At 37.9% G+C, this 144,179-nt stretch overlaps 1 protein-coding gene across 2 annotated transcripts; it reads right to left on the bottom strand.

Annotated features, from left to right (window-relative positions):
- Positions 1 to 49,098: 49,098 nt before the first annotated feature.
- Positions 49,099 to 139,810, bottom strand: LOC100751276 (Scm polycomb group protein like 2). Of its 2 annotated transcripts, XM_035450266.1 has the most exons (29): positions 139,544 to 139,810; positions 130,616 to 130,661; positions 128,485 to 128,553; positions 122,988 to 123,058; positions 122,007 to 122,241; positions 119,540 to 119,628; positions 117,363 to 117,606; positions 103,872 to 103,955; positions 96,099 to 96,185; positions 90,476 to 90,559; positions 88,228 to 88,290; positions 87,243 to 87,326; positions 82,577 to 82,660; positions 81,139 to 81,222; positions 79,702 to 79,785; positions 78,247 to 78,330; positions 76,781 to 76,864; positions 75,309 to 75,392; positions 73,775 to 73,858; positions 72,357 to 72,440; positions 71,797 to 71,880; positions 69,011 to 69,282; positions 65,875 to 65,989; positions 63,482 to 63,685; positions 62,410 to 62,592; positions 60,259 to 60,360; positions 53,414 to 53,635; positions 52,091 to 52,242; positions 49,099 to 50,738 (listed from the first exon to the last, which is right to left on the bottom strand). In XM_035450266.1, exons 2-29 carry the CDS (start codon positions 130,635 to 130,637, stop codon positions 50,610 to 50,612), a joined length of 3,267 nt encoding a protein of 1,088 aa, XP_035306157.1. In that variant the 5' UTR covers positions 130,638 to 130,661; positions 139,544 to 139,810; the 3' UTR covers positions 49,099 to 50,609. The 2 variants fall into 2 exon arrangements, with proteins under 2 accessions (XP_035306157.1, XP_027288606.1); XM_027432805.2 differs by lacking the exon at positions 75,309 to 75,392 and having other exon boundaries at positions 139,544 to 139,807.
- Between the last annotated feature and the right edge of the window lie 4,369 nt (positions 139,811 to 144,179).

Raw genomic sequence — 144,179 nt, 5'->3', positions numbered from 1 at the left:
TATTGGTGGGCCTTGAGGAACACTAGCATTGTCATGCCTGGTATCTCTTTCAGAGAAAGCCACTGCTGGTTTAGCAGACATTGAAGGATTCATTTGCTCAATCAAAGGCAAAGTATTTCAGGGGTGTGAGTCGCATACATGTTCTGCTGAGGGTGGAGATTACTTCCTTGGGTGAGATAAATACTTGGGAATCGGAGGCATCAAATTTTCAGCTTCAGTCGAGTCCTCCCATTCACCTCCGTCCCAAATTATAGGATCTTTTGGGGGGAGCCCATCCCATATAGAGGGATACTCCCTGAGCCTAGACACACGGGATGGGCCTAGGCCCTATCCCAAAGGATATGACAGAATCAGTAGACCCCCCCTATGGAAGGCTTCACCCTCCCTGGGGAGTAGAAAGGGTATGGGATAGGCAGGGTGTTAGTTGGGGGGGGGCAGGGGAGGAGGGAAAGGAGAGGGAACTGGAATTGACACGTAAAGCAATCTTGTTTCTAATTCAAATAAAAAATTCCAAAAAAAGAAATTCAAAAAAAAAGAATGAAGCTTGAATTTTTACAGTAATTCAGCCAATCTTATAATGAGAGATTCTGTTTGATAGTCTGCAACTGCAGCCCTGTAGCTACTGGAGAGAAGATTCTCTTCCTGGGCACACTTAGATACTTTTACACTGTTTATGCACATCAGGAGCTGGTCATTTTTATCACTATGTTCATTGTTGTCCTTCACCTTATTCTGAGATGCTAGAAGTTGGTTAAATTAATCACAGAGCTTTCCTTTGTCAATTTATCCAGAAAAGCTCGGAGCAAATGACCAGCAACATCATTTTCCTTATCTGTACACAAACTGTCAACGGTTTTCTATACAGAGACACCAAATCTGTTGCCTCTCTCAATTGGTGAACTAGGGTAATCAAATACTTTTGTCTCGTTAAGTTTGTAAAAGATTTCACACCAGGGGCTTTCAGCACTCTCCAAGCTTACAGGAGAGTCTTCAATGACTTGAGAGGCTTAAGTACCTGTTGCTGTTGGCAAACTGTAAAACTTATTTCAGATACTTAAAAAATTCATCCTTATACTTCTGTTGCTCTAATAAACATTTCTGATACCTAGGTCTGTATTAAAATGACTTACAGGGTGTGGTTCAACTACTTCAACAATGGCTATCTACCAATGGAAGGTCCAAGAATCCAGTAGTGGTTCAGTCTATGAGGGTGATTGCTTTAGCAGGTTTTCAGTATATTACAGAATCCTAAAGTAGTAGGCTGTAATGCTAGTGAAGGAATGGACCTGACAGTGAAAGCAAGAGCAAGCAGGCAAAGAGAGCAAGCTTCCTTCTTCTCTGTCCTCTATATAGGCTGCCAGCAGGTGTGGCCCAGATTAAAGGTGTATCTTCCCACATCAAAGGATCTGGACTAAAGGTGGATCTTCCCAACTAAAAATATCCATATTAAAAATGGGTCTTCCCACTTAAAATGATTTAAGAAAAAAATCTCCACAGATGTACCCAGCTGCTTGGGTTATTGTTAATTCCAGATGTAGTCAGTTTGACAACCAAGAGTAGCCACTCTTATCCTAGTATAGTGCTTCATATTTTCCAAAGTGATTTCAGGCAATTTTGTCTAAAGCAACGATACCTGGTAAATGACTAACATTATCCTTAAAGATAAAATTATTGAGGTGGATAGAAACTGAGAGTCACCTATAATTTTAAGAAAAATTATATACAGTTTAGCCTTCTTCACTCACCTTCAGAGGTCATCAAAAACAGAATATGATGGAAACCTCAAAGAGAACAACTAACTACTTCAGAAAATATTACAACTACCTCAGAATCCAATGTTTCCATGCCTTAGTGTTTATACAAATGAATACAACGATATTTAAAATGAGACTTTCATAAACCAGTTTGTAATCACTTTACTCCTAATGGCTCAAAACTTGTAGTAATCCAAATGACCACTAAGAAGAGAATGAATAAGCAAACTAGATATAACAATATCACTGAGCAATAATGATAAAACAGTGAATCTCTAAAACAGTAGTCTAAGGAAAACTACTGAAATACAAAACCCATAATTCTATTTATATGAAATATTTTCATCTATACAATTCTACATGAAGCTGTGTAGCAGGCAAAATAACCAAGTATGTAAAAAATATCAAAATGTTTAGGGAAAATAAAGATTTGTTGGAAAAAGGCACATGGGAAGTTTCTAGAATAACAGATATTTTCATTACCTTGATAGAGGAATGTGGTATAAATAATTATAGAAACTCACCAAACTGTACTTTTTTTTGGTTTTTTGAGACAGGGTTTCTCTGTGTAGCTTTGGAGCCTATCCTGGCACTCGCTCTGGAGACCAGGCTGGCCTTGAACTCACAGAGATCTCCCTGCTTCTGCCTCCCAAGGGCTGGGCAAACTGTACTTTTAAGATCTGTGCATTTCATTTTATGAAATCCAATTCAATATTGTTTTTTAAAGAAGAAATACAGTATAATGAGAACAAAGACTATCACTTTAATATACGAACCACAAAATCTTCTGGACCAGATGGTCGTCCTCTTTTGTTTAACTGAGAAAAATCAATCGAGCTAGGGTTGGGTCTTTTAAAATTTTCTGGAGGACGATTTTCTTCACCATCTTCATTGTCATCTTCAGCTTCTCCTTCATTATCTCCATTAACTCCATTGTCTTCACCATGTTCATCTTCAATATCTGAAAAGCAGCACATAAAATCATTTCATACACTTACTACCTGAAAACCTTATTGTGTGTATGTATATATGTATGTATGCTCTGAGCATACTACTTTAAATTAGAGCCTGTTTCAATTTTAGAGAGTGACAAAACAAAAATCCTTCCATGAGTAATTTTGAATAAATATCTTAGAATGGAAGGGCTATACACCCCCAATAGTAATAAAGAAAAGACAACTGCTAAGACTTTTATAAGGGTCTCCAGGAGTTTGTTTGATTGTTGTTTGTTTTTTAACTTCGGCAGGTTAGAATACCTCCAAAATATGTTCCAGAAGTCTGTTCTATCAAAACTCACCAAACTGTACTTTTAAGAGCTGTGCATTTTATTTTATGAAATTCAACTCAATTTTTAAAAACACAGTATAACGAGAACAAACATTTTCAGTTTAATATACAAACCATAAAATCACAAAACCACCACCAACCTGCCATGTTCTCCAGCCTCCACCCCTGCCTCTGCAGTAGCAGGGTCCACTGCTGCCACATGGGTAGTGCCACCACAAAGACTCTGCCTCTTCATTTGGACTGAAAACCCTTCAAAGCATCTTCACCTCTGGCTGCAGCTCTAAAACCACGGCTGCCTTACCAATTACACTTCACATGCAACTTAAATGAACAGATGAAATAAAGTCGAAAAATCTAGAAATATCAAGGTTAGGTTATGGCTTTAAGTCATTCAATACAGAACTAGAACCAGTAGTATCTACAATGATATGATTCTCTAGCTTGGAATAGGTCTGACTTGCCCCATTTCTTCATAGTTACTGGAGATGCACGATGCTACAAAAGCTAATTCACTTTATCCATCCTAAGGTAGAGTAGTCAAAGAGATATTAATGAACTAAAAGACCCAAATAACAGGAAGTAAAAGGAGTAAGAAAATGGTAATTAACTGGATGTAGTGGCCAGAACCTTGAGGCCAAGGCAGGAGGCTACCAAATTTGTGACAGCCTGACATGGCTTGTGTGGATTACATAGACACCCTATGGTCTCCTTTCAAAATGAGGGAAGGTGTGCTAGATCTGGTTCTGACCTTACATTCAAAGCCTATGTGGGCAACTTAGCTAGACTGTCTCAAATAGGAAAAAAAGTAAAAGGTGGGCCAAGGTTATAGCTCAAAGGTAGCATGCAAGAGGTCCCAAGTAGTATACCAGGGTGATTAAAAAAATGGGAGAATTAACTCTCAGGTGAAGTAAATATAGAGTAATGCATCAAAAACCAGCAACAAACACAAAAAGTACACATCCAACTTGAACTGTAATTGCCACTAAATTTTATTTTTAACTGGAATTTTTCCGACCATAAAATTAATTAACTGGGAATAATTAACCCATAGAGTGACCCTTAAAACAAACTCAGAATAAGCCACCTACTGGGGCTTCCAGTCAGGATGAACCTCATAAACTTGAACTTGAATAAAAGAAGCCAGACATAACAGAAAATACAGTGCATGATTCAACTCACAAAAAGTTCAAAATGAGGCCAAAGTAACCCATGATGGAGAAGTCACCATAGTAATTACCTTGCCACGGGGATTAGGGACTACAAAGAGACACAACTAGGCTATGCACAGTTCTTATCCTATTATTTGTTATCATAAATGATGATTGTTATAATGCATTGATTGAAAATATTTAAGCTGTATACTTATGATATATTATGTGTATATTTTTAATATAGTATAGTGCTATGTAAAACTTATCTTAAAAATAAGCTCTTTATGGCCTGGAGAGATAACTTGGCAATTGAGAGTACAGAGGACCTGGTTTCAATTCCCCACACTCACATGGCAGCTGACAAACACATATAGCTCCATTTACAGAGGATCTAATGTCCTTTTCTTGTCTCCATGAGCACCAGGCACACATGTGGTACACAGGAATGTGTGCAGGCAAAAATCCATAATACAAAAATATTTTTTAAAAGTTAGTTCCTTATGAGCCGGGCATTGGTAGCACATGCCTTTAATCCCAGCACTCGGGAGGCAGAGGCAGGTGGATCTCTGAATTTGAGGCCAGCCTGATCTACAGGGCGAGTTCCAAGACAACCTCCAAAGCAATACAGAGAAACTCTGTCTCAAAAAAAACAAAAAAAAGTTAGCTCCTATGGAAAAATCAGAATCTAATTAAAGTAAATCACTAGTAAATATGAGTTTTAGATGTATTTCCTTTTCTTTTTCTTTTATACTTCATATATTTGAGTATTACTTAAAATTTCAAAATACTTTTGAATTTCTTCACAGTATTTTGTTTTATTAATGCACCTAGGTTTTACCATCTGTTACTGAACATTTTATGGCCTCTAAGTTTTCACTATTTTGAAATAATCATGTATATGCATTCAAACAAATATTCCTTCCTACAAAAGAATGACAACAAAGGCTATAATATCTGAAAGACTTCTGCTCTTAGCTATTAGGGAAATGCAAATAAAAACAGCTCTGAGATACCATCTTACACCTGTCAGAATGGCTAAAATAAAAAAAAACCCACCAATGACAGTTTATGCTGGAGAGGATGTGGAAAAAAGGGGAACACTCCTCCACTGCTGGTAGGAGTGACAACTTGTACAGCCACTTTGGAAATCAGTATGGCAGTTCGTCAGGAAAATGGAAATCAGTCTATCTCAAGACCCAGCGATTCCACTCTTAGGCATATACCCAAAGGATGAACACTCATACCACAAGGACATCTGTTCAACTATGTTCATAGCAGCATTATTTTTAATAGCCGGAACCTGGAAGCAACCTAGATGCCCCTCAACCAAAGAATGGATAAAGAAAATGTGGTACATACACAATGGAGTACTACTCAGCAGGAAAAAAAAACAATGGAATCTTGAAATTAGCAGGCAAATGGATGGAACTAGAAGAAACCATCCTGAGTGAGGTAATGCAGACACAGAAAGACAAACATGGTATGTACTCACTCAAATACGGATATTAGAAATTAAAGGATTACCAGCCCACAATTCACACTGCCAGAGAAGCTAGGAGTAAATTGGGAGCATGGGAGGAGAAGGGAGAGAGGGAGTAGAAAGAGGAAGGGTGAAGGGGAGGGGGAGGAGAACATGAGGGATCCAGAAGGTTGAGTTGGGGGAAGAACAGAGAAGGAGAGCAAGGAAAGAGATACCTTGATAAAGGGAGCCATTATGGGCTTAACCAGAAACCTGGCACCAGGGAAATTCCCAGGAACCCATAAGGATGACCCCAACTAAGAATCTAAGCAATAGTGGAGTGGGTACCTTAAATGCCCTTCTCCTATAAGGAGATTGATGACTACCTTATATGCCATCCTAGAGCCTTCATCCAGTAGCTGGTGGAAGCAGAAGCAGAGACCCCCAGCTAAGCACTGGGCTGAACTCCTGGAATCCAGTTGTAGAGAGGGAGGAGTGATGGGCAAAGGGGTCAAGACCATGTTGGGGAAACCCACAGAAACAGCTGACTTAAGCAAGTGGGAGCTAAGAGACCCCAGACTGACATCTGGGGAACCTGCATAGGACCAAACCAGGCCCCCTGAATGTGGGTGTCAGTGGGGGCTTGGACAGTTTATGGGGCTGCTGACAGTGGAACCAATATTTAACCCTAGTGCATGACTTCACTTTTTAGAACCCATTCCCTGTGGAGCGATACTCTCCCAATCTAGATACAAGAGGAGGTTCTAGGCCCTGCCCTAAATGATGTGTCAGACTTTGATGATTCCCTAGGGGAGGCCTCACCCTCTCTGAGGAGTGGATGGGGGGGTGGAATGGGAGATGGTGGGGTGAGTGAGAGGACAGGGGGGAGAGGGAACTGGGATTCCTATGTAAAATAAGACTGTTTTAATTTAAACAAAAAATAATTTTAAAAAGACATTAAAAAAAAAGAAAAGAAAGACTTCTGCTAGGTGCTTCCTAGAGGTTCTGAAAGGCTGTACAAATTTGTACTTCAAAGAATTAAGTTGTAATTTTCCCCTATTATTACCAAAGTGAATTAACTTTTGAACACTGCTAATTTGATAAAGGTTTAAAGCTATATCCAATCTCATTTGCCTCTTTCTCAGGATGAATGCATTTGAATATTTTCAGATGTTTCTCTGTCTGTTAAAACCTCTTGCTCTGGGCCCTTCACCTCCTCTGGGCAGCACAATAGAGCCAAACCTGTTGGCAGAGGTGTGGGTGAGGCAGCCCCAAAGTTGTGAGCATGGGAGAGAGCTGTCACCACTACTATTGTGTCATGGGACAGTGTGGGTAGGAAAGAGATGGATACCCTTACCCCTGGGCCCTTACTGCCTGTAACAGACAAGCAAACTGGCCCCTCCCCTTGCCAGCTGCAGCACTCAGGAAAGTGGACCCTGTATCTCACCTGGGCAGCCCAATAGAGCTGACCCTGATGGTGGAAGTGTGATCCAGTCCTGAATTAGTGAGCATGGGAGAGCTGTCTGCATTACTCATCTGTTGTGGTGGCATAGGAGGGAGAGATTCCCCCCCCCCAGCACACCTCCCCACATCAATGCCTTAGGCAGGTGGAAAATCTGGCCCTGAAATCATAAGAGTGGGAGAACTAGCCCTGGCCCTCATCTGCTACAGCACTTGGGAGAGTGGTCCCTACATCTCACCTGAACAACACAGCAGAACTGGCCCTGAAGGTATAGGTGTGAGAGAACAGACCCTGAGGATGTGAAAGCAGACCCTGAGGATGTGAACTCTGTAGAACTGGACCCACCCCTTGGTCACCCTGGTGGTTAAGGCAGGGAAGAACTAGTTGGATGACCAACCCTGCAACTACCCAGGCCCAGAACCAGGGTTATGTGTTGGCCTACCCCAACATGCAGCCCATTTGTGATCTGCTGGAGCATGGGTTAGGGGGTCAGGGTGGGGTCAGTCCTATGGACCCAGAGCTGCAGGATCCCCACAACACAAGGCAGCAACAGGATGTCCAGGGAGAGTCCCTGGGAGGGCCCAGCATTGATGGTGTAGCAGGGACTAGGGGCCTTGAACCAGACTGGTTATTCTTTGCGATGAATATGTAAAAATGTACAGATAAATGGCTTTACTGAATGACTCAATGCGTCATACTGCAGCTTCCATGATGAGAGTTTTCCTATATCCCCACCCCCTTTTTTTCCTTTTATCTCTCAAATTTTACTTTGTTTTATTGAGGGGGGTGAGATTTGGAGACATGATGTGAAAGACACAAAGAATAAATAAAAAGTAAGTTAAAGAAAAAAAAAACCACCTTGCTCTGAGAATCACTAGCTTTTCTGCCTCTTTGCTCATTGCCCAGCTGGGTTTCCTGTATGAACCCTTGCTATCAGAATGGTAATAATGGATAAATTTGAAAGTGTACTGTTGGAGCAAGTGCTTTTCGGAGGCAGTGGTGTGATCCCAGTAGTTTTGCTAGGGAGGAATTAGCTTTCACATGCAGTCTTTAACAATGATTAGAAAAATATTCAGTCAAAATTTCTCACAGTTTCTCTACACTAGTACTTATTAGTCAACTCTTTATTCTTTCTCAAAATTACATATGCTGTGTGAGATAAAATTTGCTGCACCATGTTTTACCCTTCCACCTTTCCCCATGAATGCACTACAGTATATTAAGCCTAAAATTTTTATGTGTGTATCTTTATGTGTGTATGTGTTTGTGTGTGCATATATATGTGACTATGCAAATTCATGTATTATGTGTATATACATTTGTGTGCATGCAAGTTCATGTTTTACCCAGTGAATCACTTCCCCAAACCCAATTCTAAATTTTTTATTCCTTAGCATCAAATCTGACCCAGAATTATTACCACAGTATTTGAATAATTGTATCTTTATTATGTTTAATATTTGATATGCCAAATAGACACCTGCCCATAAACACATTATTCCAAGATTTAAAAAAAAGTTATACTAGCTGGGCGGTGGTGGCACACGCCTTTAATCCCAGCACTAGGGAGGCAGAAGCAGGATGATATCTGTGAGTTCGAGACCAGCCTGGTCTACAAGAGCTAGTTCCAGGACAGCCACAGAGAAACCCTGTCTCGAAAAAACAACAACAAAAAGTCATAGTAAAATTTTTAACAGGTGTTGTGGCACATGCCTTTAATCCCAGCACGCAAGAGGCAGAGGCAGGAAGATCCCTATAAGTTCAAGGCCAGCCTAGTCTACATAGTGAGTTCTAGAATATCTAAGGCTAGAAGATCTACATGTCTGTTTTTGTGCCAGTACAAAAGTATTTTTATTACTACATGTCTTTAATATATCTTAAAATATGGAATGACAATTCCTCTAGCATTCTTTTGCTTTGCTCAGGGTTGCTGTGGATAGCCAGTCTTTTGTGCTTCCATATGAATTCTAGGAATTAGTTTTCATTTATGTTAATAATGTTGTGGGGGTTTAGATTGGGGTTACACTGATGTGTAAATTGCTCTTGGTGGGATGGTAATTTTCAAAATATTAATTCTATCAGCCCTTGTGCATGGGAGGGCTTTCTATATCCTAGTGTCTTCCTCAGTATCTTTCTTCAGAATTTAAATTTAAATTTAAATTTTTCATTGTAGAGTTCTTTTAATTCTTAATTAGGCTTATTCCAAGGTGTTTTTTTTTTCTCGAGGCTAATGTGGATGGAAATGTTTCCATGATATTTTCTGAGCATGTTTGTTATTAGCATATGGAAAGACTACTTTTGTAAGTTGATGTTATATACTGACACTTGGCTTAAAGTATCACTAAATCTACAAGTTTTCTGGTGGAAATTCTAGGATGTTTTATGTTTAATATATCGTATGCAAATAGGGATAACTACCTCTTTTTCTTTATTTTCCTTTTCTTAAAGTGTATTGAAGCAAAGGGAAAAAAATCATTTGAGTAACGAGGGAGCTCACAGAATAGCAGGGAACCTGCCAGCTATACATATAATTGAGGATAAATATCCAGAATAGATAAAAAACTCAAAAAATAAAGTTAAAAATAAAACAGAAAAAAAATCCAAATGACCCAATTAAAAAATTGGCTATGGTTCTAAACAGAGAGTTCTTAAAAGAAGAAATAAAAATGGTTAGCAACCTTAGTGATTACGAAAGTGCAAATTAAAAACTGAGAAATTTCATCTTGCCCCAGTTAGAATGGCTAAGATCAAGAAAACAGCTGGCATCAAATGCTAATGAGGATGTGGGAAAAGGGAACCCCTCATTCACATTAGTGGGGTTGCAAACAGGTAACAGTCATTATAGAAATCAGTGTGGAGAATTCTCAAAAAGTTGTATGACCCACTTATACCACTACTTGACATATGCCTGAAAAGTTGACATCCTACTCCATAGATACTTGCTCACCCATATTCATTATTGCTCTCTTCACAATAGCTAGAAAATGGGAACAACTTACATGTCTTATAACTGACAACTGGATAATAAAAATGTGGTACATATATAGTATAGACTGCTATTCAACTGTAAAGAAAAAGTGAAATCTGTAGGTACATAGGCTAAACTATAAAATATCAAACTAAATGGAGAAGCCCAGACTCAGAAAGACAAATACTGCATGTTCTTTCTTATTTGTGGCCCTAGCTCCAAATCTTTAGATATGTGTGTATTACCTATGGAAACCAGGGAAGTAAAAAGGGAACATATGGGAGAAAGGAACCCTAGAAAGGGTGATGGAACACAGGTGTTATGAAGTTAGGAATTGAAAAAATGGGAGGGATTTACTTGAGGAGGGGAGGGATTCCAATGCAGAGGGAGAGATGGCAGAAGGATAAGGAACACTAAGGATGATTGAGAAAAACCACAGGGGAACACATTTTTTATGTTTATTTAAAATGCATGTAAATAATTGAAATGAAGCCATGTCACTTGGGATGATAATGCTCCCCATGCTCCACAGACTAACAAGTAGACCCCAGTGCCAGGCATAGGAAAGTGCCCATGGAGTTGTTAGTTAGGTGAGTCCAAGAGACTTCCAAAACAGTACAGGTTATTGTTGTTGCCTTTGGTTGCCTACAATAAATCGAAGGTAAGACCCTATTGCTGAAGACATCACACACTTTCAACACAAAGCTTGGAGGAATTGATAAACTAATCTGGAAGCCTCCTCTCTGGGGACTGTCTCTCATTACATCTAAAGTTGTCATGCAAGACCCCAATGGAGAAAAGTAATTCGTAGTTATACACAAAATAAAGCTTATAAATCACAACAATGGCAAGTATATGAAGATATACCCAATGGTGTAATACTGGTACTTGTACCTTGTGAGTAATCATTAGCTATTCAATTGGACTTAAGTCCCATTCAGTAGGAGGGAATTCTTGCCTGGTACTATAAACCTAGCTGGGGCTGGCAAGGTCACAGGCCCTAGAGGAGAACCTACTACTGTTACTTCCCTAAACCTACTAAGCATAATTCCTTAAGTGTATTCTGAATACCTATCCTTATATTCACACATAGTATAGCTCTCACCCCCTCATCAAAAAAGCGTCTTTTTGTATCATATCTGTCTTCTTAGTGACTTTAACCTGTAGGTTAGATTTCTGTTTATATCTGGAGAAATATGTCTTGATCATTTAAGAAATGTTTTCCCCTCCCTGGAAAAATAACACCCTTGAAGACACCAAGATGGGTACCTATCACTCTGAAAAAATTTTAAACCACATTACAGTCTAATTTCTATGTATCTGCTAACCCCCATGGCAGAAAATGCTGGACCAGAATAGAAGCAAAAGGAGATGGCACCCAAGTTCCAGGAAATTTCTGCCTGTTACAAGAAAAGACAGGAATATTCCTCCTCTTTTTTTACCCCTTCCCTATTCCTCCTCTTAATCAGCTGGTGTCTCCTCTAATTATGTTCACTCTATAAAAGCAGAGAAGATAGCTATGAGCTAGACCCCTTCTTCTTTGGTTGTTGTTGTCCACTGAATAAATTTATACTATCAATGCTTAATGCTTTGTTTCATTTTTTGGTTTTTTGTGACACTAAAAGAGAAAATATTCCCTACTAGAGGTCTCTGCAAGTTAGCATCAGATTATAGGGAACCAAATTATTATTCACTATAACCAGGAGAACTTATTACCCAAAAGCACAAGGGTTTTCAAACATAAGAAAATCAGTGTCATACATGAATAAAGAGGGGAACACTCACATTATCATCTTGAAACACAAAAGGCAGTTGGCAAAATTCAATAGCAGTTCACAATAAAGTATTAAGGACATTAGAAATAGAAGAAAATTTTTACAGCCTAATAAAGGATATCAATGGAAAATCTACAACTACCTTCATACTCAGTAAAACAACTGAAATTCTTTTTGTGGCTGTCTGTGGTGGTGCAGGCTTTCAGTTCCAGCACATACGAGGCAGAAGCAAGCAGATCTCTGTGAGCTGGAGGCCTGCATGGCTACACAATGAGTCCTTATCTCACAAAGGGAAGAGGGTATCTTTCTATTGACTTTTGTGTATTAAGCTTGTATTTTACAAATAATAACCATTTTTAGTTCAATAATTTTTATTCCTTAAAATTTTCTACATAAAGTTATATTATGTCATCTGATTCATGAACTCCACCAAAGCCTTTTTTATAATTCAGTTGTTAAGCTGGGTTTTACTACTGAATAGTTTAATTATAGCTGCCACATACAAATAATTTTCAGAGACAGAGAATATAGTCTCTTTAATGTTTTCTGAGACTGTTCCCCTTAGAGTGAAAAAAGAAAAAGGGAAACACAGCACATATAAAAGCTAAAGGAAAAACACACTGAGAAATTCTGCATTACTGTGACTCTTGGGCTTCTTTGAAAAAAAATTATGGTATGTGTATGAGTGTTTTGACCAAATGTATGTATATGGAGCATGGCATGCCTGCTGCCTACAGAAGTCAGAAAAGAGTGTTGGATCCTCTGGGACCAGAGTTACAGATAGTTGTGAGTGCCCATGTGGGTTTTGGGAATTGAACCCAGGTCTTCTGCAAGAGCATCAAGTGATCTTAACTGCTAAGCCATTTCTCTAATCCCAAATTCAGGCTTTGTGTACAAACTAATTAATACAAAGATTATGGAAATAAGTGGTTTACTAGAAATGAGAAGCAGACTACAAAATTTAACCCAGGAGAAAATTTAACAAATTACCATGTAGGGGTTGTTCCTCAAGGTTGTCATCAGAATCTTCAAGTTCGGAGTCCAGGGTCAAAGCACCATCACTGGATGTATCCGGAATGACATCTGAACCAAAATATTCACTTAATACTTCATCTCCATCATCGCTGACATTATCACTGTCGCTATCCATATTTACAACAACAAACTCTAAGAATAAGAAAAAACTTAGATTAAGTACCACGTTAAATGAAGTTTGGGGGACTATAATATAAAGTTATGGGTTTAAAATCTCTATTGTTTGAGACAGGTTCTCACTGTGTAGCCTTAGCTGGCCTACAATTTTCTATGTAAACTAGACTGGACTTGAATTCAGGAATATCTGCTTCTCTCACATGCTGGAACTAAAGGCATATACCACCACACACAGCTTTTTAAAAACCATATTTCAGCTCACAAAAGTGTTATGTATTTTTATACTTGTAATCAATAAAGATAACTAAAGACTCACTTATTTACTATGAAGTATTAAAATATATGAATATATACACAGACTATTATTTCTAATAATTCTAATTTATTAGAGCAATAAAATTTTCACTGTAACAATAAATGTCTTCTAATTTAAGAAATATCAGTTAACTATGTTCATAGCAGCATTATTATTAATAGCCAGAACCTGGAATCAACCTAGATCCCTCAACTGAAGGATGGATAAGGAAAACGTGGTACATTTACACAACAGAGTACTACTCAGTAGGAAAAAAAAAAAAACAATGACATCTTGAAATTTGCAGGCAAATGGATGGATCTAGAAAAAGACATCCTGAGTGAGGTAACCCAGACCCAGAAAGACAAATATAATATGTACTCACTCATAAGTGGATATTAGACATAAAGCAAAGGATTATCAGCCTAGCTAGGTAACAAAGAGCACCCTAAGAGTTACGCATATGGATCTGCCTAGAAAGTGGAAATACACATGATATCCTGAGTGAATTGGGAGTGTTGGGGGGTAGGGAGTAAGGTGGAAGAGGAGAGGGCAGGAGGGAAGGGAGTGGGGGAAATGTACGGTTCAATAAAAAATGTAGACAAAAAAAGAAAGCAGCAGCTTGAGGTATAGTTTGCCAATACAGAGCTTGTCTAGCATACACAAGGACCTGGGTTCAATCCCCAGGACAAGAAAAGACATAAATGTCACTACATGTTCCATACTATGATGTGCTCAATGTTGGGCTTTTAAATTTTAAATTATAAAACTTTTGTCTCAAGTTCACATTTATAATGACCAATAATTTACAAGCCTGTTCTTCAAAAATTAATCCATGATAATTGATGATGGATAAAGTATAAAAATGTTACTCCAAAATAAATTAAATTCAAACTAGATCTCACAAAACATGAAACAAGTAACTACACATGAACTACATATGAAATATCAAATCTAACCATTTAAATATTGTGTATAGTGTCAAATATCTAAATGGGTTTTCTAATTTCTTAGTTATACTGAAAAAGAATATTTTGCATAGCATGGTGGTAGACACCTTCAGTTCCAGCATATGAAATGCAAGGGCAGGCAGATACCTGTGGGTTTCAGGCCAGTCAAGGCTATGTAATGAGACCTTGTTTTAAAAAAAATATTTAGGAATGGAGAATTAGCTTGCCACTTAAGCATGACTGACTTGATTTTGATCTTCAAACTAGAAATGTATGTTTTCAAAGAAAATCCACTGACCCCCCCACAACATTTGTGTGCGTGCGTGCGTTCGTGTGTGTGTGTGTGTGTGTGTGTGTGTGTGTGTGTGTGTGTGTGTGTGTGAGTGTGTGTGTGTGTGTGTGAGTGTGTAGCACAAACCCTTGCCTGATCCTACCACCTTGGGCTCATTTGTAGCTGGAAATACAGGTACATAATCCACTGTTCCTGCCTTATTTTTTTCCCTGTGTGATGCTAGGGACCTAACTTCAGGAATGCCAGGCAAGCCCTCTGTCAACTAAGCTAAATATACACACTCCCTGATCCAATTTGCTGAAGATAATTAATTTAAAAAATACCTAAAATACAGTATTAATCACTCTCTTAATCTTTGTGGAGGTACTCTTAAACAGCTCCTCCTGTCCAGGGGGTGGTACATGCCTGCATGTGGGAGGCTCTGGCAAGGGTTTTGCTGTTACCAGATGGCCTGGTCTCCTCAGTGAGAAAAACAAACAAAAGTAGCCTTCCATTGTCTGGACCCAACTTAGGTACTACAAAATCAGCCAGGTGGGAGATAAAACAAGCAAATTATATTCCACTCCAACCAGCATTAGCACCTACTTCCTGCCACACAAATGAGGTTTAAAAACTGGCTGGCATTTAATCTCCATGCTAGGGAAGTAAAGACTAGCCTGGTCTACATAGACAATTCCAAGCCAGCCAGCCAAGTCTACATAGTGAGACTGTTTCACTGTGCGCGCGCGCACGCGCGCGCGCGCGCGCACACACACACACACACACACACACACACACACAGAGAGAGAGAGAGAGAGAGAGAGAGAGAGAGAGAGAGAGAGAGAGAGAGAGAGAGAGAGATCTAGTCCAAGTCCTGTTTTATAGAAAGGTTGCTTGGAAAATCATATTTTGTAATCATTCAAAACAGTTTGTCAGTTCATAAAAAAAAAATCCAATAATCACAGCACTCCGGAGGCAGAGTCAGGTGGATCTCTGTGAGTTTGAGGCTAGCCTGGTCTCCAGAGCGAGTGCCAGGATAGGCTCCAAAGCTACAGAGAAACCCTGTCTCGAAAAAAAAATCCAAATCAGAATGAATTCTAAGAGAGCAGGTAGCCTTTTCTATCAAAGGACCACTCCCAGCCCTGTAACATGCTGAAAGGTGCCCTGCTTTTCAAGGGTCCCCACATTTTACAATTGTTCCCAGACAACACATCTGTCCCCTTTAAAAAGCAAACAGGAAACTCAATACACGACAAGGTTTCTCCACAACACCTCTACATGTTTATTTTCTTTCTCCTCCTTAAAAAGTCTACAGAAGAGCCCTGTCTTCAAACAAACATGGTTATTTAACCACTGAAACCCCAAATTGGCTCTAACAAAGTGTACTCACAATCAACTCCCTAAGTTCAGAACCCAGTAAAAAAGAATACATCTCTAGGGGAGGAAGGGAGGGAGAAGGGAACTGGGATTGTCATGTAATTCAATCTTGTTTGTAATTAAAAAAAAAAATCTCCCTTATCTTAGCCTGTCTCCGCCAAGGAGGTGAGGGGATAATAATAATAATAATAATAATAATAATAATAATAATAATAATAATAATAATAAATAAAAATATAAAAAAGTCAAATCATCCCAGAAAGTCCATACCAAGTGGCCAAACTGCAAAAGCTTACAGGAGCTGGTGGCCTAAGAGTTCTGCAGTAAACATTAGAATTACTTCGATGTGAGACTGCAAAGTGCAGAATCCCAAAGAAAATTCTCCCCAGTTCCAAGTGTCTGCCAATAGCCTTAGCTGCACACCACGCAAATGGAGATAAATACGTTTAAGAGCTTGCGTCCAAATGGACACCGAGTGGTGTTCGAGCCCTCCATACCTCCTTCCCCAGGGCACGGGAATCGGCTCAAGGTGCAGCAATGCCCTGGCTCAGCAATTTATAGATAGTATCTTGGAAGTCTGGAAAGAACTAACCCAAGTTCCATTCCCCGGGAGCCACAGAATCGTCTCTTGTCTCCTATCGCCTCGAGCCCCGGAAAAAGCGAAAACCTAAAATACCGCTTGGACCACCCTTTTGGGCGCCATGTCACGGCAAATGCATAGGAGCTCCAGAAACAGACCGAATGCCAAGGATACGGGGAACCTGGGGATCCCTTCGAGTCCCGAGACTTGGGAGCCTCTCTAGCCCCAGGAAGCCTCGAACTGTACCATCTCTTAGAAGACCCGGAAGATGCAAACGCGCCATCTCCGGGCAAGCCCGTGAGGTATCGCACCACAGCCTGAGGAAACCAGAAGCTTGCCTCCTCCGCCATGCGCCCCACAATCCCGTGGAAGCCCGGAACTATGCAAGCAAGGCCGAAGCCCAAGAGTGAGGGACGCCGCCACTCAGGGCGAGTTTCTGGGATGCCATAACACCCAGAAATACCCAACCCCCAACTACAGGGGCCCCCACCTCCAGACGTCACAAAGCCTCGCTTTCCATCTTCCCTCAAGAAAGAAATATGTTCCTCAGGTGCACCCCTCGGAGGGGCATCCGAGTAGGGGCATCACCAGTTCTCAAACAGGTTGACTAAATCCCGATAGTGGACGATTAAACAAATCAACCACCAGAGCCGCGACGCGGTGGCCCCGACGGCCAGCTCAATTTTGCAGACGCCACGGCTGCGGTCTAAGGCACCCTATCCTGCCTAACCAGCTGCAAGTGAGGCAAAAGTGAGGGGTTCTTACCTCCCGCATCAGACATTGTGAGGTGGCCGTGCCTTGCAGAGAGCGGAGTGCGGAGTGTCCCTACAGCTCCAGGATCGCTACTGTGCACGTGAGGCTGCGAACTCACACAGGCGCCAACTGCATGGGGCGTGAAACGAAACAGGCTTCTGCGCCTGCGCAGTGGCGCAGTGGCGCAGTGGCGCCTCGTGCTGTTGAGTAACTCTGTTGGGGGCAGGAACCGCGCCGATCTGGGCGGGGGGGGGGGGGTGTTGGGGGGCAGGGGGCGGGGGGCGCTGTCCATCCTTCCGCCTCCATTTTAAAAAATCGTGCATCTCTTTTACATAGCACAGCCAATGGCTAGGTGCTCGATTCCACGCTCCGCGAAAGACGCTTTTTTGATTTTTTTTGTTTTTGTTTTTGTTTTGTTTTTCGAGACAGGGTTTCTCTGTGCAGCTGTGGAGCCTATCATGGCACTCGCTCTGGAGACCAGGCTGGCCTCAAACTCACAGAGATCCACCTGCCTCTGCCTCCCGAGTGCTGGGATTAAAGGCGCGCGCCACCAACGCCCAGCGCGAAAGATGCTTTTAAAAAGAGCATCCAATTCAAACTTTTAAAATATGCCGACAGATTCCTACGAGTCGTTGCACTGCATAAACAACATTGTTATTTGCTATTTCTGAATAGCTCTGTACTCCAATCCTCCACGAAATAACTACTATGATTTATGCAGTACTCTCCACAGTCCTAAAAAGCCAATAGATACTAGTATCCCATTTTAAAGATGAGAAAACTGAAGCTGGCTGGTCTTGGTGGTGTATATCTTTAATTCCAGCACTTGGGAGACAGAGGCAGGCAGATATCTGAGTTCGAGACCAGCCTGGTCTACAGAGTGAGTTCCAGGACAACTAGGGCTATAAAGAGAATCCCTGTCTTGAAAAACCTAAAAAAAAAAAAATGACAAGGATGAAAACGAAGATTTAATTTATTTTTTCACAGACTAAGTCTCATTGTGCAATTCAGGCTGACCAGGAACTCCTAGGTTGGAATGAGAATTTTGCTTCAGCTCACAAGTACTTGTGTCTGTACCTGAACCACAGTGTTAAATTTGGAGTTATTTGGCCACACACACCATAACAATGCTCCATTATCTTAGTTACTTTACTGCCATCTCAGTTATGTCCAGAAATTCCTCATATAATTCAAAGCCATTATCATTCCTATACTTATTTGTGTGTTTATGGGGTTTGATGGGTTTTGGTTTTTTTTGTTGTTGTTGTTGTTTTCTTTTTTAAAATCTCTCATATGTTCTGGACCTTGAACTCATGATCTGAATTCTTCTGTCTCCTGAGTGGTGGGATTTCAGGTGTGTGCCTCTACACAGAGCTCTGTTGTGATTCTACTGCATCAAAACACGTATGCAACCTCATGGTAAGAAGGGGTCACTCCTTCAGGGTCCCACAGAACATTACCTTCACTTTCCCCAAAACTCTTGAATTTCTTTGCCTGGTATTAAAATATTCTTGCTGAAAGACGCTTTCTAAGTTCTTGGTGGGAAGCATTATCTCTTATTTATATTTTATTACATGTAAAACAGAAATTTGCTTCTGTCCCCTGACAGTTGCAACCATGTCTCCTCATCTGGGAGAACAGTAAGAATTTGTTTCCTGGTAAGAAAGAAATGTGTATCATATTGGGTAGAAATACAGAACTGTGGCCTGGCATGAAGACATATCTGTAATCCCAACATGTGGAAGGCAAACACTGGAGCATTGGGAATTCCAAATCAGCCTGGGCCACATAGTAGGACTCTGTCTCAAAGACTATAGATTCTGGGAAGTGGGAACCCAGTATGCACAAGGCCCAGGATGCATCCCATTGCTGCAGAAGTACCACAAAGTAATATATAAATAAAATGGATCATAGTTTGTCATTGTATGGGAGAATAAATGTTTGTAAGAGGGTTATAGAGAAACTAATGCTGGAAATGGTCTCTGGTTCAACTTTGCCTGTTAAACAATTTTCCTTTTGCTAACAGCACAACTCCAGCTTTTGTTAGTAGAAGGCCTTGGAGAGAAATTTTAGGATGAAAGAGGCTTGCCCCTGGTGCCATGTGTTCTCTGGGGAGGCTGTTGCAGAGTTCAGCTTTCTACACATGGTAAAAGGCAAGCATATGGCAAGTCCTAGAAAGCATGTTTCCAGTACCTTGCAGAGAGTATATTTCTGGCAAATACTGGAAGGTAGATTTCTAGAAAATTCCAGAGAATGGATATGCAGTTGCTTCCACCAGTATAATTCCAAAGTGCCACTTCTGCCATTCTGTAAAACATAGTTGTACCCCCTTGAGAAATCTGTCTTAGCCTCAAATGTAGTGCCTGTCTTGTTTGTTATTTATTTGACTTGGGAGAGAGCCGTTTAACTTGCAACCCCCTGTCTTATCTCTTTTATAAAAATGTTTTGTGCATATGTGTATGCACCTGATTCTATGTATGCAAGGATCCCACTTCCATGCAGGAGCCTTCAGTAGTCAGAAGGGTGGTCAGATCTCCTGGAACTGGAGTTACAGACAGTAGTTATCAGCCATATCGTGCTCGGAACCAAACTTGGGTTCTCTGCAAGAGCTGTATGTGCTCTTAACTGCTAAGCTATTTCTTTCTTTCTCTGCATCTTGAATGTTGGTATTGCATATGTACGCCACCATACCCAGCTTTACTACATGTTTCTTGCAGCCGTAATTCATATATTGTTTAGAGTTTTAATTTTTACTAGCCAACTACTCGTTACTTCAGCCTTCCATTTTGTTGTTGTTGTTTATGATACTGATCTCTATATATAGTCCAGGCTGGCTTTGAATTTGTAATCTTGTTACAGCCTCCGGAGTGGTGGAAGTATAGGCATGCTTCTTTACACTGAGCTTTAGTAATTGTTCCTTACAGCTGTGCTTCATATATCTTTAGCATTTCTTTCTCTTCTTTTTTTTTGACACAGTCTTGATATATAACTCAGGCTGGCCTTGAGCTCACCTTAAGTTCCCAAGTGCTGAGATTACAAACATGGACCACCAAATCTGGCTTTTTAAAAATTAATGTATTTGCATATGTGTTTGTACTTATTCCTTGTGAGTCTGTGTGTGTGTGTGTGTGTGTGTGTGTGTGTGTGCTCATGGACTTGTGGGTGAAGGCCAAGGGTTAACATTTAATGCCTTCTCCAATTGCTCTCCACCATCTCTTTTGGGACAGGGTCTCTCAGACTAACTGAAGCACACTGATTCAGCCTGACTGTCTGGCAAGCAAGCCCCAGAGTTCCTGTAGTCTTCACATCCCCAGCCTTGGGGATATCAGGTACTGCACCTGAGTTTTCCTATGGGTATATTGGGAAACAAGTACATTTCCCATAGGTATCTGAATTCGGACCCTTAGGTTTACACAGCCAGCATGTTACCAACTGAGCCATTTTCTTAGATTAAAAAATTTTTAATTATTGCTTTCACTACATAAAATATTCGAATCTTTATGCTGAGAACATCAAACAAAAATTTTATAGCTGTGAATTGCTTATGTTTATTATGAAAAATTTAGAAGTGGACTATAGGTACAGAAAGTAGTATAATAAACCAACTGACAGCAATTACAATGCATACTCCACTGTTCTATTTAATACTTCTTCATATTAAACTTTCTTTTCCAAATCACTGTGATTTTTTTCTTCATGCTTGCATAGACTGATTCACACACACTTTCGGAAATCTGCCTGGCATTTAGTACTCATTAGGAACATATGGTTTGTACATGGAATGTGATTGAAAATCCAACAGTTATTCAACAATCCCCTTCACTTTTATTCCTGATCAGTCTTCTGTATGCATTTGCTTGGCTCTTCTCCAATGAAGGAGGTAGAATGAAGGAAAGAAGCCAGTTTTCTTACTGTCATTCTTAAGGCTAACTTTCCATTTGCAGGCCTGCCTAAAATGCATTAACCTGAGTAGGGCAGGACAAAAGTGACCATTAAAGATGGCAAATGTTTCAACAGTGAGAGAAGTGGGAAGAAGTACATGCATGCAACGCTTATAAGCTAGTCTCAGGTACAAGCTGGACCACTTAGATAACAGACAGGTGTTTGGTCAATAGCCAGGGTAATTATGGAACTCTGCTGTGTATTATGCCAGACTGGCTCGTGAAGAATGGCCATCCCCAGAAATCTAATTAACCCATATTCTTTTTTTATTCTTTAATTACTACTCACATTTACATATCCATCCCCCCATTCCTTCGCCCTCCCATCATCCCATGTACCCCACCAAACCCCCCAACCCATCACCAAACTCCTCCCCACGGATAATAAGGCCCTGCACCAGAGACCTTCAAAGACTGTCATATTGTTTGTGGGAGGGCCTAGGCCCTCCTTGCTGTATCTGGGCTGCAATAGCATCCCTCCATAGGGAATGGGCCCCCAAAGTCCATTTGTGCTCTAGGAATAAAGACTGGCTCCACTGTTCGAGGTCACATAGACTGTCTTGGCCTCCTAGCTGGCAACCATATTCAGAGGGCTTGGTTCAGTCTAATGCTGGTTCAGCTTTATGACTACAGTCTCCATGCTCTCATTAGGTCAGGTCAACTGTTTCTGCAGGTTTCTGCACCACTGTCTTGGCTTCTTTGCTCATCCCTCCTCCCTCTCCACAACTGGATTCCAGGAGTATGGTTCAGTGCTTAGCTTGGGTGCCTGTTTCTGCTTTTAACAGCTACTGGATGAAGGCTCTAGGAATGGTAACCAAGGTAGACACCAATCTCATTATAGGGGAAGGGCATCAATGGCATCCTCTCCACCACAGCTTGGATTCTTAGTTGGGGTCATCACTGTGGATCCCCTAACATTTCCCCTGTGCCAGACTTCTCTCCAAACCTGTACTGTCTCCCTCTATCAAGGCATCTCCTTTCTTGCCCTCCTCTATTCTTCCCCTGTCTCAGGCCTCTTGTTCTCCTCCCCCTCCCCTTCTCCCCTTCCCACCTCCTTCCTCTCCACCCACGCCCCATGCTCCCACTTTGCTGAGGGGTTCTCCTCCCCCTCTCTTTCTTCGAGGTACTATGCAATCTTCTCTTGGGGTCCTCCTTGTTTCCTAGCTCCTCTGGCAGTGTGGATTGTAGACTGGTAATCCTTTGCTCTATGTTAAAAATCATATATGAGTGAGTACATACCATGTTTATATTTTTGTGACTGGTTTACCTCACTCAGGAAGGTTTCTTCTAGTTCCATCCATTTGCCTGTGGATTTCAAGATTACATTGTTTTTTCTGCAGAGTAGTACTCCATTGTTTGGGTATGTTGTGTCTTCATTCTCATTAAATTCTAGGAAGTCTTTAATTTCTATTTTTATTTCTCCCTTGACCGATGAATGGTGCAATTATGCATTATTCAATTTCCATGAGTTTGTAGTGTTTCTTCAATTTGTGTTGTTGTTGACTTATAACTTTAAAGCATGGTGGTCTGTGGTTTGATAAGATATGGGGGTTTATTCCAATGTTTTTGTACTGTGGAGTTTTGCTATGTTGCTGAGTATGTGGTCAATTTTAGAGAAGGTTCCATGTGGTGTTGAGAAAAAAGGTATATTCTTTTGTGTTCGGATTGAATGTTCTATAGGTATCTGTTAAACACAATTGGGTCATAACATCTGTTAGTTCTTTTGTTTCTTTGTTAAGTTTCTGTCTGGTGGTCCTATTTAATGGTAAGAGCGGGGTGTTGAAATCTCCTACTATGTGTGTGAGGTTTTATGTGTGATTTGAGTTTTAGTGATATTTCTTTTACGAATGTGGGTGCCTTTGTATTTGGAGCATAGATGTCCAGGATTGAGACTTCATCTTGATGGACTTTTCCTGTGATGAGTATGAAATGCCCTTCTTCATCTCTTTTGATTGATTTTAGTTTGAAGTCTAATTTGTTAGATATTAGGATTGCTACACCAGCTTGTTTCTTGGGTCCATTTGATTAGAAAATCTTTTCCCAACCCTTTACTCTGAGGTACCGTCTGTCTTTGAAATTGAGATGTGTTTCTTGTATGCAGCAGAAGGATGGATTCTGTCTTCGTATCCATTCTGTCAGCCTGTATCTTTTTATAGGCAAGTTAAGACCATTGACATTGAGGGATATTAATGACCATTGATTGTTGATTCTTGTTTGTTTTGGATTTGTTGGTAGTGGTGTCATTGTGTGTGGATTTACCCACTTTTTTGGTGTTTGGTAAGGTGGGATTATCTACTGCCTATGGTTTTTTGAACACAGTTATCTTTGTTGCGTAGGAGTTTTCCTTCCAGTAATTTCTGTAAGGCTGGATTTGTGGATATGTATTGTGTAATCTGGTTTTGTCATGGAATATCTTGTTTTTTCCATCTATAGTGATGGAAAGCTTTGCTGTATACAGTAGTCTGGGCTGGCATCCATGTTCCCTTAGTGTTTGTAGAACATCTATCCAGGATCTTCTGGCTTTCAAAGTTTCCATTGAGAAGTCGGGTGTAATTCTGATAGGTCTGCCTTTATATGTTACTTGTCCTTTTCCTTTGGCTGCTCTTTATATTTTTTTCTTTACTCTGTAAGTTTTGTGTTTTGATTATTATGTGGCAAGGGGACTTCTTTTTGTGGTCCAATCTATTTGGTGTTCTGTAAGCTTCTTGTACTTTCATAGGCATATCCTTCTTTAGGTTGGGGAAGTTTTCTTCTATGATTTTGTTGAATATGTTTCCTGTACCTTTAAGCTAAATTTCTTCACCTTCTTCTATACCTATTATTCTTAGGTTTGGTCTTTTCATGGTTTCCCATATTTCCTGGATATTTTGTGTTGTGATTTGATGGACTTGAGATTTTCTTTGGTGGATGACTGTATATCCCCTAATGAGTCTTCAACACCTGAGATTCTCTCTTCCATCTCTTGTATTCTATTGGTTATGCTTACATCAGAGGTTCCTGATCATTTACCCAGCTTTTCTATTTCCAGCATCCCCTCATTCTGTGCTTTCTTTATTGTTTCTAATTCTGCTTTCAAATTGTGAACTGTTTGAATTGTTTCCTTCACTTGTTTGGTTGTTTTTTCTTTAGATTCTTTAAGAGGTTTATTTCTTGAATTTTTGGGGTTGTCTTTTCCTCCATTTCATGTAGATTTTTGCTTGTTTTTTCTTCTATTTCTTTAAGGGATTTTCTTGTTTCCTCTTTAATGGTCTCTATCATCTTCATAAGATAATTTTTAAGGTCCATCTCCTTTTCATCCTCTGTGTTGGGCTTTTCAGATCTTGCTGGTGTGGAGTCCCTAGATTCTGGTGGTATCATATTGGTCTTTCTGTTGTTGAGTGTGTTCTTATTCTGTCATCTTCCCATCCTTTCTTCCAGTGGGTGCAAGTGGGGTCTCTCCCTCTCTCAGCAGGCCAAGGGCAGAGAGCAGTGGGGGAGCCAAGTGTGAGGTGCGTCTGGATTCAGGGTGGGCCTTCTGGTCTGGGCAGGTTCACTATTGTCCAGGGGGAGGCTCAGGAAGAAGCGAGCAAGGGGTGATGAGGGAATTGGGGGCAGAGCAGTTCCCAGACTCACTTCAAGTGGCAGGCAGAGGGCAGAGGGTGGTGCCGGTACAAGGGTGAGGTGTTTCTGGACTCAGGGTGGGCCTTCCATTCTGGGCAGTAACCCATATTCTTAAGTATTATAACATTAAAGAACATAAAGTTTACAAAACCACAAAACTGTCGGTGATTTACTAAGCTAAGAACTGGGGAATACCAGAAAGCTGAAGAGATGAAAAAAGCTAAGAAGGCCCCTTTTGCTCTTGGGTAAAGATTGAAAGGAAGGAGTATAGGTCAAATTTTCAGTCAGACTTTGAGGTCAAAATCAAAATCTGGAAGTCACCAATGGAAAGAAGCTGGAAAACCATCTGAAGGGCTCTCTAACAGGCCCAGGCATTGCAAACATGGCACCAGCAGGTATTGCCCACCCTCCTTCCCTCTCCCTTGCAAAACCATTAGACTACAATCCTAAAGCTATTCCCAAACATCTATTCCCTTATTTAGCCACTTCCTTATGGCAGACTAAATTTCCAAGGTCCAGCTACAAAACCACCAAGGTCCAGCTATCAAAATTCATTATTTGGCTACACTGACTAACATGTCCAATCAGGACTTACTAACTCACCCTAGCACAGGCTTCCCCTTTTCTCCTTAAAAACTACTCCTGCAGAGACACTTGCTGCTGTCTTTGCCCAATCCAGAGGCAGTCCCCCATCCCCCACTTGTCCCTCCAGAATAACAAAACTCAATTGTGCTGAGAATTTGATGTCTGGGTGTGTTCTGTGTCAACTCCAAGGCCCCATTTTATTGGTCCTGTAACTCAGATCATGACTCTGATGGGTCTACAGGACCATTGACCCAGTTCTCCAACTTTCTGGACCATCCAATACCTAGTCCCTTCATCCAAAGGTGGCTAATTGGTGAGTTTTCCCTTGTTAGCCATCCTAAGCATTCCCTAGGACATTGAATGATGGACTTTGAGTGTCTGGCTTCCCTATTCTGTCTTGTGAGGGTGGGGAGAACGAATCCTGCCATGGCCTTTAGCAGTCATGATAGACTTCCTAGGGTATCAGGCAGACACATTTCATTCAGTTTGGCTTAGCTGACAGTTTTCCTTTTACTTTTTGTGGCTGTTCTACAGACACCCAGTGTTAGCTCACCATCTGAAATCATGTCCCCAGATTTCTCCTTGGACTGAGCTTGGGTGATAATCCTTCCCTCCCAGAGACCTCTCTATCAGCCACTGAAGACCGTTAGAGATTTGATGCCCTTGGCTCTCAACCTTGGCTCCCAGATGCCATCAGCAAAGAGTATCTGCTCCTTTCTGACTGATACACCTTTAGGATGTCTCTTAAAGACTCCAACTAACACTCAACATTACTGGAATTATTATTCAGGCATATGTACCGGCCTGCCCTTGGGTTCTGACAGGATAAGCCCTCAGCTGCAACCACCTGTGCACATTCATTATGTTCCCTTTTAAAAGTGCTCTGCCTGCCTCCCATCTCTTTCTCTGTCTGACCCCCTCTCTCCCCTCTTCTCTTCTGCTGCTTCTGTCCCCAGAGGCTAGTCTCCTCCCTCCTCTCCCTCATTTTCCCATTCTCTTTCCCCTAATAAAAACCCTCCATGTGAGCTCTCTTGAGCAGCTTTTTTATTTTTTGAGGCAGGGTTTCTCTGTGTAGCTTTGTAGACCAGGCTGGCCTCAAACTCACAGAAATCCACCTGCCTCTGCCTCCCATGTGCTGGGATTAAAGGCGAGTGCCACCACTGCCCAGATCTCTAGCAGCTTTTAAAATTACAACAACTGGTGTATCTGAGAACTCAAGAATGGTCCTTATACTCCCTAGAAAATAAAACAAAGTGACAACCTTAACAATTTTGTGGGCATGTGGAAAGATGGAATGAAATAACCCTTCCCCTCCTGCCTCCCCTTTCTGGAGATTCTTAGTCTCCACCTGATTCTTGGCCTGCATCTAACCCCTGCTCCAAGCCTTCCCACCTTGCCACAAGAGCACCATGACTAAACAAAAAGTTTTTTGGTTCTGCCCCTTTGCCCTATTGCTGCTCCTCCAATGGCCTCTATCTGATACCTCCTTCACTTTTCCAACCTCACAGTTCTAGGAGCCTATCCTGACTGCTCTGTTTCAAAATTCCTCCCATGCAGCCACAGCTGCTGTCCAATCTGAGCTGGGGCTATCTGGAAACTTGCCACTGTCCTGTTGTTCAGCATCAAAGAATGCCATTGGAGTCCACCTCTGCTCTGCAAGCTCACCAAAGCCTACCTCCACCTGCAACTACCTCCACTTACTACCGCTGATAAATGCCCTCACTATAAATACATACATGCTCTTCCTCCTCATCAGCCACCTTCCCTTCATCCTTCTTTCCTCCCCTCTGCCCCTGCCCCTCAGTCAGTGGCTCTTCCTTCCCTCTCCTTGCATGGCTCAGATTCAAGTTACTCTATACTCTCCTAAATGTCCCTGCTTCTGACTATGCCTCTCCCTTGTCTCTCTGTCTCTGTCTCTCTGTCTCTCTCTCCCTCGCTCTCTCTCTATCTCTCTCTCTGCTTCTTCTGGCCAAGCCAGCCTGGGCCCACCCACTCTGCATGGCCCAGCCCAGCAGGGATGGTTGTTGCATACTTGTGGCTTGAAGCAACCCCAAACCATGTCTCTCCAAATTTATTTCTTCCCAACTCCTCCTCTTTCCAGGTTTGGACACATCTCCCTCTCACACACCTAAGCAAATTATACTACACAAACAATTTTTAGCCTCCCATACATGTTTTCAAAGTTAAGCATAAAATCCGGTATATATAATGGATGGTCCTCAAACTCTTCAGAGCTCTGTTGAATATGACATTCAAAAATTTTAAGCTTCCCATTACAGAGACATGCACACTCCTAACAGGAACCCTATGGTTTCCAAAAAAGATAGATAAAACACAGTAACTCTACCTGAATTGTGATAACACTAACCACTGGAATGAACTACCCTATGCCTTTCACCATCCCCTGCCTCAGACTGGAAACAGAAAAAGACTTGCATTTCAAGTAAAAATTATTAATACATGGTCACCTGAAATGACTGGCAGAAAGTGTAAAAGGGCAATGGCTCCTCCATCTTGTCTAGCTGAAACCATCTTTGATTTAACCTTGAACCCAGGCTATTGCTGGGGATGCCTCACCCTAGTCTTTAATCTCTGGGATGGGCTTGGAAATGGGAAACCCTGGTCTAAATCCAATCCTCAGTCACCCTTGGGTTGTCTACTTCAAAATGTATCCAAATTGGGGATGTCTCACACCATGTACCCAAAACACCTGGTTTTCTTTTCCTATTTCTTCCAGCATATGGACAAATGGTTTGAGCTCCCTTATCCAGGGTTTTTGAGCTCTGCACTCCTGCCCCTCCCTCTTCCCTGTTTTCTCTGTCTGTTTATCTGCCTCTCTCGTGTCTCCACTCTGAGATGGCCATTTGCTCTTTTACTCTCACCATTCCCCAATAAACTTCTTGTACTAACTCTATTGTCCATCGTGGGTTCTCTTAGTGGCATACCTTGGCAGGGCCTGCCGGAAGATACCCACTTTGACTTTTTTAATCACTAGGCTCTCCTGGAATTTGGTCTGGACATGCTGGGATTCTATCCATCCACAACAGATCTGTTCCCTCTGTTTCTGTTTGCTCTCCCACCCTAATCTGCATAAATGTCCCGACCTTATGTTTGTTACAATGTGGGAATCAGAGCCAAAGAGGTCAGCTGCTTTGTGGCCAGCACATTCCTGTTGTCCCTTATAGCATCTCCTGATATAACCCTCAATAAGGTATGAATGGATCATTTGTCTGTAAATTTGATTCCAAATTCTAGAGTCCGATTCTTCAGCTCCTGCTTCCCTCTGTCCTGCATTACCATTCATGTGGGCACATGTATGCTTGTCTGGCTCCTGAAGCTTCCTGCACCCACATGGACATTGCCTCTCCTGCTCTCTCTCTCCTTTCCTAGCAGCCTAGGAGATCCACAGCTTAAGCTCTAGGCAGCTGTATTCCACGTGACTCTGGCTCTTGCAGCCTGCAGACCAACATGGACACCTCTCTGTTTTTGCTCCTTCCTGGCTTTCTCTTACCTGGTAGGCAGACTGAAGACCCACTATGCTATCTCTGAGTTCCCTCCTGCAGTTAACTTTCACTTTCAACTTCCCCTTGAAACTTAGAGAAAATACACTGAACAGGTTACACTTTGTAACCCTCTGTCTCTCTTCCTCTATGGATTCAGACTTTCTTGCAACATCTTGGCCTCAGTACAAATCAATGGCCAAAATTAGTGAACTTGATATCCAAATTTCCACAAATTGTTAACTGCTACTGCTGTAAACAAATGATCCCCAAATACCTTATACCTAAACTTGGTCTACATTTCCACAGTTCCTTACCTCTAAGGCTCTATGACCTCACTCCTAAAAACCTTTTATTCCTATTATTTCATTGCATGCTGCTCTGTATCTTTTGATTATACTGTAAACTCTTATTTCAGGATTTGTAAGTTGCTCACCTGTCATGCTTTAAAATCTATATAATTTGTAACAAAATCTGTTTTCTGCAAATGTTTTGTTTGTCTTACTGTTAGAAAATTTTTTTCACATTTAATCCCAGCAATTGGGAGGCAGAGGCAGGTGGATCTCTGTGAGTTTGAGGCCAGCCTGGTCTACAGAGCGAGTTTCGGGACATCCAGGGCTGTTACACAGAGAAACCCTGCCCAAAAACCAAAAAGAAAAAAAAAAGTTTTGTTTATTTTGTATGTATGTTTAGATTTGTGCCTGTGGAAAGAAATTTCCACAATTTCTTGTGGAAATGGGAGAGACAAAATTACTTCAGGTTCAGTTGGGTGTGTAAATGTGTGTGGCCAATGCTTGTTTATTTCTGATTGGTCTTGGATGAGTGAGTTTACTACTTTTCATGTGTCTTGGTAATAGCTTAGCTGCTATTGTTGCAACTAGCTGCTTAGGCTCCGCCGAATTTGCCTCCAGGCTTTCTGTCCACTGAGTCCGATGTAATGACGGATTCATATGTCATTTGGGTACAAATAACATAGAAGTTATTTTATGCCTTTTACCTTATTAAAACAACAGCTAAGGGAATTGGGTATGGATAAAAATCTGTAACAAAAAGTTAACTTAAAACAGGTAACTCCAAATTGGAACTGGATTGGCAAACAACACAGCGTTTGCCACCATCTTAGTTAATTAAGTATAGCCACGTGGACAGTCAGCATCTTGACGGAGTTGGAGAAGGTCATATGAGTTCACTGCCATCTTGATTAAAAAGGTGACCACATGAAGTGGGTCTACCATGGAGACAACAGGTCTCCAAGACATTTTGGTTTAGGGTGGATTTTTACATGATAAGTCGTGTCCTGTCCTGAAAACAAGGTTTATGAAACATAGGATTAAAAAATAATGATGGTTTAATGAGATATTGCTGCACCTCCATGCATTCATGTAAGGCGATGTATCTTGCTGGCAGCTAGATTTTGTAATGTTAAGAGTAATCTGCTTGGAATTGACTTTAGAGACACTGAATTGTTTACACTGTTGAAACTTGGTTTTGCCTTCTATAAATTATGGATGTGCTCTATCCTTCATTCGTGAAATGAGAATTTAAGAATACAGCTAAACATCAGAGACTGAGTTATTACTAACTTATGATACAGCAAGATGGTAATCTAAGCAATCTGGCAAAGGGTCTCTCCACTTAAGGTCTATTCAGGCTAACAAAGACCAGTTTAAGAATGTATGTCTAACCTCTCTGCTTTTACTAGAACTGTTAAGCTGTAGCTAATTTTGTAACCCAAGTGGTACAGTAAACTGTTGTGCTCTATAATGGTATACTATAAAAGGGTTAGAAAAGATCCCAGTCTCTTTCATAGACTATGTTTATGAGTTAAAAGTCTTGTGTTGACATTAAAAGAACTTACATTCAGAAATTGTTATTTCTTAACGCTAAAACTTAAGAGATAAAGCTATAAAATCCTAATCTTATAAGACATACAAGCTAGCCATCACTAACCACTAATAGATCAACTTCTTTGTTATGTTCAGATTCAGATCATGTAAGTTTTCAAAGTTAAGCCTAAGACAAATAACTAGAAACAAACATTTCTCTAGTTTAGATGTACCTAACAGATAATGGTCCTCAAACACTTCAGAGATCTTAGAAGATGGCATTTAAAATGTTAATAAAAAGTGTTTCATAAGACAAACATGATATGTACTCACTCACATGTGGTTTTTAGACATAGAGTAAAGGATTACCAGCCTACAATCCACACTGCAAGAGAAAATAGTAAACAAGGAGGAGCCTAAAAGAGACAAGCATTGTCCCCTGGAGAAGGGGAAAGGGTCATGATCCCCTGAGCAAATTGAGAGCATGGGAAGAGGGGGGAGGGAGCTAGGAGAATGAGAAGGGAAGAAGAGGAAGGATGCAGAGGTCACAAGGGAGCAGAAAGGTTGAGTCAGGTGAAGAATAGAAGAAAGGGTATGTGATAGGTATGGTTTTAGTTGGGGGGTGTTAGGGGAGGACCGGAGGGAGAAGGGAACTGGGATTGTCATGTAAATCAATCTTGTTTCTAATTCAAATAAAAAAAATGACAAAAACGTGTTTCATGATAGAGACACACCAGCTCCTAGAAGCACCCCTGTCTCCTCAAAAGAGTGTGGATGGGCACAGAAGAACTTCCACCAATAACTTGCTATAAATGAAGCAAATCCAGTCATGGAGTGAAAAAACAAAAACTGCCTTTCACCTCAACTGTTGGCAAGATCTTGTCCAGACTGTGGGCACGAAGGACTCCGGGGAATTGATTGTTCAGCTTTGCCAAGACAAGGTATGCCATTCTCCACAAATTCCTACTCCACAAGAAAGTCTGTGAGATCTTCTGGGACTGGCAGCTGAATATTGATACTGTCCTAGGACCTCTGTCCCAAGTGACCATGGAAGAACCTCGGGTAGCTGTTAAGGGAGCCAGTAAAGTCCCTGTCACTTTAAATAGATTTGGAAGGTGATTCACTTCTGCTCACTCAGGTGAAATTTATCCTTCTCAGATCTGATGGAATTGGATGACTAGGATGCTTATGGCTTCACCAGTTTAACAACTCACCCTCACTCCCAAGCTACCAAAGCTACAACCACCTTGAAGCTCATTAGTTAGTTCATTAGTTAAGTTACTTGTTAAAAATACAGACAGGTTTGCCTGGTTCACAGGCTTCATAGTAAAGGACAAACAGGTTTCACTAAAGGAACACAGAAAATGATTTAAGATATATAAATACAAATTGCAAAGATAAAAATACATGATTAAGGTATGTAAAGATGTTTCAGACTTCTGTCCCCTTTCTATGCTATTATTACACTGGAATTTCAAAGGGTTATAGTTTTAGCAATGACAAATAGAGTTCTAATAAACTGATAGAGCACTGACTATTTGTGACTATCCAGTCACAAGCTCAGGATTTTAAATTTCTTCTGGTTGTCTTCTAAGTATAGACTTAAAGGTGTGTTTCATCAGGCTAAAACCAAGGTCTCTAGACATAGGAAGAATGTTCATGCCTTTTAACACAAGGCCATAGCTTTTTGCTATGACACCAAGGTGTAAATCTGTTCCAGCTGTTTTACAGACACCTGCACATTCCTGGGAACAGAAAGCTGCTACTGTATCAAGGAATCTGGCCTGATAGAAACTAATATCAAGTCACTCTACAAATTGAAGAACTTCATCAATACAACCAGGGCACATCTCTGTTCTATTTTTTTTCTGGCAGTCTTTGCTCTTCCCATGGCTAGCCCCATTCATAAGGCTGGTAGTAATAATGTATTTTTTTCTCCTAGCAACTTGCCTCCTCTGCTTCCTCCTGGAACAGATTCCTGAGGTCTCCAGGGTGGCAGTTCACTGGATGCTTCTTCACCCATATTTCCTGCTGAGTAGGAGTCCACAGACTCCCTACTCCCCCTCCCCATGTTGCCCCATGCCAACAGGAAGTAGCCAGATTTGAACTGGCACCCATATGCCTCAAAAGGCCAGGATGAACATCTGGAAATCTCCAGCTCACTCTTGCTTGATCTGGAGAGCCCCATTCCTCTCTTTCCAAATCTTGCCCTTTCAGAGAATGTCCAACAACCAAAAGGCAAGTTCTGCATTCTTAGCAGTTGCTATAGCTCCTCCCCTGAAGTTGCCAGAGGCCCAATCCCCACCTAAAGTGTTATAATTGGGCACAAACCCAGCTTGTGGCAGACACATCATCACCCCTCACCTACAGGATACATAAGCGCCCTACTTTAGTTTGGCCATATGATTTCTCCTGCCCCTTCTCCTGCCTCCATCTCTGTGGACTGGAGGATTCACCCAGAAGTTGCTTTGCTCAAAATAAACCTGGTCTTTTATTGCTTCAGTTCAGTTTGACCTGACTTACTGTATCAGTGGAGAAACCTGTTATTGGGGTACAGAATACCTAGTTGTCACAGTATGCACTTACATTGTAGTTCACCCCGGTGCTGCCCCTGTTGTGGAGTATCCACCAGAGAAGACTACTTGGACACAGGGTTTAAGGCAATAGAAAGTCTTTATTAACCAGCCAGTGACCACACTGGGTGTTTGGGATTCCATTATAAACCTGAGCCTTTCTCGGGGTGATCTTTTAAGCATAGAAACCATATCTTGGGTTGGCATACTTCATTTAGTAGAACAGTTAGTCAGAAGTGGAACGTCAGAAGCCAAAAAGCAAGGTTAGTACATTTAGAGACTTCCCAGAACTATGGACTTTGAAGAATTAGGTTTTTGTTTTCGTTTTGGCAGCTGGTACAATCTACACACTGGGTTTAATGGTTTAAATGTTACTTCCATCATGGCATCAGTTGTATTAAGGTTTGAAGGCCTACTAAAATCTGGGGGGAGTCAATAATATCCCCTAGTGGTCTTAGTGAATGTGTCAAATCTTGGGCTTATCCTGGTCTAAACAGGCATCATATAGTTTAAGATGCTGGCTCTGCCATTAATCCAATCAGAATGAGAATTAAAGACCTAGACAGTGCTGATAGAGGAGCTAGCTGAGGGGACCAAGAAAACAGAGACGGGTATCAAATAACTGATTTGTGCATTTGTCTTTTTCCTTTTTGAGGTTTTTCCCCCAACCATGGCAAGATTTTTTTTTCTAATTACTACTGATCAATTCGCCTAGAAACAGCAGGTTTCTCCCAAAGCTAGACACAGTCCCCCTTACTTAGTAAGTCTAAGTCTCCCAAATTGTGTTGGACCATTATGCAAGGGAATCTAACTGTTTTAATTTAGAAATGGAAACTTTTAATACTTCTAGGTCCTGATCAACATGTTTGCTTAGTTTTTTTTAAGTTTTTATATTCAATGATAAAGGCTAATGTGTCTATGGCTATGGCCAGCAGCTCCAGCCAGGAGTGGGATGAGGACAGGCGCAGCTTTTTTTTTTTTCTTCATTGCTGTCAAGGGTCCATATTAAAGGTTCCCCATTATATAGCTATACCTGAGGCAGAATGTGAACTAATATGCATAAAAGAGGTTTCCCAATTTGGAAAGCATCAGAAGAAGCATATTTAGTCATTTAGTACCTGCCCACCAAGTAGTCACAGGGGCCCAGTAATAATGCTATTATCCAGATGAGTTAACCCATAAGGCAGAACAGCAGGCATTGGAATAAGAGGAAGTGTTTAGGTTAAAGGTTTTGGATACTAAACAAGTTCCAGTCCCCTGTAAGTCCTCTAATGTTAATTTTGACTGCACCTAGTCATAATGATTTTTATCAATCATTGAGCAGACAGTCTCATTAGTCCCTATCTCTACACAGTATAGGGGCTGAGGATCTAATCATAACAAGCAATCCTTGCTGATTTCTGGCTGGGAATGATTAAATAAGTGGTTGACCTTTTCAAGATAGGAAAATAGGAATGGGGATCCCTCAGCTTCCTGGACATCAGGAGGAGGGACTGAGGCCCCAGGTATGTCAAGAGGTTTGGAGGGACCCAAAGTTCTGGAGACCATGAGGGGCAGTTTAAGTCTATCCCTAGCATCCCTTCTTGCAGCATAGTCTGATTCCCCATGTTCTCCCTGATTTCCCAATGGCCAGAATCTTTTTAAAGGAAAATTTCAGGAAGCCTCAGTTTCATAACCCCAATTTTTGTAACGGAAATCTCTTGTTCCTGGCAACTGGTGGTGGTGGTGGGGCCACAGGGTATGCATAGAATTGTAAACTCTGTATTCCTATCTAAAACGATAAATTCCCATATCTTTCCTTTCTCCAATACAACTAGACACTGAAAGAGTGGGTATCAGTAAGCAAAGGTCAAGATGGAATGTGGGTTGAGGGTTTGCACCCGTATTAGCTATCATCTCCCTATAACTGTCTTGGTTCCTGAGTCCAAGCCTGAGTGCAGAGGGAACTGGACCATGACCCTGTATTCCTACCAAATATAAGAATCATGAGGAGGTAGAGGGGCAGGGAGCAGAACAGTCTGTGGTCCAATGAAACCTTAAGTTTAATGGGTCCATTGCCCAGGAGACAGTCCATTTAGCAGCGGCATCTGTGGTTTCTGCTTTCTTAACTTGGGTGTGGTGGATCCATGGTGTAATACCACCTACCTTTACAGCCATAGGAGTGGAGACAATCACTGTGTACAGTCCTTTCCAAGTTGGTTTCACTGTTACTTTGGCTACTTGTTGACTCAGATGGTATCACCAGACTTGAACAAAGGGAAACTGATGGTGGACTTGGAAGTCAACTGGGTCTCTTGGACAGACTATTGATTAGCATTTATGGAGGACTGGAGGGTCTGTATTGACTTGAGAAAGGAATGGTTAGAGAATTCTGCCAATTATTGGTCTCTGTGCCAGGGAAACTGTGGGGGAGACCTTCCAAACATAATCCCATAGTGAGTGAATCTCTCCCTCTATGGGGTATAGGGGCCCCAAAGCAGAGCAGAGCAGGAGCAGAGCAGGAGCAGAGAGAGCAGAGAGCAGAGAGCAGAGAGCAGAGAGCAGAGAGCAGAGAGCAGAGAGAGCAGAGCGCAGAGTGCAGAGAGAGCAGAGCGCAGAGAGCACAGAGAGCGCAGAGAGAGCAGAGAGAGCAAAGAGAGAGCAGAGAGAGAGCAAAGAGAGAGCAGGGAGAGAGCAGGGAGGGAGCAGGGAGGGAGCAGAGGGGGAGAGCAGAGGGGGAGCAGATGGGCAGCAGATGGGGGGAGCAGATGGGGGGAGCAGATAGGGGGGAGCAGCAGATAGGGGGAGCAGCAGAGAGGGGAGCAGAGCAGAGTGGGGGAGCAGAGCAGAGAGAGGGGAGAGCAGAGCAGAGGGGAGCAGAGCAGAGAGGGGGAGCAGAGAGAGGGGGGAGCAGCAGAGGGGGGGGCAGAGCAGCAGAGGGGGGCAGCAGAGCAGAGAGGGGGAGCAGAGCAGAGAGGGGGGAGCAGAGCAGAGAGGGGGAGCAGAGCAGAGAGGGGGAGCAGAGCAGAGGGGGGCAGAGCAGAGAGGGGGGAGCAGAGCAGAGAGGGTAGCAGAGCAGAGAGGGGGAGCAGAGCAGAGAGGAGGGGGAGCAGAGAGGGGGAGGAGCAGAGAGGGGGAGGAGCAGAGAGGGGGAGGAGCAGAGAGGGGGAGGAGCAGAGAGGGGGAGGAGCAGAGAGGGGGAGCAGAGGGGGAGCAGAGGAGCAGAGCAGAAAGCAAAGCAAAGCAAAGCAAAGCAAAGCAAAGCAAATGTACTTCCACCCCTTCACTGGACTATAATGAGAGTTTTGTTAGTTTATTGTTGTGTTTAATTTTTCGTTTTCCTTTTTTGAGACAGGGTTTCATTGTGAAGCCCTGGCTGTCCTAGAACTCACTCTGTAGACTAGGCTGGCCTTGAACTCACTGAGATCTGTTTGCTAGGATACCACCTTGAATGCTCCTGAAGTTGTCTGATCTCAGAAGCTAAATCAGGGTAGATCCTGGGGTACTGTTTGTTTTGTTTTTTTCTTTTTAACATCATTTTTTTCACCTGCCAAGAATCTGAGGTCTGTATGTATAACAAAGTTTTCAATCTAGGTCTAAAGCTTTAGCTATTAATTGAGAGGTGTGACTATGAAAGCCAGGCCATTGTCAGACCCCATTGCTTGGGAGAGGACAAGTCAGAGGACTAGTACCTGGAAGAGCTTTATAGCCACTATTTGAGCAGTTTCAGTCTGGTGGAGAAAGATTTTACCCACGGGGAAAAGGTGTTTATAAACTCGTGGGAATCCTAACAATGGGAGCAGGGGATGTCCCTAATGCTTTGGTTGCCTCTTGGAAACTTATTGCTCATACTGGATTGCCTTGCCCAACCTTAATACAGGGGAGGGGTGCTTAGTCTTACTATATCATGACATGCCACGCTTTGTTGAGACCCATGGGAGGCCTGCCCCTTTCTGAACAGGAACAGAGGAGTGGATTGAGCCGGGAGTAAGGAGGGGTGAGGACGGGAGGAGAGGAGGGAGAGGAAACTGGAGTGGGGATGCAAAATAAACTAATTAATTAAAATAAAAATAAACAACAACAAAAACTAGCATGTATCTGTATCCTTACTGGCAGGCTGGATCTCAGGGAAGTCAGTTTTTTGAAAGTTCCTTGGAATACTGGCCTCTCATTTGGACTCCTTGGGAAAAGACAGCCTGGTGCAAGATATCTCAGCCAGATTCCAAATTTGTGCTCAAGTAAATCCAAAATAGCCCTTTCCAAGGAGTCCAAAAGAGAGGTCAGTACTCCAAGGAACCCTCAGAAAACTGACTTCACTGAGATCCAGCCCAACCCCAGTGTCCCCTCCCCCTCAATCCACTCTTCTGTTCCTGTTCAGAAAGGGGCAGGCCTCCCATGGGTCCCAACAAACACATGAAAGGTATAGAGACATCTGGAAGTGCTAGGGCTGGAGCCAAAGTCAGAGTTGTTTTTATTTTGATTTATTCTGTGTCTTTTACATCATGTATGTATCTTGATCCCATTCATTTCCCTGCCCCGTGTGCATTCACTCTCTCTGCTCCTGCACCTCCCACCAAATAAAACAAAATTTAATAGAAAAAAGGAAAAAAATAAAAGGGGAAAAATTTAAAATCTTATCATGGAAGCTGCAGTGTGACACAGTGAGTCACATTGTACACCCCTTTGTCCATGTAGTTTTACTTGTAAGTGTTCATTGCAAATTCATCTGTCTGGTTCAAGGCCTCTGGTTTCTACTACACTATTGATGCTTGGCTCTCACTAGGACTCCTTCTGGATATCCGGTTGTTGTCCTGTGTTGTGAAGATCCTGCAGCTTTGGGTCTGCAGGTCAGGACTCTGCATGTGCTCCAGCAGATCACAGATGGGGTGGACCAAGTCATAACCTTGGATCTGAGACTGGGCAGCTGTAGGGAGCCAGCCAGCTCTCCTGTCCTCACTACCAGGGTGAGCTTCTCCAGCACTGGCCAGGCTAACACATCTCTTGCAGAACTGGGTTGGGCTCAGTTCTACTTTCATGCCCCGAGGGTTGGCTCTCTCACACCTACACCATTAGAACCAGCTCTATTGTGTTGCTCAGGCAGGTATAGGACCCACTCTCCTGAGTACTGCAGCTGATGAGGGGTAGGGACAGCTCTCCTGCTCTTAAGATCCCAGGACCTCCACCTGTTTCAGGAGTTGATGTGTGGGAGGTTGGGGCAGGGGGGGGATCTCTCCTCTGCCCATGATAGCACATCAGATGAGTAATGGGGACAGTTCTCCTTCACTCATAACATCAGGGTTGGGTCACCCTCACCTCTGACCACTAGCTCCTCTCCCTTTTCTCACAACTTCAGGACTGGCTCATTCACACCTGTGTCAACAGGGTTGGCTCCCTTGTGATACACAGACAAGGGGTGTTATAGCTGGTGGGGGTCAGGGACAGCTTTCCCATTCTTATTGAAAGACCTCAGAAGAGGTACTTTCGTAGAAGGAGACCCGCACCCAGGAATCAGCGAGACCACGGACTTGGATGCAAAACCGCAAGAGGTTTTATTAGATACGCGGGTACCCGGGGCGACTTAGCTTCTGTGTGGCTAAGCGCCCCGAGCCAAGGGAGAGAGGTCCTTATATACCAAAAGCGCAGTACAGAAGCGAAAAGCATAGTTACAGGGATTCTATTGGACAATTTAATGAGGTACAGAGCATTTTCTCAAGGTCTGATAATCAGGCGAAGCGGCCTTGGCTCTACTTAACTCCCTCCGCGTCCAGATGGCTGACCTTGGGACGGAGCGTTCCCTATTGGGCGGGGGCGCGGGGGCGGGGGCCCTGGGCCGGCCTGCCTCTGGCAGCCTCTCGGGCTCCTCGCTCGGCCCCAGCCCCGGGGCGCGGTGCCAGGCGGGGCGGTCCAGGGGCGCAAGCCCCGCCGGGGTGAAGGCTTGGAGGGAGCGGTGGCCGGCGTGCGGCGGCTGGGGGAAGTGGAGGCGGCGGGTGGGGATCGGGGAAGCGCAGGAGCCGAGGCATCTGCCGCGCGCGCGCCCCACCAGCCGCCTACTGGAGGAGGAGGCAAACTTGAGAAAGAGAGAGCTAAGGGGCGGGGTCTTTCATTCCCCCATTTCTCTTGTAACTGAATGGAATCTTTCATTCAGAGGTCTCTAGATATTCTGGATCTATTTGCTTTAGCTGGTGGTATTGTTAAGACTAAGGTCTGTATGGCAGATAGTCGTTCTCTGATGAATTGAGTCATCTTGTTCAGAATGCAGGGACCAAGCATAAGGATTAAAAATAGAATAATCAGAGGTCCCATGAGAGTGGATATAAGAGTAGTGAACCAGGGGGACTTAGCGAACCATCCTTCGAACCATCCCTGTTGAGACTCAAATAGCTGTTGCCTCTGGTTAAGTCTTTCTCTAAGTTTGGCCATGCTGTCTCTAACTATTTCTGTGTGGTTTGCATAAAAGCAGCATTCTTCCTTGAGGGCAGCACATAGCCCCCCTTCCTGTAAAAATAATAAATCTAGCCCTCGTCTGTTCTGTAGGACTACCTCAGAGAGTGATGTTAAGGATTTCTCGAGTGCACTGACTGACTCTTCTAGGACCTGGATATCTGTGTGCATGGCTTGTTGTAGAAGCTTAAAATGATTAATTCCCTGTAAGGCAACTGTACCGGTCCCTATGCCAGCTGCTATGCCCCCCACTGTTATCTCTCCTAATAATAGGGCCATGGTAAAGGATATTGGCTCCCTCTTATATCGGGTTGATTTTCCTAGTACGCTGTAAACATACTCAGGTTGGTGATAGTTTTTACTTTGAGTCTAATTTTAAAGATGCCCCGCCCCCCCCCCATCTGGTCCCGACAGGTACCAGCGAAGGCCCCAAGCATATCCCTTCTGCCATTCTGTTGCTTTCTTATCCTCATCCGTAAAGGAAATAAGGAGAGGCATAGAGGTGGTACCAGTGGAGCCCTTTTGCCATCCTCTGGTTACCTGAATCTTGTCCCATGAGGATGAAGGCTTCCAGTAAGCATCCCCTGTCGTTTCACATCCCCATGCAAGGGAGTTCCTTTTGACTTAGCATTTTAACCAAGGAAAATGGACGGCGAAATTTCTTTTCCAAACTGCTTCCTGCTGACTTTGGGACGAAGTTAGGGACCCCAGAAGGTTGAAATGCTAGTCAAAAGCAAAAAAAGGAATTTAGGCAATGGGGAATCCATCAGGGGCTTTTGGTTAGCAGACACTGTTGCAGAGACAGGGGGTGTCCACATCAGCTGGACTGGTTCACATCCATAGCAAGTCCAGGGCTCGCAGTCTACTTAGAACAGCCTGTAGTCAGCAACTGATACTCAGATGTCTGTCAGAAGCAGAAACCTGTTTAAGACATATTTAAACTGGGAACAGAGGTTAAAACTTATTTACTGAAGCCCACAGTGCAGAAAAAGCAGATATCTGGATATCTGTTCAAACAGCAAGAACATATTTCAAACAGCAAGAACATATTTATAACTTTGAGTCCTAGCAAAAACTACAGATTTGGGCTATAAACATGTACATTTCTCCTCTGTCCAGAGAGCCAGGTATGGATTGGACAGAGGTGCCTTTGGCCTGATGAAAAGCCCTTTAAGTTTGTACTTAGATGACAACCAAAATAAACTTAAAAATTTTGAGTTCATGCCTGAACAGTATATAGTCACTATTTTATCAGTTAACATACTGACTAGTCTATAGTGGATCTGACTGACTGATGCTGTCAAGCTGACAACCGGTAATATTTTAGAGATCTGAGAAGGGTATGTTTTGTCCGAATCTACTAAAAAGTGACAGAAGCCAGTCTGTATACAGTTAGCCAAACCCAAGTTTCTCCATTACCGCTGGAGGCAGCTGTCTCAAAGAACAGCAATCTTCGCCAGGCCTATACTGTGAGAGTTTTTTTCCTCTCTGTGGAAGAGGGACATGGAAAAGACTGACCTTGTTTTGTCTAGGCAAAGGGGTACAATCAATTTTCCAGTGTCCAGCAGCTTTGTCCACAGTCTCGGCCAGGTTCTGGCAGTCGGCAGGTTTCACATCTGAGCATCTCGCTCACTGGTCCAGGTGCGGGAACTGAGGTGCCTCGTAATCTTCCTTGGAGACTTTGGGTCACTGTCAGGATCTGGCAGTCTGTCTGACATTATAAACTTTAAAGATAACAATTTAAATGTCATATTCTGAAGATCTCTGAAGCATTAGAGGTCTGTTTGTCTGTTTTAATTACTTGCCTTAAGCACACATTAAGTATACAGGTGGCTAGGTAAGGTCTTATTTCTGTAAATAATTTTTAGTCTGACTGTAACTGGTTTTAACTTAGTAAGATGTTTGAAACAGCACAGCTGAACTTAAAACTGCATAGAGCTACCTTATATTCCTTAAACAGTAGCTTAACTTCTTTCTGAGGCAGGGTTTTTCTGTGACTTTGGAACCTGTCCTGGAATTCGATCTGCCGGACCAGGTAGGCCTTGAACTCATAAAGATCCATCTGCCTCTTACTCCCGAGTGGTGGGATTAAAGGCGTGTGTCACCAATGTTCTAAACTTAAGGCGTGTGCTACCTACATCCTGAGCTTAAAGGTGTGTGTTATCAACATCCTAAACTTATTTCTAAAACATAAACTGTAATATCTTACAATAGATCAGCATCTTTCATAAAACAAAAACTTTACATTGTCAGGCTTTGCTCAAAAATAATTCTAAATTGAAGCTCTTTAAGTACAAACATTAATAAAAACAAACATTAAAAAAAACTGGTTTTAAAAAGAAATTTAAATTCCCTTAAGGTCTTTCTGTAATATATAGAAGCATTAACATTTTAAATCTTAATTGAAAAACTTGTTTCTAAGATGGTACCTCTAATTTCCATGCGGTCACCTTTAGTCAAGATGGTGGTTTTAAGTATTTTTTAATTTTAGCAAAATGGCGACCAGTCAAGTCATGTGACCATTTTGCCATGTGCTGGCTACCGGGAAACAGAACATTTTAAAACAAGTATATATAATTTACTTGAGAAATAAACAGGACCTTTTAAAACAGAATTAGCTTAATATGATTAAAATTTTAGCTTATATTATTATTTTTTAAAAAATTTATTATTTGTAGACATGAGAAACCATAGCACAGTTTACATTTTTCTCTGACTTATAACAACGTTTTTTTCTGACTTTTAACAACTTTCCTCTGACCTTTTACGACTTGCTTTAACCCTCTATAACTTTCTGTAACAATCTTCTCTGCTATGACTTGCTTTAACTCTCTATAACCTTTTAGTTAATTTCTCTGACTCTCTTAGACATTTTTAGACAAGTTTTCTTTTTTTCCTTTCCCTCTTTATTATTTAAGTTTCTTATATTTTTTTTCTTATTTCTCAGTCAACATAAAAATTTTATTAAAGTCTTTATACAGTTCTTAATAACTTTAAGGCCGCTTAGATGTCCGGATCAGGCCAGATAAGTTTATACGCTCGAGCTCCATGTGCTCAAGGCAGAGAGACCTGGGGTAGGGGTGCTGCTGGTAACCCCAGACCCATGGCCAATCCAGGGGTGGGGAAAAGACTCCTGCGGCCCCCCTGCATACCATGTGTGTGGAGCACAGAAAGATGGGTAGCAGATGGTGGCCTTGTAGCCATGTTCCCTACGACCTCTTAGTCGGTGAGCCATTGGTGAAGGGTCAGGTGGGGGAGCGATGGTGGGGCCTTGGCTCTACTTAACTCCCTCCGCATCCAGATGGCTGACCTTGGGACGGAGTGTTCCCCATCGGGCGGGGGGGGGGGGGGCGGGGCCCGGGCCGGCCTGCCTCTGGCCGCCTCTCGGGCTCCTCGCTCGGCCCCAGCCCTGGGGCTCGGTGCCAGGCGGGGCAGTCCGGGGGCGCGAGCCCCGCTGGGGTGAAGGCTTGGGAGGGAGCCGGTGGCCGGGCGTGCAGCGGTGGGGGAAGTGGAGGCCGGCAGGGGTGGGGATCGGGGAAAGCACAGGAGCCGAGGCATCCGCTGCGCGCCCCACCAGCCGCCGACCGGAGGAGGCAAACTTGAGAAAGAGAGAGCTAAGGGGCGGGCTCTTTCATTATGACCACAGGGCCAGCTCTCCCACCTGCCTCAGGTGTTGATGGGCACCTGGGGAGAGGAGGCGTCAACTCTCTCCTGCCCATGTTACCACAAGACAGATGAGCAATGGGGACAACTGGAAGTGCTAGGGCTGGAGCCAAAGTCAGAGTTGTTTTTATTTTGATTTATTCTGTGTCTTTTACATCATGTATGTATCTTGATCCCATTCATTTCCCCACCCCGTGTGCATTCACTCTCTCTGCCCCTGCACCTCCCACCAAATAAAACAAAATTTAATAGAAATTTGTTGTGAGTTGCTATGCTCACAACTTTGGGGCTGACTCACCCACAGCTGCAATATCAGGGTTGGCAGAGTGGTTTGTAAAGCCTCAGATGCTTTACGTTAAGTCTCAGTCCAGATTACAGGCTTAGCCCCTTTTGTTCCTTGCTATTCCTGAAAACTCTGATATCCAGAGGCAGCAAGATCTTGCCTTGCTATACCTAGGAACTCTCAAATCTGTCTCTTAGTCTTTGGAGTAGGGATATGAAGGATGGCAGGAATCTTACTCTGGGGCAGGCTCCTTTCACCTCCCTTCAGCTGTAGTCAAGAAGGTAGACCCTCAAATATTCTAACACAATCCAATCTGATGATACATTTGATACATGCTGAAGAATGATGGTAGATGTTTTAGTTTGCTTCTCTGTTGTTGTAATAAAACACTAGCCAAAAAAACTAGATATGGAAATGGTTTATTTTATCTTATAACTCTAAGGCCATAATCTATCACCGAAGGAAGTCAGGACAAGGACTCAAAGCAGGAACCTCGTGGCAGAAACTGAAGCAGAGGCCATGAAGATTCTAGCCAAGCCACTTAGCGGTTTAAAGACTCAAGCACTCAAAAAAAAAAAAAAAGGCTAAACGATATGCAGTAAAAGAGGTCCAGATGGAAAAACCTCTAAGCAGGTTACAGTGTACTTAACAATGGCCATAGGCTTAAGAAGAGAGAGAAAGGTATAGACAGTTATAAAAAATTGTTTAAAATAAAGTCTTCAAAGAGAGAGTAAAAGTATTGTAAAAGAAAACAAAAGCCACTTAAGATGGGGAATAGACAATGAATCTGGATCCTGTATGTAACAATAAGTCTTTACTCCATCCGCCGGACCCCCGCTACCATGTATGTGCCCAGAATAACACACAGAGTCTTATATTAGTTTACAATGCTGCTGGCCAATTGACTAGGATTTCTAATATGCTAGCTCAGTCTTAATTATCATAAATCTATAATTTTATAACACTTATCTCTCAAGGACGCCTTCTGCTGGCGTCCTCTTCCAGGGATCACATGGTGGCTCCATAGAGAAGAGAGCAGGAGGAAGAGCAAGAGCAAGAGGACAATTTCCTTCTTGTCCCTGTTTATATTCTGAGTCTGCCTGCTATGTCACTTCCTGCCTGGATCACAAGACTTCTTTTTACTACATTTCCCAGAATCCTCCTCGACTCCTAGTACCGCCTAACTTGCTGTCTCATTGGCCAAACAGTGCTTTATTCAATAACCAATAAGACAAACATATACACAGAAGGACGTCCCCTATCACCTGTATGTTATTGTGTCGATTTTGAGTTTTTTGGTTGCTGATAAGAAAAAGACAGCTGCATAGAGACATGGGATTGAAAGAGGGACTGATGAAATAAATCAGCCTAGATATTTTAAGAATGCCTTAACTTTAAAAAGAAACTCTTCTACATTACTCCTGAGAGTATTGGCTGAGAAAAAAATGCTTTAAGTTTTATATAATTTCAAATGTTACTTCAACCCTGTTTTCTTTTATTCTAATTTACCTTGATGAACATACACAAATTTACTACTTTAACTCCTGCAAATATACAATGAATACTAAGTATATATACAATGCTACACAACCATTACTACTGAGTCAAGAACTTTTATTTCAATCCATACTGAAACTCTGGGGCAATTAAACACTAAATGCCCATTCCCTTTTCAACGACTCCCTGGTAATTTCTACTTCCTCCAAGTTTCATGTAAGTGGATTCTTATACTATTTGTCCTTGTGCTGGCTTGATGTAATTCATCTGGCAGTAGTATGTATCAGAATTTCATTCCTTTTAAAGACTAAATAACACGCACACAAGCACATATACAGTATTTCATACTTCATGTATCTTATGATAGAAATTCATTTTTACCTTGATATCCTAAGCATTAGTATATCGATGCTTTTTAAAATTTTGAGACTTCATATATAATATAGTAATTGTTTTATACATTAGCTATACTTTTAAAATTTCTACTAGCAATACATAAGGGCTCTAATTTCTTCATATCTTCACTTTACCTTTTTATTTAATAAATATTATTAACCTTAATATTAGTTGATATTAGTATCAACTAATAAGTGTCTAAAATCATACAATTCTAGCATTATGGAGGCTAAAGCATTGTGAGTTCAACGTCAGTTTAAGCTATGCAGGTGAAACTGAAAACACTAGTGGCTGGTGATATAGTTTATAGATCATTTTGGGTTTGACTCTAAGTATTCTCAAGAAAGGTATCCTAAATGATTATTGTTCATATGAGATTCAGAAATATAAAGGAAGTAGAGGAACAAAAAACTGTCTGCTATGTATTCTGATGGTGATCATTTGTATATTTATATATTCTATCCTACATTGTTCCATATTGGGTCAGTCTCAGGGAACTTTGTAAGATGTGACAGCTTCAGCTATAGAATGAGCCCCAGAGATTTCAACCTACGTCATTTACACAGAAAACTGCACATAAAATCTCTTCTGTAATATAGAAAACCAGGATTTTGTGGTGATATATTATTTATGATTTCTTAAAGCTTGCATGAAAATTAGAAAACCAAAGCAGGGAAGTCACTAGCTCTTACCACTACCTCAGCTGAAAGGGCTGATTCTGGATCCACCAAACCTCAGACTGTAATCTTGCCTCATTATAGATGGAGAATCCTGAGACATCAATGTCTTCCTATCCTTACAGTAGATTGAGAATGAATCCCTGAAACTGACTATTGAAGGCCTTGCTTTTACTCCTCTAGTGTTGGGATTAAAGGCATGTGATCCCAGGTGCTGAGATCATCTTTGTGTGAGCTGTTTCTCTTTAGTACTGGATCAATCTTGTGTAGATCTGGGTGGCCTTGGACTCACAGAGATCCATTTACCTCTTAATCCTGAATCCTAGGATTAAAAGTGTGTACCACCACCTCCTAGCTTCTGGCTGCTAGGATTAAAGGTGCCTGATTTCTATAGCTTGAAGCTGGCTTTGCTTTCTGAATCCTCAGGCAAGATTTAATAAATCATAAATACTGTATCACCATAAGTCCCCTTTTTTGTCTAATACAAAAAGAAAGAAAATGGCACCCAACGTTAAAGTACGAATACACACACACACACAAAAAAAAAAAAAAAAAAAAAAAAAGCTTCTTTGAGGACAAGTGCCCAGGCCCAAGCCTGAATTGCAGGCAGGACTCCCCAGTCTCTGTCCAACCAGCTAGATTTTATCCTCAAATCTTTGAACAAGTGTGGGACTTTTCAGTTGTAGCTTTTCTAAACAGTCTTCAGCTGCCACCCAAACTTGAGAGGCTTTTGGGCTTTTCCTAGAGTACCTTTCCTTGGGCTGACACTCTCAGCTCACGGCCATAAACTAGTTCTCCAATTCGGACATGCTACACTCACAGCTCACTGACATTTCTGCAAATTTGGTAAGTTAATTGGAAATTCTTGAAGGAAGGGATTAGTTAAAAAAGAGTGGTTTTCCCCACCCTAAAAACTGGAAATCACTATTGAAATGGAGAAAATTAGGTCTGTGTATGATTACATAATGGATGGTTTAAAATGGAAAAAGTAAATGAAGGGATAATCAGTTTAACCAGGATTGACATACTGTTAATTATCATTTTGATAATCTTTGTTGTTGGTTTGATAATTCTCGGTTTATCTCTAAAACAGCTAGTTGATATGAATGCTAAAATGCAGGCCTTAGAAAAACTTATTAAAATATATTATAGAGATTTTTCAAACCCAGACTGAGGAATTACATGGAAAAACAAATTCAGCATTACGTTTTCAGGTTTAAAATGGATACTCTAAGGTCTAAAGAGAACCACCATTATTACCCAGCAACCTTACAGGAAGTGTCAAATGAAGGAGGTTGTATAAGAGCTACTTGGAAGCCTGTGACAATGTTAGATTTAGGGAAATTCAAGGAAACTGTAGTCTCATATAGCATCCATTCACCATTTGTGAAGCAGATGACAAACACATAGTCTCTTTGTAATAGATTGGGTAGATTTGATTAAAGCTATCCTAGAGCCTGGACCACAATTACAGTGGACTTACTAGTTCAGAGAAGAGGCTAAGACTATTGAACAAAAGGCTAAAACTAGAGGTATAGATACCTCCCAAGATCAAATTCTTGGAGAAGGAGATTGTTATTTTAGAAAGGCAAAGCCAATATGGTGATCATCTCTTGGGTTTATGTCATACAGCAGCTTCGAATGCTTGGGACAGAATTGGAAAAGCAGGAAAGAAAATTGAATCATTTACAATAGTCATACAGGGCCCAAAGAAAACATTCATGGAATTCTTATAAAGACTGTTATTAGCAGTCAATAGAATGATATCAGACACAGAAGCTAGAAAAATAATAATTGAAACAATGGCTTTTGAAAATGCTAATGCCCAATGCAAAAGGATCATTAGGCCTTTAAAAGCAAAATCATGGTCAAGATGATAATACATGGATGGATAGGAGAGGTGATTTCAAGAGGTTTAAAGAAAAATCTAAATGTCAAAAGTTTTAATTGTGGCAGACAAGGTCACTTGAAAAGGGATTGTAAACAGAGTGTTTCTAGAAACAATTCTTTTTATAAATATAATCCAAGCACAAAACCTCTCCTCTCCTTTATGGATTACACAAAAGGTAGGGCAAAGGCAGGTATTGGACAAAGGAATGTAGGTCAAAAAAAGATTATCAAGGTAATTCTTTGTCTTCAGGGCATGCCTTGAGGAACCAGCTGAAAGCCCCTATGCCAAAACCAGTTCATTTGTTTCCTGCCATCGTGGATGAAACTCCTTCTCAGAACAATTAAGTAACCTAATGCCTACTGAAAGAAAACGTATTGTTCTGGATGTTAGAAGAGCTTTAGAAGCTAAAACAAAAAAAAAATCAGGAGAAACCATAAATCAAAATTGATAAAGACTACATTAGGAAACTCCCGAAAGTTAGGAGTGGGAAGGGATTTGTTTCTGTCTTCAGGAAAACATAAACATCTTGAGGAATTTAAGACCTTTGAACAAATAAGCATCAGAAGAAGGAAAGGGAGAACTATCCAGAGAAAAATTACCAAGAAAGGAAATAATCTGACCTACTGTGATTTCTGAACTCTCCAAAAAGCAGACTGAATCCAAGTTGAGAGGAGGTCACCATGCCTTTAATCCCACCACTTGGGAGGCAGAGGCAAGCAGATCTGAGTTTGAAGCCTCAGTTTGGGGTGTCTGGGATTACAGTCTGAGGTTTGGCGGAGCCAGGATTGCCTTTCACCCTGAGGTAACAGTAAAAGCTGGTGACCAGTTACTTTGCTTTTCTAATCTTCACCTTGAAGCTTGAAACCCATTATCAGTCTCTGGGTCTTTTGTCATGTTACAGGGTTTTACTCTTAAGTGTACTACTAAGTAGTCTCAAAATCCCCCTTTTCATGGCTAACAAGCACACATATTAATACACTGTGGAGAAGGTAAGTAAAATAAAATCCCAGGCCTAGGTGTTGCTTGCTGTGGTATTTAACTTTATTATAGTCTTTAAATCCGAAGATAAGACATAGTATTATAAACACCTGAGGACCGTTCAACTGGACATAATATCTTCATACAAAAAATTTGCAAGAAGATCAAGTTTAAGTAAGAAGTTGTATCAGAAATGACATAGGTGAAGTAATCTTTTATACATGTGCATTGTTATATAGAACACATTTGGTATTCAAAAGAGAAAATGTACATTCTTGTCCTGGTGAACATTTTGTTGACATTTAGAACAAATGGCTAATACATGTATACCTGACTTACAGCTTATATGCATTACACCACTATATAAAGTAATGGCTTGTAGAACCATTTTCCTTTGAAAGCTCTCATTTATAAAAATGAAGCCCTGATGTCAGAATTAATGTACCTTTTAAAATGTAGTAGAATTGATGGCTCAGAACTAAGTAAATTAATTAGAAATATTGCATAAGATAAAGAGCTTCCCTGTGTGGGAGCCAATCTATGTAGAGTTTCTTATCACCTGAATAACAAGCTGAGAGGTACTGGTGATAGCAAAATGATGTACGTATTTTTAATGGAATAAACATCTATATATAGTTATTACCTCTGTGGCAGTATAAAGTGCCATAATAAGTCAAAAGATCACTTGTATATTCTCACAGATATAGAATAGTATATAAATATGCTAAAGTATCTGTATGAGTAATATACACAAAATAAACAAATTTTTAAAATCTGGACACAAATATCTTGGAAGTAGAGATGTCAAATTGAATGTCTAATGTTTGAGCTTAGAAAAAATACAGAATTGTAGGATAGGTATAAAGTTTATCCAATTCCTTCCAATTTACACTAGTAGAATAAACATCTCCTGCACAAAATTATTCACTTTAATCTATCATACAGTTTAAAAATATCAAAGACTAGTAAGAACACTTTAAGAAAGCTTATAGACTTGCTATTCCCCTTGTGTGAACAAATACACCACCAAGGGCACCAACAGAAAGGAAAATAATTTATATGGCTCTTCCCTTTCTAGTAGTAGTATATCATCAACAGAACACTGTAAAATCAGACATATAAAATAATTGGGGAGGAGATGAGAGCTTAAGTGCATTTTCAAATTCTCTGAGAAAAATTCTCATGTTTTTATAAAAGAGGTTAAGTTGCTTGTTTTTTCCCCATTGGGGTTTAGCTATTTGGTTCTAGATATAAAGATTAATCCAAATAAAATTTTCATCTGTTTGCTACATGAAGTACATTTGTAAACACAATAAAAATAATTAAAGACATAAATATTAAGTTGCCAGTTATAAGTATACTAATAAAACATATTCAATGGTGTTTAAGGAATAAGAGTATACTATCAATGTAATTGTACTAGAATTTTGATAAGACATTTTTATAAAAACCTTTTATAAAATAAAAATGATGAGAAAAACTACTTTTAAAGTAAAATATTTTCAGTATACCTGAGAATTGTCTCTAATCTAAATTTGCACATTTTCAATTATATTTTACTTCTTTTAGTTTTTCAATGTAGTAACATATTTTTAATGCTGGTCCTAGTTTCAGCCCCATATACTTCATCATCAGCTCACTCTTCAGTAGTAGCAGAGCTTTCCCATCAATTTCCTACAGAGAGAAGAAAATTATAGTAAGACTCCTTCCATAGTTTAAGTTAATTACATATAAGAATGTAGAAAATAAAGTACTATATATTCCATATATATACATATATATTCTCTGAATATATTTTATGAAAACTAATAAAATTTTATTTGTACAATGGAACATCATTTGATAATTTGTAAATTTAATCTAAATTTTAAGAAAAATATTCAACCAGTATTTCTAATAAATGTTCTAAGTGTCAAAGCATCTGACTTCACTGTGTATTAAACAAAATCCTACCACATATTTATGACAAATAGTTAAAGATCATGAATAGTAGAAATTAATTTCGTATATTCTTAACTTTCTGAGAAGGGAAAGGAGTATGCCAGAATCAATGCAAACTGTAAACATGCTATATAGTTTCATCTTCATGTTGAAAGCTAATCAGATTGCTCAGTCAGTAAAGCACTTGCACTGAAAACATGAAGACAGGAGTTGGATCTCCAGAATACATGTAAAAATGCCAGACATGATGGCATGTACTTAATCCCAGCACTAAAGAGGTAAAGACATGACAATCCTGGGGTACACTGGCCAATCAGTGTAACATAGTTGATGAGCCCCCAGATCGAAATGAGAGACCCTGTCTCAAAGGAGGTTGGATAACCTTACTGAAGATGGTACCTGAGATTGTTCTATGGCCTCCATACATACACATGTGCATTTGCACCTGTACACACACGTGCGAGCACACACACACACACACACACACACACACACACACACACACACACACACACACACAATAGTGTACACCAGACATTAAACAATTTTATGTTAGAAAATATTGTGAACACATTGCTTAGCAGTCACAAGGAATCCTTTAAATTTTTTTATTATTGTTATTATACAATTTATGTTATAGAAGCCTATTATTTGGTATTCAAATCATAAAGGAGCTGCTGGTTTCACTGGGTATCATGAGAAGGCCACCCTGGTATGTGCTGTAGGTCAACCCCTCCTACTCATGGTCCTAGAGTAGAACAGGGAGCAGGTTGGGGAAGGGTTATTATATTTGTCTTTACAAGAAGGGGTGGTCTGCATGAGAGTGGCAATCCTGTAATACCACCTCTTAAAAACTTGAAGCTGTTTAGTGTACTAGATACTTGGATACCCACTTAAAGAACAGGCAATTAACCTACCATTTAAGGCCTGAATGTGGGGCAAAGTAATCTTTCCCAAAAATGAAAAAGATCAGTTGATAGGGTTCCCCCACCATCCATACAACTCAGTATCAAACTGAAAGGCCTGCACAGAGGTCATTCAAAGGCATTAGGGCAGCAGGAAAACCGGATCAAAAAATACGTTACATGTTGCCTGAAGATGTCGGCGAGGGGGCCTGATATGTGAGGATCTGTATGTTTCATAAACTGTATCACTTCATCCACAGACCAGGTTGAAGGGTCCTTACAGAAGCCTTGTTTCAGGACACTGGGGTCTGGTACAGCTATATAACTTGAAGCTTCAATGGGAGGGGAAAAAAAACAAATCATACTTGACCTGATCATAATCCTGAAAGAAGAGATGTTAGGTAGAAAGTAATGGTCTCACTCCTGGAACCTTCTCTTAAGTACCTAAGTAAGGACTCAAGATTCCAACTGTAAAATCTCATGAGAGCCTGAATGAAGATCTGAGGAGTGCTGCATAAGAGTGTGTCAATGGACCTCCCCCAAAGAGCAGGGACAGCTTTACTTTAGATGGCACCTAAAAGCTTCAATGTTCATGAAACACGTGTAGTAATCCAAGGCTTCTTAAGTCACAAGCAAGTACAGGAAAGGGTGCTACTTAGATTAAATTGGGATAATCGGAGCTAACTCAGTACTGTCTTCTTTGAACAGATCCAACAAACTTCTCACAAATCATTCTTTAATGTCTTTTTCTTCTAAGTTGACTTTATTTTGTTAAATATGATGGAACTCTCAACTTTACAGGTTTATAATTCCCTGTATTTGCTCAATTTTAACTAAATGTATTTTAATAATCACATTATGTTTGAGAAGGGGATTAAATATTTGAACCATTTTCCTCAATTATTCAGTATGGACATTTTAAGCATCACTTTTGCACTTTGGATTCTCTTCTCTGGCTTAAATGTTAACCTCAGTTTTAAAGAAAACAAAATTATTTACTGCTCAGCTAGGTCAGAGAGTAGCTTTAGTATTTTTATTTGATCCAGCTTCAATGTATAGAAATAGATCTTTTGATTGGTTACTGAAACAGGATTTCAGAGTACTGATCCATGTGCTACACACAGGCTGGTACCAGGAAGGGTCTCAACAGATATGACAGCACATCACAAACAAGGAGAAGGAAATGTGCCTCATTGGTCTTAAGAGTCATGAGAGGTTTTAAGAGTCCTCACAGTACATCAGAAATTGTTTAGACCTGCTTGCAAACTACAAATCTGAGAAGTCTCTATCAAATGTGGTGGGTGATCCAAATCCCCAGAGACCTTCTGTGATGCCAAGAGAACAGGAACAGCCACAACAGTATTGTTCCTGGCAACGTGAAAGAGAGAACCTGACCTCTCTAATTTGGGTATTTTAAGAGGTACTCAGGGGGTATGGTAAGGCATGGAATCCTCAAGGAAAAAGGTAAACACATTGACTGAGAAACACTGTTCTTGAATATACCTTCATTTTTCTTCTTCCATTGGAATTTAATGCGCTTGTAAGTCGTCGAGGTAGATGACTTTTTCATAACTATAGATGTACTTGAGGTATTTGACACAATCTCAGAAACATTCTTGGAGACTGAAGTATGTGCAGGATACAAAGAATCACCTACTGATGAATTCTCAGAAGTTTCAGGAAAACTTTTCGTTTTTGACATGCCATGTCCCTCAGGAGACAATACTACAGGGGGAAAAAGAGATTATCTTCAACAGCTCAAATACTATTAGAAAGCTGTCTTACTTTTCCATTGCCGTGACAAAACACCATGACAAAGGCAAAAAAGCATTTAATTTGGGAGCTCATGGTTCCACAGGGTTAGAGTATATGACCATCAAGGTGCTGAGCATGGGAATAGGCAGGCAGGCATGGTGCTGGAGCAGTAGCTAAGAGCTGACATCTGATCCATGAACATGAGACAGACAGACATGAGAGAGAGAGAGATGAGAGACAGAGACAGAGAGAGGGGGGGGCGAGTGAGCATTAGCTGGAATTGGCATGGGCTTTTATGATCTCAATGCTGTCCCTCAGTGACATATATCCTCCAACAACGCTATACCTCTTAATCCTTCTCAAACAGTTCAGCAACTGGGTACAAAATATATTCAATTCTATGAGCCTATGGGTGCCATTCTCATTCTACCACATTTCACTTCATGGTCCCCATAGGCTTGTAGCTGTATCATAATGCAAAATGTATTTAGTTCAACTTCAAAAGTCCCCATAGTCTTTCAATATTGAAACTGTTTAAAAATCCAAAGTCTCTTCTGATATTTGAGGCAACTATCTATAAGCCCCTGTAAAATCAAATGTAAATTATATACATCCAACATGTAATGGCAAAGAATGCACATTACCATTCCAAAAGGGAGGAACAGAGGCATAGTGATGAAATACTGGACCATAGCAAGACTGAAACCTAGCAGGGAGAACTCCAAATCCTGTAGTTCTATGTTGGGTGTCAAAAGGCTTAGATGGTTCTGCCCTTCCAGCTTTGCTGACTGTACCACATTTCTCTCTCTTGAACTGGTTTCACTCACTGTATGCAGCTCTCCTTGGCAGGTATCCTACAGCTCTGTCATCGCCAACATCCTGGGGTCTCCAATATAATCCAGGCTTCACTTTCACTGCTTCATGCAATGGCCTCTCTTGGCCTCCATGCAGAGTCTTCCCTACCACAGTCCTGGCCTCAGCAGCTTTCCTTAATGGTGTAGGCAGATTCCACAACCCGTTTACTCTTGTATCCTTTTTTTATTGTGTGTGGACATGATGTGTGTGTATGTGGGCATGCATGTCATAGAGTATGTATGGATTCTGTTTGCTCCCTTATGTGGACTCCTGGGATTGAAATCCTGTCTTTAGGCCTGAGCACTTTTATCCACAAAACAATCTTGCTAGCCCTCCACCTCTTTTTATTTTATTTGAGAAAAGGTCTCTCACTGAATCTGGAGCTTGCTGATTCTGCTTAGCTTCATGGCCAGTGAGCACGAGGGATCCACCGTCTCTGCCCATGGCCCTGCCCGCCAGCACTGGGGTTACAGACATCAGCCTGGTTTGTTTAAACTTGGTGATTAGGATGAAGATCAGGTCCTCATGCTCATGAGCCCAGTAATGAATGACTAAGCCATCTCTGGAGACTTCTTGACTATAAAGCCAGACCATGGGCTGAAGCTGCCAAGTTCTGCTGCTGGCTTGGGATTGAACCTGGCCCCTCCTTGAAATATTTACATAAGCTTTGATTTGTTGTTGCTCTTTAGGAGCAGATAATACTTTAGACCTTTTCACAAGTTGCAGAATTAGCTGGGTGGGATCTTGCCCTGAGGTCACCATTCCCTTTATTCCGTTTCTCCTTATCTCCTTTAGCATGAACCAAGGCTCCAACATAAAATTTCCTGTCTTTTTCTCCTCAAACTGTGTATTTGTATTTTTTGTAGTCCTGCTTGCTCTTTTTCATTGTAGAGAAGCATAAGAGTGATCACTAATAACCACATGACAGAGTCAATATTTGGCTGTCTTGAAATCTCTTCTGCAATGAAATTAATCCAAAACTCTTCAATTTAGACTCAGGAAGACTGTTAGGACAAAAGCAGCCATATTCTTATAGAAAATACCACCAGAACAGCCTCTAGCCAATTTTCTAATATTGTTCTTGTCTGAAATCTCTTGAACTTATCCAAAGAATCATCAGAACAGCCTCTAGTCAAGTTGCTAATATTGTTCCCATCTAAAATCTCTTGAGCTGGTTCAAATCACTCTCAGATCTATTGTCTTCTAAGCTACTACTATGATGGCCCATTAAGTTCCATTTACAGCATTCAAGTATGTTCTTAGTCCAAAAATCCAAATTCTTCCATAACCCTCCAAAAACAAAAAAACAAACAAACAAAAAACAGCATGATCGATCCTTTTAAAGCAATAGCCCACTCCCTGGTACCATGCTGTCTCAGTTACTTTTCTATTGCCCTGACAAAATGTCGCGACCAAGGAAGCTTACAAAAGATATCATTTAATTTGGGGGCTCACAGTTATAGAGAGTTAGAGTTCCCAACCATTATGGTGGGGAGTATTGCAACAGGTAAACAGGAACGGCACTTGAGCAATAGCTGAGAGCATACATCTTGAAACACAACCACAAGCAGAGACACATTGCATGAGTCTCTCTTTTGAAATCTGAAAGCCCACCCTCTGTGACATATCTCCTTCAACAATACCACAACTCCTAATCATTTCCAAATAGTTCCACCAACTAGAGACCAAACATTCAAATATCTGAGTGTATGGAGGACATTTATCATTCAAACTATCACAAAGGTAAAAAACAAAACCTTATTTTTCCTACTGTTCCTTTTATTCTAGCACTGTGGAGATAGGGAAAGGCATATCTTCCTGAGTTTGAGACCAGAATGGTCTACATAGTGAGTTCCAAGCCAGCCAGTGTTACATAAAGACTTTGCCTCAAGAAAAATTAAAGTATCTTCCAATAAATCTAACAAAGAAAGTAAAAGATTGTATAATAAAAATATAGGATGCTAAAAATAAATTAAAGATAACAAAAGATTAAAAGACTTCAAATGCTTACAGATTGGTAGGATCAATATAGTGAAAATGGCCATCCTAGCAAAACTAATCTACAGATTCAATGTAATCAGCAACCCCCATCAAAATACCAATGCAATTCTTTACAGAAACTGAAAAAAATTAAACCTTATATGGGAACACAGAAGGACCCAGGATAGTCAAAACAATCCTGAACAATAAACACTACTGGTGGCTACAGCATTTCTAATTTCAAATAGTATTACTGGTATAGCAATAAAAAAGCATGGTACTGTTATCAAAACCAACACAGAGATTAGTAGAATAAAACCCTCTTATAGCCACCTGGCTATTAACAAATAGGCCAAAAATATATATTGAAGTAAAGGCACGGCCAATTAATGGTGTGGTTGAACTGGATAGATACATGTAGAAGGAGCAAAACCTAATATGATAAATCTGTTAGAGGAAGAAGTAGGGGCTATACTTCAACTTTTAGGTGTAGGCAAGGACTTTCTTAACAGAATGCCAGTAGTGCAGGCATTAAGGTCAACAATTGACAATTGGGACCTCCTGAAATTAAAAGGTTCTGTACAGCAAAGGACACCATCATTACAGTGAAGAGCCAGTCTATAGAATGAGAAAAATTCTTTACAAGCTCTACATCTCATAGAGGGCTAGTGTCTAGAATATACAAAGAACTCAAAAAACTAAGCACCAGCAAAACTCAATTTAAAATTTTTGCATGTAACTAAATGAAGTTCTCAAATGACAAAATGCAAATGGCTTGGAAACATTAAAAAAAACTTTTCCATATCTTTAGCCATAGGGAAACACAAATTAATATTACTTTTAGGTTTTACCTTACCCTAGTTTGATTAGCTAAGAGTTACAAAAACAGTTGGACAACAAACGCTGGCGTGGATGTGGGGAAAGGAGGATAATTATTCACTATTGGTGGCAGTATAAACTAGTACAATCAGTATGTAAATTAAGTGTGGAGGTTCCTTAAAACAGATTTATCATATGATCCAGCTATAACTCTCCAGAGCATATACTCAAAGCACTCTATAACCTATTACAGAGATACTTGTTCAACCATGTTCATTGCTGCTCTATTCACAAGAGTCAGGAAATGGAAATAGCCTGGATGTGCATCAACTGATGAATGGCTAGTGATAATGTAGTACACTTATACAATGGAATATTATTCAACTGTTATGAAAAATGAACTTATTAAATTCACAAGTAAATGGATGGAACGAGAAATAACCATTAGTGAGGTAACCCAGACTTAGACAAATATTTTACATTTTTGCTCATATGCAAACTCTAGCTTTCAATCTTCTTACATGTGTATGTAACTTGGAGTATCCATAGAAGTCAGGAAAACAGTAAGGGGCCATGAGGCTGCTTTTAAGAGAAGGGAGAAAGAACAAAAGTGATATAACAGGGAACAATGGAGCAAGAAGGGTCAAGTAGGTTAGGGGTTGAAGTGCAGAGTAGAGGAGGGAGTTTTCAGAGAGATACTAACACTAAAGACTTTTGAAAAAGTCAAAACGGAAACCTACTACTGTACAAGCTTCCTAAAATATATACATATATAAAAAGTTCAAATGGGGCCTCTCACAGACACCATAGGCTATCAAATAAAAAACTCAGTGCCAGGAGGTTACTTCTTTTGAAATGGTTGATCAGTAGGACTTCATAGACAAGTAAATGTTATAACCAGGACTATTACCATTGCTCTTGGTTACCCCTCCCCCAAGAACTCGATGATAAGATCTTATTTGCTAAAGATAGAGCATAGAGAAATCAAGCTGTTCTGACCTATAAGCTACTGGATAGCTCTCATCATTCTGAGTGGTGCTAGGCACACTATTAGGGGAGAAAAGTAATCACCAGTCTTACCCAGGGATGAACCCAGCAAACTATTATAGTTATAGCCTGTGAAGATATATTTACTGTTACAATAGTGGTATGAATGCTAAGGAAGTTACCAATCACTTTCTGATTGTACTATTGTATTTAAGGCCTTCTTCATAACCTTGAACTCATGCTTGGCATGTTAATGGAGCCTAGGACCTGAGTACAGGTAGGTCACAGGTCCTAGGGGAGAACTTAATACTATTTTTTCTTTATTTTATTTTATTTTATTAGTTCAAATTAGGAACAAGCTTGCTTCATATGTCAATCTCTTCTCCCTCTCTCTCTCCTCCCCCCAACATCCCACCTGCCCCTAGACATCCCCCCTCCATTCCCCAGGCAGGGTAAGGCCCTCAAAAGGGCTCCTCAAAGTCTACCACATCATCCTGGGCCAGGCCTAGGCCCTACCCCATGTGTCCAGGTCAAGAGAGCATCCCTTCACATGGGATGGGCTCTCAAAATCCCTTTTTTTAAAAGACCTTACATATTTAATACAGTGCATCACCCCTGTACAAATGTAAAAAATTTAAGAGAACTTAATACTATTATTATTCTAAATGTACATAGTATTAAACTGATTTCTAAACACATGCACATATATAAGTGTATCTCTCAACTCTCCTCAGAGGAGCTTTTTTCTTTTTCTTTTTTTTTTAAGTAGCTGGAGATTACTAGAGACCTATAAGTGAGCAAGGTGTAGAGACTGAGAGACTAGAGAGTGTTCAACCCTAAAGGGGAATCTATACTATACTATGACCCCGGAGCTAGGGATCATCTCAGGAGAGGGGGCAGAAAGATTATGGGAGCCAGAGGCAGTGGGTAACAACAACAAACAGTATTTACTAGATACAGTTTGGCAAGTGCATATATAAACTAACACCTGTGACTTCATGTACAAGGACAAACCAGACAAAAATTCCAGCATGGATATGAAAGGGGCTTAGGACATCTCACTCCTAGCCAAGGAACTATTGACAAGTGATTGCTACTGAAAGAGGGAGAGTTGTTTTCTTCAGGGATGTAGCCCCTGAGAGTCTGTGCTCAAGGAGATAGTCCTATATGTATGCACATAATATCAGAACTATGTGGATGGACTCTGTGGGTTTTAATAACAACAACAACAACAGAGTGAGTGAGTGAACCCCTGAAATTGGGAAGAAATAGTGGTGAAGGTGTAGAGGAGGAGTTGGAGGGGAAGGAATGAGGTGAGACTTGGTTAAGATACATTACATACATGTATGTAATTCTTAACCAAGAAAAATACCTTATTTCCAATAACAGATCATTTAATTCATGCTCTAATGAATGGCAAGCTTCTAACACAAAATACATGGACAGCCCTTTTTCATCATACATAACAATGGACACTATCCTAAAATCCATATTGATTCTAGGCCATCATCTATGTTTCTTATGACAATTTAGCATATCTTTCCATTCTTGCCACCAAAGCTGTAAACTTGTAAAAAAAAATCATTTGTTCTTGGGAGCACAATTCTTCAGAACTATTCCTCATGACCATACTGTTGTTTTCTCACATTTGCTTATGCTTTCATTGGAGAAATCAGATAAGTTTTTCTATCTCTCATTCTCTTAGTTATTATAAGCAATGCAAAGCAGAATGGACAAGGCTATTCTAAGTAGTTTATTTTTTAACCAAGGGAAAAATGACAACACTATATGTCGGAAAGGAATACAGTGCTCAGTAACCAAAGTAATAACTTAATTGTTAAACATGGGTGAATTTAACTTCCTATCCTCAAAACCATCACACCAAGAGCATACATAGGTGGTGACTGAGGGACTCTCTTTTGTCAATTCTGGGGTGTGTGAATGCCATTTACCTTTAGAGGCTCGTCCCGTCTTTCTGGGAACCTTTGATGAGGCAGGTAGAGGTCGCTGAGAAAATCGTTTGAGGCTTCTCCTTTCCTTTAGTTCCTCACCTACTGTTTTTTAAAAAGGTACATGTTATAATTACTATAGTCAGTTATTTTTATAATATCTGTATGAAGTACATCTGTTTCAAAGTAATTTGCATACTATGACTTCACCAAGAGTGTCTATTATTTGACTATCATTAACAGGCTCACTGTTTCCTATTAGGCATTTCTACTGAAATAATATATTAAAATGTTAGACTGGAGAGATGGCTCAGCCGATAAGAGCCCCTACTGATCTATCAGAGCATTGGAGACCAGATTCCAGCACCCACATTAGGCAGCTTACAAATGCCTGTAAGCTTCAAGAGATCTGATGCCCCCTTCTGGGTTTTGTGGGCCCTATCACATACATACATACATACATACATACATACATACATACATACATACATACACACACACACACACACACACACACACACACACACACACACACACACTTGTGTTTGTGTGTATTCAATAATTTAGAAGTATCTAGGTAAGATATATCTAAATTTTATTTATCCTGTGGTCACACACGCACAACCATGCAAGCACTCTATCACTGAGCTATATACCCTATTTACTTTCTATTTTAATACAGAATCTCAGTAAGCTGCCCAAGCTACAAGTTAGGTTTGAACTCAACACTGTATCTCAAATATGCCTAAGATTGCCTCAAACTCTCCAGTAGTTGAGATTACAAGTCTATGCCAACAGACATGACTGTACATATTTCCTCACAATTCAGAAAGTAATCACTTTGCAGAGAGGCAAACTGAGAACCAGGGAGGATCAGTACTTTGTCCATAAAGTATAATTCTAACTAATAGCAGGCCTTAGATTAAAATTTAGGTCTGCCAGACTTCACATCCTTTTAGTATGCAGGTTACAGAGTCAGCATTGGAACCCAGATTTGATAAATTCCAACCCCTTGCGTGACTATTGTACTTTCATGCAAGGAGTTCCTGTATCATAACTTTATTTCAGTGGGATTCACTGGACAGTTACACCATCAGGGAGGAACTAGAAAGGGGACTCCAATTAGGAGATCACTTTACTAAACCAGAAAAGGGATTCTGAATGGGATGAGGGTAGTGGCAAAGAAATGGGAAAGGAGGGACAAGAAAGGGAGATTTCACTGAAACAAAAGCAATAAGGTTTATGAGAAAAAATGAGAATAATCAGAAAGACCAGAAAATGAGTAACTGGAGATGATAACCTAGTTTTCTCCCTACTGGAATACAGTGAACTTAAACAGACTGTCTGTCAATTCTATAGTTCCAGAATTGACAGCATTTGGCTAGAAAACTTTTAGTTACTCTTAAGACACATAAACTTCTATGTGTTCTACCAGAACACCTGTCAATAGTCACATGAAAGAGCAACAAACTTTTCTTCCAGAAAAAAAAAACTGCCAAAAAGCAAACACAAGTTTTTCACTGTAGAGATTAAAAACAAGAGTATCACCCTTGGTTCTATAGGACAACATTGCACTCTTCTTTTTATTCAGACATCAGCTTGAGAGTCTATGAAAGACAAGTAACCATAGCCAATTTTGAGAAAATCATTCTTTATAATCTATGAGCTCAATAGTCTTTGCTACTTTCTTTAGATTAAGGTAAATAACATAAAAGTCATGCCTTAACCTAACAGAAAATGTCTTAACTATCAACTGGTCACACAGAAGCAAAACGTAACACACTAGCTTTGATTCTCAAGTTCACCAGGAATACAGTAAGAAATTAGTTTCTTACTTTAGGTGAAGGAAGTATAATTATATATTACGCATTCTTCATTAGTTCAGTGTAGCTACATGTTTGAGGATGACAGAAAGAAAAACTCTGGAATACCTAGATTCCCGAGTATAAAATGCAAAATAAAAGCATATTAGGGGTCAGCAGATAAAGACATTTCCTATAAAGCTTGTTGATCTGAGTTCAATTCCTGGAATCTATGCAAAGATGGAAGGAGAGAACCGACTTTATAAACTTATTCTCTGGCCTCCATATGTGCACTGTTCCTGATCCCTCCCCCCACAATATCTTAAATATATAGTATAAAAAATTTTCTTACCTGGTTTGTTTTGATCAAGGTCTGTAGCAGGGGTATGAATACGAACCCTGGGTTTGAAAGGCTGACTACTCAAAAACTTATCACACTGAAGGCTGTGGCAGAAATTTTCAAGAAAGCGAAGCACAAATGATGCACTATTTACTGGAGGGAGCTGAACAGTATGAACTTTCGCATCAAAGAAGGCTATAAAGTGGGGAGGTAATGTCAGTCATCAGTCGTCTTATAGACAGATGAGAAATACAATAACAAAAGAATAAAATCAGGAAATGTACTTTTAAAGTTTACTTTCTGGATTTTGGGATTTAATAAAGAACTGATTAAAAATCCTATTTAAATATCCATACACAGGGGAATAGAAATGGTTTGCTTTACAGTAACCCTATTCTAAACATCCCATGAGTAAAATGTTATGGTATCTGCTTATACAATCATGATAGACACTGGCTATAACTTACTTCTCTTCTACTCTATTTTTAAAAGTTTTTTTATAGTGCTAGGTACTAAATTCAGGGCCTTGTACATGCAGGGAATGCACACTACCCCTGAGCTACAATGCCTAGCCTTTTCATTTTATCTTAGTAAGATTTTCTATAAAAATTAAAACTTTTAATTCAACCAGTGTACTATGCCTAAATATCTAGCTTAACAAAGCATGTACAAGGAAAAAAATCAGTATTTTTTACTTAAACTTACAGTATTATGCTGACAATTGTCTATTTTGCTTTTTGTTTGTGTGATACAGGCTCTCACTATATAGCCTTAGCTCACCCCGGTAATTTACTTATAGTCCAGTGTTCCCTTGAACTCATAGTAATCCTTCTGTTTGAGACTTCTGAGTACAAGGAGAATGGGTATGTGCCACAATACCTGATTCTCATCTGTCTGCTTTGATAAAAGTAAAGTTTCCAAATAAGAGTTAAAATTTTGTAAGCATATAACCATTATATTTATTCTATCAGTATAATAAAATATTATAGTATAAATATTCTAACTAATCCATAAAACAGTCTGCCTTTCTAAGCCTCAAATCAAATTTAGAACAGAATTTGAATAAAGAATTAGATTAATATACCAGTTATTATTTCTCCTCCTCGATTATCTGGCTTAAGAAGTAAAAACACAGTCTTGGTGTCAATGGCACAATCAACACACGCCTGCACAGTCCGTTGGAGAATCACATTCACGGGGCCTGGGCCAAAGTGGTCAGGCAGCTGCCGAACTTTCTGTGGATCCAGGTAGGGGCCACAATCTCCATGTTTATTTATATAGACACAGACTTGAGAAAAATGAATATAAACAATGAGATTAATTAAAATAAATTTTGTGAAAATATTACATAATTGACATACCCTACTAGTGACTTCATTTAAAGGAAACTTAAATATAATTCATATCGATGATCATTTCTGCTACTGAAAGCATGCCGGTAGATATATTATCATACTTATATAAGGATTTTGTACAAGCAAGTAATAAAAAAGGAGCTTTTGCAGTATTTTAGGATTCTACCCAAGCTGATTATATAAAATATATGTTTGAGAAGACATAGAGGCATCATATAATCATTTTAATTATTATTGCAAGAAATGGTACAAAAATTAAAGAGTAGTTTCCTGTTTTTCTTTAAATTTTGATCTTTTCCTCTCCAAATCCTCCTAGAGCTTTTCCAATTCTTACCTACCCAAGTTCCTTGTACATATAGCGTGTGCATTTCCTTTAAAAATTGGTCACCCTTACTCATTTATGACTAAATTTCTTGTAAATTACCAATAGTGTACTTCAATTGCATTTTCAAAAGTAATCAAATGATTTAAGGTATATTTAATAATAAGTTCTAATAACATAAAGTTTGAATATGAAAATAAAATTTCCATCTCTATTTGCCTAGGCTCATTGAGGAAATTCTTAAACTATTTTCTTTGTACAATAAAAGCATATATTACCAAAGTTTCTCATCTAAAAATCACAGTGTCAAGTGTAGATAATTTAAATCGGCAAATGCAAACCAATATATACTATAACAACATGCAGATTTATCATTATTGAAGCTATTGCTTCCTTAAATCAAGGACATTTTAAACTATTAATTTGTACTGAAAAATTATATATACATATATATTTAGTATACTAAAAACCCATTCATCTCAGTTTCACTGGGTTGAAATATATGACAATTCGACTTGTCCCAATAGTCACAGGAAGGATAAACATGGAACAGTGATTAAAAACTTCAGCCCAAGGGGACAATGGCACAGATACATTCAGGAAGTAAAGCAAAAGAAGGATTTCAATGTTTTATATTTCTACTACACATGTTGAACATCTCTTAGACAAAATCATTGGTACCAGAATATTTAGTACAAACATAATGAGGTAACTTGGGATGAGATTTAAGTCTGAGCATAAAATTCATGTATACTTCATATACACTTTATACACAAAGCCTGAACGTAGTTTGATATAATAATTTTGATTGTAACTCATATGTGTTTTGATTGCAAACCACCATATGAAGTCAGGTGATTTTTACTTCTGGTGTCATGTCAGTACTCAAAAGGTTCAGAGTTCACATTCTTGGATTAGATATGATAAGCTTTGTATTCACTTAGCTAGTGGATCAAAAATCATAAATAATAAGAAATGAAGTGTGCTAAAAGAATCTTTGAAAAACAAGTGGTATTTCAAAAAATAATTTCCTTTTAAGTGAGAAAATATGATAAGGAAAAGTTCAAGAAATGTAAAAGTATAAAGGAGGCAATTTTGACATGTGAAGCAAGCTTGTTACTAATTTAAAAATAATAATAATAAATAGAAAAGAGGTAATTAAGGATATAAAAGCATAGGACACACCTTTTTAAAACAAGAACGAGGTGCTAGAGAATGACTCAAGAGCACAAGCTGCTATTTCCAGAGGGCCTGGGTTTGCTTACCAGTACTCACACGACAGCTTACAACTGTCAGCATCTCTAGTCCCAGAGTACCTGACATTCACTTCTGGGTACGAGGCACATACATGGTGCACAAATACACACGTAAGCAAACACACTCATACATACAAAATAAAAATGAAAAAAATTAAACTACAAAAAGATTAAGGAAATGTACAGGGGATAATAAAAAGGATTTGCTTTGTTCTATGCTCTTTCAAACCAACCAAAGAATTTAAAATCACCATGGCCTTTGACAGATAATTATTTTCAAAAGACATGAGTTACCTTGAAAACACATATAATATGAAGTGACAAAATAATCTGAAAATAAAGTAGAAGAATTTGATAATGACACAAATTCAAAATGTTGGATATGTATTTTTAGGTGACATGGATTTAAATAGACTGTTTCTGCTTAACATTAAGCCAAACTATCAGCTTAACAAAATACAATATTTTACTCATTTTCAATACTTCCACAACACTGAAATCAATACCGAATATGTTTATTGCTGTTTTGAAAATACTAACTTACCTGTAGACATCACTATTTTAGATGGCACCACAGAAGAATTATCAGATGATGAGCTTCTCATCAGTGAACTGAGAGAAGCTGAAGATGTAGAAGACACAACTGGAATGCATTTTTCCTGTTTTTTAAAGAAGGAATAAAGAATACAGTGTATGTTCTTTTAAAAAGCTTCTAGATTAGAAAAAAAGGTAGACATCACTGAATCACAAAATCATCAATTAACTAAAAAGGTTGAACCCTTCTGGATACCAAGAACTGCAGTGCTTTGGAAACTGAACTCAGGCCTACAAGATGTTCAGGTGCTAAAGAAAGGGGCCAAAAGGCTAAGTAGGATTCTCTATCCCATCTTCTCATGATACCTGAGTCAAATTAGTGTAAAATCTGTCAACCTCAAAATATTTTTTGAGGTTCCATGCAAGACATGTTTTCTTAAATCACTGTTAATTATATAAATCTCTTCTAATAAGCAAAAATAACGTCAGCAAGGCAGAGGGCTTTAGAAAGCAGCTGTTCATTCCCATTGTGTCTAGCCACCAATAATTTCCACAAAATTATAAATAATTTGGTGAAGACTGCTTGTTGCACATAAGAGACAGATGTCTCTTACACACAATTTAATATTACTAGTTTTCTGTTTATGTGAAATCTTGGGATTTTTCTAGGAGATATTTTCAAACTGCTTTGCAATATCACAAAAGGGACTCTTGTGCCTAGAGAAATGACAAAAAGACAAAAGAGTAAAATACAAGAGTATCATTTAAGGTTGCCGAGATATACTTCAAATTAATGGCTTATCTAGATTTATAGTGGTCTAATAAATCATGATAAGTATTGAATTACAAATTTTATTTTTTCAACATTTCAAAATTCTTAACCATTTGATGAAAGATAGTACATTTAATATTCCAACATGAATAAATATTTATTTAGAAAATGTACTAACATATGTTTATAAAAGTTTCTAAAATTAAATTTGATTAAATTTTATTATGTGTGGATATTCTGTCTGTATATATGTCCGTAGACCACTTGCATGCCTGGTGCCCACAGAAGACAGAAGAGGGCATTGGGTCCCTGGAACTGGTGTTATAGAGGTATGTGAGCTGCCTTGTGAGTGAGAGAATCCAACCTAGGCCCTGTGGAAGACCAGCCAGTGCTCTTAACCATTCTCTCTAGTCCCCGTGGTAAAATCTTAAATGTAGGAAGAAAATGACAGTTCACAAAAGAGTCTATTTTAAGAATATTTTCTATAGCTCAAAAACTTTCTCAGTTATTAAAACTGTGAACATCTTTTATTTTTTCATGATGAAATAATGAAGTTAGATAATGAACTGAAATGATGCTTTTGAAAAAATACAAATTATGAATTACACTACTTGTCCTTTATCTCTGTCATTAAATTATGTGTACCAAAATACCTCTGCAAAATTGTACTAGTATTAATACTAGAAAACACAGGAATCAAGATATTATCACTAACATTACACTAACTTTCTGGACAACTGAAAATACATGTTTTCAAATGTATTTTCACATTAAATTTGAAGATCAACTTTTCTGAATTTTATTCCCCACTTAAAATGCTAGAACTATCTTTTTATGTTTATCAAAATATATTTACAAATATTTCATACTGATTTTTGTAAATTTTAAATGTTTTAAATAGATGTAATAGTGTAAGTATTTTAAAACAAGATGACATTACTTTCTTCCATATGGCAAGCATTCATAGAAACAAATGTTATGGTGATATCACATGGAAATACTAGATGTATAAGAGAATACTGCTGAGATACTTTTACCATTATATTTAGAATGCATGCCTTATGGACACTATATTTGAGTCTTTTTAAAATTCTAGTTCTTAGCCGGGCGTTGGTGGCGCACACCTTTAATCCCAGCACTTAGGAGGCAGAGGCAGGTGGATCTCTGTGAGTTCGAGGCCAGCCTGGTCTACAGAGTGAGTGCCAGGATAGGCTCCAAAGCTCACAGAGAAACTCTGTCTTGAAAAACCAAAAAAAAAATTCTAGTTCTTAAATCTCTGCTGTTTAATCAAGGATTTAATTTATTAATGTTTACTATGATTATTATTATATTTGGGTCTGAATAAATGATTATATACTTTGTTTCCTTTATTTGTTTTTGTTGTGGTGGCTCCACATATCCTATCTTTGTTTTTTTGTTTTCCAAGACAGAATTTCTCTGTGTAGTTTTGAAGTTGTCCTGGAACTTACTCTGTAGACTAGGCTGGCTTTGAACTCACAAATATTTGCCTGCCTCTCCCTCCTTGGGATTAAAGGTGTGGGCCATCACCACTCGACTATGTAACCTATCTTTTGAGGGATTATTTGAATACTTAAAATTCCATTTTAATTTCTTCCTTGGAATTTTAGGGACAATTAGCCTAAAAAATCTTTACAAGTTTTACATTATAAGTAGAGGCTCATCCATAACTTTGCATAATTTTCAAATAAAAATCCACAATGTACCATTTCATATAAAATGTTGAAATTACAATTATATAGATACTTATCCTCCACATTCAGGCTTTCATAATGTAATACATACATAATGTGTGTATTTATATCTGTCTGTGATATAAACTGTACTGGACTAGAAATGATTATAAGAAAAAAAAAAAACCTTTCCTTAGCATTTTCCTGCTCCAATCTATCCCCTCCTCTCTTCCTCCTGACTAATTACACACATGAAGGAAATTTCAACTTACTGTCTTTCTCAACTGTATCAGTTTTTCAGATTGGATAGTTTCTATTCTATTCTCCAATTCATTTACTCTGTTCTTTTACCACCAGTAAATAGTAGTTAATTCTGTCAAATGACTACTTTATTTTAGATATTACTTCTGCTACACCCCCAACCTCAGTTCTCCTTTCTGCCCTGTTTGAGTTTCTGCCTTGACTGTCATTGATGATGAACTGTGATATAGAAGTATAAGTTCCTCATAAGTTGTATTTGTTTCATCACAATAGAAAACCTAACTAAGACAAAAAGAGCCTTATACATTTAAAACAGTCCTAAAAACTTCAGTGTAGTCTTAGTAAATTGCTAACCTGCATGTTAAAAATAATGCTCCAATACAGAGACATTAAAATACAAATTAGCTAGAGATATGACTAACCTTTTTTCCACCTTTTTTCTTTGGGAAGACAATTTTAACTTCCATGCGTTTCTTAGGAGCTGAAGTATCTCCAGTTGGCTTAGGTTGTCCTGATTTCTTGCTGGTCTTTGCCGCTGGCAGTACAATAGTTGTTTTCCGTGGAGACTTCTTTGAAGATTGAGCCCCTTTGGAGGTGGAAGACTTAGTTTTCTCAGAGGTGGAAGATTTTGGTTGTTCAGAGGAGGAAGGTGGTGTGTTCTCAGTACTTTTCATTGAAAGAGCTGAGAAAAGGGCTTAACAACAAAAATTAAAGAAAAATATATAGTAAAAACACTATCATATGACTAAAATAGTTTAAGCTTATCTTTAAAACTTCACAAATGTTACTGTGAAAATTATTTTAAATAAGCTCCAAATTAGTAAAACTAGAGATGAATAGAATGACAATACAATAGATACTAAGAAAATTATGAGAATCATAAAGGAATACTTTTGTTTTGTTTTGTTTTTCAAGACAGGGTTTCTCTGTATTGCTTTGGAGCCTGTCCTGGAATTCTCTCTACAGACCAGGCTGGCTTCGAACTCACAGAGATCTGTCTGCCTCTGCCTCCCAAGCGCTGGGATTAAAGGTGTATTGGGTAGGACCAATATTGTGAAAATGGCCATTGTACCAAAAGAAATCTACAGATTAAATGCAATTCCCATCACAATTACAACACAATCCATCACAGAAATATAATAAATAATCTTCACTTTCATATGGAAACACACAAAATCAGGATAGCTAATATAATCACAAACTAGAGAACTGCTGAAGTTGTTACCCTTCCTGACTTTAAGTTTTACTGCAGAGCTATATTAACACAAACAGCATGATGTTGGCATAAAAATAGACACACTGAATCATGCAATAGAGTCAAGACCTGGCTATAAGCCCACATACCTACAGACACCTGATTTTTGTCAAAGAAACAAAAATATGTACTGGAAAAAAGACAGATAGGTAGCTATAAATGGAACAGGGGGAAGACAGAAACTTCCAAGGAGCAGGAAATAGAATATAGTGTTATAAAAGGAAAATTAGAACAAGAGAATTAAAGGAGGTGGGGTATGGGAGGGGAAGGGTAGAGGAGGGAATATGGGGAGGGAAAATTAATTTTTAAAAAACTCTCAAAGAAGTCAAATGGAAACCTACTACAACGAAGGCTTCCTGAAATATAAATAAATATAAAATGAGTTCAAGTGGAGTGACCTTATAATGGAGGGACAACATACCAACTCTACAGCACAAGCTACCAAAGTCCAACCCTATACCAGGAATAGGTAGGTTACCACTTTTTGAGGTGTTGGCGAAAGGGGTCCCACATCTAACACTACAGGGCATTGCCAATGCTACTTGTTGCCCTCTACAACTTGAGGGTAAGAATATCAAAGTAGTTTTAATTTGTTGAACATGCCAATACTATGTCAAGGAACATGGAAAAACAGAGTTGGTATGCAAATGGAAGCTTCACTTCTACTGGCTGTGGTTCATAGTATGAATATATATATATATATATAATATATTATATATATATATATATATAATATATATATATATATATATATCCATCCAGAGGAGAAAACCACCTGATTGTAAGACATAGCCACTGACACAATTGTAGCAAAAATTTTTTGGTGTAACCAACCAGTTTTTTATTGGATTTAAGGCCCACTCCATGAAATGGAACCCAAAATTGATACTGGTAATGAGGGAATAAAACCAACTGTTACAACAAAGGCCAATGTACTAGGAGAATTCTTATTAGTATAATTCTGATAAATTGTCATAATAATAAAATGACTCCTAAATAAATGACATACTGTTATTGACTACTAATGATTAGTGATACACTCAACCATCTTTTGAGAAGTTTCCTGCAGTGGTTGGTAATTAACAAAGCGACCTACAAATGGACCATGTGCAGAGAATAAGAGACTTTGGAGTACTCAACCCTCAATGAGCTATCTTTGTCACTCTACCCCCTCATTGGTCAGTTATCTATGTGGAAAAACAGGCAAAAAGAATTTAACCAGTGGGACAAAATGACTTTGATGAGAGAGCATTTTCCAGAAACAACAAAGAAGACACACATCCAAACCCAGAAAGAACAGGACAAAATGCACAAGACATACACAAGCTCAAGCCAGAAAAAAATTCCAGCATGGATAAGGTGAAGTAGATACAAAATAGTGGCCCTTAGCTAAGAATCTATATTCAAAACTGATAGCTGCTGTAAAAGAAAAACTAGTTTTCTTCAATAGAGTGCCAAGGTAAATATAAGCCACTCTAGGGCAGTCACAGTATTCAGTATTACATGAATACAATTTAGACATGTATTTTTTGTAAGTTTTGTGTTTTTGTTAAGAAACAGAAGGAACATAGTATCCTATAAAAAGCAAAGTGAGGAAAGACATTGGAAGAGTTGTGGGAGAGGACACAATAAGATCAAAACATAAGGTATAAATTTTGTAACAATAAATAAAGTCATTAAAAATAAAATATTGTTTAAACAAGAATACCACTCAAAATTAAATGTTAGGTACTTTAATTTTCTAATCAGGAAACAATTTAATTGTCTAAAATATGAACTTAGTAGAATAACCAACAGATTTGATTTAGCACAGAGAAAATTATATCAATTTATCATTATGCTACTTCTTGTATTAGATTTCTTCAAACACAAAAACTGTCTTTCAGAAAGAATATGCTATTATTGAGAAAAAAACTTGTAAAGCAATACAGAAAACTAAGGCAAAGGAATTACCTGGAATTGCTTCTTCATCTTCTAAAAGTTTGGCTTGCTCTTTCCAAAATTTGCTGGCTCTTTTGCGCTTACGTTTTTGCTCAGCTTTGTTGAGGTATGAAATGAAAAACAAAACTTATGCATATTTAAACTGGAATACATTATGTTCCAGTATGCATGTTAAATAATAAAGCATCTAATGCAAGATACTCACGTATCTTATCACGGTGAAAATTTCTATGAATTTATCACTATAGTACTTACACTTGTTTCCTTAAAAGTGAAAAACATACCAACATGCGGTGCACAGTTTAATGCATGGAAGAGGGGCTTGGCCCTATCCCAACCTATGGGAGCCCTTACTGGTGAGGATGAGTGGACTGGGGGAAGGCTTGCGGGGAGGCAAAAGGGGGGTGAGAAGGAAAACTGAGTTGTAATGTAAAATGAAATTTAAAAGAATAAATGAATTATAAGAAAGTGAAAAACAATATTGTCTTCTAAAAACACTGCACTGTTATACACTATATGGCAGACTCCTAGCAAATCAATATGAATTTAAAAAAAAAAAACAATGCAATCACCTTGGGCTGCTTCTTTATCTTCAAAAAATCTGCCTTGGTCTTTCCAAGATTTGGTGCCCGTCTTGCCCTTGCGTTTTTTCTCAGCTTTGTTTAAGTATGAAATGAAAAGCAAAGATTATGGACATTTAAAGCTGGAACATATAATGTTCCAGTATGCATGCTACATAATAAAGATTCTAATGCAGCATAGTCATGAAGATGTTACCATCATACTCACATGACTTTTAACAATAAACAACATGGCACAATAACTCTAAGGATACATTAGTAGCATGCATACCTTGGCAGTAACTAAATACACTTTTTACTTGGATTCAAGATCCATTTAACACAATGGAAACCATGACTGGTACTGAAAACCCAGCTAAAAATTCTGTGCTAGAGAAGTGATGGTTATTGGAGGATGATCTGCAACAACCACAAATTTAACGATTTAAATCATCATAGGCCCCAACAACTATCTAGAAACATTTGTCTTCATACCCACAGATAATAGTAAGTCTTTAATCTTCATCAAGAAAACACTGGTTTGCCACAGGAATAGACCATTACAAAAATCTGAAACTAAGCAAATCAAAGAGTTTTGGAGCCCAGTCAGAATGGACACATCTACAGACCACTCGTGCACATAAGATAAGACCCAGGAACACTGCCCAAGAGGAGGTAAAAGATTACAAAGAGCCAGAGAGTGAGGGAATTTGCTCTAAGATTGTGTCTCCTACTAATATCAGGAGAAAAACACATCTCATGAACATCACTGCCTAAACATGAGCCGAACAAGAATGACATGAATACATATACAAACTGGACAAAGAAAAGCCCACAAGGCCTAAAACCCTAAACAAAAGAACTATAGAAAACTGAAGAAAGGGGGAACTGGAGAGATGGGAATCCCCAGGGAAAAGTATATCAATTCATTATCTGCTGTGAAAAGCCAGCAATGAAAACATACATACAGTTATTATTATACAGACAGAACAAGTTATATTCAGGGATGTATGTGTGCATAGATACTCCTGAAAGCAAGCATTAACAATTACTGAGAAAAGAGGCCACACATTTGGCTGAGAGATGGAGGCATAGATGGGAGGTTTGGGGGAAGGAAAGGATAAGGAGAAAGGTTGAAATTTAATTATTTTCTCAAAAATAGATTTCTAAAATATGAAAATCTATACTCAGAAAAAGTCTAATTCTCCAAAAGGGTGAATTTATTACAATAGGAGTCAAATTTGACCTACCACACTGAAAATTTCTATCATATTTTCATTATGATATTTCTTATACTTGTTTCTTGAAAGTAAAAACAAGTCTTTTCTTCTAAAACAACTACAACATTATTAAATACATGGAAAACATGAGAAAAAGTATAGATTTAAAAAAAAAACACCATGAAAAAAATCCCCAAACAAAGCAATCACCTGGGCATTCTTCTTCACCTACAAAAACGACGGATAGGCCTTTCCACGGTGTGGTGGCTGTTTTCTCCTTGAGTTTTTTCTCAGCTTTATTGAGGTATAAAATGAACAACAAAGATTATGTACATTTAAAGCAAGAACACATTATGTTTCATCCACTATGTTTTCCAAACAATAAAGCCTGCAAAACTAACGCATATGCTCTAATATAGCCGTGTCATAAAGCAGGCTACCATCATACTGATGTGAAGTGGACCAATGCCAATCATGGAATGAAGACTGTAAGTATGCAGCAGTGGTATATCTTCTTTGTACCCAACAGCTCTTTACTTGGAATTAAGACTTGATCAACAAGAGGGAGAGCTTGCCTGGTACTGGAAAACCAGCTAAACCCTCTGTGCTGGTGAAATGATAGTTAGCAGAAAAGGATCTACAACAATTAATTTACTAATTAAAATCACTAACAATAATTTATAAACATTGTCCTTATACATGAAGATAACTGTATTCATTACTCTTTATCAAGGGAATTTTTGTTTGCAACAGATAGAAACCATTATAGAAAACCACGACTAATCAAAGCAAAGAGTGGTAGAGACCAAGTCAAATCGATACATCGACAAAACATTTCTACACAAGAGAGTGTAGGAAGATTTTAACAGACAGAGGGTGAGAAAGTTTGATCTAATACTTTGTCTCCTAGTAATATAGGAAAAAATTGCTAACATCACTGCTCAAATGAGAGTTGAACAAGAGACACTAATACATATACAAAATGGACAGAAAGCAGACCAGGAGGCCTAAATCCTGTAAGAAGGAACTATAAAAAACAGAAGAAAGGTGGGAAAGGGAGAGGTGGGAATCCCCACCTAAGACCATACAAGCTTCCTGTCTGGTGTTAAAAAGACAGGCATAGAGTTATTATTATAGAGGCTGAACAAGTTATATTCAGGACTATACAGGTATACAGATATTCTTGAATGCAAGCACTAACAATTAGTGAGAAAAGGGGTCATATATATGGTGGATAAAAGGAGGGGTATATAGAAAACTTGGGGGGAAGAACAGGGAGGGAGAAAGGTTGAAATTAATTATAATCTCAAAATAAAAGAGACTTTTCACTTTGAAAACATGAAAAAAGCTATAATCAGTGAACAATACAAATCTCAAAAAGAATTGACTTCTTACAATAACAATTCTGAATAATCACAGTGAAAATTTCTCTGAATTTATCACTGAGCTACTTGCTACACTTATTTATAAAATATAAAAAAGATTTTCTTTATAAAAACATTACATCATCATTCAATATATGGCAAACACATTATGAATCAATATATGGCAAACAACATATATATATATATATATTATATATTCACACACATATATGCACATATATAGTAGATGTATATATATTCACAAGGTGCTTGCAATACACTTAACAATTTATGTTTATTCATACACACTTAATTTTTATAAATCATTTATATTTATAATAAAACACACATATATACACACATACACCAGAGCCAATCACCTGGGCCTGCTTCTTCATCTTCAAAAAAACCGGCTAGACCTTTCCATAGCTTAGTGACTGTTTTGCACTTGAGTTTTTTGTCAGCTTTATTGAGGGATGGAATGAAAAACAGAGATTATGGACATTTAAAGCTAGAACACATTATGTTTAGTCCTCCATGTTTCCCCAAATAATAAAGCCTCCAATACTAACGCATGTGTTCCAATGTAGCCTTGACATAAACAACGCTACGATCATGCATAAGTGATGTGAAACTATGCCTCTCATAGCATGATAACTCTAAGTATGCAGCAGTGTAACACATACCACCTTTGTTACCAGAATTCTTTACTTGGACTGAGGACTGGTTCAATAACAGGGGGAGCACGCCTGGCACTGAAAACCTGCTAAAAACTCTGTGCTGGTGAAATGATGATGACTGGAGAAGAATCTACAACCACTAATTTACTAACACAGCATAATCCCTAAGAACAATCTACAAACTATGTTCTTATATCTGAAGATAACTGTGTCCTTTCCTCTTTATCAACGCAAATTTTGTTGCAACAGCCAGAGACCACTGCATAAATCAGAACAGAGAGTGGTGGAGACCAATCAGAATGCATACACCTACAGACACCTACCGAACATTCCTGAATATAAGGCTCAGGGAACACTACCCAACTTGGAACTAAAACATTATCAGAGCCAGAGGGTAAGAAATTTGCTCTAATATTGTGTATTCTCTTCTAGGAACATTAGAAGAAAAAACTATAAAATTTCATGACCATCACCGCCGAAACATGACCTGAACAAGAATGGCAAAAACAATACACAAAGAGGACAGAGAAAGCCCATCAGGCTTCACCCCTACTCAAAGGTGATAGAAAAATAAAGGAAACTGAAAACAGGAGATGATGGCATACACAGGGAAGAATATACCAATTCATGTCTGGTGGCAAAACGTCAGTCAGAAAAACAAACAAACAAACAAACAAACAAACATACAAGTAGTATTATATAGACTGAACAACATATATTAAGGAGAGAGACAGAGACAGAGAGAGAGAGAGAGAGAGAGAGAGAGAGAGAGAGAGAGAGAGAGAATGAGAATGTCAGTCTATATTTTCTTAAATACAATCACTAACTACTAGTGGGAAAAGTGGACATGAATTTTAGAATAGAAGAGGGAGGTGAAATGGGAGGTTTTGGAGCAACAAAAGGTTGAAATTAAACAATAACCTATGAAAAATGAAATCATTCTCCTTGAAACATGAAAAGAATATTTCCATTAAGAAGTAATCTAATTCTCAAAAAGTATTCTTATTATAAAAAGAGACATACTTGACTTATCACAGAGAAAATTTTTATCAATTTCTCACTGTGGTACTTAACCTTGTTTCCTTAAAAGTAAAAAAATAGTGTTGACTTCTAATAACATTACACCATTAATCAATATATTGAAATCATGTGAATAAAAAAAAAGCAATTACCTGGGTCTGCTTCTTCATCTTCAAAATCTCCAGTTTGGTCTATCAATGGTTTGGTGACTGTTTTGCCCTTACGTTTTTTCTCAGCTTTATTGAGGGATGAAAAGAAAATAAAAAAATTATGTACATTACAAGCAAGAAGACATTGTGTTTCATCCACTATGTTTTCTAAATAATAAAGCCTAATACATATTTAGCATTAGAATAAATGCTAATGCAAATTCTCTAACATAGCCGTGTCATAAAGAAGGCTACTATCATGCTCTAGTGATGTGAAACTATGCCTCTCATAGCATGATAACTCTAAGTATGCCGCAGTGTAACACATACCACCTTTGTTAACAGAATTCTTTACTTGGACTGAGGACTGGTTCAATAACAGGGGGAGCACGCCTGGCACTGAAAACCTGCTAAAAACTCTGTGCTGGTGAAATGATGATTACTGGAGAAGAATCTACAACTGATAAATTATTAACACAGCATAATCCCTAAGAACAATCTACAAACTTTGTTCTTATCTCTGAAGGTAACTGCAGCCTTTATTCTTCATCAAGGCAAATTTTGTTGCAACAGCCAGAGACCATTGCAGAAATCTACAACCAATCAGAACAGAAAGTGGTAGAGACCAATCAAAAAGCATACATACAGAACAATTCTGCATATAAATAGGGCTCAGAGACACTACCAAAGAGGGGGCTAAAGGATCATCAGAGTCACAGGGTGAGGAATTTGTTCTAAGACTGTGTCATCTAGGAACATTGGGAGAAACACCTATAAAATTTCATGACCATCATTGCCCAAACATGACCTGAACAAGAATGGCACCAATACTTACACGAACAAGACAGTGAAAAACCCTTCAGCCTTCATTCCTACTCAAAGGACCATAGAAAACTTGAGGAAATTGGTACAGGAGAGGAGAGAATACCCAAGCAAGAATAAGCAAATTCATGTCTGGTGCCAAAATGCCAGCCATGAAAACATAGATAATGGTACTATTAAAAGGACTAAACAGGTTATATTAAGGAATATGTGTGGGTTTATGTGTTTGTGGGTGAGAGGTTATAGATATTCTTAAATACAATCACTAAAAATCAGTGGGGAAAGTAGTGATGAGTTTTGGCAGAGAGAAGTGGGTTAAAATGGGAGGTTTCAGAGGGAAGAAAGGGTATGAAGAAAGGTTGAAATTAAATGATAATCTATTAAAAATGTGACCATTCTCCTTGAAGTCATGAAAGAACCTGCAATCAAGAAGTAATCTAATTCTCCAAATGGATAACCTCATTATAAAAAGAGATAAATTTGAATTGTCACACTGAAATTGTCTATAAATTTATCATTTTCATACTTAAACCTGTTGGCTTAATAGTGAAAGACAGTGTTGTCCTCTCATAACATTACACTATTAATCAATACACTGTAAATATCAAGTGAATCAATACAAACAAAAAGAAAACAAAAGAAATCACCTGGGCCTGCTTCTACATCTTCAAAAAATCCAGTTTGGTCTTTCCATGGTTTGGTGACTGTTTTGCCCTTGCGTTTTTTCTCAGCTTCATTGAGGGATGGAATGAAAAACAAAGATTATGGACATTTAAAGCTAGAACACATTATGTTTAGTCCTCCATGTTTCCCCAAATAATAAAGCCTCCACTACAAATGCATACACTCTACTAAATCCTTGTCATGAAGAAGGCTACCATCATGCTCTAGTGATGTGAAACTATGCCTCTCATAGCATGATAACTCTAAGTATGCCGCAGTGTAACACATACCACCTTTGTTACCAGAATTCTTTACTTGGACTGAGGACTGGTTCAATAACAGGGAGAGCATGCCTGGCACTGAAAACCTGCTAAAAACTCTGTGCTGGTGAAATGATGATTACTGGAGAAGAATCTACAACTGATAACTTATTAACACAGCATAAGCCCTAAGAACAATCTACAAACTTTGTTCTTATCTCTGAAGGTAACTGCAGCCTTTATTCTTCATCAAGGCAACTTTTGTTGCAACACCAGAGACCACTACAGAAATCCCCAACCAATCAAAACAGAAAGTGGTGGAGACCAATCAAACAGCATACATACAGAACAATTCTGCATATAAATAAGACTCAGAGAAGACGACCAAAGGGGGGCTAAAGGATCATCAGAGCCAGAGGGTGAGGAATTTGCTCTAAGACAGTCTTCTAGGAACATCGGAGAAACAAGCTATAAAATTCCATGACCATCACTGCCCAAACATGACCTGAACAAGAATGGCACCAATACTTAGACGAACAAGACAGTGAAAAGCCCTTCTGGTTTCATTCCTACACAAAGGACCATAGAAAACTTGAGGAAATTGGTACAGGAGAGGAGAGAATACCCAAGAAAGAATAAGCAACTTCATGTCTGGTGCCAAAAAGCCAGCCATAAAAAATATATATAAAGGTACTATTAAAAGGACTAAACAGGTTATATTAAGGAATATGTGTGTGTTTATGTGTTTGTGTGTGGGAGGTTGTAGAAATTCTTAAATACTATCAGTAAAAAAACAGTGGGGAAAGTGGTGAGGAGTTTTGGCATAGAGAAGGGGGTTGAAATGGGAGGTTTCAGATGGAAGAAAGGGTATGAAGAAAGGTTGAAATTAAATAATATATTAAAAATGAGATATTCTCCTTGAAGTCATAAAAGAAATGGCAATTAAGAAGCAATCTAATTCTCCAAATGGATAAACTCATTAGAAAAACAGACAAATTTGAATTGTCACACTGAAATTGTCTATGAATTTATCATTTTCATACTTAAACTTGTTGGCTTAATAGTGAAAGACAGTGTTGTCCTCTAATAACATTACACCATTAATCAATATGCCGTAAATATCAAGTGAATCAATACAAACAAAAAAATCAGGTGAATCAAGAAAACAAAAGAAATCACCTGAGCCTGATTCTGCATCTTCAAAAAATCCAGTTTGGTCTTTCCATGGTTTGGTGACTGTTTTGCCCTTGCGTTTTTTCTCAGCTTCATTGAGGGATGGAATGAAAAGCAAAGATTATGGACATTTAAAGCTAGAATACATTATGTTTAGTCCTCCATGTTTCCCCAAATAATAAAGCCTCCACTACAAATGCATACACTCTACTAAATCCTTGTCATGAAGAAGGCTACCATCATGCTCTAGTGATGTGAAACTATGCCTCTCATAGCATGATAACTCTAAGTATGCAGCAGTGTAACACATACCACCTTTGTTACCAGAATTCTTTACTTGGACTGAGGACTGGTTCAATAACAGGGAGAGCACGCCTGGCACTGAAAACCTGCTAAAATCTCTGTGCTGGTGAAATGATGATTACTGGAGAAGAATCTACAACTGATAACTTATTAACACAGCATAAGCCCTAAGAACAATCTATAAACATTGTTCTTATCTCTGAAGGTAACTGCAGCCTTTATTCTTCATCAAGGCAACTTTTATTGCAACAGCCAGAGACCACTGCAGAAATCCCCAACCAATCAGAACAGACAATGATGGAGACCAATCAGAAAGCATACAGCTACAGAACACTCCTGCATATAAATAAGACTCAGGGAACACTACCAAAGAGGGGGCTGAAAATCATCAGAGTCAGAGGGTGAGGGATTTGTTCTAAGACTGTGTCATCTAGGAACGTCAGGAGAAACACCTATAAAATTTCATGACCATCATTGCCCAAACATGACCTGAACAAGAATGGCACCAATACTTACACGAACAAGACAGTGAGAAGCCCTTCAGCCTTCATTCCTACTCAAAGGACCATAGAAAACTTGAGGAAATTGGTACAGGAGAGGAGAGAATACCCAAGCAAGAATAAGCAAATTCATGTCTGGTGCCAAAATGCCAGCCATGAAAACATAGATAATGGTACTATTAAAAGGACTAAACAGGTTATATTAAGGAATACGTGGGTGTTTGTGTGTTTGTTTGTGGGAGGTTATAGATATTCTTAAATACAATTACTAAAAATCAGTGGGGAAAGTAGTGATGAGTTTTGGCAGAGAGAAGTGGATTGAAATGGGAGGTTTCAGAGAGAAGAAAGGGTATGAAGAAAGGTTGAAATTAAATGATAATCTATTAAAAATGTGACCATTCTCCTTGAAGTCATGCAATCAAGAAGTAATCTAATTCTCCAAATGGATAACCTCATTATAAAAAGAGACAAATTTGAATTGTCACATTGAAATTGTCTATGAATTTATCATTTTCATACTTAAACTTGTTGGCTTAATAGTGAAAGACAGTGTTGTCCTCTCATAACATTACACCATTCATCTATAGACCGTAAATATCAAGTGAAACAATACAAACAAAAAGAAAACAAAAGAAATCACCTGGGCCTGTTTCTGCATCTTCAAAAAATCCAGCTTGGTCTTTCCATGGTTTGGTGACTGTTTTGCCCTTGCGTTTTTTCTCAGCTTCATTGAGGGATGGAATGAAAAACAAAGATTATGGACATTTAAAGCTAGAACACATTATGTTTAGTCCTCCATGTTTCCCCAAATAATAAAGCCTCCACTACAAATGCATACACTCTACTAAATCCTTGTCATGAAGAAGGCTACCATCATGCTCTAGTGATGTGAAACTATGCCTCTCATAGCATGATAACTCTAAGTATGCCGCAGTGTAACACATACCACCTTTGTTACCAGAATTCTTTACTTGGACTGAGGACTGGTTCAATAACAGGGAGAGCATGCCTGGCACTGAAAACCTGCTAAAAACTCTGTGCTGGTGAAATGATGATTACTGGAGAAGAATCTACAACTGATAACTTATTAACACAGCATAAGCCCTAAGAACAATCTACAAACTTTGTTCTTATCTCTGAAGGTAACTGCAGCCTTTATTCTTCATCAAGGCAAATTTTGTTGCAACAGCCAGAGACCACTGCAGAAATCCCCAACCAATCCGAACAGACAATGATGGAGACCAATCAGAAAGCATACAGCTACAGAACACTCCTGCACATAAATGAGGCTCAGGGAACACTACCAAAGAGCAGGCTGAAAAATCATCAGAGTCAGAGGGTGAGGGATTTGTTCTAAGACTGTGTCATCTAGGAACGTCAGGAGAAACACCTATAAAATTTCATGACCATCATTGCCCAAACATGACCTGAACAAGAATGGCACCAATACTTACACGAACAAGACAGTGAGAAGCCCTTCAGCCTTCATTCCTACTCAAAGGACCATAGAAAACTTGAGGAAATTGGTACAGGAGAGGAGAGAATACCCAAGCAAGAATAAGCAAATTCATGTCTGGTGCCAAAATGCCAGCCATGAAAACATAGATAATGGTACTATTAAAAGGACTAAACAGGTTATATTAAGGAATACGTGGGTGTTTGTGTGTTTGTGTGTGGGAGGTTATAGATATTCTTAAATACAATCACTAAAAATCAGTGGGGAAAGTAGTGATGAGTTTTGGCAGAGAGAAGTGGGTTAAAATGGGAGGTTTCAGAGGGAAGAAAGGGTATGAAGAAAGGTTGAAATTAAATGATCATCTATTAAAAATGTGACCATTCTCCTTGAAGTCATGCAATCAAGAAGTAATCTAATTCTCCAAATGGATAACCTCATTATAAAAAGAGACAAATTTGAATTGTCACATTGAAATTGTCTATGAATTTATCATTTTCATACTTAAACTTGTTGGCTTAATAGTGAAAGACAGTGTAGTCCTCTCATAACATTACACTATTAATCAATACACTGTAAATATCAAGTGAATCAATACAAACAAAAAGAAAACAAAAGAAATCACCTGGGCCTGCTTCTGCATCTTCAATAAATCCAGCTTGGTCTTTCCATGGTTTGGTGACTGTTTTGCCCTTGCGTTTTTTCTCAGCTTTATTGAGGGATGGAATGAAAAACAAAGATTATGGACATTTAAAGCTAGAACACATTATGTTTAGTCCTCCATGTTTCCCCAAATAATAAAGCCTCCACTACAATTGCATACACTCTACTAAATCCTTGTCATGAAGAAGGCTACCATCATGCTCTAGTGATGTGAAACTATGCCTCTCATAGCATGATAACTCTAAGTATGCCGCAGTGTAACACATACCACCTTTGTTACCAGAATTCTTTACTTGGACTGAGAAGAATCCATAAACATTTGTTTTTACACTCATAGATAATTGTGTTAACTACTTGTTTGCCAAACTGGAAAGAGAAAAGTCCACAATGCATCAGCCCTATACAGTGAACTATAGGCAACCAAGGAAAGCTGGAAACTAGAGAAGTGGCCTTCTTCAAGTAAAAGCACAACAACTGATTGTCTGGTGCCAAAAAGCCAGCTTTGTAAACATACACACAAGTTTTATAGAGACTGGATAGTGTATATTTAAATATATATCATATATGTATATACACATACATGCAGAAACAATTAGTAAGAAAAGATGCCATGATTTTGGAGAGCAGGAGGGTATATGGTAGGGTTTGGAGGGAGGAAAAGGGAAGGGAGAAAGGTTAAAATTAAATTATAATCTCAACAAAGAATTTTCTTTTTTAAAAATTAAAAGAGTTTATAATAAAAAAACATCTAATTCTCTAAAAAGGATGAACTTACTAGAATAACTAATTTGAATTAGCAGAGTGAAAATTTCTATCAATTTATCATTGTGTTACTTTTAAAAATTGTTTTCTTAAAATGAAAGAGTCTTTCTTTCTGAAAACACTACACTATTATTCAATACCCAGGAATCACCGTGAGAGTCACTATAGATAAAACAACACAATCACCTTGGCATGATGCTTCACCTTCAAAAGTTATGCCCTGACCTTTCAAAGGTTTGCTGACTTTCTTGCTTGTGGGTTTTTCTCAACTTTGTTGTGTTATGAAATTAAAAACAAAAACTATGTACATTTTAAGCCACAACACATTATACTTAGTATGTCTGCCAAATTATAAAGGTTCTAATAATAACATATACACTCTACTACAGTATTGTCTTGAAAAGGCTCAGGTGAAACGAAGCTTCCTAACATGCTCATGTGATATGCAGCTTCCAGTTACCTGGCAGCCCAATTTAGACATTTTTAATATTTTGGATGAGGTCTGATTGCTACACTAATTTTACTTTGGTCCAATAAATACATAAATAAATAGATAAATAAATAAATAAAATTTAAACCAATGATATAGTTCAGTAAACGCCTTAACAGCTTGCTTATTAATAAATAAGTTTGCATAGTAAAAGCTATTAATTCTAAATAAACAAGCTTTTGAGGGAGAGACAAGCTATATATTCAAAGCTCAACTGCATTTACATGGAATGTTTTACTTTACAAATTTAAAGAGTAGTCATTCTACTTCTTTTATTTTTCCATACTCAAAGATGATATAATATGCATACAATAAACTTGTGATAACAAGTATTAAAATTTTCTGAAGCTCTGTCATCCTACTTTTACTTTTCACCAAAAAGGAACAGTCTATACTCAGCTGCCAGGGCAGATGTAACATCATTTGACTGCCACTATAACTTTCTTCCTCATTTATAACTTGTTCACCTAATTATAACCAGCTTCATCTTGTTTCATTTTAAACAACTACCTTCCACTCCAGGTTTAAGACTTATTGGATATAGTCTATATGCCACAACACCAAGAACCTTAAGTTAGTTTTAATCTGCTGAACACATTACAAATGTATCATGCCTCATGAGAAATGTATCTGATGCTCAACTGCAAGCCTCAGTCCTACTCACCATGTTTTATATTGCTAAGCAGTGCTATAAACACTACCACAGAAGAAAAGTAATCATCAAGAGACAGTTCTATTATCCCTGTGAGCTTCAATAACCAGCTTTCTCTGAAACATGACTACTGGCACAATAATAGCACAAATACAGGACTAACATACTTTTTGATTGAATTTAAGGTCCACTCCATGAGATGTAACTCATACCTGACACTTAATGAGGCCAAGAACCTGTGACAAGATGTCACATTTCAGGCTAAAATCAAAAACACCAATGACAATCTATGCTGGAGAGGATGCGGAGAAAGAGGAACACTCCACCACTGCTGGTGGGAGTGCCAATTCATACAGCCACTTTGGAAATCAGTATGGCGACTCCTCAGGAAAATGGGAATGAGTCTACCACAAGATCCAGCAATTCCACTCCTTGGCATATACCCAAAAGAAACACATTCATACAACAAGGACATCTGTTCAACAAAGTTCGTAGCAGCATTATTTGTAATAGCTAGAACCTGGAAGCAACCTAGATGCCCCTCAACTGAAGAATGGATAGAGAAAATTTGGTACATCTACACAATGGAGTACTACACAGCCGAGAAAAAAAACAATGGAATCTTGAAATTCGCAGACAAATGGATGGAACTAGAAGAAATCATTCTGAGCGAGGTAACCCAATCACAAAAAGATAAACGTGGTATGTACTCATTCATATGTGGATTTTAGACACAGAAAAAAGGATTGCCAGACTACAATTCAAAATGCCAGAGAAGCTAGTAAACAAGGAGGACCCTAAGAGAGACATACATGGTACCCTGGAGAAGGGGAAAGGGACAAGATCTCCTGAGCAAATTGGGAGCATGGGGGAAGGGGAAGGGGAGCTAGGAGAATGAGAAAGGGAGAAGAAGAGGGGTGAGGAGGACATGATGGGGTAGGAAGGTTGAGTTGGGGGAAGAACAGAAGAGAGCAAGATAAGAGATATGATAATAGAGGGAGACATTATAGGTTTAAAAAGAAATCAGGCACTAGGGAAATGACAGAGAGAGCTACAAAGATGATACCAACTAATGATCTAAGCAACAGAGGAGAGGCTACCTTAAATGTCCTCCCCTAATAATGAGATTGATGACTGACTTATATGCCATCTTACAGCGTTCATCCATGAGCTGGTGGGATTAGAAGCAGACACCCAGAGCTAATCACTGAATTGAACTGGAATCCAGTTGCAGAGAAGGAGGTGTGATGAGCAAAGGCATCCAGACCAGGCTGGTGAAACCCACAGAAACAGCTGACCTGAACAAGGGAGAGCTCCTGTTCCCCAGATTGATGCCTGGGAAAGCAGCATGGGACTGATCGGGACCCCATGAATGTAGGTGTCAATGAGGAGATCTCGGAAATCTATGGAGCCTCTTGTAGTGGATCAGTACTTATACCTAGCATAGGAATGGACTTTGGGAGCCCATCCCACATGGAAGGATACTGCCTGAGGCAAGACACACGGGGGTGGGCTTAGGCCCTATCCCAAAGGATATGACAGACTCTGAAGACCCCATATGGAAGGCCTCACACTCCCTGGGGAGCAGAAAAGGTATGGGATAGGTAGAGTGTTAGTTGGGGGGGAGGGGAGGAGGGGAGGGGGAAGGAACTGGGAATGACATGTAAAATAATTTTTCTAATTCAAATAAAATTTTTTTAAAAGATGTCACATTTCAAAGGAGAAACCCTATTAACAAGGTTCGAGTATTGGACACAGTAATAAAACAATCCTAATACCATATTGCTATACTCAATTGGTTAATTTATCACTCAAACATCATCAGAGAAGATTCTTTACGTGGATAGTAATTAGCAAAGAGACTTACAACTGGACAATATTCAGAGAATGAGAGACTTTGGAGTCCCCAACCGTAAACAGGATGTCTACATCACACCCTTTCCCTCAAAGCTCAGGTAACTATGTGGAAAAGCAGGCAGAAATTTCTAGGCAGGAGTAGAAAACCACTTTTCCCAGATAACATTTTTCAGAAACAACAGATGAATATAAGGATTCAGAAAGACTGCAACAGGATGCACATATCTTGTATAAGCTCAAGCCTCAAAAATCCCAGCATGGAGGAGCTCTGAGTGGTGATCACAATTCCCAGCCCTAGCCAAGAATTCATAACTGCTAGAAAAGGGAAAATCAATTTTCTTCAATGTGGTAACATTGAGTATCCACATTCCAAGGCAGGCCACACGGTCAGAAGTAGTCAGTTAACACAAACCAGACTCCCATTCTCTGTGTTTTTCTTTTTTTTCAAGAGAAAAGGAAAATGAAGTTGGACAGATAGGGATATGGAGCACAATTTGAAAGGAACTTTGGGAGGGAAAGAATATGATCAAAGTAAGCTGCATGAAATTAAAAAAAAATGAATAGCAGCATTAAACAAACACTTTTAAGCACAAATGCAACAAAAGAAAATTTTAATATAAATTATAATTTCATATAATTAAGAAATAGCCTAATGCCCACCACCACCAAAAAAAGCTTCTATGAGAACAACCAGCAACTTTGAATTAGCACAATGAAAATTCCTAGCAGCTTATCACCGGGATACTTTCTGCTTTGTTTTCTTGAAACAGAAAGGAGTCTTTCCTTCTGAAACACTATACACCATTATTCAATATAGAGGAATTATCTTACAGATCAATAATAAATTTAGAAATACAAAGCAATTACCTGGGGCTGTTTGAACACCTTTCCCTGGTTTAGCTTCATCTTCCCAAGGTTTGCGGAGTCCTCTGCCCTTGGGTTTTTTCCCATCTTTGTTGAGATATGAAATGAAAAAATAAAAAAAGATGTACATTTATATCTAGAACTCATTATGTCCTGTATGTATGACAAAAATAAAGCTTCTTATCATAAAATATAGACTCCTTTCCTACAGCATTGTCATGTAGCTTTTTCACAAGTTTCAGTTACCTAGTCATTCAGTTTAGTTGATTTTAATATTTTTTGTGAAGATAACCTCCTCGTTATTTGTGTTAGGTGTTTACAGTTAAAAAAGAAAGAAATATCAGTATCAATGCCTTCAAATTAGGGTTATTAGGGAAAATTAATTTTACCTAGCAAATACTACTAATTATAATTCAAAATGCTTTGTAGATAGATATGAAACACACATACACACACGTGTGTGTATATACTAACATTTTGAGGGCTTTTAAATTTTAAAAAAAAAATTGTTATTTTACATTTCAATCCCAGTTCCCTCTCCCATTTTTATGTGTGTTTCATTTTTAAGAGATAGAAAGATCATGAAATTGGAGGACAGGGACATGATGAACAATAGTGGAGGGGGTAGGGGAGGGAAAGAATATGATTAAAATTAACTACATGAAATTTTTAACAATTAAAGAATTAAATGAAGAAAAATAAAATAAAATGTTTTCAAACAAATTACAACAAAATTAAGTTTCTCATACAATAGATTTTTCATATAATCAAGAAATAGTCTAATTCTCCAAAAGGAGGCTTTTCTTAGAAGAACTAGAAATATTGGATTAGCACAATGAAAATTTGTAGCAGTTAATCACTGGGCTACTTTCTGCATTTGTTTTCTTAAAACAGAAGAGTCTTTCCTTCTGAAACACAACACCATTATTCAACATAGAGGAATTATCTTGAAAATCAATAGAGCAATATAGAAAAACAAAGCAATTACCTGAGGATGTTTGGACATCTTCCCAAGGTTTGGTGAATCCTCTGCCCTTGGGTTTTTTTGCAACTTTGTTGGGGCATGAAATGAAAAATAAAAATGATGTACATTTTACTTTACACATAGAACTCACTATGTCCTGTATGTATGCCAAATAATAAAGCTTTATATTAACATGAAAAAGTTATAATCATGCTCATGTGACATGCAGCCGGTAGTCTAATTCAGAAAACTTTCGTAATTAGTGTGAAGATTACTTGCCAGGCCATCTATGTCTATGTTGAACAATAAAGAAAGAAACAAATTGAATAGCCGTAGGCACATTTATAAGGTTAACCATGTAGGCCAAACTAAAAAATACACAGATTAAAGTTTGTGGAAGAAAGGAGTAAAGGTCAGAGTTAGGAAAGTGGAGAGGAATACCTAACATAAAAGCCTTTCATAAACCCATATTCACACTTACTATAGTAGAAGCTTCCTGAAACATACAAATATTCATATACATATATAAAAAGTTTAAGTGAAATGATTATGTCATGGAGGGAAACAACCCCATCTAGAAGACACATTATTACCAAAAATCCCCTGTAATACAAGAAATAGGTTACCAGTTTTTGAGTTGTTAGACAAAGATGTGCCAGAGAACACACTCCTAATACTATAGGCCACAGCCAAATCAATTAATTACCCTCATCACCTTGATGGCAAAAATCCCAAGATACTTTTGATTTACTGAACAAACCACATACTTCTGTCATACAACATGGAGAAACGTAGCTTCTATTTGAATAGAAGCTTCAGCACTAATGACTATGATTCATAGTGCTAATCATTGCTATACAATGTCAGAGAAAAAAGTAACCATCAGTCTGACTCAGCTATCTATTAATCCTGTGACCTACTGTATGTATCAACATACTGGCAACATACATTGGTGCAACAGTGATGCAACTGTTATAGGGAAAACCAACCTTTTTTTAAAAAATTGAAACTAGGCCTCATTCAGATGGAACCCATACTTGACACTGTTAATGTGGATACGGTCATAAGACTTAGTGAAAATCCCATTAGTATGACTCCGATAGACACAGAAATAAAGCCACCCCTAAAGACATATTATTATATACATTGATCACCACAATGCTTAACCCTCTTCAGAGAAGTTTCTTACAGTGTATGGTAATTAACACAGATACCAACAGCTGAATAACCTGCAGAGAGTAAGAAACCCTAAACGGAATATATGTATCACACTGCATCCCTCACAGGGATCTATGTGGAAGAGGAGGCAGAAAGCCAGTTTGAAAAGGACTTCCACCAGACAACATTTTTCAGAAACAACAGAGTAGACAAACACATGAAATCAGAAAGACTGTAACAGAATGTGCAAGATGAAGCTTAAAGCTTAAACATTTCAAAATCTTGGCATGGATGAGGGGGAGTAGGCACAAAGTCCCAGCCCTGGCAAACTGATTCACAATTGATAGCTGCTAAGAAAAGGAAAATCAGTTTCCTTCAATGGAGTAACATTAGGTAGGTATATTAACTACACTCCAAGGAAGGCCACATGTTCAGGAATAATTGGGTAACCTAAGTCAGACTCCCAATTTTTGTAACGTGATTTTCATTTTTTTTTTTTTTTTGTTTTTTTGAGACAGGGTTTCTCTGTGTAGCTTTGGAGCCTATCCTGGCACTCGCTCTGGAGACCAGGCTGGCCTTGAACTCACAGAGATCCGCCTGCCTCTGCCTCCTGAGTGCTGGGATTAAAGGCATGTGCCACCAATGCCCGGCCATGATTTTCATTTTTTTTTAAGAGAGAGAAAGAACATGAAGTTTAAAAGATAGGGTGGTGGAAGATGATTTGAGGTGACTTATGAGAGGGGAAGAATATGATAAAAATAATTGTATGAAATTTGCAAAGAATAAATAAAAGCATTAAATACAGAAAAACAATTTTAACCCAAAATGCCACAAAAAATCAAAGTTTTAAATACAACACAATTTCATATAATCAAGAAATAGTTTCATTCTCTAAAATGAAGGAAATGGTCTAATTCTTCAAAGAGGAGGTTTTTATTAAAACAAACAGTAATGTTGGAGTAGCATAGTGAACATTTCTAGCAGTAAATCATTGGACTATATTCTGTATTTGTTTCTTTAAGACAGAAAAAGAGTCTTTCCTTCTGAAACACTAAACCATTATTAAATGTACAGTAATTAACTTTCAAATCAAAATAAAAAAGAAAGAAATTACCTGGAGCTGGTTGGTTACTTTTTCCAAGTCTGACTTCAGAGTTCCCAGGTTTGGTGAATCCTCTACCTTTGGGTTTTTTCCAAACTTTGTTGAGATACAAAATAAAAAGAAAAAATGGTATACATTTAAAGCTATAATACATTATGCTCTGGTATGGATGTCAAATAAAACTCCCTATAATAAAATATAAACTCTCTTATAATGTTGTCATGAAAGGCTTTCATAATGTTCACATGATATACAGCTTTCAGTAATCTAGTAACACAATTTAGACAATTTCAATGTTAAGGATACCTGCCATGCTGAAAGACACATAAGAAAGTGTTCAACATCCTTTGCCATCAGGGAAATGCATATCAAAAGAACTCTGAGATACCACCTTACTCCTGTCAGAATGGCCAAAATCGAAAACATCAATGACAGTTCAGGCTGGAGAGGATGTGGAGAAAGGGGAACATTCCTCCACTGCTGGTGGGAGTGCCAATTCATACAGCCACTTTGAAAATCAGTATGGCGACTCCTCAGGAAAATGGGAATGAGTCTACCACAAGATCCAGCAATTCCACTCCTTGGCATATACCCAAAAGAAGCACATTCATACAACAAGGACATATGTTCAACGATGTTCATCGCAGCATTATTTGTAATAGCCAAAACCTGGAAGCAACCTAGATGCCCCTCAACTGAAGAATGGATAGAGAAAATTTGGTACATCTACACAATGGAGTACTATTCAGCAGAAAAAAACAATGGAATCTTGAAATTCACAGGCAAATGGATGGAACTAGAAGAAACCATTCTGAGCGAGGTAACTCAGTCACAAAAATACAAACATGGTATGTATTCACTCATATATGGATTTTAGACATAGAGCAAAGGATTACCAGCCTACAACCCACACCACCAGAGAAGCTAAGAAACAAGGAGGAGTCTAAGAGAGACATACATTGTCCCCCAGAGAAGGAGAAAGGGATAAGATCTCCTGAGCAAAATAGGAGCATGAGGGGAGGGGAGAGGGAGCTAGGAGAATGAGAAGGGGACAAGAGGAGGGATGAGGAGGATAGGAGGGAGCAGGAAGTTTGAGTCGTGAGAAGAATAGAAGAGAGCAAGATAAGAGATACCATAATAGAGGGAGACATTTTAGGTTTAAAGAGAATTCAGACACTAGGGAAATGTCTGGAGATGACACCAACTAACAATCTAAGCAAGAGAGGACAGGCTGCCTTAAATGCCCTCCCTAGATAATGAGATTGATGATAACTATCCCATCCTATAGCCTTCATCCAGAAGCTGGTGGAAATAGAAGAAGACACCCATAGCTAAACCTTGAACTAAACTGGAATCCAGTTGCAAAGAAGGAGGAGTGATGAGCAAAGGGGTCCAGACCAAGCTGGTGAAACTCACAGAAACAGCAGACCTGAACAAGGGAGAGTTCTTGGTCCCCAGACTGATAGCTGGGAAAGCAGCATGGGACTGATCCAGACCCCACAAATGTGGGTGTCAGTGGAGACCTGGGAAATCTATGGGGTCCCTTGTAGTAGATCAGTACTTATCCCTAGCATAGGAATGGACTTTGGGAACCCATCCCACATAGAGGGATACTCCCTGAGCCTAGACACATGGGATGGGCCTAGGCCCTATCCCAAAGATATGACAGACTCTGAAGACCTCCTATGGAAGGCCTCACCCTCCCTGGAGAGCAGAAAGGGTATGGGATAGGTAGAGTGTTAGGTGGGGGGGGGCAGGGGAGGAGGGGAGGGAGAGGGAATTGGAATTGGCATGTAAAACAATCTTGTTTCTAATTCAAATAAAAAATTTAAAAAAAGAATACCTGCCATGTTCTTTGTGTCAATGTTCACACTTTTTACAAAAGAGATATTACAGTATCAACACCTTTACAATTTTGTTATCAGATAAAAGAATTTTACATAGCAAATATACCAATTCTAAATAGGGAGAGATATAAACACACCCAAACATATACATGCACACACCTTAATATAACTGTTTTCAAAGATTAACTGCTCTCATTTTAAGGGCGTCATTTTATAACTTAAAAAACTTACAGTTTTAATTTTTCTGTGCTTAGTGGTATTAATAAATAGGTCCAGGGTAAAGGTTATCCCATCTTTTTGAAGTATTTTTATTCTACTTCTACTCACCAAAAGGGATGTAATCTATCCTCAGCTACCAGGCAAATAATAGGATCATATAACTGACACCAAAACTCTATACTTCATTTACAACTAATTTCACTTATATACACCAGACTCTACTTATTTCAGGTTCAAAACTCCCAATTTAAAGAACTCTGGTAATGTTAATCGCATTACCTTTTCTTTTCATATTCTCCCTATCATCAGTTTCAGGATATTGACCACGACCATACCACTGATGCCTCATATTAACATCACCAATAAATAACACCCTGAACTGGTTATTCTTGGCGATTTCTGGATCTCTTCTATCTTCAAGACAACAATGTCTCTTTGTCTACCCTCCTGATCATGTTTTACACTCTCATTGCAAAATTTAGCCACAGTACCCTTATTTTCATCCAATCCATTAGGTTTCTTTTGGCTCTACTCTACTCCTGATGCAACTTGAACTCAATTGTCCATCTTCATCAATACTTCTAAATGAAGTATCCCTTCCTTCTATAATCAGCTCTCACTTCCAAGCCATTGTCTTTAACTTTGTCTAGTCAGAAGCAACAGACTAAAGGTTAACAATCTAGTTTTGTAGAGAGATAGACAAGAATCATTCTGTTAGTTACATATGGTCTCTTCCATACATTCTTCTTTGACTGCTTTTTAACAAAAACAAACAAAAGAACATAAAACCAATTTTATCATATTGGTACATGGGATGGACATGGCCCGCTCTGCAACACCCAAGATAATCTCAATAGAAGAGTTGCTTCTGTAATTTATTTCTAAGTAGATTCCTAAAATGTTTTATTCTGGTTAAGTTCCCACCCCTGTTAGTATTTAGGCATTTTTACTGGCCTGCCTTTGGAGTTCTGACAGGAGATGCTGTCAGTCAGATGCTGCCACTAAGAGCACCACCTGTGCCTATTGAATATGTTCCCTTTTAAAACGGCCCTGCCTACTTAACATCCTCCTCTCTCCTTCTCTCTGCTTCTCCCCTTTCTCTCCCTCTGTTTCTCCCCCTCAAGCTGTTCCTGTCCATGGAGGCCAGTCTCCCTGCTCCCTTTTCCCCTTTTTAAAATCCTTTCCCATAGTTAAAAAAAACCCTCCCCTTGAACTCTGTAACATGGTGTCTTTCTCTATTGAGCTGCTTTTTAAAAATTACAAAAACCCTTAGCGCTCTCTGCTCCATTCAGCAAAGCATTCAATACCCACTTTATATGAAAGTAGATTAAAGGCTATCTTTGGATTACCTGATTTATACATGCCACCTTAAAACTATGCTTGAGGCTGAGGACAGGGTTCAAAAGGCAATAGTACTTATTGCTTCCCTTGCAGAAGACCAGAATTCATTTCTAACACCCATACCAAGTGGAGCACAACTGCCTGTAATTCTAGCTCCAGAATTCAATACCCTCTTCTGTCCTCTGGGGACACCTCCATGTACGTGCAAAAACATATGCAAATACACATACAAATAGATAATAAATAAAATTTTAAAGCTTCTAACTCCCCAATAGCCAAACCCCCAAATAGTTAAAAGGTAAAAAAATACAGGATAAAGAATCTAAAAGTCCAATTTTAAAGATGATTAATGAATCCAAGTTGGATTCAAATGAACAGAAAAATTAATTCAGGCAGTCCATTCAGAGATAGGATGAAAAACACAGTAACTTGCATAGAAAATGAAACAGAGAATGATTCTGAATAAAAGAGCTAAACACAGAAAAACAAATTAAAATTTAAAACTCAATTTGCCACTGGCCCCAGGAAGGGATGAGAAAAAGAGATAAACCTGAAGACTATGAATGTGGCAGGACAAACAAGGACTTTGAGTGTAATAACTCATCCTTTCAGGGGGAATCTCAAGTTTCATAGCTAATCTATGAATTATAAGAAAAAGAACCTGCAAGAAACTGAATAGCCATATGCATACTTCCAAAGATTAATCATACAGACTCAAAAGATTTGCACATATTAAATGGGGTGAGAAATTGAAGAATAAAGGCGAAATTGTGGGGAGGGATATCTAACAAGAAAAGCCTTTCAAAAGGGCAATAAAGAAACTTATTGCAATAGAAATTCCCTGAAATGCGTATATTAAAAATATTACAGTCGAGAGGGATACCTGCTTCCTCCAAGTAGACACCACTTGTTACCTAATAAAAACACATTTTAGAAATGGAACATCACTTTTTAAAGTTCTGGCCGAAGGTGTCTCATAGACCCCTCCCCTTCTACACTACAGGCTACTGGTAATACTATTAGTTATCCTCTAAAACTTGACAGTAAGATCTTAAGGTAGTTTTAATTTGTGGAATGCACCACCAACTTCTATCTTGGAACATAAAAAATCTAGCTGGTACTGAAATGGAAGCTTCGCCCTAACTGGCTATGTTTCAAAGTGCCAAAAGGTGCTACACACACTACCAAAGGGGCAAAGAAATTATCAATCTGGCCCATATACTAACCTAGTGATGTACAAAATTGATCTTTCTGTAAAATATACTGGGGCAAAAATAGCGCAAATATTATGGGAGTAACAAAGCACTGTTTAATTGGATTTAAAACCCACTCCATTAAATGGACTCCATACTTGACACTGTTAATCAGGTGAGGGACTTGATATTAGACAGACCACAAGCCTTCTGGAAAACCCTACTAGGATGATTCTGCTGAATGGACATAGAAATAAAATAACTCCTATGACAGATTGCTATACTTAATGATCAGTGCATCACTCAAACATCATCAGAGAATCTCCATATACTGGGCGATAATTAAAACAATGACTTCTAAGTGGACAACATGCACAGAGCAAGAGACTGCAGTGCTCAACTCTAAGTGCTATGTCTATTTCACATCCCTTGAGATTTCAAGCCTGAAAAAAATGCTAGCATGGAGAAGGGGAAATAGGCACACAAAATCCAGCCCTATCCAAGAATTAATAGCTTTTAGAAAGGGAAAATCCATTTTCTTCAATGGAATAACAATGATTATATCAACCACACACAAAGGCAGGTGAAATGTTCAGGAATAGTTGGCTAACACAAATCAGACTCCCACTTTTTAGGTGTTTTTCATATTTGTTTAAGAGAAAGTAAGAACATGAAGTCTGGAGGATGGAGCCATGGAGGACAATTTCAGAAGAGTTGGGGGAGGTAAAGGAATAGGAACAAAATAAAAATGTATGAAAATTATCATACAATAATTTAAATCAAAGTTGATATATAAGTGAAGATTTACATACAGAAGAATTTCATATAATCAGGAAGTAATGTAAAACGATGCATTAATTTAAAACAAACAGAAATGTTGAACTAGAAAACTAAAAATTTCTAGCAATTTATCACTGGGTTACTTTCTATAGGTTTTCTTAAAACAGAAAAGAGTTTTTCCTTCTGAAACACTACACCATTATTCACTGTGCAGGAATCATCTTGTAAATCAATATGGAAAGTTAAAGCAATCACCTGGGGCTGTTTGGTCATCTTTCACAGGTATGTCTTCATCCTCCAAAGGGTTGGTGAATACAATGCCCTTTGGTTTTTCTGCAGCTTCTTGGAGGTATGAAATAAAAACAAAAATCATGTACATTAAAAGCAGGAACATGCTATAATAAAACATAGAAACTCCTATAGTGTTGTCAATAAAAGACTACCATCATGCTCACATGATATGTGGCTTCCAGTTAACCAATAGCCCAATTCTGAGAAAAATTTAATATTAACTTTGAGAAATAACTGCCAGATCATTTCTGTCTATGTTAAAAGTTTAAAAACAAAAAAATTATATAACCTTCACAATGTAGTTATTAGAAAAAAATGAATTTTAGTTAATAAAAAGTAGTATTTCTAAATAAATTTCTTTGTATGGAACAATATGAAAGATACACACACAAATATATGTGTTGAAAGCTTGGTTATACTTTTTTGAGGGTTTATTTCATAATGTGAAACAGTCTACAGAATTGCTTCTTCTGGGTCAAGAGACCATGCATATAATATAAATAAACAGGGCATGTGATGGTGATGTCCCCAGAAGTTCCTTTATTGTACAGGGTTGTTTTGGCTAGCCTGGGTCTTTTGTTTTTCCATATAAAGTTGAGAATTATTCTTTCAATGTCTGTGAAGAATTGTGCTGTGATTTTGATGGGAATTGCATTGAATCAGTAGAATGTTTTCGGCAAGATTGCAATTTTTACTATGTTGATCCTACCTATCCAAGAACATGGGAGATCCTTCCATTTTCTGGTATTTTCTTTAATTGCTATAGTCCTGAAAACAGGGTGGTATTGGCACAAAAATAGACCAATGGAATCCAGTTGAAAACCCTGATATTAACCCACACACCTATGAACACCTGATTTTTGACAAAGAAGTTAAAGTTATACAATGGAATAAAGAAAGTATCTTCAACAAATGGTGCTGGCATAACTGGATGCTGGCATGCAGAAGACTGCAGATAGATCCATATCTATTGCCATGAACAAAACTTAAGTCCAATTGCATGAAAGACCTCAACATAAATCCAGCCACACGGAACCTATTAGAAGAGAAAGTGGGAAATATCCTTGAACGAATTGGTACAGGAGACTGCTTCCTGAACATTGATAATTAATAAATGGACCTCCTGAAACTGAGAAGCTTCTGTAAGGCAAAGAACACAGTCAGCAAGACAAAACAGCAGCCCACAGAATGGGAAAAGACATTCACCAACTCCACATCTGACAGAGGGCTGATCTCCAAAATTTACAAAGAACTCAAGAAGACAGTCCCTAAAACACCAAATAATCCAATTTAAAAGCGGGGTACAGAATTAAATAGAGAATTCTCAATAGAGGAATCTAAAATGGCTGAAAGACACATAAGAAAGTGTTGAACATCCTTAGCCATCAGGGAAATACAAATCAAAACAACTCTAAGATACCATCTTACTCCTGTCAGAATGGCTAAAATCAAAACACTAATGACAGTTTGTGCTGGAGAGGATGTAGAGGAAGAGGAATACTCCTCCACTTCTGGTGGGAGTGCCAATTCATACAGCCACTTTGGAAATCAGTATGCCAATTCCTCAGGAAAATGGGATTCAGTCTACCACAAGATCCAGCAGTTCCACTCCTAGGCATATACCTAAAAGAAGCACATTCATACAACAAGGACATCTGTTCAACTATGATCATAGCAACATTATTGTAATAGCCAGAACCTGGAAGCAACCTAGATGCCCCTCAACTGAAGAATAGATAGAGAAAATGTGGTACATTACACAATACAGTACTACTCAGCAGGAAAAAACCAATGGAATCTTGGAATTTGCAAGCAAATGGAAGGAACTAGAAGAAACCATTCTGAGTGAGGTAATCCAGTCAACAAAAGAAAAACAGAGTATGTACTCAATCATATATGGACTTTAGACAGAGCAAAGGATTATCAGCCCACAATCCACACCGCCAAAGAAGCTAGGAAACAAGGACTCTAAGAGAGACATACATGTTCCCTTGGAGAAGAGGAAAGGGACAAGATCTCCTCAGCAAGTTGGGAGCATGGGGGGGGGGGAAGAAGGAGCTAGAAAAATGAGAAGGGGAGTAGAGGAGGGGTTAGGAGGACACGAGGGAGCAGGAAGTTTGAGTTGGGGGAAGAATAGAGGAGAGCAAGATAAGAGATACCATAATAGAGGGAGACATTTTAGGTTTAAAGAAAAATAGGGCGCTAGGGAAATGTCTGGAAATCTACAATGATGACACCAACTAACAATCTAAGCAACAGAGGAGAGGCTGCCTTAAATGCCCTCCCCTGACAATGAGATTGATGACTGACTTATATGCCATCCTATAGTCTTCACCCAGGCAGAAGTGGAAGCAGACACCCACAGCTAAACACTGAACTGAACTGGAATCCAGTTGCAGAGGAGGAGTAATGAGCAAAGGGGTAAAGACCAGGCTGGAGAAACCCACAGAAACAGCTGGCCTGAACAAGGGGAAACTCTTGGTCCCCAGACTGATAGCTGGGAAACCAGCATGGGACTGATCCAGACCCCATGAACATAGGTGTCAGTGAGGAGACCTCGGAAATCTATGGGGCCTTTTGTAGTAGATCAGTACTTATCCCTAGCACAGGAATAAACTTTGGCAACCCACTCCACATAGAGGGATAGTCCCTGAGCCTAGGCACCAGTGGGTGGGCCTAGGCCCTATCCCAAAGGATATGACAGACTCTGAAGACCCCCTATGAAAGGACTTACCCTCCCTTGGGAGCAGAAAGGGTATGGGATAGGTGGGATGTTAGTTGGGGGGGGCCGTTGAGGAGGGGAGGCAGTGGGAACTGGGATTTACATGTACATAATCTTGTTACTAATTTAAATAAAAATTGGACCGGGCGTTGGTGGCGCACGCCTTTAATCACAGCACTCGGGAGGCAGAGACAGGCGGATCTCTGTGACTTCGAGGCCAGCCTGGTCTCCAGAGCGAGTGCCAGGATAGGCTCCAAAGCTACACAGAGAAAAAATGTCTCAAAAAACCAAAAAAAAATGGAGAGAAAGAAAAAAAACAGGACATGTGAAAACAAATGCCCCATTTTTCTAGAACCTTTTTATGCCACATCTTCTGTTTACAGAAAAGGATATAGTTTATATTCAGCTACCAGGACAAATAGCAGATTTTTAAAGATTATTTAATTAAATTTAATTGCTGCCATAGCTTCACCCTTCACTCACAATTAATTCAACTTTATTCACCAGACCCTTTAGTTTTTAACAACTGCCTTATATTCCAGGTTTAAAAAGAAGTCTTTCAAAAATTCATATGAAAACCCATGGTAGTATGATTATATCAACATACACCAAGGCAGGCCGTATGTTCAAATGTAGTCAGATGACACAATTCAGACTCCAAGTTATTATGTGTTTCCCCACATTTATTTCAGAGAGAATAAAATCATGAAGTCCACAGGATGGAGAGGTGGCAGACAATTTGGGAGGAATTAGAGGGCAAAGAGTGTGAGTGAAAATAAATTGCATGAGATTCTCAAAGAATAAATAAAAGTATTGACATAGAAAAATAATTTTAAACAAAGATGCCACATAAATGAAGATGTATATACTTTAAATTTTTGCATAATCCGGAAATAGTCTAACTATCCAAAAAGAAGGCAATGGTCTATTTCTCTTACAAGTAAGCTTTTATTAAAACCAAAATGCAGGACGCTAACAGTGTATCATTGAGCTACTTTCTACATTTGTTTTCCTCAAACAGAAAAGAAGCTTTCCTTCTGAAAGTACCATTCAGTGAACAGGAATTATCTTGCAAATCAATATAAGAAACAAAGCAATGACCTGGGGCTGCTTGGTCATCTTTGACAGGTCTGCCTTCAACCTCCAAAGGGTTGCTGAATATCCTGCCCTTGGTGTTTTTTTTGCAGCTTTTGTGGGGTATGAAATGAAAAATAATAATACACATTTACAAGAAGACTTAGTTGTGGCTGATATAATCTGTGTACGCTGTTGTGTTCCTGTATGTATGCCAAACAATAAAGCTTCTTAATTACAAATATAGACACTTGTATGATGTTATCATGAAAAAGCTACCATCATGCTCATGTGATATGTAGCTTCTAGTTGCTTGGTAGCCAAATTCAGGCAATTTTCATATTTTGTGAAAATTACCTCCCTGGTTATGTCTTTTTTAAAATTTAAAAATGAGAAATATTTCAGTACTAATACCTTCACAATTTGATTATTTCAGGGGAAGTATTTCATATAAGAAAACTATTAATTCTAAATAAAATTTTTTCTAGGTGATATATGAAACAAATACACCTACTCATAAATAGCCTTGCATTTAAACCTCAACAGTTTTCATTCTGAGGACTTTGTAATAAGTTTAAACACTCTGCTACTTGCTTCTTCCTTACCCAAAGAGCATATAGTTTGCATAAACAATCCCTGTGATAGCAAATATCCCATTTTTCTGTAGCCTTCTTATTTTAGTTCTACTAATCACTGAATAGAAATAATCTATCCTCAGCTACCAAGGCAAATATAAAATCATTTAATTATAAACATAACGTAACCCTCCATTTACAACTAATCCACCCATATAAGCCAGATTCTTCTCACACTCTTGGCTCAATGTGTCTAGTGATGTTACATTACTTTTTTAAAAACATTATCTCTCTTGTCATTATTTTCAGTATTTGACCAGTATCAGAGCATCACATTCACATTTTCAATAAAGATTCCAGCTAAGGTCCTGGAAATTAATATTCCTGTCAATTTCTGGAACTCTTTCATCTCCTAGACAACAGTGTCCCTTTGTCCACCCTTCAACTCCCTTATTTGCTATCTTTCATTTCAGACCAACTGATCATGTTTTATACTCTCATTGCAAAGTTTATCCATAGCTCCTTCTATTTCCATTCAATCCATTATGCTTCTTCTGGCTTTGCTCTGTACATCATGCAACTTTCAGGACTGTTAACTCCACCAATACTTCTCAATTAAGTATCCCTTCACTACTGAGCAGTGAATCAGCTCCTGCCTCTGAGTCACATTCTCTTCTACTTTCTTTAGTCAGAAGCAACAGAATAGAGGTTATCAATTTTGTTTGTAAGGAGCTAGAGAAAAAACATTCTGATGGACAGAGATACATATGATCTCTGTGTCTGCCACATTCTTTGTGAGCTTTAAAGAAAAACAAAACTAACCAAAGAACATAAAAAACAATCTTGTCACACAGCCACATGAGCTGGATATGGTTCTCTGTAATATCCACTCTAACCTCTATGAAAGAATCGCTGTTGCAATTTATTTTTAAGCACATTCTCCTGTTAAAATATTTTATCTCTCTGCTCCATTCAACAAATGTTCCAACCCTCTACTTTATATGAAGCTTAAAGACCATCTCTGGAAGTGGGCTTACATATTCCATTATGCCATCTTAAAACTCTCTTTAGGCGTGAAAAAAAAAAAAAAAACGAGTCAGCAATTCAAAGTATTTTCTGCTGCTTTTCCATAGAACCTGAATACATGTGGCTCACAAGTGCCTGTAACTTCAGCAGCTGAGTATCCAATACTTCTGTCTGTGTACCTGTATGCATATGCAAAAACACATGCACACACAGAGATGCATATATTAATATATATTTAATTTATATACATATATATTATTCCCAACTCCTACATAACCAAATCAAAGATATTGAAATGGTAAAAATTTTGGACAAAACATTCAAAAGTCTACTTTACAGGTGATTAATGGCCTCAAAGTGGATTTAAATGAACAGGTAAATTCAGCCAGGCAGTTCAAGGATAGGATGAGATAGATACTCAACAACTATGATACAAAATCTAGAAAAGAGTTGGAGGTTCTGCAAAAAAAAAAGAAAAAGAAAGAAAGAAAAAGATGAAGACAAAGAAAAACTGAATAAATCAAAATTTGAAATCAATGGATCACTGGTCCCACAAAAGGACAAGGAGAAGATATAGGTCTGGAGATGAGTGTGGCAGGCCAGATGAGAACTGTGAGTGTCACAACTCACTTCTGTCAGTGGGTACCAACAGTTACAAAGCACATATATGGGTAATGATGAAAGTGTACAACAAACCAAATGTTCACAGGCACACTTATAAATGCTGTAGGAATGACTAACATGAAAAGCCTTTCAAACCCTCCAAAGGGAAAACTATTCAATAGAAGCTTCTTGAAATATATACATATATTTGTTTAAAAAGAGTTTAAGTGAAGTGATGATATGTAATGGAGGGACAACATCCCAGATGCCACTAATAAAAACCCTAGTACCTGAAACTTCTTTTTGAGGTACTGGCCAAAGGTTTCTCATAGACATAATCCCTAACACTACAGGCCATTAACTATGCTACTGGTAACTCTCTATAACTTGACAATTTCAAAATAGTTTTAATTTGCTGAATACACCACATATTTATGTTATGGTATGGTACATGGAGAAACCCAGCTGGAAACTGGAAACTTCACCCTTACTGGCTAGGGTTCACATTACTAAAATATACTATAGATACTACCAGGAGAAAAAAGAAATCATCAATCTCACATAGCTATGAACCTTCTGAGCTCCAATAACCACCTGCCCTCAAGGTATGCTCACTGGCACAATAGTGGCAAGAATGTTATAGAATGAACTAGTGTTTCAGTGGACTTAAGGCTCATCACCTGAAATAGAATCTGTAACTGACACTGCCAATGAGACCAATAACCTGTGACAAGATAGGTCTTAGGACCTTGTGGGAAAATATACCATTATTATTATTATTCTGCTAATTACAATAAAATGATTCCTAATGGTATATTTGTTGATCTGGGCATCCCTAAACCCTTGTCAGAAAAGCTTCATGCAGTACATGGCAATTAACATAGATACCTACAAGTGGACCACCTGAAGAAAGTTAGAAACTTTGAAATACTCAACCTTATAGGGATATCAGAATCAAATCCCTACTGTCAAGGCTCAGGGATCTATGTGGAAGTGAGTTCAAAAAAGATTGGAAAACCAGAGATGTTAAAAGTCTTCAAAGAGACAGGGTTTTCAAGACCTACCAGGAAGATGAAGACAGGAATTCACAAAGACTGCAACAGAATGTATAATACTTGCATAAGCACAAGCCTGACAAAATCCTAGGATGGAGGAGGGGAAATAGGAACAAAGTCCCAGCCCTAGCCAAGAAACTGAGAACTGCTGGGTAAGATAAGATGAGATTTATTCATTGGAATGACACTGGGCATTATTCCAAGGTAGGTCCCATGTTCAAAATAGGTTGAAAACACATATCAGACTTAAAATTTTATTTGCTTCCCCTCTCTTTTTTAATAGTATAAAAAACAGGAAATCAAGTGGATAGGGAGGTATGGGAAGATCCTGAGGAACTGGGAGCAGGGAAAGTATATGATCAAAATAAATTACATGAAATTCTCAAAGAAAAACATTAAAAAAGTAAAACTAAAAATATTTTAAAGGTGCCACTTAAATGGAAGTTTAGGAACATTAGAATTTTATATAGCTAGGAAATAAGTCTAATTTTCTCAAAAGTAGGCTTTAGTTAAATACCAAGCATCATTGACTTATCACAGTGAAAATTTCTAGCAATTTAACATTGATCTACACTTTGTATTTGTTTTCTCAAAGCAGAAAGAGCCTTTCCTTCTGAACACTACACTATTGTTCAATGTACAGGAATCATCTTGCAGATTAATGTAAAAAAAAGTCAATCACCTGGGGCTGCTTCTTCACTCTCCAAAGCTGTGGCTCCATATTTCCAAGGTCTAGTGGCTCCTCTGCTCTTTGATTTCTTTTCAGCTTTTTTGAGAAATAAAATAAAAAATTACATGTACTTAAAAGCTAGAACACTTTAGGTTCCTGTATACATATCATTTATGAAAGTCCTAATAATAATTTATTCATTCTAGTATAGTGTTATCATAAGAAGACATTAAGTCTTATGTGATATACAGTTTCTAGTTACCTGGTAGCCTAATTCAGACAATTTAAATATTGTATATGATGACAACAGATAAATCGTGTCTATGTTCAGTTTAAAAATAGAGATATTTCAGTAATCATGCCTTGACAATTTCCTTAGTAGAAAAAAACTATAGTTTACATAGAAAACATTATTGATTTAAAATTGTTTTTTTGCTGGCAGAGATCACACACACATTTTAATATAAAGATGGAATTTTACAGCTAAGAATGTCTACATTAAAATCAGATATCAAATTAATAACCAAATGATATATCTAAAGGTTTTTGAAGAGCAAAAACACCCCAACCTAAAAATTCCTGGAAGGGAAAAAGACTAGCCCAAAAATTAATGTAAAGAAAACAAAAACAATAAAATTGTTTTTGAAAGATAAATCAAATTTATAAACCCTTAAGCTAACCAAAACAAAGACCCAAATTAGTAAACTTAGGATATAAATGGTAATGTTACAATATAAAGCACTAAGATCTATAGGATTTAAAAATATGGAATTAAGTAATGAGGGTAAATACTTTTAAGTTCAAATTTGAGGAAGCTTAAGTGCAAACCTCAAAGGAATACATAAAGCAGTGTTGAAAATAAGCACCAGTGTGTTCTCAGTAAGCCAATGTTTCAGAGATTTGGATGTCTTCAATTTTATTGATATAAAGATTTTTGTGTGATTTCAAAGTAATTTCTTTGAGTAAAAATAACTGGAGTTTTCAAATGTTATAGGTTAAATATGCATTCAAGCAAAAAAATGCACCTAATACTTGAAGGAGTACTTTCTAACAAATTTCTTGGTTCATTTTTATTTCTTAGAGAAAGTCTGCCCACTAATTGTGATAATAAAATATCTAAGTATATAGAAACAAATCAATTCTATATACATGAAGACAATACAATACATGCTTTATAAGGTGTCTCTAGTTGTTCTCTATGAGTACTGGCAATTAATAGTCCAAGTTTTAATAAAAATATCCTAAAGCTTATATACAAAAGTTTTAGCAATCATTATTTCTAGAAGGGAAGAATATAAACAATTTTAGATTATCCTTTGACCACTGTTATCTTATTTTCTGAATATTCTGTAATAAATATCAATTTGTTATTAAAAATACAAATGGCTCAAAAAGGATAATCAATGTAGCCACTTCTGTAAATAACAAGAGAACCACCTATTTAAAAAAAATTTGATGAGGTGTAACATTACACTTAATAGTCATATACCTACTATACATTTACTACAATAGTAAATCAGTAGATTTGACCACCGATGGATAGATAATGCAGAGAAAATAATCTGTATCACTACTGAACATATACAGATTTGTCATTATTTCTTAAATGATACAACTATTTAATTAGCACTTATATTGAACCAGGTGATGATTTAAAATATGAAAGAAATTAAAAGAAGATGCCAGAAAATGGAAAGATCTCCCATGCTCTTGGATAGGTAGGATCAACACAGTAAAAATGGCAACCTTGCAAAATGCAATCTGCAAATTCAATGCAATCCCCATCAAAATCCCAGAACAATTTTTCACAGACCTTGAAAGAACAATTCTCAGCTTTATATAGAAAAACAAAAGACCCAGGATAGAAAAAAAAAAAAAAACGTACAATAAAGGAACATCTGGAGGCATCATTATCCCTGACTTCAAGCTCTGTTACAGAGCTACAGTCCTGAAAACAGCTTGGTATTGGCACAAAAATAGATAGGTATACCAATGGAATTTAATTGAAAACCTTGATATGGACCCACACACCTATGAACACTTGAATTTTCACAAAGAAGCTAAAATTGTACATTGGAAAAAAGAAACCATATTCAACAAATGGTCCTGGCATAACTGGATGCTGGAATGTATAAGACTGCAGATAGATCCATATCTATTGCCATGCACAAAACTTAAGTACAAATGGATCAAAGACCTCAACATAAATCCAGCCACACTGAACCTCTTAGAAGAGAAAGTAGGCGGTACACTCGAATGAATTGGTACAGGAAACCGCTTCCTGAACATAACACCAGTAGCACAGACACTGAGGTCAACAATTAAATAAATGGGACCTCCTGAAACGGAGAAGCTTCTGTAAGGCAAAGGACACAGTCAACAAGACAAAATGGCAGCCAACAGAATGGGAAAAGACCAACCCCACATCTGACAGAGGGCTGATCTCCAAAATTTACAAAGAACTCAAGAAGCTAGTCACCAAAACACCGAATAATTCAATTAAAAATTGGGATATAGAACTAAATAGAAATTTCTCAATAGAGGAATCTAAAATGGCTGAAAGACACATAAGAAAGTGTTCAACATCCTTAGCCATCAGGGAAATGCATGTCAAAAGAACTGTGAGATATCATCTTACTCCTGTCAGAATGGCTAAAATCAAAAACACCAATAACAGTCTATGCTGGAGAGGATGTGGAGGAAGGGGATCACTTCTCTACTGCTAGTGGGAGTGCCAACTCGTACAGCCACTTTGGAAATCAGTAGGCGGTTCCTCAGGAAAAGGGCATCAGTGTACCACAAGATCCAGCAATTCCACTCTTAGGCATATACAACAAGGACATCTGTTCAACCATGTTCATGGCAACTTTTTTGTAATAGCCAGAACCTGGAAGCAACCTAAATGCCTGAGAAAATGTGGTACATTTACACAATGGAGTACTACTCAGCAGAAAAAAAAAACCAATGGAATCTTGAAATTCACAGGCAAATGGATGGAAATAAAAGAAACCATCCTGAGTGAGGTAACCCAGTCACAAAAAGACAAACATGATATGTGCTCACTCATATATAGATTTTAGACAGAGTAAAGGATTACTAGCCTACAGCCGACAACTCCAGAGAAGCTAGGAAACAAGGAGGACCCTAAGAGAGACATACATGGTCCCCCAGAAAAGGGGAAAGGGACAAGATCTCCTGAGCTAATTGGGAGTATAGGGGAGGGGAGAGGGAGTTAAGAGAAAGAGAAGGAGAGAAGATGAGGGGAGGGGAGGACATGAAAGCAAGAAGATGGAGTCTGGGGAACAATACAGGAGAGCAAGAAAAGAGAAACCATAATAGAGGGAGCCATTATTGGTTTAAAGAGAAATCTGGCACTTGGGAAATGTCCAGAGATGTACAAGGATGACCCCAACTAACAATCTAAGCAATAGTCCATAGTCTACCTTAAATGTCCTTCTCTGATAATGAGATTGATGACTACCTTATGCCATCCTAGAGTCTTCATCCAGTAGCTGATGGAAGTAGAAACAGACACCCACACCTAAACACTGAGCTGAACCATGGAACCCAGTTGCAGAGAGGGAAGAGTGGTGAGCAAAGTGGTCAACACCAGGCTGGAGAAACACACAGAAACAGCTATCTGAACTCCAGACTGATAGCTGGGAAACCAGCATAGGACTACCCTAGACCCCCTGAACGTGGATGTCAGTTTGGAGGTCTGGGGCCTCCAGTAGTGGATTTTTCCCTAATACATGAATGGATTTTGGGAGCCCACTCCACATAGATACTCTCACAGCCTAGACATACGGTGTGGGAGGGGGGTTCTAGGCCCTGCTCCAAATGATATGACAAACTTTGAAGATCCTCCATGGAAGGCCTTACCCTCCATGGGGAGCAAAAAGGGATGGGATAGGGGGTCGGTGTGGGGCAGAGGAGTAGGGCAGGGAGAGGCAACTGGGATTGATATGTAAAACAAGCTTGTTTCTAATTTAAATAAAAATAAAATAAAATATAAAAAACAGTATAAATAGGCAATACACAAACACTCCACCATTTATATAGGATTTAGTCATCCTCAGATTCTGCTATCTCTAGAGGCCATGGAACCAATCCCCTCAGGAGACTGAGGAATGGCTGACTATGAATGATCTAAAAATACAGATATACTTATATACTCTTCATGTCAGCAGTGATCTTTATAATTCTCAAAACTGTACACAATAATATATAGTTCAGTCTCAAGCAATTTCAGAACTCAAGTGTACATTAATTATCTTAGGTAGAAGTCCTTCAAAAAGCCTGACTTGGCATTCCATAAAGGAAAAGGCCTCTCTGTTCTCCAAGTAGTTGAATCCTAGAAACACACAATGCTACCTGTATTCACAAGAGCAGGCATTTTCTGTTATGTTTTAGACATCCATCCACACTCATACACTTTAATTCCACAGGTTTCCACTTATAATTCTTCCTTTATGATCACCTAATCTTAATACCACTTTTCACTGTCTTCTGCTTTCCCACAGTGCCTCCAACAAGGAAAAAAATCATTTCTGACCCCTTTATTTACAAACTGGTTGTTACCAAGAGAAAAACTAGCTACACAGGAAACCAATGTTCCTAAAATTTGGTGGTAACTGTCCCAGTTTTTATTTTAAAACTTGGTGGGTCATGTATCATTTATCAATTCTGATCTGAAGATTCATACTAATTGCCCATTTATCTATCACCCACATTCTAAGACTCTAATAAATATTAACAAGCCTGGACCTTAGCTCCTCCATCATCCTTCTTGAGTCTCTTTGATACCCCAAGTAGATTTCTCTCTAGGAATCAACAACACATTATTTAGTACTAAAAATACATAAACATGTAATAAAAGGTGACTCTTATCTACAAGATGATTCACTTAGAAAACCAAGGATTCATCTAAATGACTTCACTTTGGAAAGTGTCAAATATGGCAGTAACATGCCATTCCTAAGAGCTTTAATAACTAAACCAACAACGAACTATACTTAAGGGTTCTAACTATAACTTTGATTCAACTATATTTCAAAAATTGGCTCATAAATTTCAGTTATTTATTAATTTTTTTCATTTTACATATCAACCCCAGTTCCCTGACCCACCCCTTCTATTCTCCATTCAGGCCTCAGAGGGGTTAAGGCCTTCTTTGGGGAGTCTAAAGTCAGCATACTTGGTATCTCAGATTTAAGTTATTTTTTAAGGTTACAAACAGGAAAAACTAGAATGGTTATTGAGACATATAATCCCAGCACTTGGTAGAGGGAGGCAGAAAAACTGCTGTGAGTTCAAGTTTAGCCTGTATTACAGAGTGAGATCTTGTGTTTGAAAAACAAAGAACGTCTTTTCCTCCTTGGCATACGTTCTATACTAAAATTAGATCTAACAACATTTGCATGCTTTTCCAGTCCTGTTATATAGTTGTGTATCATAAATATTCAGCCTTGGAAAGAAGTAAAAAAATCAATAAGCAAGAAATCACAGTCAGAATTTAGAAGGGCTTTAGAGTTGTATTTTAAAAGCATGTGTGCTTCCTGCTTATAGACCACAAAAGCATTGTAAACTATTCCCTTCAGTTGTCTGGAGATTATATTCCAGGATGACTCTTTTATCTCACAACTGTTACTAATATATACTTGACAGTATCAAAAAGTACAATATCTATAATCTTTAATATTTTCAGAAGAAACTGCATACAAAGAAGCAATTTTAAGACAATTTGAAGTTCACCTAACAATATAAGCTTTAAAAATCACTTGACTTTTAAATCACAGCATCTTTTTCCTTCTGAATAATTTCTAACAATGACTTACACTATGCTGTTCAAAATAATCACAGAAGACACTAATTTTCACTGTTTTGATGTAACAATCAGCAAAATGTTATTCATATTTCCATAGAATAAAGTTTTTTCAGTAAGTCTCATTCAATGTTTGTGGAAAATTATTTATGTTCATATTCCTAAAACCTAAGAGAAAAATTATAATACTTTCATTATAAACTGGTCAACTAAATAATTAAAAATTACTTATAGATTGTTCCTTGCTTTTAAAACTACAAATATTCTTAAGGTAGAAATAAGACTGAATTTTTCCTCATATCTTTTAAAAGCAACGTTTAAAAGTGACTATTCAAATAATAGTGCTAAAAGTTTCAAGAATATTTAAAACAGGACAGTCTAACTAAAGTCTTTGGTATATGTAGTGCACACAAAGTAACAAAGCAGACAATAGATTTTTAAACCAGAATTTAGCTACAATATAAAGCGAATTCCTACCTTTATAAATATTCCAGAGAGACAAGCTGCTGCTGTATTTACCATTAAGCTGACTTAGGTTCCACTTCATAGCCTTATTCTTCCTAGCCAGGGTTAAAACTGAATTTCTGGAGAAAAGGATTCAACAACAAAGCCCATGTTGCCTGAACAAGCTTGAATTCTAGCAAATGGGGATAGAGCTATTTGCATTGTTGATTTAAGGAGGGAGGAGTGAAGGGAATAGATAAAGGGAGCTGGTAATGTAATTTGTATATTGTCTGTGAGCTGTTGAGACAGGGATCATCAGTCACCTGCTCAAACTCCCTTCATTTCACCCTCAAAGAAGGAACAAAGGTTACGCTGGGTCAGAGAATTTGGAAAGAAATGAAAAGACAGGCAAAATCTAACTACCAATCCATTCTGTCTGTAGAGAAAGTTATCCATGCTGAACCGAATGTTCCTTTAACCAGGACATTTATAATAGCCTTAAGAGAACCCTGCAAAAATAAATAATAGCACAGAACCAAGGATGATTTAAGAGGCTAGGCACTGCTTGTAATTATCTTAACACTTAGCAAGAAATATTAAGATCAGAGAAAAAGACATTTTTTTTTATTTATTCCAAGCTACTTCCTTGCATCGTAATAGCTTTCTCACTCACACAAGTGAAATACTTATCCAAGCCGTTTATATAAGACAGAAAATATGTTTTAGATTTCATGCCCTTTTGGGTTGACAGCATCTCTAGAAATTTCATCCATACCTAACAAAAAGAATGTTCAATGTACTAAGTGTACTAACCTATACTGCATTACAAATCACATCAAGAGCAAAAATCTAAATGAGTATTAGAATGTCAGTCAGTAAGACTGACATTCTTTGTTTAAACTTTGTTTAAATTTTTTTCTTAAACTCTTTTCTGAGAATTTTATATGTGAATATAATGTATTATGATCAAATCTATCTTGAACTCTTTATAGCCTTCATTATAAGCACATGTACCATTACTGATCCACCTGACAGAAAACTACTTTATGTAGTTTTCAGCTAAACTCACACAGTCCTAGAATAATAAAGTTGGTAAAGAGATGCTTTAAAATGTACAAAAATCTTAATTTTGAAATTTAGAGAGCAAAAGCATAAGTTGTAGAACATACATACTTCTTTGAACAAAGAAAACAGCAGACATAATTTATACAGTTTTGGTGGGGGGGTAAGTAAAGAAGTGGAAAATAAAGCCGTTTCTTATCTGTAAATTAAAGATATGAAATACTTCCCAAGAGACACACTTGGGAACAGTTAAGGAGAAAACTGCTAAATGCTACTTTTGCAAAATAAAGACTACATAAAAGAATCAGTTACACATTTTTAGAGGATTATGCATGAAAGCATAAAATAAACATTCAAAGAAATAGAAAATAATACAAAGATAGTTATGATTAAAATCTATTTTATTTTTCTTTTAACCTTAGGTGCAAATGAAGTAACAATGCATACCTTCACCTTACTGAATCTAGGTTTGCTCTCCTCCACAGTTCCTCTTAGACAGAAGGAATTCCTCCATACCCTAGAGATCCTGCAACTTTGGACTTAAATCATGGGAAAGTCTGCTTCTTGCTCTTCATGCTAGAATGTTACAGTTGGTCACCCAGGCCAGAAGACCGGAGAGAAAACAGAAAGCAAGAGGGGAAAAAACATCCAAAAAGCATCCACCCAGTAAAGAATAAATTCAGCACCTAAAGTTTAAATAACCCCAAACCCATATGACTAGTAGGCCAGAATAAAAACACAATCAACAACCCAGGGCAATATGGCATCACCAGAGTAAGCCATGAATATTCCAACACAGCAGAAGCACAAGAAAATGGCCTTAAATCCATTCTTATGAAGATGATGTAGGCACTTAAAGAGGAAATGAACAAATCCCTTTAAGAAAGCAAGGAAACCACAAACAAGTGAAGAAAATTAATATAATAATTAAAGAATCAGCATGAAAGACTAATTCACACAGCTTAAGATCATTACTATAATCAGTAATATATAAATATGCACCTAATTTTAAAAATTCATTGTTTCAGAAATTATTTAAGTTCAATTTAATTTATATAGTTTATGATTAAAATACTTAGGATTGTTAAAACAAAGTAAAACATTTACAATAGAACGAAGGATTGTTAAATCAAAGTAAAACATTAACAATATAACTATTTCTTAAAGACTAAATAATATAATCTTAGGAAAATTACTGGGGCAAATTTTGTTAATTAATTAATTAATTTTATGTGTATGTTTTGCCTGCATATATGTCTATGCATAATATTTGTGCCATGAATGGTGCCCTCAGAAGACCTAAGAAGCTGTCTGGTACCCTGGGATTGCAGATTCAGAAGACTGTGAGCTCATACATAGGTACTCATCACTCCTCCTCCTCTGCAACTGGATTCCAGTTCAGTTCAGTGTTTAGCTGTGGGTGTCTGCTTCTGCTTCCCCCAGCTACTAGATGTAGGCTCTAAGATGGCATATAAGTCAGTCATCAATCTCATTATCAGGGGAGGGCATTTAAGGTAGCCTCTCCTCTGTTGCTTAGATTGTTAGTTGGTGTCATCTTTGTCGATCTCCAGACATTTCCCTAGTTCCTGATTTCTCTATAAACCTATAATGTCTCCCTCTACTATGGTATCTCTTATCTTGTTCTCCTCTATTGTACCCCCAATTCAACCTTCCTGCTCCCTCATGTCCTCCTCACACCTCCTCTTCTCCCCTTCTCTTTCTCCTAGCTCCCTCTCCCCTTCCCCCATGCTCCCAATTTGCTCAGGAGATCTTGTCCCTTTGCCCTTCTCTGGGGGACCATGTATGTCTCTTTTAGAGTCCTCCTTGTTTCCTAGCTTCTCTGGCAGTGTGGATTGTGGGATGGTAATCCTTTGCTCTATGTCTAAAGTCCATATATGAGTGAGTATATACTTAAGACCCCCTATGGAAAGCCTCACCCTCCCTGGGGAGCAGAAAGGGTATGGGATAGGTAGGGTTTTAGTTGGGGGGGATGGCAGGGGAGGAGGGGATGGAGAGGGAACTGAGATTGAAGTGTAAAACAATCTTGATTCTAATTCAAATTTAAAAAAAGAAAAAAAAAAAACCCAAGTCCTCTGTAAGTGCAGCCAGCTTTCTTCGCCACTGAGCCATTTCTCCAGCCCCTGGAGGCCCTTTTTACAACAGAAACTTATTCTTCTGAATGTCTCAAATGACAAATGTACATCTTCATGCAAAAAAGAAAGAAAATATCTTCACACATTAAAAAAGTGGTCACTACAGTTATGATGCTAAATTCCTGGAATATCCTGTTTGTTCCTTCCTGCATTATATATTTGTAATGACTGGTTAAACTCCTACAACATTCTGGAGATATGGGAAGGGCAATATGAGGAAAATAAATAGTAGTTTATATGGAATCATTAAATTTCTATCAGTATATAAATAATCTAAAGGGAATGAGATTTACAAAGAAGATATGGGAGTGGGAAAAACTGGAAAAGAAAGCAGCAATATCAAATAAGGTATTAAAAGAAAATCTGCAATAAGCTCTGTTTTCACTTATGGAACCCTCTCCTCCAAGTTGCTAAGGACATAGCAACACATATGCAGCTCTGCTCCTTTTTCACTGTATTGACAGTCATCTTGAAAAGAAATTTGATCAGTTGTGACATCACATCACAAAGAGCACAGGGTCATAACAAGAGCTTTGAAAAGAAAATGAGAATAAATTTAAAAAGCACAGATTTCTCTACCCCTGTGAAGCCCAATTAAAAACATCATTATTTCTGGTCATAGAAGTGTTTGTGAAAAAATGGAAGAAGTTGTAAAGCAAATGAAAATTTATTTTCCTAATCAAGTAGCATTCATACCTCACTGTACTTTTATAAAAACTGCAACTATATTGCTTTTAGTGATTATTTCTTCAAAAGCTTTTAAGTGTATTAAAAAGCATTTCTTTTTAAGTTGAAAAACATTTCTATCACATTTAAGAAATACTCAAAATCAATATAAAATTTTAATTTATGAAATATGATTAGCTTAATGTCATTTATGCCTTTAGAAATTAGTTAAAAGGCCCTTATTATTTACTATTTAAGTCAACAAAGACTTCTATTAGTTGACAAAAAGACTATAGTGCTAAAAATCAAATGACTGAGGAAAATATTTTTAATTGGGGGACATGGGTTTGAGCTATGCAATAAACGAAACAATAAAACTAGTAAAAAAAATAGTAGTATTCAAAGATGAAAAATGAGCAAGGTGATTAGTAGACAAATTATAAAGGAATATTAATAGACAAAACATATGGAAAGAAAAAGTTTTAAACTTATTAGCAAATTATGGAATAAAATGTAAAAATAATGAAAATAGAAAGATCTTTCCTAAAGTTGGGCAGGAGAGAGAAAAATATTTTACCTAATTCTGAGGGCAGTAAATATAAGTATGACTTCCTGAAAGACAATTTGTTAGCTTAAAAGCACATTGTGTACTTCAGCAAACTTATTGTATGAAATATGGAGCAATGCAAGTATATGTTTATAAAGTACTTATAGCACCCTGTCTAATAACATAAATATGAAAGTATTTCAGTATCTGACAAAATAGAATTTTAGTTAAATCAATTAATTATAGTTATATGATAGAATGCATGTAGAATTAAGTATGGATATATTTTACACAGGTATGTATATGTTGTTTAAGTTATGATGGGTTTGCATTTTGATAGTTGAAATGCATTTGATACACTTTGTCTGCTGAGCATCACAGTTTAAACTTAAACCTAATTTATCTTAAAACATGCTCATAACATTTATATTAGCTTATAGTTGGGTAAAATCATTTAACTTTAACAAAAATCCTACTTTAAAATAAAATATTGGGTATCTTATTAATTTATTGAAAACTATGCTCAAAGTCAAAATCAGAAAGCATATGGATATAAGATACATATGGGTATCTTTCAAACATAATCAGTTGTGAAAACATAAACAGTATCCAAAAGTATAATATCTACTACCAACACCAGAGCATTTTCCTTTGTTCACTACCAGTGCCAAGCATGATAAAATATTTGATCACATATTTCTAGACCAGAAAATTATTAAAATGTACTATTCAAAGTATGGTTTCCTCTTAATGTTTATTACTTTCATTGAATTTTACTGGCAAAACTTGTAGTGTAGGGGAGGAGGGGAGTGAGAGGGAGCTGGGATTGATATGTGAAGCAAGCTTGTTACTAATTTAAATAAAGAAGATTATAAAAAATAAAAATAAAAAATTATAACAAAAAACTTGTAATGCAGCCATCCTAAGTCAGGGATGATCTACATAGCCACAATATAGTATGAAAAATAAGCAGGAAATAGAATATTCAAGATAATCTCTTTCAAACTGAAAGTTAAAGTACAAAGTGATGTACAAATAATTATTTTTATTACATAAAGAAAAAGGCCAAAAGGGACTATGGATGTAATTCATATAAAGAGGCCCCGGGTATGATTTCTATCACCACAAAAAATAACCAGAACCACCACCATGGGGCTGGGGATGTAACTCAGTGTAGAAGAAAAAAGACGGTACTTGAGGATAATAACATTCTTATTTACACATTCCAAACTCACATGTCTTAACCAAAATTCATTCATTTTCAGAGTAAATTCAAAATTTATATCTGTGATATGTCTACCCTACCTATAGTTTCATTCTGCATAGCAAATTACCTCTATCTCAGTAGTCATATATTTTCTCTGAGGCTTTTCGTTACTCAATCACCATTCTCTGTAGAGTTTGAGCTACTTCCATATTTACCATACATTTCTATTTTTTCTAATTTTCAACAGAAAATTCAGTACATTTCTATTCACTTGAAGATAAATTTCATGAGGGCAGGTACTATGCCCTTGCTACCTTATCTGTGTAACAGAAATATTTACCAAAATTAACCACTAACATCTACTTGCTAGATATAACAGCAGCAAGAAACTGGTATATATACTGTACTATAATGGGATGTGTCAAATCACAGAAGACTTCAATAGCAGTCAGTTACAAGAATAACATACCTATAAGCTCTTTCTTCCATCCCCCAACCTCCTCTATATTCCTTACCTACTTTCTTTTTGATGATACAGATAACATTTATTGAGGTAAATTTTAATTATGTTTACATTTGATTCCACCAGTAAATTTATATTAAACTCAAGGCCAACATGTCTCAGCAGTGGTTACTTTAAAGACTACATCAGGCGTGCTTAAGCCCTTGGATGAGTTTCCAAGGAACTTTGATATTTTGGAGACATTTCTCTGAAAGAAGGTATGTACATGACCATAGTATTCGATCTAGAAACACAATTACAAATGATGAATACTATAATGGCTGAACAGAAATCTATGGCACTTCCACAGAATCAAAATTTTACTTGCATATAGATTTTACTTGAGAATATCAAAGTTTGTCTTTAAAATATAAACAGAGCCATATAAAATATATTTTGATACTTATTATGTCCAACTTTAAAAATTAAGATTGAAAAGTGGCTTATGAAATACCATGTGCAAATTACTTTTAAAAGGTAGTGAGAATAGAATTCGGGGCCCTGTGCATGCTATGCACTCAGTCTACAATGAGCTATATCCCCAGAACTCACGCATATGTTTTAATTGAATAGTAATTACAAATGTAATTTTAAATATAAGTATCTGCTATACACATAGTACCAACATTCTAAATATAACTTTTGGATTTGCTGATATTCTTAGCATGAACTGGAACATAAGATGTCTGGGGTGCTCTCAAAAATTCTAATTATCCTAGGCTGGAGAGATGGCTCAGTGGTTAAGAGCACTGCCTGCTATTTGAGAGGACCTGGGTTCAATTCCCAGCACCCACATGGCAGCTCACAACTGTCTGTAACTCATGGTCTTGTGAATTCAACAGCCTTGCACAGACATACGTGCAGGCAAAACACCAATGTACATAAAATACAAATAAAAAATTGTTTAAAAAAGAATTCTAATTATCCTAATTTGAAACTTCCATCAACTCTAGTACCTAGACTAGAGAATTTTACTGGCCTATCTGCAATTCTAATTTGGCATCAAGTCCTGTTATCACCACTACTAACACAATGTCACCAAAATAAGATCTAAAATAACAGAACACAGATAATAATAATAATTAGATATTAGCTTACCACTACTTCCTGGTGGCTGCAATACATCCCCTGTGAGGCAACACCATCCAACTGGGAAGATGTCCCGGGAGTCATATTTGCACCAATAATCAAATGTTCCACTCCATCCATCAAAAGTAATATGAATTTGATCTCCTTTGACACCTCCAATTGTGGCAGGACAGATCAGAAATGGATTTTTTCTATCAACAGCTTCAATCTTCATCCCCACTTTAAAATTATTTAGGGGTGGTGATGGTGGTTCCTATAAAAACATTTTTAATTTTTCACAACTTAAATACATTAGGAACTATCTTTTCAGTGTGTTCTTTTATAATCCTTAGTAACAAAATTATACTTCATATTTATCAGGAAGAAAGATATTCTTAAAAATCACAAACTATTCTTGAATATTTTACTCTTTTCTTGCAGTGCCAAGGATCTAGAAGGAAACAAAATTAGCCTGATCCATGCACTAATACAAAAAGTATGTTCTGTCATGTGGCAGAAATTTAGGATTCACTGACAAACAAAAATATTAAATATTGCTTTTAGGGAAATATTACTTTAAAAGGTTTCTCCTCTGACTCCAGGAAAGAAGAGTCAGAATATCAAAGGATTGATTTTATTCTGAAGAGATAAAAATAGGAAGGGCTCTGAAGTCAGTCACAAAACAGTAAGACTATTGACAAGCATGATGACACAGAAAGACCATGCAGGGAAAATGTAGGAAGCATTAGAAGAAGTACTGTCTGCACCTTCATGTCAGACTTCTAATCTCCAGAACTGATGTTTAAATAAATCTAACCATCTACAGTGAAAATTTTAAAACACCAGAGGAAAAAAAATGAAGGTGACACAATAAGGGGAGATCTCCTATGCACATGGAATGGTGGTATTAATATTATGAAAATGGTTATTCTACCAAAAACAATCTACAGATTCAATGCAATCTCTACCAATATTCCAAAAACATTTTACAGAAACTGAAAATTCAATCTTAAAATTCATATGGAAGCCCAAAGTAATACACTAGATAGCCAAAACAATTCTGAAGAATAAAAACAAACAAACAAAACACCACTGGTGGGGATATCACTATTCCCAATTTCAAGTTACACTATAGATCCATAGTAGTAAAACCAGCATGGTACCAGGACAAAAACAGACACTGTGATCAATGGAAGAGCACTGAAGACCCAGGCATGACTACATATACCTAGAAATACCTGATTTCTGACAAAGATGCCAAAACATACACTAGAGAAAAGACAGCTATTTAAACAAATTGTATTGAGAAATCTAGCTATATACATATAGAAAAATGAAATTTGATCCTTCTCTCTCAACCTGCACACAAATCAATGCCAAATGAATCAAAATCAATGATATATCTGAAATTCCAAAACTTCTAGAAGAAATAGTAGGGAATATATTGGCTGAGGTAAGGACTTTCTGATTAGGATTCCAGTCACCCAGGAGTAAATACAACAATCAATAATTTTGACTTTATGGAATTAAAAAGTCTCTCTACTACAAAGGAAACTGTTAATCAACTGGTCATTGTGCAGAGGATAAATGTTCTCAGCTATGAACAGGATATCCATATCCTACCATCCCACTACCACAAGACTCAGGAGCAAGTCATTGTGCAAAAGAAAGGCTGAAAGATTCTAAGAGCCAGAGGTCAGGGAGAATCAGAGCAAAAACAATCTTTCTGGGTGTGACAGGATTATTAGACTAATGAATTCATAGCAACTACAGCTGCTATTATGAACTGAATAGTGTCTCTTCTACCCTAAATTTCTGTTCAAGTACTACCAATATGAATACATTTGAAAACAGAGCCTTAATCCAGTTTGACTGGTATGGTGTAATAACAAGAGGAAGAGACCCATGGGGTGTGTGCACACAGAGAAGAGGCCCTAAAAGGACACAAGAATGTGGTCACCTATAAACCAGCCTTCAAGGTACCCTAGTTCTTGTTCTTCTAGCCTCCAAATTGTGGAAAAAACATTTTGTAAGGCACACTACCACTTTGTTACAGTGGCCATAACAAACTAACTCAGTATTTGCCAACCTGCAATTAAAAAAAAAAAAACCTTTTTCCATGTTGGAAAAGACAAAGTATTGAGCATTCCTATTAAAAAGAAAAATCATGGTCTAGAGGACAGGATTTCTTCTAATGCTTTTCTTACCTTCTTAAAGAACACCGCAGGGGCCAGTTCAGATCCAGTTAGTGTCCGTAGTAAGAACATGGGCCAAGATGAAACATTCATTCTGTACCCTGTTTTATAAATTAAATATCATAAAACATGTGAAACTATGGTAATATAGAACAAATGGGTTATATTAACATATCCCCTTCAGAGAATGACTTTCTAAGGATTTGAGTAAAAGGAGATGAATCTTCTTGTAGCTACAGCCATCGTTTGGATGTCTGGCAACAACGTCAAAGTGGAACTAGAAATTTTCATTTTAAAAAGCCATTGGCTAGGTTTTGCCAACAAACACATTTATGTTGGGGACAAGCCATAATAATGCAGTTAATACAAACCACAGCCTAGTAAAGCTTTCATTTTACCACCAAAAACTATGCAAGCATGGGAAAAGGTTGCAAAAGGCTTCTAGCCCTTTTCCTTGGAGCCCCTGACTAAAAACCATTTCTGTTGAACTTCACAAATGTACATATACAAAATGCATCTTATTTTAAATTTTTAAAGATAAAAAAACTATGAATATGTATTCTAGTAAGCAATACGTATATATTTAAGGGAAGTATATTATTATCAATAACTATTCTGGGATATATAAAAATAAGATAGATGAACATAAAAATAAAGCAATATGGTAAAAATAAAGAGGTAGTGAGTCTATGGATGTTCATTGTAAAAGTTTTTACATTTTGCATATGACTAAAACCTTTCATAAGGTATTAGGAAAAAGACTTCTCTTCCTTTAGCAATTCTTACACATACTAGACATAATCTTAAAATTTGTAACAGAAGTTACCAAAATAGCTATGTTTAGAAATTTTACCAACTTATATCAGCATTTCAAATTTGCAGCAGCGAGTATAAGTTTGCTAGTTTTACTGTTTTCTGGGGCAATCATTTTCACTCAAAACCTGCCTCCCCCAATGCTAAATTTGGAAAACAGTTTCTGTGCACTCTTGATGAATTCATTTACTAAGGTAGGGGCACATGTGAATCACTGGCAACAGAGCTATTAACAGCAACATATGCAAAAATGTTAAGATAGACCAAGTCATCCTCAAATAATCTTTTACTAATATTACTTAAAATATAACTAGGAGAACAAATGGTGATAGTGGAAATGGATGGAATGGTTGTTATTCAATGCTTATTGCCAAGCCTGACCACTTGAATTTGACACCTAGAACCCACATGGTACAAGGAAGACAACTGATTTCCCCAAGTCGTACTCTGACTTTCACATGTATTCTGTGTCACATGTGTATAGATACACATACAATTAATGTTAAAGAAAAGGCAAAAATAAAAAAAAAATCTTTTTGTGTAGTGGCACAGACCTATAATCTCAGCACTCAGAAAGCTGAAACAGGAGGATCAATAGTTCAAGGCCAACCTGAGTTATATACATATTACTAAGATCCAGTCTCAGAAAAGAAAGAAACAGCAAATGTACCTCTGACAGGTTTAATAATCAATGAAGGGCGGCTGATAAGCAAGCACCTTGCCACTAAGCTTCACTGCATCCCCTTTAAAATTACTTTAAAGTAATTTTGGTAATTATAATTGGATACAGCTCTTCATGAATATTAATTATGTACTCTTGTCACTGGGCTACAACCCAGCCCTTAAACTAAATCAATTTTAATAAACAAAAATTTAAAAGATATTACCAAAGTAATTATTCTTAGTATTCTGTATTACTGGTTCTTGGGAAATACTCTGAGTTTTACATTAATTCTTATTTTAAGCTTTATAAAAGAACATGAAAACATCTGAAATTCACTGAAAATGAAAAATGATGATGAAATAAACGAATCACTTATTTTCTACACATTTTATGATCCTCAATTCTAAAAAGATTTTTTTCCAAAATATGTCATAACCTTTTCACATTTTACAAACATGGCCCAGCCAAACACTACATGTGCTTAAACGTAAACCCTTGGTTAAAATTTCCACTCTCTCACTTTTTCTATGACAAACAGTAACTAAGTCCTTGGTGTCTAATGGTTAGTACTGAAAGAACTCTCTCAATGACTAAAAATTACCAATTCTTCTATACCTCTCATAATTTTACATTCTTCCTATCCTAATCCTCATACCAAAACTGCTGAATGGCTCAATAGTCAGTATCAAGAGGTATGTCACTCATATGAAATATTACAGACTTCTCTAGAAGAGTTTCCAGAAGCATAAGAAAGCTTTTGGGGTATTTTAAATTTGAAAATTACTATTAACATTTGCTCAAAAATGAGGCCTTTCAGCACACTTGTGCAGTATAGAAGTGACATGGTACTGTGCTCCTCTCCAATCATATATCCTCTACAGTAACTCCCTGACCATATAGTTAGAAAGAAGGCCTGAGTGGTTTTCAAAAGGACACTTCAAACCACCTCTAGTGAATAGCTTACTATAAGACTATGTTATTTCAAGAACTGTTTATCCTTACCCAGTGGAGGTTGAAGTAAATCTCCTTCCTGTTCACATGTCCCAACAGGCTGTATGTCTGATGAATCAACAAGTCTCCAGAAATCATTCTTATTGTCACTACCATCCAGTCGTAAACGTAATCTGGCCCCAGTAGTTGCAATAACAGAAGCAACACACACTGAACCAATATTGCGAGGGTCACGGGCTTCCAGTTTCATACCAACTTGGAATTCATTAGTTGGTGGAGTCAGAGACTATATACAAATAACATTGTGTTAAAATGCATAACTATAAGAAAATCAGACAGCAAATTATGTTACCAAAATACTTAGAAGGTGTTTACTAGGTAAAGTCACAGCAGGTGAATGAGGTCAATGTTACAAGGCTCAAGGCAAAGTCTCCCTTTTGACTGACATGCAGCATAAAAAAGGCTGGCTATAACTAGTCTCACTCATCTGCACATCCAAAAAACCCAAATATAGCCTATAAAATACACCCTGAAAAACTTTAAAAAATAAGAATTTCATTAAGCCATTCCCCTTGAAATGAGAAAACTAGAAATCCTATTAAAGTCTACGATAAAATTGAACTCTCCAGCATACTTCAAACACCCCTACGCACCTTTAGCCTTGATCCCATATGTGCCTCTATCCACCCTGCACTCCAGCTACTTTGTGCCATCTCTTGATACTTAAATATTTTGGATATTTTCTTTCTTCTCATTCTAACAATCTTAAATAGCATCTGTTCCATGAGAACTCTCAGTACAGGGTTATCACATTTCTTATATTAATTATTTCTGTCTTTCCCTCTAGATGGGCAATTTTAAGGGCTTAGTATATCTAACAAAATTATTGCAAATAGATCATTTGGTTTTGAGTGGCACAAACATAATCCTACTTTCTCCTAATACTACCAGAACCCGGAAACCACACTGATACCATTCCACAAGTTAATTCTGTACATTACTGTATAAAGTCTCAACAGAATTTTGGCATACCTGTCTGAAGTATTCTGAAGGAGCACTTACAGAGCCAGTCTCTTTCAAATACTTGTCCCAGTCAAAATGATCTGGAAAAAACATTCAAAATAAGTTGGGTTTGGAGTATACAATAAGATTTTCTTCTGAATGAATTAAGTTTTAATCTATACATGGAACAAGGAAGACATGGGAGGGTTTTGAAGGAAGTAAAGGGAAAAAAGAAAGACCTATAATTACATTATAATATCAAAAATTAAAAAGGGGAAACAATACTTTCTACAAATCAGGTTCAAATTTCTCAGTTTGCATTCAATTATGCACAGAAATAGAAGCAACTTCCTGATAATAATGGTTCTAATGGAAATTATAACCCATATCATCTTAATGAATTGTGAACTAAAGCAGAATGATTTTGAAGGATGGGCTGGGGGTGTGAAGCAAAAGTAGAGGCCCAAGGCTCAATACCTTACAGTAAAAAAAAAGTAGTATGGACACTAGAAACAACTAGGAAAATTTTATAGACTAGAAAATCTATGCATTTGAGTCAAATATACATCTGCTTCAAACTTTTGTTGAATTTTTATCACTCACCCCATTAATGTGAAGGCACTTTGTTTTTTATGGGGAGCTAAAGGTGTTTAATATGTATTCTAACAGAATTTGTAACACTGTGATGTTTTATAAAAAGAAAATTCTGAGAACCAGAGTAGTTCTTAATGGGCTATTAAATTTCCATCCACAGTGTCAAAAACATGGTGTTAAGACAGAGCAGTAAACAAGTGAACAGTGCAGTCACTGAAACAGATTATTTTAGTGCTGCACACCTTCTATAGATTCTTGCTGTGCTCTTTCATGTAGTCTTCATGACATAGCACAGTGCTATCAGAAATCTTGAATACTTTTGTTATATTAAGCAGACTGTCAAGACACTTGACAAAGTGATTAAAAATACTAACAAATTATATATTCATATGTAGAATTTAATTTTCAGCAAACAGAATGTATTTATAGTCTTGTTAAACACTAAAATAAAATTTGAACTTCTCTTCCCTGAGTGAATCTACATTAACAGTTTCTGATATGCAGTGGTACTTCTTTATCCTCAGCTTCCCTTATGTATGATTTCAATTATCTTGATTCAATTTCACTCCAAAATATTAAAGAGACAATTCCAGAGATAATTCATAAGTTTTATATTGTACATTTACTGTAAGTAGTGTGATGAAATCTCACAGTCACACTCTATCCCACTCAAGAGACTTATGCCATGAATGCAACCAGCCTGTTAAATCACACAGTAACAAATTTGTCATCAAACTGCCTGCTAAGGTAACAAACAGACAGTGTTCAAATATCTTATCTTACTTTCAACTTAACAATGACCACAAAGTACAAGAATATTGATGCTGGCAATTCAGATATGCCAGGGAGAAAGCATAAAGGGATACCCTTTCATTAAATGGCAAGGTGAAAGCTCTCAACAATGAAAGAAAGTGTTCAACATCCTTAGCCATCAGGGAAATGCAAATCAAAACAACTTGAGATACCATCTTACTCCTGTCAGAATGGCCAAAATCAAAAACACCAATGACAGTTGATGTTGGAGAGGATGTGGAGAAAGGGGAACACTTCTCCACTGCTGGTGGGAGTGCCAACTTGTAGAGCCACTTTGGAAATCAGTATGGTGACTCCTCAAAAAATGGGAATCAGTCTACCACAAGATCCAGCAATTCCACTCTTAAGCATATACCCAAAAGAAGCACATTCATAATAGGACATCTGTTCAACGATGTACATAGGAGCACTATTTGTAATTGCCAGAAACTGGAAGCATCCTAGACGCCCCTCAACCGAAGAATGGATAGAGAAAATGTGGTACATTTACATAATGGAGTACTACTCAGTGGAAAAAAACAATGGAATTTTGAAATATGCAGGAAAACGAATGGATCTAGAAGAAACCATTCTGAGCGAGGTAAACCAATTGCAAAAAGACAAACATGGTATGTACTCACTCATATGTGGATTTTAGACATAGAGTAAGGATTACCAGCCTACAATCCACACTGCCAAAGAAGCTAATAAACAAGGAGAGCCCTAAGAGAAACATACATGGTCCCATGGAGAAGGGGAGAGGGTCAAGATCTGCTGAGCAAATTGAGAGCACGGGAAGAGGGGGGAGGGAGCTAGGAGAATGAGAAAGGGAGAAGAAGAGGGTGCAGAGGACATGAAGGAGCATAAAGTTTGAGTCAGGGGAAGAATAGATGATAATAAGAATGGAGATATAATAGAGGGAGACATTTTTGGTTCACAGAGAAATCAGGTACTAGGGAAATGTCTGGAGATCTACAAAGATGATACCAGCTAACAATCCAAGCAACAGAGGAGAGGCTACCTTAAATGCCCTCCCCTGATTATGAGATTGATGACTGACTTATATGTCATCCTATAGCCTTCATCCAGCAGCTGGTGGAAGTAGCAGACACCCACAACTAATCACCGAACGGAACTGGAACGCAGATGCAGAGAAGGAAGAGTGAAGAGCACAGGGGTCCAGACCAGGCTGGTGAAACCCACAGAAACAGCTGACCTGAACATCTGGGAACTCTTGCTCTCCAGACTGATAGCTGGAATACCAGCATGGGACTGATCCATACCCCAGGAACGTGGGTTTCAGTGAGGAAACCTCGAAAATCTACAGGACCTCCTGTAGAAGTTCAGTACTTATCCCTAGCATAGGTGTGGACTTTGGGAGCCCATTTCATATAGAGGAATTCTCCCTGAGCCAACACACATGAGGGGGTGGGCCTAGGCCCTATCCCAAAGGATACAATAGACACTGATGACACCCTATGGAAGGCCTCATCATCCAGGGGGAGCAGAAAGGATATTGATAGATAGGGTTTTAGTTGTGGGGGGTGGTAGGGGAGGACAGGTGGGAGAAGAGAACTGGGATTGTCATGTAAAACAATCCTGTTACTAACTCAAATAAAAAAGTTGGAAAAAAACTATGTTACGGTTCCTTATATTTATGCTAATAGCTGCCAATCTCTCATTGTGCCTTATTTATAAATCAAAAATTATCATATACTTGTATGTAAAGCATACACTACTATCTAGTGTCAAACATCTACCAGAGTAGAATCTTAGAATATACCTCTACCAAAGGAAGGACTATTAAATCTTTCAAAGGATAGCACAGATATCTGCACACAGTGATTGTTTATCAGTTTTCTAGAAAATAAAAATAAAAAAACCTGACTGTAAGTATCCGTGGATTTCTATAATATAAATATTGACACCATGGCTGACTGTAGTAGGCCAAACAAAAGCCATCAACCATGAAGTTAGGGAACGATGTGCACAAGAAGCTCCTCCAAGTCAGTATGAGCCAGCCCTTGTATATCATAAAATAAGTATTCACATATCTGTGCATATGTAGCAAGCATGCCATATGTAAGATTATAGAATTTTTAATAAAACTCAGCCAATGATCTAAAATTACAATTTGATCCTACTTCCAGATGATGTAAAATGAGTACTATCATAGTACTGAAAATCATGATGCAAAGTGTCAAAAACATGCACTTCAGAGTCAGATCTGCCTGTTTTCAGTATGGCTATATCTCTTCTTTTACAACCCTGAGCATATCATTTCACTTTCTCTTCTTCAGTTATCTTATTTACAGCATGTGAAATTAATATATATGGTACCACACATGTTTAGAATTAAATGAATACCTATGAACACTTAATACTGTATTATAATGATTAATGTTAAAACTCTCTCCAAAGTTGTAAATACTTAGTTTAGTTATAAATTCTTAGCTTTGTCAAAGTAAAAACTGAGATCCACAAGTCAACAATTAAATTGTCAATATATTTCCATGGTCTCCTAACCTAACCATCAGGAATGCTACAATTCTAATTGAAGCACTACCAAATGATCTAACAGAGCATCAAAAAAGAACAAAATAAAACATGAATTACAAACAACAAAAAGACCAAGATACAGTTAAGGTTATGACACCCCAGAAGGAAAACAATGACGAAAATATTTTCCCATTTATTCCTCAGAGAGCTAATACTCTTCTTTGAACCAGTATCTGTGATGTTTTAGATGAAATGAGAACTATTTAATGTATCTGATCAACACAAAATTTTGTTTGAAATGAAGTCTTGCCACATAGTCTAGGCAACCCTCAAACTCAGTCTTCCTACCCTGAGTCTCTCAAGTGCGGGAATTATAGATATGTTCAACAAACTCTTAGCAACATAAGTTGTAAATATTCTATCTTAGTTTGTATCTGAGTTACCAATTCCTATCCAGTATCATTCAATTAGCATGATTATTTTATCTATCATATTGTTAGCCAATGACAATCAATAGTATATAGCAAACAGAGATTTACTTTGCCTTAACAAAACAGTTCTTGGCTTCCCATGTGATCACTACCATTAACACAATGAAAGCACACATGGATCCAATATTTATTAGTTGAGATTTAACACACCTAACACCTACATCAACACCACAGTTGGAATTCCTAACCAGAAACCAAAAGTCAACCTTAAGTTTTTTTTCTGCCTTTTGTCATGTTCTCATTAGAATAGGAGAGACTGAGGTCATTTTCTCTTGGAGAAGATATCTGGAAACAGATATTTCTCTTCAAAAGATGGGTGCAAATACATGACTGTGTGATCTGACTATTGTGCACACACATATTCATGGAGTCCTTCTTCATATTATCTTGTACTCCATTCTAATTTATAAATTAGGTCTAATACATTGTGGCACATGGAATATAATCTCTATCAAACTCAATGACTTTCTCTGGAGTGAGTCAAAATTGTAATGTCTTTTACCAGTGCCGGATTTGGTTCATATGTTATGTGAAGATGGTGAGTGGGAAATATCTTAGATAAAGTCTCTTAAGTTTAATTAACAGCATACATTATTTCATAGCATTTATTACAACTATAATTAGGTATTTACTATCTACCAGCCCACTTAAGATCAGAGAAAGCAGAAATCATATCTGTCTTGTCTGGACTATAATATGTGTCAAGCATTATCCTATGTATAACAGATGCATCAGCCAAAATATAAAAAAATAAAAATAAAAAAATAAATACTACCCCTAACAGTCACTCACTGGTTACTAAAGTGAAATGCCAGGGTCTAGATCCTGAAAATATATTCATATAGTTGCCTAGTTGATTAGGTACTTTCATTTCTAAATAAAAATTCTGATAATTTTAAGCGACAAATTTCTATTAAAATGGACAAATTTACACTTAAAAATACAATTGTAATTTCACGAAAACTTTATCAATTCATCTTTAAATAAAATTAAAGTTAAAATGTCACAGTAAATTTTTGACCCTTTCTATGACTAGGATTTTATGGTATCGGGAGTTAGCATAATGTACTATACCAGAAGCAACATGAGTTCATTATAACACTGAAGGAGGAAGAAAAATGAGCTATTAAATTACTTCAAAACCTACTTACTGCTTTGCACAGAAGATGTACTTGAGTGAGTGGTTTTTTCTTGATTGTCCTTCTTGACATCCATTGATTCTAACCAAAAGGGAAAAAATAACATTGGAATAGTCTGAGCAAGCACTTCAAAACCTATAAAATTAATTTAATTTTTAAATGGGAACCTGTTTAAATTTTATAATAATCTTCATTTTCTATGTGTCCCAACAATTTCTGATGTATGCTATACTTTATAACTTACTTGTGCATTTTGTTTACTGACTTTTTCACTACTAAAATGAGAGCTTCATAAAAGCAGGTATTTAATTCTGTCTGTCATGCTAAGTAATATATGCTTACAAAATAGTCCAGGATCTGTGATATAGAATGCTCTCAAACATTTGTTAAATGGATGTGCCAATAATGTAAATGAACTATTGATGGATCCTCAAACTGCTTAAAATGATTTCCTAGAAACAGAGTGATGCTTTCAAGAGTTTAAAATATCACATGCAAGCTAGAATAGAGTATAATGTACTTCAATGAACTACTCTGGTTTTCCTCTATGTAAACTAAATAATTCAACAAGTACTCAAAATTCTTGAGATGTCACCAAATCTAAAATATATCACTTCACTCAAACAAATTAGAGTATAAGAAATAAATAAATATAAAATGTAATGCTAAAAATTATCCTAGGTTCTTTATTTTTATTTTTTAATTTTATTTAAATTAAAAACAATCTTATTTTACATACCAATTCCAGTTCCCTCTCCCTCCCTCTCCTGTCCTCCCATTCATTCTTCAGGGAGGTTGATGCCTCTCATGGGGGATCATCAAAGTCTGTCACATCATTTGGAGCAGGACCTAGGCCCTCCCTTGTATATCTAGGCTGAGAAAGTACCCCTCCATGGAGGAATGGGCTCCCAAAGTTCATTCGTGCACTGGGGATAAATACTGGTTCCACTGCCAGTGGCCCCATAGACTGTCCAAGTCCCCCAACTGATACCCACATTCAGGGGCCTGGTTATGCTGGTTCCCCAGCTGTCAGTCTGGGGTCCTTGAGCTCCCACTTGCTCAGGTCAGCTGTTTCTGTGGGTTTTCCCAGCATGGTCTTGACCCCTTTGCTAATCACTCCTCCCTCTCTATAACTGGATTCCAGGAGCTTGGCTCAGTGCTTAGCTGTGGATCTCTGCTTCAACTTCCATCAGCTACTGGATGAAGGCTCTAGGACAGCATTTAAGGTAGTCATCAATCTCATTATAGGGGAATGGCATTTAAGGTAGCCTCTCCACTATTGCTTAGATTCTTGGGTGGGATCATCCTTGTGGATCCCTGGAGATTTTCCTAAAGCCAGATTTCTCCATAAGCCCATAATGGTTCCCTGTATTAAGGCAACTCTTTCCTACTGTCTTTCTCTGTTCTTGCCCCAACTCAACCTTCCTGATCCCTCATGTTCTCCTCCCTGTTCCCCTTCTCCCCTCCTCTTTCTCTTGTCCTCCACCCCCATTATCCTAAGTTCTTAATATCATCAAATAATCCACAGTATCATTGTTTTTCAAACTGCCTTCGTTATCTTAAGTGTGAATGCTTGAATCTCAGGACTCAGAGTTCCATATAGCAATAATTGATATGTCTTTAAGATTTTGATTAAGAAATTCTTCAATGTATATGAATACTTTAGAGAAATACATAGCTATCTTCTGTTAGCATTGTCTGAAGAAATCACACATTCATAAAATTTACTAAATAGTTCTATAGTAAGGAACTTCTAACACAAAAATACAATGGCATTAGTCTTGTTTCAGGAAAATCAGTAATCTATTTATAAATACTTCACCAAGGTCAACAAACTAAAAAACTAAACAAATGAAAGGACAAAATTCAGAACTCAACATGTAATCATTAAAAAAGCAGTAAGATATACAAGACTTGAAGAAGGAACAAGGAGGCAAATGTGTGAAGAATGCATTACAGCAAATAAAGCACAACAAAGTATAGATAGGTGTGGCATATTAATGAGTCACTAAGAAACAGACTTCTACCTACAGAAAGACAGAATGAAAAAATTATTTATTCATTCATTCATATTAGAGTTCAGTATATATTAAGGTACTTGTTACAAACAACTAAAAACAATCTTTAAATAAGCAAATCTTACCTTCATTCACTGTTTGTCCCATGGTATCCTCTTCTGTTTTATTTTCCTACAAAGAAACAATTAATGCCTTACTTTAAGTATCATAAATTTCTGAGAGGTAATAGTAGCAAAAATGATTTTCAGAGTCAGATCACCTCAACAAAATGATAAGGTAGCTATTAGTTAGAAAAAATGTGTATGAGTAGTAAGTGCTAAAGGAACATGGGTAAGTATAGGACTCCCCTTTAAGGTCCTATGAAAGGGTAAATCAGAGCAGATGGTAGGTTGGCAGTCACTGAATTTCGATTTAAGACCTATACCAAAGTCCACGTAATATTGGTGAGAAATAGAAAAATCATGAATGCAATTAAAAGTTCCACAAATCAAATCTTCTAACAAGAATTACTTGTTAAGAGCTGAGTAAGTACTGTGGTACAGGTCTATAATCTCAGCACTCAGAAAGCTGAGGAAGGTGGATCTTAAATTTAAAGTCATCCTGGATTACACAGTGAGATTCTGTCTCAAATTTCAAGTAAATTAATTTTAGGGGCAAATTGCCTGTTAGGAGGCCTGATTGATTTAAACCACTATTAATTGGTTTGATTTTTTCCTGCATGTCCCATACTCTAAAACAGACATATTTATGAGACTGTCCTTCTAACAGAAGAGCTCAATCCAAGCCAAAATTGATATATTAATAAAACACAGAAAAAATATTATGAAAAAAATCAGGTGCATAGAAAATCTCAATACAGCATGCCAATGCTATATGCCTGCTGTTAAAATGTGATGGTGTATAGACTGAATGTAATTTGGTAATTAAGGGAATATACTTATGAAATTGCCCAGAAAGACATCTATATCTCTTGGGTTAGAGATATAGATTGTATTTTCAGCCTCTACTCCCCAACTTTGCTTCTTCTGATACTTTCCTCAATACTTAGCTGTACATCTGTTCTTTCAGTGGCCAACAACAGACTACACTCCTAATTTCCCTTCCTCTTGACACTCACTGGTCTATACTATCATACAGTTCTACCTGCTGTAGTAACACGGCTGTTCAACTTGTTTTACCGTTGCTGTACTTTTCTACCGTAATAATACATAATAATACATAATGTCAGATAGAGTCTGGGCTGTTTTCCTCCCAAATCACCCTCCTGTTTCAACTGGCTATGCAATTAAGAAAAAAATATCCAGAGCTTTCTATGGGTTAACACTAAGACCCTCCACAATTTCAAAACCGCCAGACATACATATCACTCAAACACACCCTATACACTAACCCAAAAAGATTGTTGTTTCAATGACTCCTGTCTTGTTTTGACTACATAGAATACCCTCTTCTTTTCTGCTTCTTGAAATACTACCAGGACTTTGAGATCTTCAATAAACACAACCTATTTCCTGAAAGTTTTCCTGTTTCTTTATTTAATACAAGTATCTGACTCCAGATTTGGTTTACTCATTCACTTAACAAATATTGATATAATTCCAATGTTGTGCTTGGTACTATGTGGGTAGAGGATGCACATTCTAGAGTTAGCAGTGGAGAACAAGCCTAGAATCCCAACATTTAGGAGGCTCAAACAGGAGACTTGTGAATTTGAAGCCAGCTTTAATACCCAGCAAGTCCTGTGATTGAAGGGAGAAAAGAATGGGGGGAAAGATACAGTTTACTACATAAAAACTGGGAATTTTGTGCTAGAGAGATATCTCAGTGGCTAAGAGCTATTACAGTGGACTGCAGTTCAGTTTCCAGAAAACAAGTTTAGAGAGCTCACATATGCTGCAACTACAGTTCCAGGGGATTGGAAACCATCTTCTGAACTCCAAAAGCATAAGACAGACAAGAGCACAAGCACAAAACATAGACAGGCAGGAAGGCATGCAGGTAGGTTTTAAGTAGAAAGGATGTGTTACATTTGTTTGTGTTGTTGAACATTACTTTAACTGTGTAAAGGTGTGTTACTTTTGTTTATGTTGCATTTGTTTAAGCATGTGTGTTTAATTATGTAAAGACATGTTGCATTTGCTTCACCTTGCCTACCTAAGTCACCTGATTGGTCCAATAAAGAGCTGAACAGCCAACAGCTGGGCAGAGAAAGGACAGGCAAGGCTGGCAGGCAGAAAGAACAAATGGGAAGAAAAATCTAGGCTCAAGAGAAGAAAAAAACGAGAGAAGACAGAGGGGAGAGAATGCTTACATCCTTAAACAAATGCTCCAATGTGTGAAAAACAACTGCAGATTTAAGAGAATGATGGATATAAAGAAGACACTAAGAAGAAAGGGTTGAGTGACCCACTTCTAAGTTTCATGAGTTTATATTTGCCTGTGCACAAATACTGTGTGCATGGAGGGGGGGTTGTAAGTCATTCACACAAGCACATTCACACAGTTTCAATGAATAGAGAAAGAACAAAGTGGAATGTCAGACTGAAGACACAAAAGAAGCTCATGTCTCTGCCACTAGCTTTATGAAATCCATTGCTGATCAGGTTTCTTCTTGGTCCTCAATTCCTTCTATATTCTCTCAGAGGTCATGGCTTTAGGGGGTACCCTACACACATAACTCATAAAACATTACTCATCTCTCTTTGACCTTTCCTCTAAAAGTCAGACTAGAATAATCAATTGGGCAGACTAGTTGGTATCAGCTAGAACTACAAGGTTCATGAGTCCAGAAGACAATACAGGAAGATTCAAGGCTGTATAAATGGCTCAGAGGTTTTCCGATGTTAAATTATACATAACATTCCTTACACTATACCTTGTATCATGAAAATGAGATATAACCATGTAAGTGTAGTACCCAATCTAGAGTCTTGAACAAGTGAGACCCTAAAGACAGAAACAAAATATGTCAGGCAGGGTGGCGCACGCCTTTAATCCCAGCACTCGGGAGACAGAGGCATGCAGATCTCTGTGAGTTCGAGGCCAGCCTGGTCTACAAAGCTACACAGAGAAATAGTGCCTTGAAAAGCAAAAAAAAAAAAAAGAGTGAGGTAGGTAGGTTAAATATATAGGTTTACAATGATCAGATATTTCCATTGCCAAAAGAGAAGCCATTCTCTACTAATTATCAGAGAAATGGTCTAGCAAAACCCAAACCAATGCCACCTTGTGCTGAATAACTCTGAGATAAATATTCACAAACATTTTTTCTTTTATGATGAGTTAATCCTGGAAAAAGTTTTTGACCCACACTAGGCCAGTCTTGTGTATTCCTAGAAACTGGATTTTTTTTCTTTAAAAAATTCATCATATAACATTTTCTCCTCAAAATTATTATACAGATAAGTAAATGTGAGGGTGAAAAATCACCTATAACCTCACTATCAAGAAATGCATGCTGTTAACCATCTGTTGTTTATCCTTCCAATTAAAATTTAATAACATACACATGAACCCATAAACATAAATTTGAAAGTATGTATTTTAGCTGGATGATGGTGGCGCACGCCTTTAATCCCAGTTCTTGGGAGGCAGAGGCAGGCAGATTTCTGTGAGTTCGAGACCAGCCTAGTCTACATGAGCTAGTTCAAGGAAAGCCTCCAAAGCCACATAGAAACCCTGTCTCGAAAAACCAAAAAAAAGAAAAAAGAAAAAAGAAAGTATGTATGTATTTTATATACACTTTCAAAGTTCCATATACTAATAATCTTCCAATGAAATTCTATCTATTCATATTATAAATGTATAAAGCTAACATTTTCAGCTAAAACAAAAACCCTTTGTCTACATAGTATGCAAGAGGGAAAAGTGAGTTGAAAGCACAAAACACACACACTTAAAGGTTTTTCATTTGACTTGAAATAGTGTTCATTTAATTCAAATATATTATAGCAACATGCTTCTCTCTGACAAACAAAAGCACTCTTATAACTAAGATTTTTACAGTGCTGATGGCTATCCTAAAAAAAAAAAAGACTATAAGGGTAGATATATCCATATGTTACTTGTTGACTTGATCATGATTCATCATGCTAAGACTTCACAATTATGGATTTAATTCACCCAGGTTATTAAAATACTCAAGTCCCATATCAAAAATAAACAACCTACATTGCACAACTACATTTGAAAATAGCCAGGCACAGTGACACACTCCTATAATCCCAGTACATGAGAAGCTAAGTCAAGAAGACTGCAAATAGGAAAACTAACTGTCTCAAAAGAAAAATATTACTAAGGATAAAATAAAGTAACAATTCCATTGGTGACTCCCCAATAATTATATTATGGTAGTAGGGATTTGCAATTAAATGGAATCTTCCAACAAAAATAAAGTTTTCTATGGGAAAGATTTTAGCAATCTTTTAGCAAGATCTACCCCAACAAATTAGAAATCAGTTTTTTTTTGTTTGTCAAAACAAATTCAACATGGAAGACAGGAGAATGATGAGTTCAAGGTCAGTGAGCTACGTGAGACCCTGGCTCAAAAACAGAAAGAAAGAAAGAAAGAAAGAAAGAAAGAAAGAAAGAAAGAAAGAAAGAAAGAAAAGAATTAAGAAGAAAAAAATCCAAGAATTATATTCTTAAGTTATTTATATTTATAACTTACAAGTTAAAGAATAACTTGCCATTTTAAAATTAAATGTGGAAGTTCTGTACATAATTAGACAGCATTTTCTGTCAGAAAATAGATAAATGAAATACAAGCCAAGAGTTGCCAAAATTCTAGTTTACAGTTGTAAATTCCTAAGGTTTTAAAGCACAGCCACAAGCTAATTGCCCAAAGACCTGCTGCCCACTGACATTTGTGAAGGGCTAGAGTTAATGACATGGTATGTCAATTTACTACAGGCAGCCCATGGTGTTATACTTTGACAAAAGAAGTAGATCAAGTTACAGCCTGCTTCTATTATCAGTGCAGCCTAGATTTATGGTTTCTAACACAAGTCTGACAAGAAATAATGGAAATGATGACAACAGTGCCTACTAAGCAACAGAATGTAGAAAAGCATGCAATAAACTACAATCTAAAGTGTCTAGAAAACTAAACATCCCTGACAATACTTCAAACGTAGCAGGTATCAGCAAACTACTCATTTAAATAACTCTACAAGTTCTGAAGTCTAAACATGAAAAAAACTGATTATAAAGTAATCTAAAGTAATACACACATGTATTTATCACTAATGGCTATTTTATCTCAATAATGACTACAAGACTGTTTTGTTTGAGCATATTTACAAAATTCTACCAAGTTAGTTAAAAAATGAATATGGACATTACTTCCAAGTAACTTTATAATGAAAAACATTCCAAATAATACCCTTTAATTTTTTCCAAGAAAAAATAAAACAGTTCCACAGCAAGAAGGATATTTCTGTGTTCAATAGTAAGAGAACTTAAATACATTTGGATTAGTGTTTGAATTTAAGTTTATATATAAATCAAAATAAAAGCTAGCCAAAACTGATAAAAGCTAGGAAAAGTGACCACATATTAAAATCAAGGACTTCGATAGTATTCATTCTTAAATAACTACTAAAGACTGTAAGGTACATATCAAATAGAGTTGTTTATGTCTAGAATTCTGTACTAGCTAATCCTTTTGCAAAACAAAAGTTGTGAAAATTGTGATATGTATTCTGAAGACAAGAAGCAAGACACACAAACTTTTTCCTAAGAAACGAAAGTATCCTCAAGTATATCATAGAACTTCAGTGTGTCTTTCCTTTTGGAAGTTTACAATGGCAAATTACTACAAAAGGTGAGCACTCTCTTTCCGCTCTTAGAACAATTTGGTCCTATAAACTTAGGAAGGGGCAGAACCACAGCCATAAACACAAGTCACAAGTAGGGGAGTTAAGTGTTCTCCATCTTCAAATATTTCCCAGCTCTTTACTCACACAAAAATTCAACAAGTTTACTCCACTTTTTAACTCTTTAAAGAACTCATCTAGTCTAGAAAACACCATCAAATCCAGCTGCCGTGTGAACTGAAAATCACTTAACTTTTCACATAATATGTTATCCTCACTTCTTGTTAAAAAAAACATCCCATCACATGGCCCAAAACTAAAGTGAGAGAAAGACTTAGGGATATTATGTTTAAAAGATATCACAATAAACACCTTCTCTATTAATTCTATTACTACAAAGGTTTACATATACAAGATAACAAAGGCAAAATAACCAAAAATGCCTTATTCATAAAAACCAAACAGTATATGCCAATTTCAAATCTTAGGTATTTTCTCAAATTTGTTCAATTTAGCCTGCTTAAATAACTATCATTTTTGTTAAACTTTTGCAAAAGAGACATTAGCGGTAAAGGCATTTCTATGCCTCAAATAACTAAAACCCAAGCTATAAGTGTGTAAAACATATTTAACACTATTATATTCCTATATTTATAAAATTAAGTAAGTAAATGATACCACTTTGGATTTAAGACAAATGAAATTAACATTCTTCTATATCCCTCAGGATAAAAGATTTAAAAGAGTATTTAAAAAGAGAATGAAAGTTAAAAAAAATCACCAACATTGCCTATTGTCAAATTTCTAGGTTTTCTATTTCTACAAAAATTTCTAATCTGAAGATCCCATGTACTAACTCTATGACATTAATAATGACTTCGTTTCTAAAAGGTGACTAGTAGCTCAAACAACAGAGGAACCTCTTGCATCCATTCCAGTATTCCATTTAACCCCAAGATAGGGGCAATAAACAATCTCAAATAAAATACCCCCCATAAGAATTCAAACTAAAAATTTGTCTTTAGAACTAACTTATAATGGAGCAAGGGGATAAGTCATTTTCATTCAAAAGACCTAGTATTTACTCAGCCTTTTTAAGGCACTTTACCATCATCAATTATTTCTTAGTGAGACAGCCCAGGATTACCCAGACCATTTCACTAATGCGGAAACAGACACCAACAGAAGAGAACAGGGGCAGGAAAAGGGGTGATAGGAAGCATCTGGGAGGAACAGGCAGGCAGCTAAAAAGGAACAAACTCAAAAAAATGAGTCACATCTAGCCTGTAACTGACCATCAAAATCCTATTATTTGTCTTTAGTAAGATTTAAGATACATTTTGAAATAAGAAAAGCATATTTTAAGTCTAGTTATAACCTAAGCTACTTGGTCATAAATGTGCAATTGCTTAGCATTTAAAAATACCCAATTTCCAATGTGCATACTGATTTCAACTAATACTAGCAAAATACTGCTCTCTCCTGGAGGCCTAATCAGAAATAATACTTGGTTACAACCAGAATGTAAAGAACAGTGGCGAAAATGTTCGAGTTTGTCTGTTAGGCAAAGAAATACTTGTTTTATATCAAATTTTATTTTCTTAGCAACCTTGAAGTATATAGGAATATACTGGTGGGTTGGTTGCCTTAAACACCCAGAAATTTAAAAAAAAACATAATGGGCTTTGAATCAATATACCTCAAACTGGGTGAATTCCATAAAACAAAACAGCACAGGTGCTTAATGAAGACCTGTTAACTCAGCCATAAATCAAAAAAGCTGACCAAATGCCTCATGACAAATAAGAATAGATGCTTAAGAACAACTGTGTACATTTATGACATCATCAATTTTAAAACAGCCTCATATACATAGTGCAATACCAGTTACAGTACTCTATTTTTCCCCAACTACAATTCTAAAATAAAGCAGATCTTTAGAGTAAATAGGCATATAGAAGCTCACATGGTTAGAGGACAGACAGGTATTCAAAATTTCAAAACTGTTTTGATTTGACTGAATTCTTCTTATAAATTTCAAACTATTTTAAAGATGATAGATAAGGCTATAGATCAAAGAAAGGTAACAAATTCACTGTCTTCTCAAAATCTTAACTATACTCACTTCCAAAAGCTTATTTTCATATTATTTACACTAAATACAGAAAACCACAAATAGCTTAAAAGAACACCCATTGTTACAAATAGGTTATTTAATGAAAAACATAAAAGAATGTCAAAAAAGATAAAATTGCCATTAGTTAAGAACATTTCAATGCAAGTATTCAAAAGAATTAAGCATATGCCAATGAACTACTATAAAAATCTATTTAAAAACCACCTTGTACTCAAGTACATCTTCCAATATTCTTCCCTGAAACTGAAAACAATAATAATGTCTCTGGAAGCATTGAAGTTGCAATAGCTATTGCTCTCTGAGGAAAAAACAAAAACAAATACTTTTGAAAATCATACACCAAAAGATATTTCCCTGCCTTAGTTTCCCCTTGGTAACTAATCTATTTAACTTCAAAAGGCAAGCTAAAGTCACCCTAAAGCTAAGTCATAAAAGTTCTCATTCTTCAAAAATAGAGACATTTCAAATTGTAATAATACTTTATGATTACAAGTGTTTAACAACCTTCTTTAAAATATCACTACTCTCAGATGGCAACCTGTAAGTAAATATGTTAACTGCCCACAAACAAGACAGGACTGGATGGGAGAGGTGCAATATAACTCAAGAAACCGGGGGGGGGGGGCGGATAAAATTCCAAATTTCATATCTCATATCTCTTTTTTGGACTCTTGGAGTACAAGTACTATTCAGGTTAATAAAAAAAAGTCAATAAAAGAGAGGAACCTTTTCAGGCTGTTTTAAAATGAAAGGAACAGTGGTCACTAGACTTAAACCCTGACTGAGTCCATCCGCTCGCTGAAACCATTCCAAGAGGAGTCTGTCCATGCATTCCCATCCAGCTTCACCCAGGAGGCATCCACTGTTGCTGGCTAACGCTGCACCCCCCCTCCCCCGTGAGGAGCCCCAAGGCACACACCTGGCACCAGACCCGCGCGGGCTCCAGGCCACAGGCGCATCTTTCCAGGCTGACGTCCCCTCCCAAAATCCAAGTTACCTCCTAAATCTTAGTCTGAGCCCAAACCTTTCGAAGTCATCCCTACCCCTCAACCCTACCAACCACCCGCAAAGCCCCCAGGCTTCAGCCTGGTCCCACCTACCCTGGGGAGAATTGCAGAGGGCGCTGTCGGCACTGCAGGAGAGGGGGGCCCTCTGAGGGAGCTGGGCCAGGGGCCGGAATGCCTCCAGCAAGACGAGCCAGTGAAGGGGCTCCGAGCAAGTGTGAAGGGAAGCACTGCGTGCTAGCAGCTGAAGTGGCCCACAGAGAACACTAACTGAAACAAGGCAGCCGTGGCATCTGGGGTAAAGCGTCCAGGGGTGTGAGACGGGTGTCGGGACAAACTGAGGCGGGACGCTGGCGCGGCAGTAAGGGGGCGTTCCCAGCGCAGGACTTGCCCCTAAGGCTCCCCACCACCCTCCCTGCAGACAGCCATCAGGACTCCAAAACCAGGACTTAGTCTCCACTCCCCATGGGGGGCCGGGGGCACCACGCACCTCGGGTCTCCTCCACCCTAGCAACAAAACTTCTGTCATGCTAGTTCCTGGAGCAGACACCAGAGTTCACACTGCCGCCGCCATTTTTGAGAAGCCGCGCGCAGAGCCGCGCATGCCCCACAACCGACATAGCCACCCCGCCCTCTCACAGCAGGCTATGTGCCCTGTGGTCGCTACAAACACGCCCTAAGCGCTAAAACTGCTGTGGCGGTGGAGCTTGAGCCCTGGACGCTGAAACCTGCTGGGCACCTTCAGCAGTGGCCACCATGGAGACATGGCGACCCTGAGAAAGCCTTTTGGCAGCTTTTCCTTATCAGGCAGAATCAAAAATCCTAGCAGCAGCCCTTGCACCCAACACCCCTGAAGTATACCATCAAGTTCCATCCTGGACACTCATTCCCATTAGCCTGTCAGACTCCTGACCAACTCCTACTTTGTCCACTGACCAAAAAAGTAAATGCTTCTCTAGGAAATCAAGTCCAAGGAGCAAGGAAAACCCAGCCAAACTCCTATACAGGAATTTGAGCAAAGCCACTCCTCCCTCCTACTGTGCTTCCAACACTTTCAGCATTATCTCTTCACCACTGGTTTTTTGCACCAATGCCCTCCCAGTCCCACTTTCAGGATTTTGTTGTTCTTCGTAATTTATGCTTAAACTAAAAAACACTATACTAGCCCAGTGACAGAAATCACTTGCTCACATTTGCTAGTGGCCAGAAGTGTCATACAAAGTACAATTTGGAATTGTCCCTTCACATACTTCTTCACCTAGGAGGAACCTGTAGCATAAGTGAAGATCACTCTGAAGAGAGGAAGGAAAAAATGCCTTTAAACAACCCATCAATCTTCACAAAATACATCAAACAGAAATCCAGAGAAAACATGCACCTCTAGTTCTGAGTTTATTATAAGCCAATTTCAAAGTTTTGCTTGAAAAATAAACTATTGATAGGTCTTCTCCTCTTTCTACAACTCTTTCCAAAATTAAGTGTAGGTTTTGCATGTTATTACCTTAATATATAATGGATTTTCAAAACTATAATTCTTAAGTTAGAGCCTAAAACTAAAAGCATATATCCACAACAATGAGTATAACCGTTTTCTAAAGTATAAAATAAAATTATTTTCATAAGCAACTTTTACAGTACAAAACAAATGCAAGCACCTCAATGATGTTAGCACAGTATCAGACATTGCTAGTTCTAGGGACAACAGGGAAATAATTTTGGTCTCCCAAAGAAGCAACTGGTAGTTCTTGAGGCAGTAAAATAAAATGCACTCTCTGGTATATTCACTCTTGAAATTGAAGAGGCCTGCCACCTGAAGATCTCCAAAATGGTGTGGTATTAAATTATCTGCCTCTCCTAGTAACTGGTAACCTCTCTTCCTGAAGATGATCATAAAAAATTCTCTTGGTATAAATTAGCTGATAACTTCGGCCACATTGTGCTACTCCAAAAACACAATAGATATGCAGGATCAGATATTCTAGCATTCTATAATGTACCTAGTTCAAGAAAGACCTAAATATGAAGTTACTGTTGGTGATTTGCTTCACGTTTGAAAATTATTTGATAATTACAGATAAACACACTGAATTTTTTCTGTTCTTTATAGCAAGGCAGTAAGCTGCTTGTTAAAACCATTTGCTGCTTTTATTTATTGAACTCTCTAGGCATATACCCAAAAGAAGCACACTCATACAAGGACATCTGTTCAACGATGTTCATAGCAGCACTATTTGTAATAGCCAGAAACTGGAAGCAGCCTAGATGCCCCTCTACCGAAGAATGGATAGAGAAAATGTGGTACATTTACACAATGGAGTACTACTCAGCGGAAAAAAAAAACAATAGAATCTTCAAATTTGCAGGAAAATGGATGGAACTAGAAGAAACCATTCTGAGCCAGGTAACCCGATCACAAAAAGACAAACATAATATGTACTTACTCATATGTGGATTTTAGACATAGAGTAAAGGATTACCAGCCTACAATCCACACTGCCAGAGAAACTAGTAAACAAGGAGGACCCTAAAAGAGACAAACATTGTCCCCTGGAGAAGGGGAAAGGGTCAAGATCTCCTGAGCAAATTGAGAGCATGGGAAGAGGGGGGAGGGAGCTAGGAGAATGAATGAGAAGGGAAGAAAAGGAAGGATGCAGAGGTCATGAGGGAGCAGAAAGGTTGAGCCAGGTGAAGAATAGAAGAAAAGATATATGATAGGTAGGGTTTTAGTTGGGGGGGTGGTAGGGGAGGAAGGGAGGGAGAAGGGAGCTGGGATTGTCATGTAAATCAATCTTGTTTCTAATTCAAATAGAAAAATTATAAAAAAATCTATAAATACCCCTTTCCTATAGTTTTGATTTAATTTTTAAATAAAATACTATTTCTTGCATTACAAATCAATAAGTAAACAGAATTTTCTATTTCCTTGTTTATAGAAACTTTATTAAAATATAATCTGATCTTCAATAATATGGAAATTTTCTCCTTCAGAGGACAGTTATTTATTGGATTTCAGACAGTAGACCATTCGAGTTCAAATGTTTCTACTCTTCATAGTTTAAAGCAGTAGTTAAGAAAAAGTGTTCAAATATTATCAAGAAACTTAAATCTAACAGTTATTATACATAGTACATATACAAAAAAGGAAATTGAGATATTTAAAAGAAACATAAAAGTCCATACTGTATGTTACATAAAATTGTTTCTTTCACTGTTTGCATTCCTGAATGAGAACGGGTGTGTGTGTGTGTGTGTGTGTGTGTGTGTGTGTGTGTGTGTGTGTGTGTGTGTGTGTGTGTGTGTGTGTGTGTGTGTGTGTGTGTGTTTGAGTTTCTTTCGAATTACAGAAATTTTATAGAGTTTTTCTTTTTAAACAAAATGGCACAGTTGTAATCTCAGCACTGCAGACAGACTGAGGCAGGTAACTAATTCAAAGCCAACTTGAGCTGCATAGGAAGAATTCTATTTCAAAAGCAAAAATAAACAAAAGCCACATTAAAGTGCTCTGATTGTTTGCAAATCCTTTTAAATTGAAAGAAAAGTCAATGTTAATACAAAATTCAAGGTGAAAAAAATGACTAGGTGTTGTATAAAGGATGTCTGCATTATCTAAGAGGAAGATTCAATGAGTTTTCTAAGCCAGAAAGCTTTTTAACAGAAAACAAATTGAACTGTTTTATTCTAAGCAAACCATTTACACATGCTAAGACTGGATGAACTTAAATCCTTAATCAGTGATCACTGTCTTTCTAATCTTAGGTACTGAAAGTTCATCTCTACAGACTATACGAGAAAGAGTTGGCATGCTATCACATCTTTTAATGTACGTATCTTTAATTTGTACTTACTGCTAAATTTCCTGTCTCACTGACATCTCACTACAACCCCCATTTCTCTAAAGCATAATTATTGAATTCTTTATTCTGAAAATGTAATTTTCATTATCTACATTAAAACATCTTCTCACTAATTATAATTCATCCCACCAAAGGATTTATAGAAATGACTATCATGTTAAATATATTATTGGTAACGACAACCGCATTTATTGAGCTCCTGTGCTCAAACCTTTAGGGTCAGTGTGGGTTGCTCAGTGGATAAAGGCACTTGCTGCCAAACCTGATGACCTGAGTTTTTTCAGAATTCCTATGTTAGAAGGAGAGAAGTGACTCTTGCAAGTTGTCCTCTGACCTGGGCATGACTGCTATAGCATAATGGGGGATGGCCTTCTGTATATATGTTTCTCTTATTGGTTGATGAATAAAACACTGATTAGCCAGTAGCCAAGCAGGAAGCATAGGTGGGAGACAAGACCAGGAGAATTCTGGGGTGAGGAAGGCAGAGAGTGAACCATTAGGGAGACACCATGTAGCTGGTGGGAAGATAGGACACCAGGCATTCTCGGGTAAGATAAGACCACGTGGAAATACTTAGATTAATAAAAAAATATCAGTTACTAATTAAGAGAGAGCTAGCCAATAAGAAGCTTGAGCCATTGGCCAAACAGTTTATAATTAATAGAAGTCTCTGTGTGTTTATTTGGGGCTAAATGGTTGTGGGACCAGGAAGAACAGAAACTCCATCTACAAAAGCATGCCAGGATGCACACACTACAAACCACAAATGTAAAAAATAGTAAATTAAAAATAAAGTTAAACCTCCAATATTTTAAATGTTAGGAGGTTATATATTCTTATCCCCACCTTATAGATGAGGAAAATGAATTTGGCATAGC

The sequence above is a fragment of the Cricetulus griseus genome, chromosome X, assembly GCF_003668045.3.
Source record: "Cricetulus griseus strain 17A/GY chromosome X, alternate assembly CriGri-PICRH-1.0, whole genome shotgun sequence".
Classification (NCBI taxonomy): domain Eukaryota; kingdom Metazoa; phylum Chordata; class Mammalia; order Rodentia; family Cricetidae; genus Cricetulus; species Cricetulus griseus.
The sequence above is the reverse complement of the archived record's forward strand: the minus strand, read 5'-3'. Positions and strand labels throughout refer to the sequence as shown.

What these genes read in the sequence shown, in the direction of transcription:
- LOC100751276 (XM_035450266.1), bottom strand. Translation starts at nt 130,637, where the DNA reads ATGGGACAAACAGTGAATGAAG. An exon ending in AGATGACCAAACAGCCCCAG is followed by an intron (nt 90,560 to 96,098) that starts GTGATTGCTTTA and finishes ATCTCAACAAAG; the next exon opens with TTTGGAAAAAACCCAAAGGT. An exon ending in AGATGTAGAAGCAGGCCCAG is followed by an intron (nt 76,865 to 78,246) that starts GTGATTTCTTTT and finishes CCCTCAATAAAG; the next exon opens with CTGAGAAAAAACGTAAGGGC.